At 44.3% G+C, this 121896-nt stretch overlaps 3 protein-coding genes and 1 non-coding gene across 15 annotated transcripts; all 4 read right to left on the bottom strand.

Annotated features, from left to right (window-relative positions):
* Positions 1 to 19074: 19074 nt before the first annotated feature.
* LOC146007221 (hexokinase HKDC1-like) lies at positions 19075 to 62338 on the bottom strand. Of its 12 annotated transcripts, none has more exons than XM_083145572.1 (19): positions 62276 to 62338; positions 59585 to 59747; positions 57598 to 57746; positions 57234 to 57350; positions 54237 to 54332; positions 49226 to 49325; positions 46143 to 46326; positions 44759 to 44914; positions 44403 to 44636; positions 43300 to 43604; positions 41871 to 42019; positions 37959 to 38097; positions 35960 to 36000; positions 28935 to 29030; positions 28197 to 28296; positions 26416 to 26599; positions 23556 to 23711; positions 22156 to 22389; positions 19075 to 19434 (listed from the first exon to the last, which is right to left on the bottom strand). In XM_083145572.1, the coding sequence occupies exons 1-19, from the start codon at positions 62336 to 62338 to the stop codon at positions 19281 to 19283; spliced, it is 2820 nt and encodes a 939-aa protein (XP_083001698.1). In that variant the 3' UTR covers positions 19075 to 19280. The 12 variants fall into 12 exon arrangements, with proteins under 12 accessions (XP_083001698.1, XP_083001701.1, XP_083001702.1 ...); XM_083145575.1 differs by lacking the exon at positions 35960 to 36000 and adding an exon at positions 53372 to 53380 and having other exon boundaries at positions 37978 to 38097; positions 49226 to 49320; positions 54241 to 54332; XM_083145576.1 differs by lacking the exon at positions 35960 to 36000 and adding an exon at positions 53372 to 53380 and having other exon boundaries at positions 19075 to 19425; positions 37978 to 38097; positions 49226 to 49320; positions 54241 to 54332.
* LOC146016397 (5S ribosomal RNA) lies at positions 31299 to 31417 on the bottom strand. The gene has a single exon (XR_014449290.1). It is a non-coding gene; the product is annotated as a 5S ribosomal RNA (ribosomal RNA).
* Positions 62339 to 73540: 11202 nt separating the features above from the next.
* SUPV3L1 (Suv3 like RNA helicase) lies at positions 73541 to 118207 on the bottom strand. Its single transcript, XM_083148951.1, has 15 exons — positions 117804 to 118207; positions 113633 to 113710; positions 109640 to 109747; positions 107107 to 107221; positions 104709 to 104877; positions 101749 to 101860; positions 101472 to 101549; positions 101101 to 101192; positions 85782 to 85962; positions 84985 to 85078; positions 79539 to 79758; positions 79229 to 79309; positions 78258 to 78434; positions 74923 to 75071; positions 73541 to 74010 (listed from the first exon to the last, which is right to left on the bottom strand). The coding sequence occupies exons 1-15, from the start codon at positions 118039 to 118041 to the stop codon at positions 73602 to 73604; spliced, it is 2301 nt and encodes a 766-aa protein (XP_083005077.1). The 5' UTR covers positions 118042 to 118207; the 3' UTR covers positions 73541 to 73601.
* Positions 90905 to 92965, bottom strand: LOC146007401 (uncharacterized). Its single transcript, XM_083145751.1, has 2 exons — positions 92241 to 92965; positions 90905 to 92156 (listed from the first exon to the last, which is right to left on the bottom strand). The coding sequence occupies exons 1-2, from the start codon at positions 92282 to 92284 to the stop codon at positions 90905 to 90907; spliced, it is 1296 nt and encodes a 431-aa protein (XP_083001877.1). The 5' UTR covers positions 92285 to 92965.
* Positions 118208 to 121896: the final 3689 nt, after the last annotated feature.

Raw genomic sequence — 121896 nt, 5'->3', positions numbered from 1 at the left:
GAAGATACACAGAAACACTTAGGATTAGATCGTATGCACCTGTGACAGGAAGTACATCACTATAAATATCTGGAAGGCAGAGGGAACAAAATACACCTTGAAAAAGAACCATTAGAGTTCGAAACGCGTCGGTGGAGTTCCCTTTGCTTTTATTTTGAGGAGGCAAACAGCTGGTGGAGCGGAAAAGGACGTGGACTGGCGGTGGACAAGGAACAAGGGGCCCCGGTAAGACTTGTTTCCACCTACTCTTTACCATCATTCCGTCCAGCCCTTACCGGCTCCACACAGTTTAAGCAGCCTCAAACACTGTTTTTAATTGTATATATTGCAATAAAAGGATACTTGTTCAATTGTACAAGAATCCAGAATCATCTTTTCACTGGTTCCTACACTGGGATACAAAGAACCTGTTCCATGCGAGTAAATGTCAACTCTATTGTGAGTATTTGGTGTAGGGGAGATCCCCCGACACCCATCAGCTGATAACCTTGGAGATTATGTTTTCTTGATATGCGACACTGATCTCCTTTTGTGAGTAGGATTGTGAGGGGGTGATACCCCAACTCTATAAGATTGGAGATTATATATATACCATCTAGAATTTATTCTGAAGTGTTGCTTGTAGAAACAGGATTACACGAGGGGTGCGGCCCTCTCTCTTTCTCTTTTTATGTCATTTCATATACTTCGATAAGAACAACTAATCGAAGAAACCACATCTGAACAACTGGGACCTGGAGGGGAGTATTAGCTTCTCTTCCCTTTTTTTCCCCTTTGATCACTCTTAAGCGCCCATATTCACATTTCAAAACACCATCTTTTCCTATTGCACATTGTAGGGAGACTGGGTGGTCTCCTTTTGTTTTTGATTTGAGTACAGGCAGCTATCAGCGCAGACTATAATTTTCCCATAAATCACACAGGACACAATATTTGCCTTATATGAACTTCAAGTAAGTTTCAGAACCTTTTACATAAGTAACTTGTACTTTAGATTTGCAATCCTCAAACGACCACACAAATAGCTACAGTTGTCTAATGCATAATTATATTAGGAGTATGAAGTGATTCATGTAATTACAGTTACGCTGTTCTATTATTTATATTGCTGTGTAATAATTGTGTCGCTTCTAAATAGTTGTTGTCTTTTGGTTCATTGATTTTCATAAGTGTCACAGAATCAATATCCCCAACTTACATAATTTAGTGACACAGACAGCATGAGGAGCAAGCCCTGTGACATTGCGGCAAGTGACATTATCCTATTCAGAGTAACAACATTAATGTTTGTTCTTCCCTCTGTGATCCACATGCTCAAAACAATCACTGCTTTTATTTATGTTATGCAGCAGCGGCTCCTACCTGATTTTGGGAGGGTGGCTGCTGCTGGCCACAATGCAGGCAGTCCCTGCCACCATTCTCCCGCTCCCCGCCACGGTCCTGGTGCCTGCGGGCAGGGCTATTTTTCAGCAGGCTCCAGCAGAAACTGAGGCCCTTATTCTAGTTCACTCTTTCTGACAAAATATTTCTAAAGGTGCGTACACACGGGGCGATTTAGTGCAAAATCGCGGGAAATATGGTCGCTGAGCGACCATATTGCCCGCAATGGGAGTGTGCACCGGCGATATATCGCCGGGTGCGCGCTCCCGTTTTTACCCCTGTGGTGATCGCTGGTCACAGGAACATTCTCCTGCGACCAGCTGATTACCACTGCCGGGCTCCCCTGGCAGTTTCTTTTTCATCAGCGACCATCTCTGGTCGCTGATGTAAAATAGAAACTGAGCAATATATTGCTCAGCCATATATTGCTCAGCCATAAGCCCTGTATACATGCTTAGATTTGCTTTAGATTTGATGTTAGATTCGATTTTCTATTAGATCTGGCATTGGATCTTCCCATTAGATTTGGCATTAGATCTGTACTTTTGCATTCGATTCGATTTCGATTTCACAATGTAGGCACAATGTACTCATTCCATTTACTGGATCGAATTGAGATTTCCTTGGCTGCATAGAAGATTTTTGTGTTCGATTTGGTGAAAACGGGAGCGCGCATCGAATCGAAAGCAGATCGAAAGTGACACAAAAACCATTCGATTTCGATTAGGATTCGATTTGATTTGGCTTCTATAAGCAAAATCGAATCGAAAACAGGCAAAAATCTAAGCGTGTGTACTGGGCTTTATATGGCTGAGCAATATATCTCCCCCGTGTGTACACAGCATTAGATGGACAAAACCATGTGCACTGCAGATGAGGCAGGTGTAAAACCCCACCCAAATCTAATTATCTCTGCACAAGTAACACCTGCCTCACCTGCAGTGCACATGGTTTTGTCCATCTAAGAAATATTTTGTCAGAAAGAGTGAACTAGAATAAGGGCCTCAGTGCTGGAGCCTGCTGAAAAATAGCCCTGCCTGGGGGTATGTGCAGTATTGGCCTTGGTACTGCGCATACCTCCAGGTTTTATGGGCTGCTTCTCCTGCAGCCAATAGAAGCCAAATCTTGGTCCCGGCACATGGAAAATGCAGAGAACCGCACTGGAACTGGCACATTTGCAGCCTAGGTACTGTGCATGAGCATACCCCAGGTTCTATTGGCTGTTTCGTTACCCCGCGCCACGCCACCATTTTCCTGGGAACGCCCATGAAACTCTGGATGTTCCCATTCTCCATACCAGTGCATGTCGGTGAGGGCGCTTGCACAGAAATCCTGCACATGCACATAACTGATTATACTCATGTGCAGGGCAAAACCATTGGTCCCCCATGCGAACCCTCGGGGGACCAAAGGAATCAGAATCTACCCCTATGTTATATAGTGATAGCAATGGGTCTATGCTTTTCAAAAGTTATGAAAACCACTTCAAGTCATCATCGTGAGAGGCAGAACCCTTCAACCAATATCTTTTGATATTTTCTTCATATACAATGCCTGGGAAAGTGAACTGCAGATTTTTTTTTTTTTACTCTATATCTATATAATTAATTCCAAGTCACTGCAAGTTCAAGCAAAGCAAATGATATCTGTAGACCTAGATATATTCATAAAAAACAACAGCAGCAGATATACCTATATAAAACAAAAAAAAAATTACTGGCTAAATTATCTTAATCATACTGGTGATTAAATCAATATTAGCAGTGGCGTAACTACCCTGGATGCAGGGGGTGCAGCTGCTATGGGCCCCAGATGCCTGATATGTGCGCCCTGTGCCGCCCTCTTCCCCGCAGTCACCGGAGGCTCTGTCTGCCACCTGCCACCCCCCCCCCCCCCCTCCTCCATCTCACAGTCTGGTGTTGTACATCCGTCTATCTGGCCGTCTCTCCATCTATGCCCCCATATGGTTCATTGTCCGTCCTTGTCCCCAGCCAGACCATATCCTCGCCTGCCCATCCTTGTCCCACATCTGCCCATGCCCTCCCCGCGCGTTGTCTGTATGTCCTTGTCCTCTCTCACTCCCGTTAGCACCCCTCTCTCTCTCTCTCTCTCTCTCATGCTCCTCCTTCTCTCTGGCATCCCCTCTTGTGCACCTCTATTTTTCTCATTCCCTCTATTTCTATGAAGCCCTCTCTTTATCCCTGCTTTTGGGGGGCGGGCTTTCAAGACTTTGCTTTCAAGACTTTGCTATGGGGCCCAGAACATTCTGGTTACGCCTCTAATATTAGCCAGATGTGTGTGTGTTACAGACTGTAATTGTTGTGTCTAAAGATGCAATTTTACTAACACAGCGTCAGCTATGTTCAGATAATGATAGGGCTGGTACAAGCTTCGATGCTGTGACCAATGATGCTGTTGTGGTGCTTCCTAGTACTGTGTGTGCTGCTGCCAATGGACTTTTCAGTAGGCTAAAAATTGGTTGCAGCACTTGAACAAACACACAGATTCTTTTGCAGAAAAGATGCCGGTGTATCTGTGTTTTCCTCTGAATCACTTCCTAAGTATTCCAGGGCCACAATTAATATTTTCCCATCTTTTAAAAAAAATGTTTTTATTTAGAAGATTAAAACACCAAGGAATATTTCTAAATATTGGGAATTTCTAAATACATATTTTTTTTTTTGGAGAAAATTTGTTTATTTGGTTTTATATTACATGTCAGCATGGATTCAATACAAAAGAAAAAAATCCGTTGTTGAATATGGAAAGAGGACATGTATGTTATATTGTTTGCACATGTGCGAGAGAGACAGGATCAATGTTAGACGACAAGAGCGTCTATAAAAATAAGCTGTAAAGATAGAAAAACCGTTATCCTGGTACATAAACATAGAGTCATAAACAAGAGGGTGGGGGTCTATGTGAAGGGGTAGGAGGATAAGAGTGAAAGAAGAGGGAAGAGGTTAGGGTAGAGAAAAAAGGATAAGAAATCAGAGATATGTATATAAATAGATTGATAGATAGGTAGTGGAGTTGTCGATGGCCGTTACAGCCATATCAGGGAGAGATAAGACATTACAAGGTAGTCAGCGGGGCCATGGAGTGGAAATGGGTGGTCCAGGGCGACCAAACCTTAACAAATTTAGAGGGATTGTCACGTAAAATAGAGGTGATTTTCTCAATTCTATACGTGGTCCATATAGTATTAATTGCTGCAGTTATGGAGGGGGGGTGAGGAAGATTTCCAATTCGCAGCGATGAGGTATTTAGCCGTGCCAAGGATGTGATTAATACATTTTTGAGTTGTGGGTGAGATTTGTGGTAGTGGTCTAAACAGTAAGGAATGGGGAAATTTGAACATCTGTGATTGAGTTAATCAGATTGTGAATCTCTTTCCATCCAGAAGGACTGTATCAATGGGCAGGACCACCAAACATGCAAAAAAGCTCACCTTTGGCCACATTGCCTCCAGCAAAGATCAGAAGATGTGGGATAAATAGCATGTAGTCTGGTGGGAACCATGTACCATCGGAAATATATTTTATATGCATTGTCTAATGTGGACAGATATGGAGCATTTGGCAATGGCTAGTTTAATTTTGGTCCACGTAGCAGTACTTAGAGTTTCACCTTTTCCCATGCTAATTCGTGGGACTCTTTTAGCAGTTGGTTATAGGATAAGAGTATTTGATAGATGGTATAGATTAGCTTTCTTGATAAGTGGGAGTGTCGGCAAAGGGATTCAAGTGGTGAGCATGAGAGGGAGGGGGCTGGTCAAGGGAGGGAGTTATAAAAATGGCGGAGCTGTAGGTACTGGTAGAAAACATTATTTGGTAGGGAAAATCCATTGTAGTGAAGCGAAGTCTGGAAAGGACGATAAGGGAGCAATATCTAGTGGGAAGAATATTGTGTCGGGTCCAAAACAGGAAGGATTTGTGATCCATCCCGGGCATAAAGTGGGGTTATTCCAAATAGGAGTCAATAAGGGGTGTCTAGAACGTAAATTGTAGGACTTAACACTGAGATCCCAAATACTTAGGGTGTGACGGGTGGTTGGAAGAAGCATAGAGGGAACAGGGTGATCCGAGGGGGGAATCCATAAAAGAGTATACAAGGAATAGTGCGCCATACTAATGGATTCAATAGATGTCCATATTCTTGGTGAAGGTGGGGCATGCCAGAGAATGCATGGAGCGAGGTGGACAGCACAATAGTATTTAATAAAGTCTGGGAGTCCAAGACCCCCCATGGCATAATGTTTTTGAAGTAAGCGTAATCTGACTCTAGGCTTCTTCCCAGCCCATATAAAGTTATTTACATCTCCTTGGAGTTGTTTTAGAGTTTTAGTAGGGACTGGTATAGGTAGAGTTTGCCATAAGTATAGTAGACAAGGGAGGATTGTAATTTTTACAGCAGCCATACGTCCGAGCCAGGAAATTAATTGTTTATTCCAGGAGGAGAGGTCTGGGGAAGTTTGCAGAGTATAGATCCGCATAATATTTAGTTAAATACCTAAATATTTAATTTTATTACTTTGCCAACGGAGTGGGAATGTATCTCTGAGGAGAGTTAAGTTTGAGGGGTCTATGTTTATGTCAAGGGCTTCGGATTTTGTAGCATTTATTTTGTAGTTGGAAAATCTACTATATAATTGTATTTCAGTGAATAAGACGAAGAGAGAGTGGAAGGGTTTAGTTAGTGTCAGTATAACATTATCAGCATATAGATCAATTTTATGTTCAGTATGGCCTGTTATGATGCCCGATATGTTAGTGTTAAGTCGAATTCTGGCGGCAAGTGGTTCCATGATCAGGGTGAATAATAGAGGCGATAGGGGGCATCCCTGACGGGTGCCGTTTTTCATTAGGAAAGGTTCAGAGATTAGGCCATTTACTAACACAGAGGCTGAGGGTTTATTATATAAAGAAAGGATACCATCTTAAAAGGGGCCCTCAAAGCCCATCTGGAGGAGGGTGCGTTGGATAAAGGGCCAAGCCACTCTGTTGAAGGCTTCTTCTGCGTTGAGGGCCACCACCAGAGTAAATAGGGACCTCCTATTGGCTAAGTAAATCAGGTCAATAAGGCGTTTGGTATTATCTGATGCTTGTCGGTTCGGTATGAAGCCCACCTGATCCGAGTGAATCAGAGTTGACAGGAACGGAGCCAAATGGTTAGCCAAAACTTTAGCAAACCATTTAAGGTCCTTATTTAATAAAGATATAGGCCTATAATTACCCATTTCAGTTGGGTCTCTGTCAGGCATAGGGATGACAATAATTTTGGCTCTGGTGGTGGCAGAGTCAAGTGGCTGTCCTTGTAGGAGTGAATTAAAAAAATCGAGCGCATAGGCAACAGGGCTGTGGATAATTTTTTTTGTAGTTAAGGCTGGTAAATCCGTCTGGGCCGGTGGCTGCGGAGCGACATAGTGTTTTAATAGCGTCTACTATTTCATCTTGAGTGATCGGTGAATTAAGAGTAGTAGCTTGAGAAGGGGTGAGTTTGGGGAGGTGACATGAAGCTAGATAGTTGCTAATAGCTTCTGTGTCAGTGAGGGATGAGGGGTTATTGGATGCAAGATTATAGAGGGATTCATAGAAAAAATATAACTTTACACACAGATAATACTGCACTGCAATTAGCAGAGAATACAAATGCCTAGATGGTACAAGGACACTTATCTCTGTACAGGTCTGGGTCAGGACATCAGGACTTTTAGGACCCCCTTAGGGGTTATGGCCTTCAACATCTCTTCTAGGGCTGTGACCTCCGGGACCCATCCTGGGGCAGTGGTCTTTGAGATCCTTTCTGAGACAGTGGCCTGCGAGACCTCAGCTGCGGCAGTGGCTTTCAGGACCTTGGCTAAGGCAATGGCCTTCGGGACCTCGGCTGGGGCAGTGGCCTTCGGGACCTCGGCTGAGGCAGTGGTCTTTGGGACCTCAGCTGAGGCAGTGGCCTTCGGGACCTCGGCTGAGGCAGTGGCCTTTAGACCCCCACTCAGGGCTGTAAACTGAGACTGTGGGCACCCCACTTGGGGCTAGAAACTGAGAATGTGGGCCCCCACTCTGGGCTAGAAACTGAGACTGTTGGCCCCCACTCGGGGCTGCGGCATTTGGGCCACCACTTGGGGCTGCTGCCTTAGACTCGCTTGGTGGGCCCCAAGCACTGGACTCTCTCGGTGGGCCCTAAACACTACACTCGCTCGGTGGGCCCCCAGTATCGGACTCGCTCGGCGAACCCCCAGCATCGGACTCATCCGCGGGGACCAGGACATTGGTTCCATTCTGGGAGGCTCAACAACGGGTACTACTCTGGAACCCTCAGCACCGGAGGCGACTCCGGGACCCTCCACATCGGAGGTGACTCTGGGACCCTCAACATCAGAGGCAACTCCTGGACCCTGAACATCGGGGGGACTCCGGCACCCTCAACATCGATTTGGTTGAAATACATCGATTACTCCTCCTGGAGTTTCAGCATCGAATGCATCTTTCTCAGCAATCATAGTTGATTCCTGAACTTAACATGGGACTTCTTAGTCCTCGGACCCCCATCATGAATCAGAGTGCCTTTTATGCATAATTCAGAGGCAAGTTCCTTCACCATAGTGGAGACAGGCAAAGATCTTACAACCTGACTCGACTTGGCCCGAGGAAAAAACCTGTCACCACGACCAGGGTTGCGTCTCACAAGCCTGGAGATAGTGGCCAGATTTAAGTTTCTACACCACTGACGCTTCTCCAGTGAATGCTTCGGCCGTAGAACACTTCTATGCTTTTCCTGAGCCTCCTGATCTGACTGCTGCAGAACCTCTAACTGCCCAGGTTTTAAGGCATTAAAAGCCATGTTTAAGGCCACCACGGACTCCTGCAGAGCTTGCATAATCAAGCACTGCAAACGAACCTAAACAAACTATGGCAAACAAGGCAAAGTGGACTGAGACAAGACTGGACTGAGACAAGACTGGATTGCGACAGGACTGGACTGAGAGTCAGCTCCAGAATTTTTTTTTGTTGGCTGGTGATTATGTTAGGATTCTAAGGGAATTCCAGACAAAAGGTTACCGGGAAGAACAGGCCACAATCCAACCGTAACTCTGTTATTCCCTCCAGAGGTTGTAGGCACCTGCAGAGCTAAGGCTTCACCAATAATAGCCACATTTGAAGGGGCAAATTAAGTCCGCTCCAACTCCGGTGCCACCTGGACTTTGACAGAAAACAAGGTGCCCACCACCTCCAGAGCAGACAAGAAGATTGCTAACTAAAAACCCGAAAAAAATATAACAAAACAGAAATGTGGCACAATTGTCCTCCATGGGAGGGTCTGCATGCTGGGAGCCTAACTATATACCCCACTCCCATCCTCTTATTTGGTGGAAGACAGTGGTCTATTGTTCCTGCTTCCCATAAACAGTAGAAGCAGTAGGTGTAAGATCAGAGGGACAGATTATTATTAGTATTATAGCGGTCTCATTACTGAGACGTATCAGGAAGGAACGCTGACAAGATGTATGAACATCTTATTTGCTGCAGTGGGGGATTGAAAGCTCCCTCCTCTGGCGACGCCCATTTGAGCACACAGCACATCAACTTAGTGTCGATGTGCTGGGTCATTGTCGCATTGTTGAGACATTCTCGACATTTTAACAATCACAACCAGTGGTGGCAGCCCCCCCAGGCAAAATCCGCCACTGTGTGAAGCCAGATGCAGTCTGCGAGACTGTACTGGCTTCACTGTGACTGGCAGTGACTTCCTATTGGAAGTCCGACCTGCCAGACACTCAAGGCAGTCCCATTGGGAGGTGTTTCCTCCCTACGGGATGCCTGACTATGCACAGATGCGGGGCAGCCCCTAGAAACTGGTTCTGTGCATGCACAGTACTGAGGAAAATACTGCTCATGCGCCGGACCCAGAACCGTCAATACAATTCTACGGGTCTGCTCCCGAAGCAGCCCCATAGAGGCTGGGTGCAGTGCATGCGCAGTACCGAAGAGGCTACTGCGCATGCGCCGGTCCCGCAACGGTGATCGGCACAAGAAGATGGAGGCAGCGGTGGGGAACTGCGGGGACCAGCAGTGGCGCCACCTGAGGGGTGGGGGCCCGGCATCTCGGCAGCCCCTCTCCTCTGACAAGGTAAGAGCCGCCACTGATCACAACTGTCAACATTGTGGTGTCAACATTATGAATGTCAATATTGTCATTGTCGACCTTTTGGCTACATTCTCCTCTGGGTATGGCTAAAACACCTACAGTAATCTTGCTAGGGACTATTTTTATGAAAAGACTGCTCACTGCCCCAGGTTATATACTTCTGTAGAAGTACAAAATGGGGAACAAAACAAGTCCTCATCACTTATTAAACTCATCCCAAAATTAAAGCTTGTTTCTCCAGTGCCCCACAAAACAAGATACCCCCCAACTATCTTACTCTTGTCTTTGCAAGGAATGCCTCCCCACCGTCTGTACCAACTTCTACCCTCCACAAACACAGTTGCCATGCTCAGCGCAAATCTACATGTATATATGGCTTTAAAGCTGGCTTGCCTGGTGTATCAGATGTTCTGTGCTTACTTAATGACCTCCAATCACAAATATACTCTCACATTGTTGGTTTTGTCTACAGCGGAAATTGAGCTCTTTCACCCAACTGTCTCGCCAGCACAATGAATAACTAGCACTGCACATGGCTGGCAATTTATAAATAATAGATGATCGGGTTATGCAAAAAATTATAAAAACAGTACAGTGGTTTCAATGAAAGTAACATAACCACAGTTACTAATAAAATAATAGTACAATTAGCTCTTCATTGGTTATGTGAAATGATGTACAGTACTCTTAAAGGATTTCATTTCCACTAATGCTATTAGTCTCTATTTAGAAAATGATTGTAAAGACATCTTTAGCGCTTTCCAGTAAGAGTGTAGGGTGGGTCACACCATAAATTCATTTAGATCTCAACTGTATATATATATATGTGATGTGATGCACTGGTGTATCTATTATGGGTGCAAGGTGTGTGGAGGACACCCTGCACCCCTTACTTAACTCTTGGGAGTCCCACTATTACTGCAAAAACCATTGGGAAAATGGTGTAGCACCATCTTCCTGGAGACCTTTGCATGTGCACTAGTCTCACTAGGAGACCCAGTTCTAGAGTCTCCTTGTGACCCTAGTGCTCTGAGTCTACTGAACTGCTGTCAGAGAGGAGGGGGCCCAGATTGAGACTGCACACAGGCCTCCTCCTTGCTTTACCACTTAGGGGGTTATTCAATCAGTTTTTTTTTTTCTTAGAATTTCCAGAAGAACTGAACTAATTTGTGGTTGGGTATTGACTAACCCATTTCTAGCCTTCAACCCACCGGACTGTGAACCCCCCTCCACTGCGCAGCGAATACTACCTTTATTCGGCAGGTCTTTACATCGCCAACAGTGCGGCTGGATCCATCCATTTCTTCAGCTTATTACAGCACATCTGCACTTTCCACCTTCATAAGACGGCCCGCTCCCTGGTGAAATCGTCAGCGGCAGTCCGTCAACAGGCGATGGCTGCCGGGTGGGTGTAGATGGAGCCGTCTGAGCACTCCCAAACATCGCTGCTGCCTGACCATTTTTACCCGATAAGGTAGTATCGCTCATTCCCAGCCGTGGGACACTCTGCTCCCTAATCCAATTATCAGCTGATAATAATTTATTTCAATTTTGGACAGCAAATTATGTATAATCATTAGAGACAGGATTATATGCATTTGCATATTTGCATATGCATTTGCATATTTTGCCTATTCTCACTGGTTATTGCATATTTTACCTAAAATCTAGTGATGGTGCATATTTTAGACACCATCCTCTTCCCACCCGCGAGTTACAGCACTGCTTTGCCCTCCTGCTGCTGCTGGCCAAGTAGTGGTAGAGTGTGCAGGCTGGGGTAATGCACAGTGTTGCGAATCTTTGATGTACGCTATGTCTGACACTGCTCTAGGCTGCCAATCCATGTTGATAAAACTCAGTCGGGGCGGATGCCATTACGAAGCTCCTGAACCTTTGCCTGCCCCTGGCCAGGGACTTTACACCAAGAGACAGACTTCTGCAGCAGAGGAGGTGGGCGGAAGGGTTGTGACATCGCGGAGGAAATGCCATGTCACAGTGAGTATGCAGCGCAGGGAGGAAGCCTTCCACTGCGCCGCCCTCACACGCTATGCTGACATTTGATCCATCGGCGCTGGAGATGAGGGTCCGTGCAGTTGATACAAGAAGAGCTTTGGACGCTGCAGTCTGCTGTAGCAGCGAGGAAGAAAAAAATCCTGTGTACAGCACTAGACATCTGCAGATGCTGTGGGCCTATTTTTGAGGTTTGTTTGCTAATTGTATGCAGATTTTTAAATAAATAAGTTAAAAATTACTTTTTTTATTATTTAATGTAGCATATTTTAATGCTTTTTATGCATATTTTAAGTATTTTTCATGCATATTTGCATGCATATTTCAAGCTTTTTATGTTGCATATAATCCTGTCTCTAATAATCATCCATACCTCTACAAATAATTCTCTGCGATATAGAAACATTTTCTGCTACTTTTACAAACTTTCAATTGCATAGGGTGTAATATCACTCGGTTAAGCTCAAGTCACTTTAAGGAAAGGTGGTTCTCTCAAATATATTTATTAACATTCTGGAGTTGGGCATATTGGGGCAGATGTATTAAGCCTTAATAAGAGATAAATGCATGGGTGATAACATGAGATAAACGTCCAGCCAATCAGCTCCTTTTTTCAAACACAGCCTGTAACATGGCAGTTAGGATGTGATTGGCTGGACGTTTATCTCTCTTTGAATTTTGAATGTCTATATTATGAATTATAATTTGTATTGTGTAATTTTTATTACTATTTAATATATCACTGAATATTTTTAATAAATTATTTGATAGTCCCAATTGTGTGGCACTCTCTCATATATATACATACCTTTACTGCTAGTGAACCAATTGTGTATATTGAATCTCTATCTCTAATTTGTGGCCAGTCTATTCAATTGCGGTTGTTTTAGCCGCTATTGAAGGCATTTTTTGCCCATGCCTTTTCCGTTCTTTTTTTGGACAAAAGGGTATGTGTGCAAAAATGCATCAAAAACAGGCGTTCCAGAAAAGTGAGGGTTGCTTTTTTTACATTTCCCCAGCTGATGCTGATGTCTGCAGCCATGGTGTGGTTGCCTGATCAGCAGTGAGCAGCAGAACAGCAGGCTGATGATTCTGATTTAGGAGCAAAGCAAAAAAAAAAAAAAAAAGATAATTACTTTGCACCTTGGCAAAACCATATTGCACTGCAAAGAAATGTATCTTGTCTAATCTGTCTGGTGGGAACAAAGATCTGTGACTGTATGGAAGCAAATTACATTGACCGTTACTTGTGTAGTTTCACGGCGCCAGCATGGCGCCATGCTACTTCCGGGTTCTACGCTCGCCACAAACTATGTTAAAAAAAGTAACTTAACTCCATGCCAACATGGATAGTTCATACCCCCACTATCCATGTTGGCATGGAGTTGATTTTAAATAGCGTGGCGAGCGTAGCGAGCCACTGAGCCCGCAGCGTGGGCGAGCGAAGCGAGCCTCGCAAGGGGACTCCGACGCACGGCGCCATGAAACTACACAAGTACCCATTGACCATGTACTCCCAAACACTGGAAACAGTCAAAAATGATTGTTTGAATACAGTACATTTGTCTTTTGTCTGTTTTCCAGAGTTTAGGAGAAAATTGTAAATTTTTATTTTTTTGCCCCCCCTACATAACCAGATTTTTGTTCCGACCAGACAAATTGGACAGATACATCTTTAAGTGTGTACCCAGCTATTTAAGGAATTGGCAGGCCAGGGGTAAAAATAAAGTTGTGCCGTATTTCTGGATAATAATAATAATAATAATAATAATAATATTGTATTGTCCAGGTGCAAACTTGCTTGCTTTTGTTTGTTTTTTGCTCCCAACTCAGAATTACTTACCCCCATAGGGCTAAAATCTCCTCTATTTCAGGTTATATTTTTTGTATTGTCATTAATAAAAAAAAATGATCCTAATCTTGGGTACACATTGCCTTATATTGCTGCCCAAGGTTTGAGTGCCAAGTGAATTTGTCAAAATTGGTGTGAGAATTGGCAAGCACAGGAATCCTATCTGGTTATCTCAGTTCCTTTGGGGATGACTTGGGGAATATATTAAATATGAATTCTATTTTATATCAGAGCTGGTTGGAAGAAATGGAAGCCTAATTGTAAAGGTCAGGTCTTAATGGGCACAAAGGAAGTCCCAACATTCCGGGATACAGCTAAGCAGTAAATGTACATAAGACACAGCAGCAGCATGCAGTCCGAGCTGCAAGAACAGATAAAACAGCAGCACTGGCAGACCATTATCATGATCCTCATGTGACTGTTCCAGATTGTCAGGACTATGGTATGTCAGGTTTCATTCTATAGTATGTCAGCTACTTGATCTGCTTTCACCACACAAGTAGGATAATGGGTCTCATCAAAAACACCCATATGTCATTAACTACACACATTTTTTAGCAATAGGAGTATTAAGGATAATCTCTGGAAGCACACAATTGATGTCCCGCAGCGCAAATGATGACAAGTTGGGGCACCGATTCTGTGGGCGCTCAGGGGTCCGAGCATCCACAAAAAAAACTATGAGCTCCCACTGGCCTGCAACCTCCCAAGTTCCACTGCCAGGCCACATCCACCTGCCGATCCGCGTCCGCTGCACCCACACCGCCGAACCTGCCGCCTGGGACACGCGACTGGCACATGCGCACCCGCACACACAAGACGATGCCTGGCACCATCACAAAGCTGCTGCTCTGGCGAGCAACAGCCATCGGGCAGAGTGCAGCATGCGTGCTGCCCAATGTGTGCTCTCCCTCTACACACATTGCCCTCCCTGTGCAGCAAGTGTGCCCACAGTGGGAGACAAGCACACCACCAAGTGCCATGTGTACAGTGTGCAGCACTAGCCACGATCAACATGTGTACATCGTGACCCAGGACCGCCCAGGCCAGCACACTGCATGGCCACACCCCCTCCCCAAATGACATGCCCCCTCATGAGGCCATACCTCCCCGAGCACCCCCCCCCCCCCCCCCCCCAGCAAAAACACAAATCGGCACCCCTGGTGGGGTACTGACAAGTGTGAGGAGGCTTGGAGGATATAGTACCCTATGTACTTAATAAATGTGCTCATAGCTTAGTGTTTTACCAAGCCTTAGAATCAGTAAACATCGAAGATAACTTTAAAACTGATGCAATGCTTATCAGGAAATGTGTGTAATGGTTCATTCACTCATTCAATTGCATAAGTATTAGAACTATGTAGTAGACTTGATTTTAATGCCCTTTTGTGTACAAGCATTCGCAGCCATTAGCAATGATTCCAGATGACCTATTGTATATCTGAATGGTAAGTCATCAGTTAGGGTCACTGCAAGCCATTAATAATCACCACCATCCTGGGAAGCACTTACCTCCTCTGACATGTGCTACCTGCTAGTGTGCACAGCTGCTCACACGCCAGATCTCTGCTACAGTATAGTTGCTTTGGCCCATGTGAGCGGTCTTGAAGTGACCTTATTGAATAAGCAGATTTAATTCTTTAACAATTCAGCTGTTCAGCCCTCTGCTCGGAATGGCATTTGTCTTTTTGTATAAAATAAATGACCTTGCAAATTATCCAAATTACAGCCTCACTGTGAATACATTTTATAACAACAAAACTCACGCTCAGCAAGTTACTGAACCCGAATGTTCTCCTTTCTGATCATACTGCTGTTTTATGCATAACTGATAGAATTCTGATGGCAGAATCCACTCAGTGCACCGTCTGAAGATGACATATCTATATACACGGAATGGGATCATTTGTCAGACTGCATTTAGGTCTACAGTCATTAGGTCGACCCCACTAGGTCGACTGGCAGGAAGGTCGACCTGACTTAAGGTCGACATGGGCCAAGGTCGACATGACTTAAGGTCGAATTTGCATAAAGGTCGACATGAGGAAGGTCGACTGGTCATAAGGTCGACATGGGTTTTTCACTGTTTTTTTATCCGAATGTCGACACAGTCGACATGGACACAGTTGGCAATGAGAATCGGACCCTCGCATCGCTCGCTTCGCTCGCAATGCTTCGGGCACGGTGCCTCGCTGCGCTCGGCACACTATTTTATTCTCCCACCACGCCCTAGTGGATGGTAGGGCATGAAATACCGCCTGTCGGCACATGTCGGCTCAAAAAACAGTGAAAAACCCATGTCGACCTTATGACCAGTCGACCTTCCTCGTGTCGACCTTTATGCAAATTCGACCTTAAGTCATGTCGACCTTGGCCCATGTCGACCTTAAGTCAGGTCGACCTTCCTGCCAGTCGACCTAGTGGGGTCGACCTAATGACTGTAGACCTAAGTTCATTCTAATAGATGACCGCATCCCATATACACATATCGGTACTTGTGTAGTTTCACGGCGGCTGTTACGTAGTCAGCGTAGCGTCCCTGTCAGAATGAGTGTAGTGTTCCCATGGCCAGCTTATTTAAAAGTAGTGTAGTGTTTCCGCGAGCGTCCCTGTCAGAATCAGCATAGCGCAGTGTTCCTGCGGCCGCTTAACGCATCCCTGTCTGACAGCGTCCCTGTCAGAGCCAGCATACTGTTCCCGCGGGCAGCGTAGTCAGTCAGCAGTACGCAGTACATGTACTTTGTTAAGTTGCTTTGTTATTATTATTATTATTAACTAAGATCCAGTTACCAGTTAATACATGTCATCATTACTGTCTCAGATGTATGATATGACAGGTGTGAATGTGTTCCTGAAACACCCCCACTATCCACGCCAGCCCGAAGCATGGCGAGCGCACAGAGTCCCGCGAGGGGACGTGTTACGCGTCCTCCCAACCTTTTCATACCCCCACTATCCATGTCAGAGTGGAGTTGATATTATAAAGTGTGGCGAGCCACCGAGCCTGAAGTATGGCGAGCGCAGCAAGCCCTGTGAGGGGACGCGGATTACTTTATATGTATTCCGTGTCCGCTTATCACGCTTCGGGCTCGGTGGCTTGCTGCGATCTTTGTTTCTGTGCAGAGTAAATACTAGCTGCATTATTTTTACACTGCAATTTAGATTTCAGTTTCAACACACCCCACCCAAATCTAACTCTCTCTGCACATATTACATCTGCCCCACCTGCTGTGCACATGGTTTTGCCCATTTTGAGAACAAATTTGTACTGCGATCAGATCTGAATAAGGGCCATGATCTGGACTTACATGACAAATTTTTGCTACTTGTTGGGCGTGCAATGCTGATCCTTGCGAACGAACAGAAAAACATTGATTCCTTGGATTATACCGCCCTGTTATTCTGGCACACAGGGGCCGATTCAGCATCAGTTGCAGTTTACTAAACTAGCAAAACTACAACTGCTTTCTTTGGCATGCTGGGGGCCCCAGCACAGGGTTAAGGCCACCCAGCATGAAAATACCTTGCAATCATAATCTAATTGCCATCGCATCATAGCGATTAGGCTAGACCCCCACCTTCCCAGTCTGGCTGTGAAGGCAGATGAGGTGCTGCCATGTTTAACATCGCAGTGGCTGCTTATTATGTCACGCAGCCACCTGAAAGCGGTCCGGATGTGCCTGCATTGGCTGGGCCATGCCTTATAAACAACTGAAGCGCTACCTTGACGCCCGCTGCTGTCATTAAAACTGTGATCACATCCTTCTGGGATGCGGATGCACTTTGAACTTCACAAATGCATGCTGCAGCCAGGGCTGCCATCAGAAACTGTGGGGCCAGGGACTGACAAAATAGGTAGGGCCCCCCAGTGTTAAGGGCCATACACACTACAGCGATCCCACTGGCGGCAGGGGGCGGCATCGGCAAGTGCATACACACTTCCCGATGCCACACACGAGTGGGGAGACAGCGGCAGGGGAACAAAGGTCATGCTGCAGTATGGCCATTGTTCACTATGCGAATATGCTGGACGAGGGAGGGGGTCGTTAACGAGGAGCGTGTGTACACACTGGACAATATTGTTCACAATATTGTTCAGTAAGCCCTTTCTGAACGACATTGTGACCAATATTATCCAGTGTGTATGGGGATTTACAAGTGTGTGCAGGCACAACAAATATGGACTACCTTAAGAAAACAAAAAAACATTGTTTACAGTGTTTCACACTAAATAAAAATCTGGTTCTGATGCCAGGTTTTTGTTTTGTGAGTGTGAAACACGGTAAACAATGTTTTGTTTAAACACACACAAACACTACCAGCCTCAGGCAATGTTTTACAAGATCAGAGAGCCAGCACCGCCCCCCTCTCCCCTGCTGTGAGTACTAAACAATTACCATCACACATAGACATCGAGTGGGCAGGTGGGAGGACAGATGGCCACATGCTGCTTTCCCTTCTCTGGTCTTGGGGATGGCGCCGCGGTGAGATGGCGTCAGTACGTCACTTTGCGGCGCCTGTGGAACGGTGGGGGCGGGGCTTTCCCCAGACAGCTGCCTCTCACTCCCGAAGATAACAGGACGGCCGCGGCCCGCTGCAGTTAAGCGGCGCTGGTGGCCGTGCTCAGCTGTTTATAAAAGGGGGTGCTGGCAGCCATTTGTGCTGCAGAGAATAGAGGTGCCGGACCCTACCCTCTGTCAGAGCGGCAGGACTCAAGTACCCCCAGACCCCCCCCTGTCGGCGGCCCTGGCTGCAGCCACTGTACATGCGCATAAGTGCAAAAATTGCCTGATTGTGAGTTTTGCACTTCTGCACCCATATACTGAATGGTATCTGGTCCCTGGGTCGACAGTCACTAGGTCGACATTACCCTAGGTTGAGAATGACAGAAGGTCAACACAAGCTTAAGGTCGACATGTACATGGTCAAAACTAGACATAGAAAAACCCCAATGACTATCCACATTGTGCATATCGACCTAGTGTGTGTGTCAACCTAATGACCCTGTCGACCTAACTCCATTTCGAGCTTCAGTCATGTCATCTTTCATGCATGTCGACCTTCAATGGTCGACCCAATGACTGTCGACCTTCCTCTTGTCAACCTAGGGAACGTATACCCCCCCCCCCCCTTGAAGTGCCCTGCAGTGTTTCCGCTCTGGGCTTCTTACAAAACAGTTCATTATGTATATATGCATTTATATATAGGGCAGTAGTACAGCTACAAAGTCATACCTCCCAACTGTCCCGCGTTCCGGTGTCACAGTGTCTATTTAGCTATGCAGAGGGGCGGAAAACGTGGGCATGGTCTGAGGACACAACATCCATGAGACCACACCCCTTTTCATAGGGCACACACCCCCTTATGCTCCTCTGCATCGCACCGATTAGCGACACAGATGTTGGGAGGTATGACAAAGTCACATATATTAAAGTTATTAAAACAACATTTGTTAATCATTGTTAAAAAGGAATCTATAAAATTAAAACATAGGAGTATTCTGATACAGGTTTTAATGTCAAGAAAATAAAACTGGCACATGCATACTGAAGAGAGAATTTATCAATGCAAACACTGTTACTGAAAATGGCTTAAACATAGGAAGGACAGCTGCAAAACCTGGGGAAAAAGAAAATGTAATGTAACCCATAGCAACCTGATTATTAAGATCTGATTGGTGCAGCAACTGTTTCTGTACATTATACCAGTTTTCAGAAATCAGGAGGGAGTTGCAGGTCCACAGTTATGCAAAAGAAGATGACACATTTTCATCTTTGATACTAGGGGTCAGAGATTCACAGAATTCCTATTTGTATCCATGAATATATTTTTTCTCCTATGGCTCCTACTGTTATGTTTTAGCTCTTTGCCGATTTGTCTGCACAGATATTTAGCTCTTTTCCTCGGCCTCTGGGCTGTGAAAGCGTTTGGCCACTGCAGTGATGAGTGCCGCTCCCTTCCCGCTCCCATCCTCAGACAGCAGAAATGTCACATCACATTTCGGCGACAGTTTCTTCACCGTCTCCTCTAAAATCCTAGAGAAACTAAGAAGACAAAAATATAATAATATAAAACACTATATAAATATATCAATATGCACAATGCTACAAACCCATAACATAAACCAAACATTGTTATGTCATCATTCATTGCTATAGTCTCCTTATTGGCCTTCCCCAATACAGACTCTCACCACTACAGTCCATCATGAATGCAGCTGTGAGGCTAATCTTCCTAGCCAGACGTTCATCGTCTGCAGAGCTACTCTGTCAGTCACTTCATTAGTTACCTGTATTCTACCGTACTCAATACAAAATTATTTTACTTACACACAAAGCCATAAACCAAACTACACCAACATAGATCTCTTCTCTTATCTCAAAATATCTTCCAACCCGACCTCTACGCTCCTCACAAGATCTGCATCTCTCATCCACACTTATTACTCGCTCCCATTTCTGATTGCAGGACTCTCTTCGAGCTGCATCCAAGCACAATAAGACTCTCCTCCAGTCTCCAAACCTATAAGCGTTCTCTGAAAACGTACCTCTTCAGGTAAGCTTATCAAATTCCAGAACCAGCCACTTAGGTTTCAGTATTCAAATACATCACCGCCCTTCGTCGCCCCCCCCCCGCCGCGATGCTGCTGCATATGTACTAACATATGCGGCTGGCATCGCGGTGCCGGAGGCCCCCCGCGATACCTGTACTCTGGTGTGCGGGGGGTCTCCGTCACCTCCCTGCCGCCACGCTCTCCCCTCACGCCGGGGACAGCTATGCATGCTGTCCCTGGCGCTTCCTCCTCCCCCCTGCAGCCGGAAGGATGTCCGGCTGCTTCACTAGGGGGAGGCAGGGCTTACCTTCCGGGGTCCAGGAGGACCCTTCAGGAAGGTAAGCCAGAGCGGCGGCGAAAAGAAGCCCATAGGCTTCTATAGGGTATTGCCACCCAAAGGTGGCGATACCCTTCAGTGCGGTATCATTTTTGATGTACTTCCTAGGAAGCAATGATTCTTATTCCAAATGACATATATGCAGCATTCGCCACACAAGACATGCACTTTGTGTGCCCATGTCTATACTGGATATCTGCAGGTAGACTGGTTCTTTTGTTTGGTCTTGTGTAGCCACCTTGACCAAATATACCCAGTGTAGTAGATCTGATAAGCTTCCATAACCATGTCTATTTTACTTATATCATGCACATCACTTTTAGAGCGGGGATTGGGGATTCAACATTAAATTTTCATTTTTTAAGTTGTTTATAAACACAGAAGCTCTTTACTTGAGTAATTGAAACTGTCGGTCTTTGGATTTATTGTAATATTATGGTGTATTAATGTAAATTGTCTCAAAATTAAGCACAAATCCAATTCTACAAAAGTTAACATTAACATTATCTAGGAGATATATTTAGTGTGCCCAACCCTGAATATAATCGTACATTTGCAATGCGGTTTATCTAGATTGTACCCCTTTCACATCGCAAAAATAACCCAGGTCAATCCCACGTTGTTGCTGGGTCGACCCATGTCTCTGTATGGTGTTAAAAATGCCTTTTCAAATTTCCCGGGTCCAGCAACCCAGCCTTCTGACCCGGGTTAAAAGAAGGGTTAATCCCGTTTCGGACCCGGGTTGCTGTGCATTGTGAACGGGTAACTCGGGTAGAGCGACCCAGGTCCCATTCACACTATGGAGGAGGCAGCGCTTGAGGACAGTGTCAGCTCTAAGCGCTGCCTCCCCCCCCCCCCGCCCCGATGATGCTCCGCCCCCTTTCTGACGTCAGATACCCAGCTTATTGCCGGTTTGCGGCGGGGGACTAACATTGCAAATGCTGGGTCGCTCCCAGGATGGGTCGTGATCAGTGGCGTTTTTTACCTCCAGTCAAAATCTGCCATCACCAGTAAGCCTAGTGATTGCAGTGGCTTTGGCTTCCTATTGGAAGCACTATCTTCTTATCACTTGCTATACTGTGATCGGCAGTTACAGCTTCCAATGAGAATCCTTTCTGCCAGCACTGTTGTGTTTCTAGGACTGCAGCGAAGCACGAAGAACGGCAGGGGCTGGGGGCGGTTGTGCATGCTCATATTCCCCCAGCCAACCATAAGCTTCCTCTATGGGGTGTATAGAAGGCAGCCCATAGAAGTTAGTGCGCTTGCACATGTCCGCTGTCAGAGATTTGGGATTTTTTTTCCCCCGACACTGACTGTGGCTTGCATGCATGAGCACCAATTACTTCTTGAATTGCATGGTTCTCCATGCATCAGAGTTATTCAACATGAGGCCCTCCAGCTGCTGTGGCATTATACATCCCAGCAATGTCTGCAGCATTTTTTTAACGTACGGTACTCTAATAGCAAAACAGTGTCATGGCATGCTGTTATTTGTAGTTTCACATCAGCTGGAGAGCTTTTTGTTGACCACCCCTGCCATGCATTGTCACTGAAGATGCCCATATATTACTGCCTACCCATTAAAATCAAATGATACTTTATTACATGGATCAGTGATGCTCATTTTGCAGATTACTGTGCAGGCATACTTTGCCATATGTTAGCCTTATAAACCATGATCTTCAGCCCTTTATAACTTCCTTATGGTCACCGTACGTGCAATGTGATCAGCTGCTCTTTGAAAAATAATGAATACAACATTACCTTACTGAATATGTCAAACAAGTCCCAAACATTAAGTAAATCCTGATTGATTGATTGATTGATTGATTGATTATATGTATTTAATTATATTGATATTGCTTTATCACTTACTGTGGATGTAACTTATACAAAGTCCCATCAACACCAACTGTAGTCTTGAGATGGTCCAGACCGCGGTTTTCTCGAATTTTATCGACTACAGCAGCCAAGCCGGCCCCACATAGCTTCGCTGCTCTCGCTGATACTGCCCCACAGACCTCCTTCACAATGATACTGTCATCACATGTACTGTCTAAGCCAAGTTGCTGGAGGATCTTTCTCACCTGGAGGAGAGCCAGGCGATCACTGCGTAAGATATAATAAATATAAGTAGTATTTCGTATATTATCTATACACAAAACACAAACTGTAATATAATAGCATCTCCACACTTTATATAATGTTGCAGTAATAATATAATATGTTAGAACCTCATCCTTTTTAATAGAGGCACAGGATAAAATCGATATCTGGATGACTTACAGACAGTTGGCCAAATGTAGTATCCTCCGCTTTTGGCGGCCGTGTGGGATGCCGGACAAAATCAGAGTTTTTTTGTTAAAGGGGCATTTACACAGCATGGTTTTGCCTTGTAAATGATTGCCCCTTTAAAAAAAAAAACCTCCAAGTTCATCTGGTATAATTTAGCCTAGTTGATACCAAAAGGTGGATGTGCAGCAGGTCAACATTGCCAAAAGGCCAACATGGCAATGATGAACACATGAAGCGGTCAGCACAAGTTTTTTAAGCTATCTCCTATTTAATTGCCTTTTTCATGCTTCACCATTCCCAATTGGAGTCCACGTGGATGGTAAAGAGTAGCATAGCGAGCAAATGTGATACAATCATTTGATGTCGACATGCTCATGTCAACATTACCACCAAAAGCTTGAAAAAGTCATGTTTTATGTGTCCATGTCGACCATCCGCTTGTGTCGACATTTTATCACTGTCAGCTTTTTATCAATGTGAACCTTATGCATGTTGACCTTTTGCCAATGTCGACCTTGTGCATGTCAAAGTTTTGGTGTCGACCTAGACATTAGGGGGGTATTCAATCCCCGACGCTATTTCCGACAGGGGTAATAGCAGCAGGCGTCTATTTAATGCTGTCCTTCTCGACAGCATTGAAGAGGAAAGATGACAGATTGGACCCAATTTTAAAAGCAGACGGATATCGACAATCCATGGCCATTTTCGCCGTCACGCTCCCTTTTCGCCGTTCGGCAGACGGAACACTGAATCCTGCCTGTCGTTAAACTGGCGAGCGGTCCGAAAATGGGCCAGGGTCCCGTCTGTCGGATTGAATACACCCCATTGTCTGTGAGTTGATCCACACCCAATGAAATACATGCTTAGCCATTGGGTTCCAATGCTTCTTCACTAAACACCACTGTGCTTGTCCACCATATACGGTACCTTGACCATTGTATATCTTTTACAGATACAATAATGATGATAATAACAATAACCTTTCAATCTGAGACAAAAATCTGGTTTCAAATATTCCTTTCGTCCTCAGTCGTTCAGATATTTGTCCACGAAATAAGAGGCCGCCTTTGGTTAGGTCAATTAGAATCTGTCTTACAATTTCCCCAAGGTACATGCCACTGGTCATCTTTTCATAGCTATATGAAATAAAAGTATACAATTAATTAGATGAGGTAGAGCAATTTACTAAACAAGCCTGTAACAAAACTGTAAGCACAGCTCTAAACAAATCGCATGATCTAAAAATAGCAAATAAAAATGTTTCACAAATATATTCTCCAGCTCTTGAGAGAGAGAGATAAAGAGAGGGAGGTTTTTCTATATCTAATTACCCCTTCACTGCTAATGGCGAGTCAGACTCACCCTCTACATCCTGCCTAAAACAGTTATGTCTGAGACCCACACACCCCTCATTATAGGGGTTACAGGAAAACCCACCAATCACTGCCACCTGAGTTTTGTTTTCTTGTTGAGCCAGTTTGCTTTCAATGTGCCTCCTAGGTATTGACTCTTATAGGAGCTTCAAATGAGTAGTATACAGTGGCGTAGCTAGAAATTTTTCTCCCCTGCCCAAAAATATTCTCACCGCTGGCTGAGCTGACAGGCGACCCAGGCAGCAGTGAGCGCTGAGCTGGTCCCGCTCTGTGCATATCATATGAGTGGGGACACAGCACAGTGCATATTGAAAAAGCGGGTCCCTGTCCCGTGCATAGGTAATGAGCGGACCCGCTCATTACCTATGCACGGGGTGAGGACCCGCTCATTCAATATGCACTGCAATGAGTTCCCGCTCATTAGATATGTACAGGGCGGGACCAGCTCAGTGCTCACTGCTGCCAGGGTCGCCTGTCAGCTCAGCCAGCGGCTCCCGCCACAGACACCGCTCCCCTGAGCCACCGCTGGGTCTGCCACATATGTAGCTACGCCACTGGTAGTATACATTACTAAATTTTAGTTTTGAAACCTATAAAAAATCCTAAAGCAAAGATTGGGAAACCCTAATTTTAGTTTTAAGATCCTAAAAATCCTGTGCCTTATGTAATGAGCATAAATAGCAGGGCTAGGGTTATGCTCCATTTATTTTTAACCCTTTGAGTGCCAACATTTGTTACATAGATTTAAATAAAAAATGTGAAAAAAAAAGTCTCTATTTAATATATAAGGTAAACATTACAGGTCATTATGATGAATAAAAATGTTTTCTTGCCAATTTTCACACCTATTTTGACAAATTCACTTGGCACTCAATGGGTTAAAGCCCTTTTGTATTTTCAGAACTTCTCTAGTAATTATTGTTTATACAAATAGTAACCAGAACAGGTTGTGCAAACTGATTTACAGACTTCATTGTCTTGTCTGGCAGGAGGCTGAAATAACATGAATCGCCTTTTCTCTATAATTACAGATAGTAACCATAGCTCATTAGAGCAAGCCAGCAGCATCCTGAACCGATGGCACAGCCTGGAAGTGCCGAACCGGATGTATAAGGACGTGGAACGCACACAAGGCAGAATTGCATCACTGTGCGTCCCACTCCGGTACCCGCACTGCAAAAACCATGTTGACCTTCACATTGTCGACCTAATGCTTGTGTCAACCTTCTGACCCTGACGACATTAGGCCTGTCAACCTATTTCATGTGTCATCCTAAGCCCTGTCAACCTTTAGGAGTCAACCTAATGTGTGTCGACCTTTAAACTGTCGACCCTGTGACCCATACACCTTGATTGGTAGAGGTTTATATTAAGAAAAGGGAGGGGGTAACACCGCGCTAAACAATACACTTATCAAAGAATTACTAATATTAGAAGTGCCAATTGGGTAAAAATGTAACATACCATATTACACAAAGGGGGCATTTGGTAACAAAATAATAAATTTTTGTCCAGTTCATACGGTACCGTATTTATAGAGTCCACTGATTAATGGGTCCGTTCCTATAGTGTCTCTATTAATCAATGGACCCATTAATCAGTGGACGGTACCGTATGAACGGTATTGTATGAACTGGACAAAAATTATTCCTCTATTTTTTTTTTTTACCAAATGCCCCTTTGTATAATATGGTATGTTACATGTTTTTTAATAAATAATCTGTTACATTTTTACCTAATTGGCACTTCTAATATTAGTAATTCTTTGATAAGTGTATTGTTTAGCGTGGTGTTACCCCCTCCCTTTTTTTGTCTAGAAGGGGGCTGACTACCCCCTATTTTTCACCGCAGCTTGGCAAGGTACCTCATATCATTTGGGCCCCCCACACCAGTTGGTAACTTGTTACCCACTACCCCTCCTGAGGTTTATATTAGCCTGCAGACATGCTGGTTGCTAAATACCTTGACTAAATAGCTGAGCTGGCCTGTACTTTGCTGCCTTGATCTCATTTGACATGAGCAGAGCCTGCTTACAGGCAGTTGTGGATTAGTATTGTATTAATCTTCCCCAATGAGCGTGGTATACAGAGTCCCATAGGAACAGGAGTGTTAGTACTTTGCAACACTATCATAGTAACATACAATTGAAAAAGGATCTTCACAGGCACCCTATACAGCAGAGAGGTACAGATTTGCTTCTAGAGCCATGGGTAAGGTGTTACACTATGTTATATTGCTTATAATACTGTATATGCTTCATATCAAACAAAACAAGATGTGTCAGTTGATCCAGTTATTGAAGTGAGTTTTACATTTTCTTTATTATGCATTCTATCACAGTATTCAAAATGAACATAACTTTATTCTTTCAACTAATGGACACACTCGCCTGTGGCATCCTGCATCGGGGCAATCCAATATCTAATGATAACAGCATAGTTGATTTTTAAGATATAATTGTGTTTACCTTTGTTTACCAGGATTGAGGGACTTTTCATCCACCTGTATGTCATATAGTGTCTGAATGTCAGACAGGCAGCCATTATCTCCAAATCCTCCCCATTCTGTATTAATACACATTTTCCCTTCATCTCCATCTATAAACTCAATGTTCTTCATTTCCTCCATGTAACATACATTGCTTCCAGTACCTGGTGAGAGACATTTCCCTCAGATCGTCTAACAAACACACGATGCTATTATATGGAAATATTCATGGTGGTCATAATAATAATCATTAATCATATATATTATTTCTAAAATCAATAAATGAGGTATAATTTTAAATGTTAAGTTCCCCGCTTCTGACCAATTGTTAATTTAGAATTGCACATTGTATTGTTTGTCTCAAAATCGTAGTTAAAAATTTACTTTTGTAGCATTCACATACAAAATTATTGCATGGGCCACCTAGTAATAATAATAATAATAATAATAATAATAATGTACAGAGTAGTGTGTAGCTTGATCTAACAACCAGAATGTCACTATTAGGGAGACTAATAACACTTTCAGACCGCACAAGGGACACGGGTTATTGCCATGTTCGTGGGGCTTAAACACGGGTCAAGGTGCAATATGAAAGCGCCACAGCCAGAAAACCCGTGTTTAGCAACATGGCTTTTCAACCCTGGTCTTTACCAGGGTTGAACACGGCTCTAAAACGTGTTTGTGTGCGGTGAGAAAGGCCCCGACCCATGTCATAGTGTGAAAGGGGTAATTTAAAAGTCTGACATGGCTCGCCACAAGGACAAACCCGTGTTCAAAATGCAGGGTTGGACACAGGTTTCCAGTCTGAAAGTAGTATAAGTAATTAGTACATGGCAAACTGTATTCAGCAGATTTTTTTTTGGGGGGGGGGGGGAGGGGGGAGAGGCCTTCCTTGGTGTACATCGGTGCATCTGAGTGTCGTAAAAAGGCTACAAGTGGGTGTCTCACTCTTCAAACAGCGATTGGTGCATCTTTAGACCCCCATTGGTCACACTACTGTAACTCGTACCTGTGCTCTGGCAGCTGCAGATTCTCTGCCTGAATATGGCTGCGTATGTGAACAATTCTCTGTATAAAACACTACCAGTGGCCCTCCCATAACACGCTCATAAGACTGGCTGAGTCACCACCCTGTTATGCCCAAAAATGCAGAATACAATTTCAATATATTTCTCCCGTGCGCCTCAAATGTTTTAATCTGTGCGCGGGGAAAATGCTCCACAGCATCAGACATCAAGGTAGCCCTACCTATAAATCTTCATCTCTGCAGTGCCATCATAGCTGTCCCCATCATCAGTGCACACTTGTACCACTATCATCCCTGGGGCAAGAGATCAGTCTGAAAATAGGGCTAGATAGGTGCATGCAAAGCTCTGCATAACCTACAATTCCAGCTGAATTTGTTCTGTGCGAGAATGTCCCATTACAGCCAGGTAATTATTTATTTGTAGTTTACAGTTTCTTATATAGCGCAGCCTAATCCATTGCACTTTACAATTGGAAACAACAGTAATAAAACAAACTGGGTAATAACAGACCGACATAGAGGTAGAAGAGCCCTGCTCGCAAGCTATAGATAAGCCCCCAAATGCAAGCGGTGATGCACTGAGTTATCGTACGACTCCGCATTGCCCATAGTTGTGCACAGTTGGTTACACAGCAAGAATATGTAAGGTACAGTCTGCCCAAGGACTTGCAGTACACATTGCATCAGCACACTATTGGCATTCTCTGCATAGCAATGATAAACTCCTTTACCTGCAATCAGTCCAATCTCACAATTTGGATCTTCATATCCACAAGTCATCATTGTCCCCACAGTGTCATTGACGATTGCTACAATATCCAAGTCAAACTCCTACAAAGCAGAATAGAAATGTATAAAGTCAGTATACACATGATGGCATTGGAGTACAACGGATGAGAGGTTGTTTGTGGAGGTGGTTTCTGCACAGGAAGAGGATGTGCTGCTGATTTAGGGCAGTAACACAGGTGATCTCTGTGTAATCCTGGTGAAGCGTTGGTAGGAGCACAACTTACTAACGTGCTGGTAGAGAGTGGGAAGCCCACACAAGCTGTAGGGAGAATCAGACTGGAAATCACATTTTGGAACTTACTATTTGTACATTTTTTTCAGTTGAAACCCCAAACTGGGGTATAAAGCAATGTGCCGCATGTACACATATTGGGGGGTTCAATCCGGGATTCCGACTGTCGGAACATCCCAACATTTTCGGCGGAATAGTCGGAATTCAATGTTCCGACTGTCGAGTGTTGGAAAGACTGTGAATTGTCAGAAAGGCTGTGGATTGCCGGAAAACAGGTGTGAATTCGACAACCCACGGCCATTTTCGACAAAACAGATCCTACTTTTCAAAAAAGTCGGATCTGACACCCTTCAATGGTGAGTGCTGATATGTCCCCTGTCGAGAAATATCGGCACAGATTGAATACCCCCATTGTATCAGTAAAGCACGGTACATGAAACATACTTACATTCCTTCTCTTGATGGCTTCCCGCAACATATCTACTATATCCTCTCCTTCACAGTCCGTAGCTTTGAAACCTTTTGTCCATCCAACCAACGTTCCCTACAGAACAATTTAAAATAAGTAAACAAAAAATATGGAACAATCCCCCAAATAATACAAGTATACTGTATTTATTTTTAACATTGTGTTTATAATTTTGCACGTTTTACACAATAGGACAGTGGTTCCCAAACTGTGTGCCGTGGCTCCCTGGGGTGCCTCAGGACACATGCAGGGGTGCCGCGGCTTGGTTGTGCAGGACCAACTCAAATTATTAATGGTTAATTATTTATGAGCAAAACCAGTGCTGGTGGCTGCCAATGATAGAATGTGTACAAACAGAAACAAATCCTGCCCTTTACCACATAACTGCCGCTAAGAATCGCATATAAACCCAATCTAAATATTTTTTTTTGGACCTAGGGGTGCCGTGAAAAAAATTCTGATTCTCTAGGGTGCCCTGAATCAAAAAAGATTGGGAACCCCTGCAATAGGACATTGAAAACTGAGATTTATGTCTTACCTGTTAAATCTCTTTCTTCGAGGACGTCAGGGGCCACAGGGATTACATTGGGTAGAGAGTGAGGTCACGACCTTTCCAGCACCAGAAAGGATAAAACTTCTGGACTGCCCAGAGACAGCCCTGGCTCCTCCCTCCTCTACCCCGCCTCCTAGGCTAGCTTACTTTCAGTTTTTTCCAAAGCCAGGCAGGAGACAAGATAGAAGGAAGAGAAACCCATACAGTAACACATTCAACAAATATATGTGTGTGTGGTTGCTCAACAGAGGAACCATAACTGTGACATGTATAAGTACCTCAACAAAGGAACTTTTAACTAAGTTCACTCAACGGAGGAACTATGAACTTCAATACCATGAAGCAGGCGCGGCAGGGAGGGATCCCTGTGGCCCCTGACGTCCTCGAAGAAAGAGATTTAACAGGTAAGACATAAATCTCAGTTTCTTCTGCGGCAGACGTCAGGGGCCAGAGGGATTACATTGGGATGTCCTAAAGCAGCCACCTAAGGGTGGGGACGCGCCTGTGCCGCGGCCAGTATATTCTGGACGAATGCCGAGTTCTGAGAGGCAAACATAACAAACGCAAAAAAGCGTAAGAAATCGTTGGCAGACGACCAAGTTGCCGCCTTGCCAAGTTGCTCTGCCGTTGCACCACCTGTAAAAGCCCGAAACACACCCACAGATGTAGTGGAATGAGCCCGTACCCCTGCAAGAACGGAGAGTGAGGTGAACAAGGAATCCTGCTTGATAAACGACCGCAGATATCGGCTGGCAATAGTCTGCATGGTAGCAGACCAGCCCCTCTTATGAATTCTCTAGTGGATAAAGAGAGAGTCAGATGGCCAAAGTATTACAGCGTGATGTACATAGTCGTGCAAAGCACAGACCATCTCCAGTTGATTGCTGCCCAGGAGAGACCGCCGGCCTACAAAGGGCAGGGATCACTATCTCCTGGATGACTTGAAATTCAGGAACCACCTTGTGAGGTGTAAAGTAACGTTTCAAAGAATCCGTTCTATGAGATTGAAAGACTATGAAAGGCGATTGACCTAACAGAGCCTACCGGGCAGACACCCAGCAGCAACGGTCAACAGGAAAACCGTTGTCCCAGTTAGCCTGTAAAGAGCCCTAAAGGGCCCAAAGAATCAGAGAAAGATTTTATCAAACCACCATGTTTGTAACAACCAGAGGTTGGATCTGCAGGACCCCCTGCAAGAATGAGCGGAGATCATACCACAGAGCTCATAGGCTGTGGAATACAAAGGAGAGAGCTGAGCCCTGTTGCTTTAAAGAAACAGGCGGAGGCCAGCCCCCACTACTTCTACCGAAAGGACAAAACCCTAGACAAACGGTAAATTCTGGGATTGAATTCAATCCCGTGGCTTTTAATTAGGTTGTCTTAACAGCCCTGTGAGCAGTTCTGGCCCCAGAGGCAGACAGATAAGAGAGACCCCTAACAGGGTTCACAGATCCGAGAACCAGATTCTCCTGGATTAAGGTGCCCCCACCTCCACTTTTAATGTACAAATTACTTTGAGGAGGAGCAAAAATGGTGAAAAGCCTACCTCCGCACGAATAGCCACTGGACTGACATAACAGAGCGTGGACTCTGTAACCTGCAGGGTCTCGAGACCTGGACACATACAGGGTGACCTGGTAAATGTGACGCAAAGCCATCAAACCACCATTGGTCCACCCCAATGGCCTACCAACCACAGGAACACCTCCGAAGGGAGGGTCCATCTGTTGGTATAGTTTTGCCAACAAGGCCGGGATCTTGCGCTCCCATTGGAAGAAGCGGGAGGCCTAAGCCTACAGCACCTGGTATTCCCAGATGGTCTCCCATCCAAGTACTAACCAGGCCTGACCCTGCTTGGCTTCCAAGATCAGACGAGATCAGGCGTGTTCAGGGTGGTGTGGCCGTAGGCTCATAGCCGGCCCACTCAGAGTGTCACCCTAGTGGTTGATAACAAACCACCCTTTTTTGCATCACCCGACTGGACCTGCACAGGGTGACCTAGAAACCAAGGTTCTACCTTGCAGAAATCCCACAGGACTGTCTTTTTCACTTAGGTTTCAAGACAGAAGCATCTTTTCCATAATAGCATTATCCAGTCTATGTCTTAAGATGTACTGTTGCGTGTATAAAACACGGATTTACCAAAAGGATCAGTTTTGGTTATAATGTATGTGTATGTAGATACATTAGAAAACAAACAAACAGGAAACTATATCGAACCGCTGTTTGAATGTAAGAAGCGAGAATGCTGACCTAGCACCGCTATATATATCCACTAATATACATATATATATATATATATATATATACATACATACATATATATATATATATATATATATATACATACATACACATATATATATATATTGTGTATGTACATATATATACACACATGTACACACACAAATGCCTACAAACATAAACATATGCATTCATGTACCCCTATACAATAGGTCGTACAGATTAAGAGGCAACATATTGGTATATAGCATATGGTGGCGCTGAAATGAACAAGGCCGTCAACATTGGCAACCAGTAAAACTTCTACCAAAGTGAGATTGCGTCCCTGAAGGGATGCATAGTCAAGGCCATATTAGCTTTTAATTATAAAAGCTACAGCCAGTGTTACTCCGCTAACATAACTTAAAGGAGAACCATAAGAAATGACAAACCGAATTGTTTGTGGGAGAAAACGGGAGCACCCGGAGTAATCCCACGCAATTACGTGGAGAATATACATAAACTCCACCCAGTTAGGGTAATGGCGTTGTTTGAATGGAACCCATGTTATCTACAACAGCTGGTGTTCCCATGTGATCTCAAATGAGATTGGGCATATCCAGTGTGGTATGAATATAGATTGACATCAGTGCCGTGAGGTAGTAATGTTAACCATTACACAGTTCGTACTGCACCTCCACAGCTGCATCTCCCAAAAATGCTACCCCGCTGGGGTGCAAGGCTACTAGAGGCCTGGAGGAATACTAAGTCAAATTATCTCAAATGTGCGATCTGCATGTTAGATGCATGTGATCCTAATGTAAATCCGACTACATAGTCAGATCCCACACTGGATTGTATTGTGCGTACACACCACAACCAGCTCTGTATGTGACAGTGCAATGTTCCAACTTCCAATGACCAGGAATACCAAAGGTTATCCTGTGGAGAAATTACATCTTAGAGTCCACCGTTGGTGACGTTTACCATAGTGCCCTGTCAGAACATGAAATAACCCCTGTATTGTGGGGACTGAATCCTTATAGCCGTGCGCCTTGTCTACTTAAGAGACGGGAGCGTTGCTGATTGAGCTATTGCTCTATTAGGGTAAAACAGGCCTGGACTATGTTCCGACAGGGTTTAAAAGTTAGCAGAGGTGTCTTACACCAAGTGTCTGGACCAGAACTGTAATGGCTGCACACACTGTGATTTCTAATTGACTTGCTATGGAAAACTCATGAGTTAGTAACATACAAGTCATGCTATCTGCATTAGACATTGCTGCCCTTGCCTTTGATTAATGGAGTGACCTCTGTGTCACTCTGATAGCAGGGTATAAGACTTCCTGCTGTCCTCTGTATGTGACAGTGCAATGTTACCCTCAGTATCTGTGCATTAGAGTAAGGCAGTGACCTCTGTGTCACCCTGATAGCAGGGTATAAGACTTCCTGCTGTCCTCTGTATGACCTAGCTGGCAGCAAACTGTCCCCCCATAAACTGTAATCTGAGAACACAGTATCTTTCTGGAAGAAAGCAAGAAGGGGTTTTTATTTTGTCAGCCAGCATATACACATTGCACAATTAGAGGCTTATTGCAGAAATCTAACGATCTCTATGTCACGGAGGAAAAATACATCAGGCAAGGCAACAGGGTATATGGCCTCAGGCCTCAGATGACAATGTAAACTGAGTTATACACTTTCCACCTGACAATATATACACTACACACACACAGGGAGAGAGAGTAGGTATAGGTAACCAGAGATAGAATCACTGGATAAGAGAGACAGTATAAGGAGATGAGCTGCCACAGGCCAATCAACAACACCATGGTATATAACACAGGAGTGATATGACCTAATTTACATACAGCCCAATACTGTCCCACTATGCTCTAAACCCCACTGTCTGAACACAGAACCTGGGGGAGCCACTGCATTCAATATGCAGTTAACCAGGACAAGCTTGAGCACAGCCCTGGCATTAGCAGTCAGGAGCCTCCAGCAGCGTGCAATGGCGGCAAGTATGTTAAAATGACCGCCAGAACCGCCTGATAGCTGGGAAAGTACCATGGACTCCGTCCTTACAATGGCGTCCCTTTTTGAAAGGGTAGCCGCGCCATCAGGCTATACTCATATGCCCAGGCTGGCCGGTGGTACTTGGGCCAGCCTTGCAATGTGTGCAGGACACCAATATAGGAGTCCCTATGTCACTATCGCTGTCCTCTGACATTGTACAAGAGGCAGCTAAACTGGTACAGCTAACACCTATACTTCTGACATGCAGTGATGGTGTTAACACAGTTATGAGACACAGCACAATGCATATAATAATAAAAGTGGCACTGAGCTCCGCAAAGCACATAGGCCGGCAGGAGCATAAAGTACTGTACCCTGTGCTCCAGTAGGAGAGGTACAGGTGGGATTTGCCCATATGGCCCGGCAGTGAAGAGATGGAACTCCAGACTGGCAGAGAGCTCTCTGTGTCCTTCTTACACGTGCAGCAGGCAGGCAGGAAGAGATCAGGGCTGGAAACCCCGTGGGTACATCCTAGCTCCTGTCTCCGGGAGAGGGGCTGTGTGAGGAGAGGCTCCCTTCCCCCTACTAGCAAATGGCCACCGGGATTTCATGACTCATGCGGCGTCGGTAAAATGGCGGGGATCCGGCGCTTGCCGGGCGGCCCCGCATACCGACGCCGCTGCCCACACTCAAAGTCTCCCTGGTGGTCCAGCGGGTCAGGGTGCACACCTAGTGAAAGGAGGCGTTCTGGCCGCTTGCTAGTGCAGCCCGGCGATCCCCCCCACCGGGCTGCTCAGCCGCTATAACTGCGTGCGCATTCGCACTCCCAGCGGGGAGCGCGTTACCTGAAAGCGGTTGTCACCGCTGATGTCCCGGTCCCCGTCGCGGCTGTGCTCTCCAGTGCTTCAGAGCCAGCCGAACACCTCCGCTTGTGGGAGCCACGTGGGTGGTGTTGGGCTGCCGGGTCCCGGGTGATGGAGCGCAGTGCAGGGATCTAACAGACCCCCAGTGCTGCTGCTCTGTCACTGACTCCAGTCAGTGTAAAAATAAGAATAAAAAAAAAAAATTCAAAACGAAGTTTAAGCTGCTTTAACAGCAGCCCTTTCAAAATGCGTGTTGGCTCCTGCCAGCACAATCAAAACTGAAAGTAAGCTAGCCTAGGAGGCGGGGTAGAGGAGGGAGGAGCCAGGGCTGTCTCTGGGCAGTCCAGAAGTTTTATCCTTTCTGGTGCTGGAAAGGTCGTGACCTCACTCTCTACCCAATGTAATCCCTGTGGCCCCTGACGTCTGCCGCAGAAGAAACACACAACACAGTGGCAAACCGGTTGCAGTAGAACACAAATCAACAATGGGAATACCATATAAAATAATATGTAAAGTAATTGCTAAACAATTATGTGTGAAGTGGTATACTTGCAGAGTACAGAAATAAACAGCACAGTGGGGCAAACTGAAGTTAGATAACCCAGAAAGGGAGCGATCATGTTAAAATACACTATCAGATTGTCAGACTCCACTGTGCTCTCTACAATAATACACTACAAAATAGCTGCTGATACCGGGTTTCACAGGATATCAATGGGAAGGAATTACTATATATCCACATGGTTCCAGGATTATGGCGGAAACTCCGGGCAGACACTTACAAAACCCGGAGAAGGACTCTAGATACTTTACATTGCTGTAGTATTAGGAATTAGGAGATAGAAGATCCATGTCTATCAATAGGCATTACTCAATTAGGATAGGAATTGGGTATAAATACCCATGTGTTTCAGCCAGTCTCCATTCCTTGACAAAGGACCACAAGTCCAACACGCGTTTGGGCTAAGAGACTGTGGATCTTTATACAAAGACAGATGGAACTGCAAACAGCTTCCAGGGACGCCTGTATATTCCATCTTGTGCTGTATTTGTCTGCATTGTTTTTGTAGACCACACTCATCGGCGAGAGCCAAAAATCCCCTTTTTTAATTTTCTTCTTATTTCTGTGTGTTTACTATAATAAAAACTGTTTTACACTATTGGAGCTATACTGATTGGTGTGAGACGAGATCCTCCGCTGAGATCGGTTCAGGAGACACTCTGCCCCCTTGACACTTATATGTCTACTATCAATTTGTAGACCACTTCCAATACATTCGATATTATCAAATGTGTTGAAGGTACAGTATCACACCATTGTGGTCTTCTTTTCTTCTGAGTGTGAACTTGAGATTTATTTAGAGTGATTGAGATACCTATCCGGAGTCCTTCCTCCGCTCAAACAGGACTGCATGTCTGCTATTAATTAGTAGACCACACCTTGGGGGAACGGTTAAAAATATAAATTTTAACATTTAGAAATAATTGTCTGAAATGTATCACACTATTGGCTGTTCCACTTTCTATTGTTTTTCAAGTAAATATTTAGAGTAAAGCTGGAAAGGAGGGCAAACCAAATTGACCTTGTTGATTGTGGAGGCGTTTGGAGATCTGTCATTATATTCTTTTATTTCATACACTGAACATGACTTACATATATATTATCACAATTAAACAGAAGGGGCAATGTAATAGGGTGAGAGAATCAGAAAGTGAGAGGTTTTGGGAGAGTTTTCCTATTTTTTTTTAATGCAGCGATCATTTTCACTGAAAACCAGGTTGATTTTGCCATGTAATTGATTGCCGCTTTAAAAAATAAAATAACAATGGGAACACGCTCCCAAAATCTCTCACTTTCTGATTCTCACACTGAGAAGCACTGTGGCTTTACTGCTGGTGTATGGTATGAGTGCATATGCTCTGACACAGGAGCATCCCCAGAAACTTTTTATTATATAGGGGGAGTTCAAAATTCGTGACAATGTGGCTTAACATTTAAGGCGTGTATCTTAAATAGAGTGGTGCACTATGGGAGCCATGGCTGACTACTGCATTCCCGCTATGGATTCTGGGGAAATGCACTGCTCAACCCAGTAAGTGAATAGTGTAATGTGATTTACTCATTACACAGCTTTACCTGTTTTTGCATTTTCACTATACAAACTATACCTCCTTTTTCTAATAGTAGGTGATGTGGTGCTCATTCTCCCCCCTCCCCCCCCCCCTATCCTTTCTCCCCAAGATACTTTGGGCCAGATGTATCAAGCTTCAAGAAGTGATAAAGTGTAATTCTTCAAACTCCGCCTGTAACATGGCAGGTAGAAGCTGATTGGCTGGCTGTTTATCACTCTCCATGTTATCGCTTTTTGAAGCTTGAAACATCTGGGCCTCCTTACTTTGTTTTGGTTTGTTAGATTATTGCTTGACACATATATTGTCTCGTAACTAGGTATATACATGCTTTCTATCGGATTCAGTACAGAATCCCGGCGGTCGGGATCCCGGCGTTCAGAATCCCGACGCCGGAATCCCGACAGCCGAAATGCCGACAAGGGGGGGACGTGGATCGCCCCCCCTTGCGGGCTCGCTGCGCTCGCCACGCAGCGGGCCCGGTGCCTCGCTACGCTCGGCACACTAATTTATTCTCCCTCCAGGGGTGTCGTGGACACCCACGGAGGGAGAATATGTCGGTATTTCGGCGGTCGGGATTCCGGCGTCGGGATTCTGAATGCCGGGATCCCGACTGCCGGGATATTAACTGCATCCCCTTTCTATCATCTAACACAAATATAAAGAGAAAATACACCATGTACAGTGTAATCCATATTTTTTGTGGTTCTAGAGTGACCCATATATGCCTTTCTGATCTCAGCGGGACAGTGGAGCTTTGAGTGCTCTGTCCCACTATTTTTGTGGGTGGGATGTTTCAACCTAAAAAATGTGATCAAACTGCTAAAAACAGGACAGTACAGTGCTGCAGTCCCCATAGAATGCTATGGAACCGCAGAGTGTCGATATGCATCAAGCTGTGGAAAACAGACGGCGTTGCCTAATTGAACACTGGAAAGTATTACATGTGGAAGGAATCAGAACACACAGAAAAGAGTAATAAGTAAAAGTTTACTAAAGCATTACATTAGTAGTAGCAAAAGTGTTACATTTCATTACTTAATGTGGTGCAAAACTCTAGGGACCCCAAATTCTGAACTTGAACCTTATTATTATTTTCTAAAAAAATTGACTGACATTGAAATGTGTGTCTGCCATTTGTGGAAAGTTAGTTGCATATATTACCTATTACAGAGTTAAGGCATGCATTTAACCAGTCATTCTATAATTCTGAGGCTCAGAGAAGGAAACCATACCTTGTCAATCCGATCTTGTCTACAAGGAAAAGAGAATGTGAATCCCAGTGGTAATGGAGCGCCTTTAATTCCCATGTAATCTAGGAATTCTGCTATGCATTCTACAATATGATCAAATAACTAGAAAACAACAGACAGAATGTTAATAATAAATAACGACATAAATAAAATACCGTCCCTTGTGAAATACTTATTGCCACGTAACTCCACTACAAAACTGTCACACAAAACCTAATTTGCAAATTGCGTTTACATCTAACTCTGCATGAGCTTTATTGTGTATTGTGTTTTGTGTTGCAGAATGTTACAAACAGAAGCGTAACTCTGGGAAGCAATTGAGTCATCCGTCGCCGGGCTCCTGCTCCCAGGGGGGCACCTCTCCTCCCCTGCATGTTTGAATCAGTTAATTGAAAGCCATCGATATTGCTTCTGTGGCTAATTCCCCCTCATAGCAGGGCAATAGATGTCACACTCTTTATTCTAAACCTAATTTTTGCCAGTTTCACACCCTGTATTAGAAGAACCCATGACCACTAGAAGCAGATACCTTACTAATTGAGCTATTGGCGCATTTTATACTTACGCCACTGTAGATGATTATGGGATTCTACATGCACCCCATGTAACCTTCACTGAATACATTTGTTTTAATAAATATCTTTATACAGTGGCGTAACTATAGAGGGTGCAGGGGATGCAGCTGCTATGGGGCCCGGTCGCTTTGGGGGCCCGAGGCCCCAGCAAGCTATCCCCTGCACCCTCTAAAAATGTTTTCCTCATTTTTTATTTCTAATAATCACCTAGATTTACGTCGCGCACAGCCGCACTTACACGGAGGGAGAGGGGAGGAGGGAACCGCCTTCTGCTGCAGATTCTGTCAGTGTGTGTAGCTGAGCCTGGAGTAGCGGAGCCGGGGCTGCCACTGTATCAGTCAGTGTCCATCATCCAAGCAGCCCTGGCTCCGCTACTGCAGACTCAGCTACACTGACAGAATCTGCAGAAGATGCGGCTCCCTGCTCCTGCCTCCTTCCCCGTACACTGCCGTCACCGTGTAGCCAGTCCTGTGCATTACACAAAGCAGACGTTCTTGATGCTGCTTCCTCCTGTCTTCTACCTCCATGTAAGTACAATGCGGCTGTGTGGGACGTAAATCCGGGGATTATTACAAATAAAAAGTGAGTAAAATATTTAATTAGAGGGTGCAGGGGATAGGCTGCTGGGGCCTCACCCCCCCCCCCCCCCCAAGTCGCACCCTCTATTATTATGCCACTGCCCATCACTGCCGCTTTCACTACCCCAATAACTCCTATCATTACCCCATCACCGCTGCTATTACTGCCCCATCACTAGACCCGTCATTGCCACTATTACTATCCCCATCACTGTCACTATTACTACCCCCATCACTGCTGCTATTACTGCCCCATCACTGCCACTATTACTATCCCCCATAACTGCCGCTATTACTACCCCATTACTGCCGCTATTACTACCCCCATCACTAGACCAGTCATTGCCACTATTACTATCCCCATCACTGCCACTATTACTACCCTCATCACTGCTGCTATTATTGCCCCATCACTGCCACTATTAGTACCTTCATCACTGCTGCTATTACTGCCCCATCACTGCCACTATTACTACCCCCATCAGTGCCACTATTACTACCCCCATCACTAGCCCCGTCACTGCCACTATTACTATCCCCATCACTGCTGCTATTACTGCCCCTATCACTGCCACTATTACTATCCCCTATCACTGCCACTATTACTATCCCCCATCACTGCCACTATTACTATCCCCCATCACTGCCACTATTACTACCCCTGTTACTACAACCATCAATGCCCCTATTACTATTCCCCATCACAGTCACTATCACTGCCACTATCACTACCTCCATCACTAACCCTATCACAGCCGTTGTCACTGCTGCCATCACTGCCACTATTACTACCCACATTACTGTCACCATCACTACCCCTGTCACAACACCATCACTTCCACTATCACTGCTGCTATCACTGCCACCATCACTAACGCTGTCACAACACCATCACTTCCACTATCACTGCTGCTATCACTGCCACCATCACTACCCCTGTCACAACACCATCACTTCCACTATCACTGCTGCTATCACTGCCACCATCACTAACGCTGTCACAACACCATCACTACCACAATTACTTCCACTATCACTGCTGCTATCATTGCTACCATCACTACAGTACCTCTGTCACTGCCCCTATTACTATTGCTATTATTGCCCCTATGTAGTGTGTAGTGTGTACACACAAATATAAATATTAGTACTGTATACATGACACCTCCATGTTCACCCTCCCCTGTCACGCCTCACCCCCTATATGCTGTTCTGACACCCATCACCTCAATCCCCACTCCTCCCCACTATCGCGAAGCACAGGGGGGCCCCATTCAGAATTTTGCTATGGGGCCCACAAAGGTCTAGTTACGCCTCTGTCTTTATATCATCCAGGAACTCTGCAAAACTGTGCTCTAAATATTGGATACAGATTTATCGGTACTCTTTACCTAGAAGGGCGCCCACGATTTTGATTGTGGGCATCGTTAGTAAAAAAAAATTGCATGCGATGCTACCGACGCGATGCCCGCGATTTCCCATAGGGAACAATGTTAAATGTCCCAATTGACCCGATTTTCCTGTTCAATGTCTCAATTGACCCGATTTTCCATAGGAAACAATGTTAAATGGGCCACAGAGGCCAAATAGGCACCCTGAAGTGTGAAATGGCCCCCACAATTGTTAACGCCACCCCACGATCAACGTCAACCCGAAGTGTGGCGAGCGCCGCGAGCCCGCGAGGGGCGTCGGTACGCGTCCTACGACCTTTTCATTCCCCCACTATCCACGTCGGCGTGGAGTTGAGAATAGAAAGTGAAGCGTGGCGAGTGCACCGAGCCCCGCGAGGGGACGCAGACAGCTGTGAAGCCCGCAAGGGGACGCGTATACCTGTGAAGGTGTCCGCGTCCCCTCGCCACGCTTCGGGCTCGGTGGCTCGCCACACTTTCTATTCTCAACTCCACGCCGACGTGGATAGTGGGGGTATGAAAAGGTCGTAGGACGCGTACCGCTGCGCTCGCCATGCTTCGGGTTGACGTTGATCGTGGGGTGGCGTTAACAATTGTGGGGGCCATTTCACACTTCAGGGTGCCTATTTGGCCTCTGTGGGCCATTTAACATTGTTTCCTATGGAAAATCGGGTCAATTGAGACATTGAACAGGAAAATCGGGTCAATTGGGACATTTAACATTGTTCCCTATGGGAAATCGCGGGCATTGCGTCGGTCGCATTGCATGCGATTTTTTAGTGCATGCGATGCCCGCGATGGGCGCCCTTCTAGGTAAAGAGTACCGATTTATCTTACAGATCAGTACTGCACTACATCTGGGTACACACTAGACAATATGTCACCCAATCTGTCGGATCGGCTTGACATATAGGGCACATCATATATATGAAATACATCACAGCAAGGCTTCCACCAGTTCACCATCACTGCCAGCATAAGCAAGTGTGTTTGCTCTTGTCGATGACAGCTTCCCTATTGTTTTTACAACATTATTTTTATTTTATTGCAGTAGTGCAGCTGAAAGCTGAAATCTTGGGTTATACTTCCATTGTAAATGATTGGGCCAGAAAGCCAGCCTGTGGATGCATACAACTAGCCCATAAAGCAATTAGTAACTTTGCTAGATCTGGGCCACTAATGCTTCCTAATATTTTACTGGTAAAAACTGGTATAATGTCAATTTCTTCTTTATTGTTGTTCTAATTTTGTTCATCAGTAGGCGCTTAAATTTCTTAAAATGTGATGTTCTAGAATATGGCTGTGGCTTGTACCTCTTCACCTGTCCCTTGCATTATTTCCAGAGGAATGGCAAAGATCTTGTTGTACATTTTCACATAGCGTCTTCGCCCACTTCTGATTTTGACCAGCAATACTCGGAAGTTTGTTCCCCCGAGGTCCAGAGCCAGAAACTTGCCGTTTTCTAGAATACAGATATATTTTCATTTTGCTGCACAGTGGTAGGCTGAAACATAAGGGGAGATGTACCCAACCTTCTGCAGAGGACACTGGCAGAAGTAACCCAATAGCAACTTGTGAGCTTATTGAATAGGTCCTATTAAATGACAGTTAAAAGCTGATTGATTTGAAACATTTCACTAGAATTTTCAGCCCTAGCTGAATGAGAAATCATTATTCCCAACACTTATGTAAACGAACAATCTGGATATGTCACAGCACCCGTGGCAGTGAGACTAAAATAAATATTTTCTTAGTTCAGTGTGTAAAACTACTGCATATAGGGTCCGTCCTTGGGTAGGAGAAGTACAGATATTGGGGCAGATGTATTAAGCCTTAACAAGAGATAAATGCAAGGGTGATAAAGAGAAATAAACGTCCAGCCAATCACCTGCTAACTGCCATGTTAGAGGCTGTGTTTGAAAAAAGTCAGTAAGGAGCTGATTGGCTGGACGTTTATCTCTCCTTGCAAACAGGGTTTTTTCTGGTCCAATCTCTGCGCTTGTAAGCTGCCCTAGGTTATATCGGATAGTGTGAATCACCTAACACACCACATTTATACACAAAAAGAAGAAAATACCAATACAGTCCTTTAGGCGCTATCTGGGGATAATCCTTTTTTAGGAGTTTTTTGGACGATAAAACCCAAAATATAAAAGACAAAACACCACAATAGTGTAATACAATTTTTGAAAGATGAATATGGACAGAAATTGGAGTCAAGTGGATTATCGCTTTAAAGAGGTGAAACTGTACGGCAACCAGGCCGCTCCTTCACAGGCGATTTATGTCTACCTTAAAACAGTAGACCAACACGAAGGGTACGAGTCCACCTATCAAGAAACAATTTTGATTGAATTTCAGTTTATCTCTCCTTATCACCCATGCATTTATCTCTTGTTAAGGCTTAATACATCTGCCCCAATGTTCCTTGGCTTTATTCGTGCTGCATTTGTATTATTACTATAACTGCTGGATGAGCCTTATTTGGGGAAACAAAACTGGGCAGCTCTTGGGGGTAAAGAGAGAAGGAGAAAAATCAGCCTAAAAGGGGACTGGGACATAAAAGGAGAGATATTACACATATCATCATTTTTTTTACGTGAAACATTTGTCAGAAATGCATATTTTGTAGCGCTCTGTGCCATTACTTGAATATATATATTCAAGATTCTTTCAGCTCTTTCAGATTGAGAGCTAAACAATATTAATATAGTAAAACTGAATAACAGTGAGATTTTGTACCTGACCCATCTGGTGTCCCGTAAACATATGTCGGTAACATTTTCACTGTTGCAGAGCCATGCGTTTCTCTTTGAAGTCCATATTTGAGTTCATTCATCATTCTTAATTTAATATCTGCAAGTTTCTCATCTGTAATGCAGAGTAAATCTAGAACCTCATCGATTTGCTTATGTTGTGAGAGCAGCCTACAAGCCACTGCTGTCACCATAGCCGCTCCTTTACAGCTGCCGCTTTCTGAGAGGAGGAACCGCACATCGCAGTTAGGAACCAGTCTCCTCACAACTTTGTGTAGTCGTTTAGCATATCTGTAAAAACACCGGAGCGTGACATTAATACACGTTTTCCCTGGCTGTTAGATTAAGAATCTAATGCCAACTGAATGCAATAAATTGAATGCAGGAATTGAAATACATTATTATATTGACAGGGTTGTCCTGTCATATAGTATTAGGGCTCCTACAGAGAGTAGAAGAAAAGGGTGTGGATGGAAATGTCTTCATTGTCTAGGTGAACACCAAAATGTTGATACCAAAAGGTCAACATACAATGGGTCGACATTGACAAAAGGTGGATATTAACATAAGGTCAATACAAGCAAAAAGTCAACATGCAAAAGAAAAGGTTGACATGAGTTTTTCACAGTCATTATTGGTATCAAGGTTGACATCTATTTACCTGCCCCCCAATTAGTGTAGCGCGTACCCTCGCCATGCTTCTAGCATGATGCCTTGCTCTGATACCACGGTGCTTGGCCTACTTTAACCATTCCCAATCATGGTCTACATGGATCGGAAATTGTGGAAAAATCATGTCAACCTTGTCATGTGTCGACTATTGTCACATCGACCTCTTGTTTGCATTGACCTTTTGGTAACATCGACTTATTGCATGTCAAGCTTTGAGCAGTGTCCGCATGTTGCATGTTGACCTAATGCATGTCAACCTTTTTGTGTCAACCTATTGATCATGGACCTAGACACTGGGACCAGAAGAAAAGATGACAATCTAAATCTACACTACTAAAATTAAAAGGAGGATCATAGAAACATAGACGTATGATAGAACACATATCGGGGTTACGTTTTATTATGTAGGGCACTTACTGTGGGTGAGTTCTATAAACTGTTCCATCCATCCCAACAGTTGTCCTCATCCTCTCTAACTTCTTGTTCTCCCGAAGGCGTGTGAGGATGGCAGCGAGAGCAGCTGCACAGAGGTTTGCCGATCGGAAGGAGACTATAGTGGAGACATGCTGAACAGCAATGCAATCATCGTCTGATGGCTGCAGGCCAAGGTCAAGTAATATCTGTCTAGTATTATACAGCCCTTCATTATATCTGCAATAGAGAAGCAGAGATTACACAATAAGGTGAGCCGGCAGGAGACACGAGTATTGAGGCATCACTGTATATGCAGTTTATAAGAATGCATTAAGCACGTGCATAGAACATCTTCTTACTTCTCCATGGCAGCCACGTGACTTGTTTCTATCTTTCCCTTGGTACGGAGAGCATTAGAGATCATCCCACCAAACAGAAGGCCTTTCTTTGCCATGCTCAGTAGGATAAGCCTGACAAGTTCTCCCATGTACAAACCACTGATCATCTTCTCAAATCTAAGACAAGGGAGAAATAGCAGCATTATTTGTTCCATCTCTCACCACAGCCATATACCTACAGTAGGTACCAAAAACATCGGTCAAAAAAAAAAAAACTAGGCTTTATTTTAATGACTATTTTCTAATTGTCTATATCGAAAAATAACCAAAACCTTTGTTTATGTTTTAAAAACTTTGCTTTTTGTTGCTTCTACAATCGTCATTACAATCATACATATGTTACATGCTCACTTGGACAATTTAAAGATAACATGGGTGCCTATTCCAAAGAGCAAGGTGAACGTTTTCATGAAGATGTGATGCACTTTGAACGTCACTATCAGGGGCAATACAATTAGAGAATGATGGGGGATTATATTTGGGGGTTAATACGAGAAAGTCCATACAATGACAGAAGAAATACGAAAAATATTCATTTCTAAACGTTAATCTATTCTGTTACAGTAGTTTGGTTTAAATAATATATTCTGTTACAGTAGTTTGGTTTAAATAATATATTCTGTTACAGTAGTTTGGTTTAAATGTAGTATTTTTGTAAATTAAAGTAATTCAAATTCATAACAAAAGTTTTTTTTATTTTTACATACAGTAAATGGTATGAAAATATAGGTATGGAAATTTTCTTAAAATCCATCATTAAATTGTGATAGCTACAAAAGCAAACGTTTTGGGGTAAAACTATTCTTTGTAGGGTGAATTGGATTTGCTCTATACTATGCATGTCCCTATTTTTCAACTGGTCGAAAAATCCTTCATCACAGTGAAAACCACATGGATCTGCAAATTCGCTGCCGATCACTTTTGGTTCAATTTGCGGAGTTTTCAACCACTTTTGGGTCTGTTTTTGCCCATGCTGATTCACCCCCAATAAATAGATGAAAATGTACTCAAAAACACCCACAATTGAATACTGAGTGGCCGAATTAGTGCCGTTTTTTTCGCTTACCCATTCCCACATGGGAAGCAGTCTTCTGAGATTTTCAGTTTATAGTATATAAATTGAAAAACTTCCCCAGCGCAGTGGATTCTAAGTCATGTTAGTCTTAAATGATGAGTAAACTGAGCTGCTTTCAGCTCAAAGTCACCCAGTGTGTATGGGCCTTTAGACAACATCAGCGGTGTCTTGACCATCTAGTTTTAAGCACCTGACAACTTACTTTGTACTATGGCACACTGGCCCCTGCATGCTATCAGAGAATGTTAATAAATATAGAAAAGGTCTTACAGTTGTTTCCCAGGGTTGATAGAACCCAAATCTATTTCTTCATCAAACTCTGTTCTGATGTCATCTAAAGAGCCGTCATCTCCGAAAGCGCCCCACTCTGTGTTAATGCACATTCTTCCCTCATCACCTTCAACAAGGTCAATGTTACTTAGATTCTCCATATAGCAGGCATTTGTACCAGTCCCTACAGGGCAGAAGCGGACAGATGTAATTATCTAGGATTGACTTTATAGCCAACTAATTCCAGATCATAAATCAGGGTACTTGTTTAGTTTCACGGTGGCAGATAAATCGCATGCGATGCGATCGGATGGGATTTGATGCGATTTTGTACCTGTTCATAACCCCACTATCCACTACGCATGGAGTTGATTTTATATAGTGTGGCAAGCGCAGTGAGCCACCGAGTCCCGCGAGGGGACGCATATTACTTTACATGTATCGCGCGTGCCCTTGCGGGGCTCGGCACGGAATACATGTAAACTATATCCGCGCTCGCCACGCTTCGGGCTCGGTGGCTCGCTGCGCAGTGGATAGTGGGGTTATGAACAGGTACAAAATTGCATCAAATCGCATCCGATCGCATTGCATGCAATAACATGGGATATCACATGCAATTTATCTGCCGCCGTGAAACTAAACAAGTACCGAATTCAGCAATATCTCAAAGTAGCTCATGTATCTCTATCTCAATTTAAAATACACATAAGCCATTATGTACCCTGCAAGTTGCACAAACCGGCACAAACTGGCACAAATCTGGCTATTTTGACTGTAGATTTAACATTGCAATAATTTAAAAGGAAAAACCGGCCTTAAATGTACAGGCTAATTGCACCAGTTTGTGTATACTGCAGGCTATCAGGGCCGGTGCAAGGCACCGGAGCGCCCCAGGCGAGTCGGGGTGGGGGCGCCCCGGTGCCGGGGGGGGGGGGGGGTGTACCTGTTCTGTGGCGCTGTGTATGTAAAGTTGGCGGCGGAGGCAGCGGGGATCCCTGCAGTGCATTAGAAATCACGAGCGCTATCCGCCGGGCTATGCGGAAGCGCTTCTAGTGTGAAAACACTGGCAGCACGCTGATTGGCTGAGATCAGCGTGCGCCGTGCTGCCAGAGTTTTCACACTAGAAGCGCTTCCGCATAGCCCGGCGGATAGCGCTCATGGTTTCTAATGGACTGCAGGGACCCCCGCTGCCTCCGCCGCCAACTTTACATACACAGCGCCGCAGGACAGGTACCCGGGCGGCACAAAATGCCGCCCTCCAGTGGCCGGCGCCCTAGGCAAATGCCTAGATTTGCCTAGTGGTGGCGCCGGCCCTGCAGGCTATTACATACTGTACATGTTATAGGGACCGAAGATTAGCCACAACTGAAGGCAAATGTTGTCATGAAGGGTCGGAGGCTATCCCGCTAATCTTCTATTTTATTTTTACATTTTGTAACAATGCTATTCTGAATAGATATTAGAGATGCGCAGGTTCAGATTTACTCCGTTCTTATCACAAAATTAATTAAGTTCTGATTTTTGCGATTAGCTATCGTCTGTCTTGTGTTTTGGATAGCCAAAAAGATCCCGCTTTGAGATTCCAGTAAAAGCGAATCTGGACATCTCTAATAAAAATATGTTATTGCTGCTAAACTCAGTTATATAACAGCCTTTGTAATGGAAACCCCAGGACAACTGTTGTAGAATATTTGTAAAATGGTATCCTACTAATAAATTATCCAAAACCACTTGTGCGTCTTTATGTCTAACTTTATAAACCCTGAGCCGGGCTGTCCATGAAGTAAAGATGAAACCTTACGGCACAATTTTACCCCTAAAACAAGTAACAAGTGTCGTTCTCACAAAGCTCCCTGGCGACTGCCTAATGCTGTGTACACACGGGGGCGATAGGGGCCGCTGGGAATATGGTCGCTGAGCAACCATATTGCCAGTGATTGGAGTGTGCACCAGCGATAAATCGCCGGGTGCGCGCTCCCGTTTTCAGCCCCTGAATGGTCGCTGGTCGGAGGAACATGCTCCTCCGACCAGCGACATCCCCTGCCTCTTCATCCATCAGTGTTTAAATTTTAATCTGCGACCATCTCTGGTCGCAGATTAAAACGGGACACGGGGCAATATGATTGCTGAGCAATATATTGCTAGCGATCATATTGCCCCGTGTGTACGCACCTTAACTTCCCTCACACACCAGGGCCTGTGGAGTCTTCCTGGTTACTGCCTAACTTCCCTCACACCCTAGTACCTGATAGCAATCACAGAATCATGGAATGTGGAGTCTCCCTGCTTACTGCCTAGCTTCCTTCACACCCTATTACCTGTAGCAATCATGGGAGCAGGGACTGTGGAGTCTCTATGGCCACTGCATAACAACTCTCCTCACATCCCAGGGCCTGGTGGCAATCAAGGGAGCAGGGGGAGCTGTGGAGTCTCTTTAGCTTCTGCCTAACTTATCTCACACACAGGACGTGGTGGCAATGATGGGAGCAGAAGCTGAGGAGTCTTCCTGGCTTCTTCCTAACTTCCCTCACACACCAGGATGTGGTGGGAATCACAGGAGTAGGAGCTGTGGAGTCTTCTTGGCTACTACCTAACTTCCTTCACACCCTTGTACCTGGTAGTAATCACGGGAGCAGAGATTGTGGAGTCTCTAAAGTGGCAGAGGGGACTTAAGAGCCCGTGTACATCTAAAAGCGGTATACTGTATAGGGTTACTCGGCAAGGTGATGATTCACAGATGCATGCAATAATTACAGTGTATGCAAGCAGTGGTACAGAGACACTGCCAGTGGCCGTCTCAGTAAAAATCCTGGTGGCTGCGACATTTGCATAATTTTGCACATCCGCTGAGTACAACTCCTACATGGCTACATTCTTAATTATATATATGAATATATTAATTAAATAAACAATTACCTATAAAGGCAAATTGTCAATGGTCTTGTGCGCATGTTTGTAAAGTGGTACAGGACTGTCAATCCTGCATGACCTCCTTAACAAATCAACTAGTATAAACGTAACTAGTATAAACAAATCAGTCACAATTGCCGTTAGATCTATAGCACCAGTGAAACTTGTTTTACCTACAATGACACCAACTTCGCACAAATGGTCATCGTATCCACAGGTCATCATTGTGCCCACAGTGTCATTAACCAGAGCCAGCACTTCCACATTACTGTACTAAAAAGAAAAAACATCTTTCGTTATTGAATGTAAGAGCGCAGAACTTGATAGCAGAAAGATACACACTACTGCATGTACCCTGTACTGCTTTGTGTAGGTTTTGTTTTTTGAGCAAACACAGTAAAATGTAGCTATCTCAAAATTTTCTAAGCTTTTAAGTTTCGATTTAAAAATTAAAGTTCCTCCATGTGTTAGTTTTGACCCAACGCACCCCCCCCCCCCCCCCCAAAAAAAAAAGGAGTAAAACAATTCTTGACTCAGCACTCTGGTGGCTGGTGAGGTGCAGTTAAACTCTCAACATGGCTAAACCTTATGCCCACTGTGCGGTGTTGATTATAAGTGTAATAGTGCCGATGGTAAGAGCAGAGAAATAGTATACACCAATGGGTTCAATGTGACCAAACAGACCAGTATTTAACCAGATGTGTGATTTTTTTGAGCAGGTTTGTATAGCCATACTTGCAGTTACATTTACTCAATATCTGGAAGGAGCAGGGCTTAAGCGGAACATACATCAACCGGCAATGTATGAGTGTATAGTGGTTCATATACAAGTGATAAGGTTATGGCTTTCTAGTGGATAGTCTCAGGATATTGCAGTGTCTCTGGAAGCTTAGTGGAACACGTCTTTTTTCACTCTGGTGCTCGCGGCTCCGCTCACATGCCGGGGGTTAGTCCCACCCACAAGCCAATAAGGAGCGTCCTTGGCTGGTGGACGGGACTATCTCGACATGTGGGAGGAGCCGCGAATGTAAACAATCATTCGTGCTTCTCTCACAGGGGTACTGCCAGACGGAGAAGACATCCATTGATGTCCCTTTATTGGGGGGTCCCCACTCCTCCAGGGTTTCTTCCCAAGCTGACCAGTCACGGAGATGAATGCTTTGGACAGGGAAACTTGCATAAAAAGTTTTCCACGGCTGTAGCATTATCCTGTTGGGTGTTTGGGACCGGTGCTGGTTGCCAAAATACGGGGGGGGCGTTACTCATTTTGTCCCCCGTAATTTGGGAACCAGGATCGGGCCTTTAGCCTAGTTCTGGTTTTAGAAATCCTGGGGATCCCCTATGATTTTTGACCCCTGAATTTCTAAAACCAGAACCATTTCTTTGAGACTGGGGCTGGTTATGCTCAGGAAGGGGGGGACCCCAAGCCATTTTTTTTAGAAATAGCACATTACAGAATTCGCACATTTCCATGACTAAAAATCCCACCACATCACACCATATTGCATTTTTCCACCGCAAATCCTCATCCCATTAAATAGTCAATTTTTGACAAAATTTGCAATGTGAAAAAAATACGATAAGGTGCGATTTCGTAACCTTACTAAAAATCACATCCTATTAAATGTCACCCATAGTTTCCCATGTAGAGCACATGTAATATCATTAATGACTAGTACAGTGGTTCCCAAACTGTGTGCCGTGGCTCCCTGGGGTTCCTCGGGACACATGCAGGGGTGCCCTGGGTTGGTAGTCCAGGACCAACTTAAATTGTTAATGGTTAATTATTTATGAGCAAAAACAATGCTGGTGGCTGCCATTAATAAAATGTGTACAAACAGAAGCAAATCCTGTCCTTTACCACATACCTGACCCAAAGAATCACATATAAACCCAATCTAATAAATAAATTTTTGGCCTAGGGGTGCCATGAAAATTTTTTGATACTCTAGGGTGCCGTGATTCAAAAAAGATTGGGAACCCCTGGACTAGTACATTAAACAAAACAGGCACCCTAAAATAAGTTATTAGCCTGAAATCTAAGCTTACTTTACTGCAGGGTTGCCTAACCTCCCGGAATGGCCGGGAGGCTCCTGAAAATCGGGTCCCCCTCCTGGCCCCCCAGAAAGGTGGGCAACGTCCGCGATACCTCCGGAACCCCCGAATCTCCCTGGCTGGATCAGTACATTACCTGGATTTGCGGCTTTTCGGGGGAGGAGTTGGGCTGAAGATACAAATAGTGTCATTTAGCCCGGCCCCCTCCTCAAAGACCCACAAATAGCGTGAATTGCAGTACTGGGGGTGGGGCTTGATGGCGTCTACATCAGGTCCCACCCCCCGAAATGCTGCTGACAGTCTCCTTTCTGGGCTTCTCCCGGAGAGGAGACTTTAAAAGTAGGCAGCACAACAATCAGTTTCCTATCTTTGGAGAAACACTGTATTAGATGAATTACACTATCTTTGTGTCAGACCCAGGGTTTTTGGTTTCCAGAATGAATTTATTATAGTATATCAAATAAATGAGTTGCTGAAATCGAGAGATGCTTAAGGGGGGACATGCTTAACATGTACAAATATATCAGGGGCCAATATAAGGAACTGTCAGGCGCCCTTTTTACTGTAAGGAAGGACTTGTCACAAACCGCAGTAAGCATCCCCATTTAAGACCGCAGTCTTTACCTTCCCGAGGGTCCGCGCTGCATGGCAGGTACGATGTTTGCATTGCTTCAGGTGCATGGCGCGATGTTCCCAGTGTCCCCGTGGGCAGTCGGCGTTGTCCTATGTCAGTCTCACGCCGGTCCTGGGCAGCATGGTCGCCGCCATGACACTTGCACTCAGCTGACTGCATAGACCAATCCCGCTGACCATCAGTCTGACCCACACACCTGTGCTGCACTCAAGGTGTGTCTGACTTTCCCCAGTATTGATTGGTGCTGCGACTGGCAGCCAATCACAAGCAGGCAAGGGGGATATAGCTCAGGCCCTGGGTCTGACTTCCTTGCCTTGAACAATTGCTTTACCTGTTCCAAGTGTCCTCCTGTGTCAGTGAAGTTCCAAGGCTGCAGGATATCCAGACTCCTGTCATTCCATCTCTACAGTCGAGTAGCAGGTGTCCTGCTGAGTATCACCATTGGCTTTCTAAGCCTATCAGAGACATTTACCAACTTTTCCTGTTACTGCCGACAGCCATTGTCGACATCCCAAGTCATCCCTCCCCGCAGTTCCCAGACTGCACATATACCCTGGTCTCCTCAAGGTCATCCCCTGAGTTCAGTATTCTCAGTCCCAGCCTGCGTCCAGAGGACCAGGGCAGGGGGCCGCGACCTGCTTGTCAGACGCAGCTAAGTCCAAAGTTCCTTGCAGGACTCCCTGGTGAACACCACTGGCAAGTTAGACTCCGCGCCCCTGTTCCTGGTCTCCGCCAACACTCTGGTTCGCCGTGCTCCTGTCCCTCCGTGTATGTCACACATCAAACCACCAGCGTTCTGCTACCCAGCGCCCTCCACTGGTCCACCACAGTCACAGCCGGGAACACAAAGAACCCCAGCGCTGACAGGACTCCAGGACACGTGGGCATGAGTTTAGATTAGAGGAAAGAAGATTTTGTTCCCTTAGAAGGAGACATTTTTTAAGGTGCGTTTCCCATGTACCCCTGTGTGCCAGTCCAAGCCTGAATATACACAATACAGTCGCAGTGAGGTAGAACTTCCCTCTCTATAGAGGTGATGCAGTTTGCTTGTTGACGATTAGAATGGAGACTGGTAGAATGTGCGCCAGAAAGGCAGGTACTTGGCTGTCGGCAAATGTGCAATTCTACATTTTGCGCCTGCTGGCAGTATTACTGTAAATGTGAAGAACTGCTACAGTATTATGTTTATAGTTGCACTACCAGCTTGTGGAAATTGCTGTAAGTCACATTACACACTTTTCTACATCCTGCGCCTGCCTTCTGGGATCCATATGCCACTTGTCGTCAAGCCCAGGGGCAAACGCAGGATTTTCAGTAGGGGGTTTCCAGAGAGGGGCGGAGCAAAGCACAAAGAGGCAGGTAGGTGAACCAGTATATGCCAGGTCAGTTAAAGTATTATAGATAGACCAAATGTGTGTATATATATATATATATATATATATATATATACACACACACACACATATAACAGCAGTGTAGACCCCTGGGCATAGCAATGTATTGGGGCCCCTATCTATCCTCCAGTGGTAGGGGTGGGGGATGCTATGAGCGGAATCTTTGATGTCCCGCGGGTGGTAGGGGATATTATATCAACCGCTCAGCATGTAGGGCCTGGATCAGTAATTTTCACTAATTACCCCTTTACTGCACAGATGGTGGGAGATGGGGTGGGAGTAGGGGGCATTGGGCTGAATGAAGGGGCCCTGATACATAACTTCCAGGGTGGTAGAGCATGTTTGATATGCAGAGGAGGGGTGTATAGTGGAGTGGGCTTATTATTCATACTTTTCTGGTGGGAGGACAGCTTGCTTGACTGCAGATATCTCCAGTTTCCGGTACTAGATTTCTTAGCTTTTACTGGAATTAAAAACTAGAGAATCCCTCCTACCAAATGGTACTGGGGACTAGGGGATCAGAGTTCAGGAGGCAGAGCAATCTGCCAACGAGTATATAAAACTACATACCAGGTGTGGGGAGCTGGATCAGTAACCAGCTGCTGGAAGGCTGATATCTCTAGTTCTGGGAACAGTATAGACAAGGTGCTAGTGTCCATCAAAGGGGGAGAGACCCAGCTTTTGGAATATATCCTCAGAAAAACTCTAAGTAAGACAAAACCTGAAATATCTGACTGGGAAGTGCAATTAACAGACTTGGATGGGGACCATTGCTTTGAAGTCAGATATCTCCGATTCCCCAGGGCCGATTTTTTTAATTCTTGTACCCATGGAAAGAGGGGACCCTCAGCTTTCCTTAGATTCCTGGGGGGGTTTCTGGGTACTCAGAAACCCCCCCTGCGTGCGCTACTGAGCCCTATGTCTCCCCTCTAGTGTAGGTGACTAAGAACAAATACAGAGCAGAACTAGTTATTAGGCAGCAGATTAATCCCCTTTCTTCAATTTTAGATCTGCCTATTTACAAATATAGGAACCTTCTGTATAAAGCCACAATAGCTTCTACGGTAGACAACATATACATACAGGCGACAGAAAACATACCTGCCTTTTCTTCAGGGTTTTACGCAGCGATTTCACCACATCAGTTTGTTGAACCCCTCTCACTTTATAGTTTTTTGTCCATGAAATCAAGACCCCCTTAAACAGTAACCACAGGACATAAATTATTATATTTATATAAATATTCATATAATACAAAACACACACGCACACACTCACACTCTGCTACCTGACGCACACATTGCAAACAAAACACTACTCATGATTTCAATGGTATGAAATGTTGCATTTTGCAGTTGTGAGATTTGAGTTTTGCCATAGGCATGTGTGAGGTTGCATCCACATTCCCTTTTAGTGCTCATTTGCCTCTGGTCCACCACTGCCTGCCCCTGTGCTGCCTCTCCCACAAATCTAGGATCAACCACTTATTCTCTGGAACTGGCTTCCTCATGCCACAAGACACCAACAGAAGAGGGGGAGATGTACTAAACATTGGAAATACCAAAGCATCAGCTAATTGGTTTGTAGTTTCTCCAAATTTCTACACAATCCCCGTAAAACACAAATCTGTGAGATTACAATCTGATCAATTATAACTTTCTTTACGGGATCTATTATGAATTATACCACTCCAATCTACAGTTCCTTTACATATCCCTTCACATCTTGTTCTGGCATTTGCTCTTTAGATTATAATCTCTTAGGGCGGGATGTATCAATATTCACTTTTCTGTAGTGAAGTGGACTCCGTTTTTTCGCGCTTTTTTCGCGATTGTTTTGCGATGATTTTCGCGTTATTTACGATGATTTTATGCATATCTTTTTTTTTTGTGCGCATGCGCAGATGCGTCCTGCTGCTGGCTGGGTTTCCCCGGCTCGCAGCGCTCAGCTTGACTTGCTGACGAACTGCAGTTGTGACAGTTCAATTATTAAAGTATAATGTATTTTTACAGTGTGTTATTTACCTTATGAAAACAGGTTGTGCTGTGGGATGTATTTTACTTGTTGTATGGGAGGCAAGATTGGTTCTTTTTTGGAAGGTGTGAGGCACAGATCATCAGGGCTAGGCAAGAGGCAGTGAGGTGTGAGGCACACTGCCTCTTGCCTAGCCCTGATGATCTGTGCCTCACACCTTCCAAAAAAGAACCAATCTTGCCTCCCATACAACAAGTAAAATACATCCCACAGCACAACCTGTTTTCATAAGGTAAATAACACACTGTAAAAATACATTATACTTTAATAATTGAACTGTCACAACTGCAGTTCGCCAGCAATATAAGGCGAATTATATAGAAGAGAAGCTGAGCGCTGCGAGTGTTAATACATCACACAGCGCTTCAGCTACAATGCTGTCCAATGGGAGGATGTTTCGCGCCGGAAACTCCGCGATACTTCAACCCGGCGGAGTTTTTTCAACAATAGAAAACGAAAACTTTATTAATACATGAAGCGAACAAGGGACCAACGCGAAAACGGGATGTCAACGCCACGGTAAGCGTTGATACATCCCGCCCTTAATCTCTATAAACTGGATTTCCTTACTGATAGCATCATGGGTAAATGTTAAAATCTATTTTATGATGACCAGCATGTATTACTTCAATCCAGTTAGATGCGATTTGTGAGATGTTTCATGAAAAAATGCTCGCCTCTGAAAATCCTCCGACCTAAGTATAAATGTCTACTCTCTGTACTCGCTGCGGAGGTCTGGGAATTGTCGGCCATATGTGATGTGATGTATGTAAGTGGGGTGATCTTCCTGGACTCCCAAAAATTACAAATTGGTTTACAGAACCATACAGAAGGCTGTTGGTGGCCATAAGGAAAGTACTGGCTGCTTTTAATGGCTAGTTTATGCATAAAAAAAAGGGAAAACGATGGTTAAAAGCAAACTTTATGGGGGAAATTTACTGAGATGAGAGTTCTATTTCACATGTCTGTTGCTATGGGCAACCAATCAGAAACTAATTATTATCTTCTAGAAGGTGATAGATAAATAAATAAGAAGTAGATTCTCATTGGTTCCCATGTGAAATAAAACTCCCATCCTAATAAATGTCCCCCTATATGATTACTTTCTTACAGAAAACATGAAAACATTAAAAAAAAAGTAGAAAAAACTGCTTTAGGAGTATTTTAATTTGACTGTAAAAAAAATAAAAATAAAAGAATGATAAAAAGCAATGATTCTTCAATTTGCCTAATTAGTCATTAGTCAATAAGAATTTCGCTACTTTTTCTAACCCTCTGTAAGGTGCAAATAGAATAATTTGAGTTTACTCAGACTGATTCAGTGCAAATTCCTAATTGAATTGCAAATGATGATTTTGCAGAGAAAACGACATCTTGCACCTTACTGCATTGAGGCCCTCAATCTGATTGACCCGCAAAGCTTTGAAATTCGCAGCTTTGTGGGTCATCTAAATGCCGGCCACCACCTCCACGAAGGTCCGCCCACACACAGATTTCACCCGCACGCATGCAGATGGATGTTTTGCATTGACATTCATTTGCAGCTTGCGTGCAGAGCAGAAATCATTCCCTGTTCGGGAAGAGGGCGGGTAGCTGACATCCGCTGACGCCAGCTGCGATCAGACCAAAATGAGAGCCTAAATGCATTAAGGTGCCCATACACTAGTCCAATTTGGGCAGATTTCATTCAATCCTGAAGGATGTGTTTGACGTCCCCCTCGGGACTGATGCACAGTCCCGTGTGCATTGGACATGTGCTGGAGGTCAGACACACAGCAGGGAATGGGGTAGCATATGATACATTGCATATTAAAAAAACGCATGCGTTGTATCACATAGGATCCTGCCATGCGGGATGGTCCCGGGTGGCTCAGGGGGTGGTGTCAAATGGCCCTATGCTCCTGCAATACATCGCAGTGTATGGCTTCCTTTGCTCCGAACAGTGCTGCTGAGAATTTGTTGTTTTACAAATAGTATGTATAATAAATCAAAATCACTAAATGTAGTCCTTGTGACTTACTATAATAAGCTGTAGGCGTTACTGGGGCAAATCAAGTGTCTTACCTCATCAAGTTTGGTCTGCTTGCATGGGAACGAGAAGGTGAACCCAAGTGGAAGCTTTTCTGTAATCTGTCGTTTCTCTATGAAATCTCCCAGACAGTCAGCAATGTAGTCAAAGAGCTGCATGAAATGAGCTATCATTAGATCAGCAAAGAGTCATCCTTATGGGTTCCTAGACATATTGTGAGAGTGCACAGTTTTCTCGTTTGCCATAGGTGTATGGATGAATTTAGCAAGTAACAAGCTATGACAGTATGATAACAAAAGTAACATTGTTAAATTAGAACAACATTTAGTTTCATTGTTAATGAACATTCGGGAAACCTGACAAATTAGCGCTAAACATACTCCACCTACACAAACTTACTTCAGCTTTTCTCCCACTCATTATCTCATCGGGGGTTGGGTAAAACTGGCTGTCCATCTGTACGTTCGGTTTCCCATCTTCAGACACTTTCACTCTTAGAACTCTGAACTTCGAACCACCAAGATCAAGGGCAAGAAAATCCCCCTTCTCTACACCACAGACAAAACAGCAATGTTAATAATAGTGAATGCGCGTGTATGTCATTGGGAGGGTGGGGAATCATGGTGGTAGAAACTGCATAAGGCCAAATATTTAAAGGTCTTCTAAAGAGGTATAACTTGACCAAAAACTAACCAATAACTAAGGCTGCTCATTATGTTAGCACATTAATAAAAGTATTAATGGTTGGCCAATGTGGCAATCTGGTCATTAGACTAATTAACCAGACCATAGGGGCCACCTGCAGTCTGATGGGCAATGGACTTCATCTCATAATATTATGTCATTAGCAAATCAGGTTATTGGATAAGCTTCATCAAATTTGCCCCTACTTATTAGGGCAGATTTAATCAATCTAGCCTCAAAGATAACATATTTTCAGCAGACGTTGGCACTTTGATGATATCAGCATAGGATAAAATGTGCCTGATGGGTAGTGTAGACGTCTGATGGTGGGGGACACTGTGCATGTGTAGAAGGGGTTCAGAGTCCTCAAACTCAGTGCTAGCATTAATGGCAGGCTGAGGGCATTTGGGGGCGGGGAGGCGGCAGCGACCAGGTCCGTTCCTCAAAACAGAAGTGTGTTGCCTCAATTTTATGGGAATGCAGATGTCGGTGCCTGAAATCTGAGTAACCTGTACTTTTACTTAGATGAATGATAGTCCTTCAGAGTGATCCGATGGTGCATCTTGGGACGCAACAGCACGGAAGGAGGAAGGTGGCGTCTATTTACACCAGACGCCTTTTGCTGTATTCGCTATTGTACAACTATGAATCAGGCCCAATCTTCACAATAATTAAAACAACAAAGTAAAGTAACAGGTAATATTGTCAAGCCCCTGTAGAATAGGTAAAAGTACTATGGGCCTTATTCTGGTTCATTTGTTCGGACGCGTGCATGGCTCTTGCGAATGAAGCAAACCCCGCCTTGCAAATGGCTAGCCCGCACCACCCATTCGCACAAGGCTTGCAAAGGGATTTTTTACATGAACATCCATTCGCATGCCAGTGGGAACCTCCCCATCTTTCAATGGTCGCAGACCATCGAATGACGGCGACGGCGCCCGCATATGTAAGGGTGGGCCAGACCACTCGTACATATGAGTGAAGAAATGCAGGGAATTGGGCGGCATCCGGTTATGTCAGCTGTCCGCCCCCTGCACATGCGTCATGACCGCAATGGGAATGTCCATGAAACACAGGGCGTACACATATGCAAATGCCCCAGCCCAGCACTCCCCTCCCCCTCTCCTCCCCCCACTCGCAAGGCTGGGAGCGTGCACTCGGTGACCAGACTTCTCGCTGAGTTTGCACGCACCCAGCGTATACATATGCGCAGAAATGCAGCTGCGCATACGCAGAACATCGGTCCCCCTTGCGAATTCACATCCGAGCGAATGAACCAGAATAAGGCCGTATAAGCAGACTTGTCCTTCACACACATATAACTTTTGTTATATACCTCATACACACAACATACATATAACATTAAGTGCAACACTGCCCAAAGTATGTCTGCAATCCCTGCAAGCAATAAGGGGACTTTACCAAAGCAAGTAACAGAGCACAGTGATGCAGATGGCCGCTGTGATGTTATCTGACTGCTATTACCTGTGTTATGCTGCTGCTCAGGGATTTACAATGCAAAATGAGCATTTTATCAGTGGGCTTTACAAGGGAATTCTTACAAAGGGAGAGTGAGGCGAATTTTACACCAAAGTACAATTCTTACTTTATGCAAATCTAAACCTGAGAACTTGCAGACAGTTGTGAGCATTGTAATACAGAACCCAAATAGTAACTAAATATATGTAATGTAATCATCTACCGGTTCCATCAGGAGTTGACCTGACACAAGTTGGCAGCATCTTGACTGATGCAGTTGGGTTTGTGTCCCGCTTCAGGCCTTTATCCATCTCTGCTTCAAACCGGCCCATTATATCCAGTAATGTTTCATCTGACAGACGCATGTGATATAGAAACCGATCGACCTGCAGATGTGAAGTTAATGCACACTGATTAATAAACTCCTATATTTGTGTAGTTAGAGGTATTAGTTCTGTTTTATATGAAAATAATTTGTTCTATGAGAAAAATATATTAAAACACACTGTGGGAAATTTACTAAGATGGGATTTGTATTTCACATGATATGTTGCTATGGCAGAGGTTCCCAAACGCGGTCCTCAAGGCACCCCAACGGTCCAGGTTTTAGGTATATCCATGGCTCAGCACAGATGGTTAAATCAGACTGACTGAGTTACTAATTAAGTCACCTGTGGCCAAGCATGGATACACTTAATACCTGGACCGTTGGGGTGCCTTGAGGACCGCGTTTGGCAACCTCAGTGCTATGGGCAACCAATCAGATACTATCTATTATCTTGTAGAAGGTGCTAAATAAATGAAAAGTCATTTTATTTGTGAAATAGAACTCCCATCTTAGTAAATTTCACCCACTGTCTATACAATTATTGGGCCAATTTTTTAATAATCTGGTGATCGGTCTGTTCTTTGGTGTAGTGCACGGGAATGATGGGTATGGTGTAACTTACCGACCATCGGGATTTTCTCTGACATCAGAATCTCGACTGTCAGGAGCCCGACAGGGGGGCGAGCGCATTCAATCTCCTTGCGGGCTGCGCTCGCCACCTGTTCTATTCTCCCTCTATGGGGGCTGTGGACCTCCATGAGGGAAAATAGCCCATGTAAGTCAGAATTCTGACTGTCGGTAAGTCATCCGGCAACCGGAATGACTGTTTTTGCCGAATGCCAATAAGGCCCGAAAAGCTGAATTTCGGTTATCAAATCGGCCAAACGTGGCGGAATATATTGGCCAAAACTTCCCAACATTGTGCAGTTTGTGGGCATTCTCAATAATCTGCTGCCATATGTCCTACCGCTCATCCTATTGTGACCTTACATTGCAGGAGGAGACTACTATTACATTTATTTCATTACAGATTTAAAGCCCTGCAGTTCCTTCTTGGACCAATAAGCCAATATGCCTATACCTGCTAATAACCTTCAATCTTATACTGTAAGTACATATCTGTTGATTATGTATATAGCGGGTGTGGATTAGCTCACAGACAATTGGTCGACATGCATGCATTAGGTTGAAATTGACAAAAGGTCGACATAGACAAAAGGTTGACATGCACAACGGTAACAAAATATTGACACAAGCAAATGGTCAACATGGTAAAGGTCAACCCATGGGGACGTCGACGTGAGTGTCTCATGTTTTTGGTGTCAATGTTGACACCAGAGCACATGGACACCCAATTAGAGTAGCACGTACACTAGCCATGCTTCAGGCCAAATTCCTCACTGCACTCAGCACAATTTACTGTTCCCAATCGGTAAAGCCTGAAAAAGTAAAGCAAAAAAAATTGGAAAAACTCACGTCAGCCTTTTCGTGTACTGACTATTGCTATTTTGACCTTTTGCTTGTATTGAGCTAGTGCATGTCGACCTATTGACTGTCTACCTAGACATGCTCTGTAAACCATCCAGATACCATGTGTAACCTTACATGCAATGTATAGGAAGCAAAGCCTGCTTTTGTCACAGCTACACCTGTATACAGACAGCAGTTTCCATGCCACATAGTCTGAAGCTCACAAGCTGGCATCCTTTGATAGCACATTGCAGACTTATAGTAAATAGAGTATCCTGTGTTTGCTGTTGAATATATCACACAGTCCATATTTGATGACTACTGTGAATTGTCCACATATGGCTACAGTGACACTTAGCATATACACAGAATTAAATACCTGTAAAGTATGTGGATTTATCTAAAACTTGTTCAACCAGTTTAGATGCAAAAAGATTTTATTTCAAATCCTTTCTTGCTACAAAGTAATACAAGTATTCTACTTTTTCCCAGATAGGAAGTTGCTGGGCCTGAAAGCCGACAATTTCCTGGGACTCAAACCCGACCCTGGTAAAAACCAGGTTTGGGGTCCTGTGACTTGGGGAGTTTGCATGCACACATGCAGGAATCCTGGGTCAATGTGCGTTCATGTACAAAACCCCAGAATAAGCAGCAGTAAGTATAAATTCTCTTATACTTTCAGACATAAGCGGCCTTCACCTTTCTTCCATCCACCTTCAAAGTCAGATTTGTTATAACGTGTAAAAAAATGCCTGCTGACATGTTATTACAATTCGGTGTTTCTTTGTTTGAATAAACGTGTTGTTTAAACTTATTCCTTAAGGTCCATGCACACTTGGCAATTTTGCCGAGGGTGTATGGACAGCGATGATGGGGGAACATAGCTGAGCTTTCTCCAGTCTAAGTGATTTTACACGGGACCTTTAGACATTACTGCAATCCTCAACAGACAAAGGTATTCCATTGTAACCAAAACAGTATCCTAAACAATTCACATAGAGGTTACATTCTCTATTCTTAGATACTTAACATTTAGAATAGCATAAAATAGCTGTCCGTTAATTATTATTTTAGAACAATCATAAATAAATTGTAATAAAAAAGTTTTTAACTTACTTTTTTTAGTTGATCTTCTTTTAGCTTTGTGAACCAAAATGACACCAAATGTACCGCAAACATTTTGGAGTAAAGGAATAACTTTGCCTAGAAGTGTAAGTACACACTTTAGAAATGAAGCTGCAATGAATCTTGTACTGTACGTATGCTAGGAGTGCCCAAGACAGACCATCCAAGTGACCTGACAAAGTGTAGAGACAAGACCAATGTGAGTCACAAAGCAGCAGTTCAATCATTAACACTTCTTCCTGGGTAAGGGTTATTGCCGAGAGCCTGACATTGATTAAGCTGTAGGTAATAAATCACTTGCGCAATCTTTTTTTTTTTTTTTATTACCTATAGGTACTATGGGTTCTCATTTACAATTTAGAAATATTTACTTTGCAACAATGATATAAAATGTACAGGGGGAGGGGTGGAATTGTGGGTTTCTTCTACAGAACAACACTTTGTATACTTGCAGTAACGCCCAAGGTCTTAGATTGTAGCAAGTACCGTATACGCTCCATCTTACACACCTACAGTACACGTGTTCTGTATTGTAGGACCATGGAAACTGGTACCCAGGCTGCTGTGCAATAACTGAGCTGTAGTACCTAAAAAACATATACACTGGTTATCTGCTCTACACTCACTGTACTGGCAAACAATAGCGTGGAGGAATGTTACTAAGACAACCAATCAGATATGGGGTGAAATTTAATAGGATGAGAGATTCAGAAAGTGAGATATTTGGTAAGAAATCTCCAGTTTTTTTCATCCTATTAAATGTAAACCTGTTATCTTCCTTCTGGAAGTTACTAAATAAATAAGAAGAAGATTCTGATCACATGTGAAATAGAAATCCCAACTTAGTAAATTTTGGCCTTAGAATCTCGTGGGTAGACACTACCTTACCTGTAGTGGATGGTTAGATCATAGATTAGGCATGTCCAAAAAATGGCCCTCCAGCTGTGGTGAAACTACACATCCCAGAGTGTCTTGTCATAGTTTTAGCATTCCCTAATAGCAAACCTGTGGCGAGGCATGATGGGACTTGTAGTTTCACAACAGCTGGAGGGCCATAGGACCTTATTCAGGTTTCTTTGCTCGCATGCAAACTAGCATGTGAGCTTGATGTTTTCTAAATGTGCATGTGCCGGGTGCATGCGTCCATGGCGAACAGATTGTGCAGATGATGTATATAGCATGGGGGTCTGGTCCAAATAGGCTCTTATTTGGACCAGGCCCCCCCTGCTATATACATCATTTGGAAGTACTGTATCCCGGGACTCTTTCCAACCGTTGTTTCTGTCATTGACTCCATATTTTTATCGCTGACTTCGGCTTTCCACCAGCAAAGTGGTTTGGCATAAGAACCGGCTATTTCTACCTATCTTTTGGATGACTAATTTACCCACCGGTCCTACCGCCGTAACACTCTGAGGACACTTACTGCAATGCTATCCCAAGGGATTGGAATCCTCTATCGGCGCTGGGTAACTATAGGTCCAACTGGGCACAACAAATTCTATAACTATCCATTTTATTGTCACACAGCACCCCTGGGCTGATACGGCAGACTTAACAGTACCTCTGGAATGATACCATACCTCCCAACATGACCCTCTCCAGGAGGGACACAATGCTCTGCCTCTAGACTTTCCCCTGAATGTATGATTGCCATCACCTGTTTTGAACAGGTTCATTGAAAAGAAAGGTGTTTCACCACAGGTGATGGTAATGCTACATTAGAGGGAAGTCCAGAAACAGAGCATTGTATCCCTCCTGGAATGGGTTATGTTGGGGGGTATGTGATACGGCAGCCTGGCCAATCCTGCAGTCAAAGAAAAGGTACTTGTTAAGTTTCATGGTGGCCGATATATTGGATGCGATATTGACTGATATATCGGCCGATCCGATGCAATTTTTTACCTGTTCATAACCCCACTATCCACTACACATGGAGTTGATTTTATATAGTGCGGCGAGCCCCGCGAGGGGACGCGGATTACTGCGCTCGCCACACTATATAAAATGAACTCCATGCATAGTGGAAAGTGGGGTTATAAACAGGTAAAAAATCGCATCAGATCGCATTGCCCAATATATCAGCCGATATCGCATCCGATATATCGGCTGCCGTGAAACTAAACAAGTACCAAATACTTTTTTTTTTATTTAGAAAATACAACAGCCCCTTAGATGTGACAGCAGCCCCTTAGTTAGCAGTCCCCCTTAGTAGTCTTCCACACCAGCCCCTCAGTAGTGTCCTCCAGCATGTCAGTGCTGTCTAACATCCACAACCGGAATCAAGATGGTACCGATCACCGATACTTATATAGAGTTGAATCTTGCGAGAATCCGACATTTGCCCTAGATTTGGATCCAATGATCGAGTTGCCCGCGAGTCGCCAAACAGTTTGCCCGGAACGGAACCTACTCATCTCTAATTTCTACTGAAACATGCTAAAGTCCCAGATCCCTGTAACCTCACAGACTGTGAGCACAGCTGAGATCATTCATCAAGCCAGCTACTAGTATTGCATAGGACAGACTAGCATGCATGATATCTGTGGAATTGCATAGAACAAAGAGGTCATATCTAACAGTAACAGTATTATAACAGTATTCTGACTCGAGAGAACAAAGTTCATGGAAAATACTAAACTGACGCAGTGGTAAAAATTCTACAGAAACACCAATTAGTACTCTATATACAGACGGTTTATTACAAATACAGTACATATGATTTATGTAACCAAACTATAGGTTTGTAAACATTTACATGATGTCTTTATAACCAATAGAAAAAGAGCAATGACTCACATTAAGTGCACAATACACAAACTACCATGATGGTTTTGTTCAGAGACATCCAGCAGATGGCATGGTCATGGCGGGTGTGGAATGTTAGGTTGGCAAGCATAAGGTCCACAATAAATACTTGGACCACTATTTGTCAACAGGCAGACAGTCGACACAAGCAAAAGGTTGACATGGAAAAGGGTCAACATAATTTTTGGGGGATTTTTTGCTGTCAGTGTCAACATAAGTCGACATGGACACCATATTAATGTAGCGCAGTCCCTAGCTGCACTCGCCAAGCTTTGGGCACGGTGCCATGCTGCGCCCAGCAGACTATTATATTCTCCCTCTATGCCCACTGTGATGGTAAAGTATGAAGAAGCTGGTCTTAAAAAACAAAATCATTTTGACCTTTTGCTTGTGCCGACCTTCTGACCATGTCAACCCTTTTAATGTGTCGATCTTCTGCCTTTTGACCAATAGTGTTTCCCCTAATGATGCATACCGGTCAGGTGACTATGGGGGAGGGGGGGGGGACTGGACAGTCTAATTCTAAACATAATTAGAGGTGCTACCATGCTGAGGCTTGTAGTTCCACACAAAAGGGAAAATGCAGGTGCACTCTCTAAATACTAAATACCCAGCAATGTAAACATAGAGCGGTGGTTCTCAGACTTTCTCAAATCACAGCCCCTAGAGCATAGTTGCCTACCCTCCTGCATTCTGCAGGAGACTCCCTGAAATAGCAGCAATCTCCCTCTCTCCCTCATTAGTCTAGCAATCTCCCTCATTTCACCTAGCCCACATTAAACTGTTACATTTTTGGGGAAAAAAGGAATGAGAGATAGATACAGTTACATTGAATCATTAGCACCATTTCCTGGCACTTTACCAAGTATAGTAACTCTTACTAACCGTTTCGGGGCTCATGTACATTTGGATATAAGTAATTTTAAAAGACTCCACTCAGATATAGCAGTACACACCCATGATTTTTAGATGCCTTGTTGACAATCTTTTTTCACAATCTCTCCATATATGGAACTAGACACACCCTTTGGGTGGAGCATGACACGCCCCCTCAATGGGGCGCTATGCAAAATTCTACTACCAATTATAATCTCCCTGAAACTCGTTTTCAAAAGTAGGCAAGTATGCCCTAGAGTATCAGCATTAAATTCAGTCAATTGTGCCAAGCTGCCTTAGGATCCATTATGTGGTGGTGTACAGTTATGCTTCTGTTTTCCCACATGCTTTATGATTGGCAGCCACTAGCAATGGTTTTGTCTATCACTTTGACCATAAATGAATTGATTTGTTCCTGCATCACTAAGCCAAGACACCCCTGCAAGAGCCTAGTGTTACCCCAAGGTGCCTAAACCGTCCTATATCCTCCCAGGGTTGGGCAACACCGGCCCTCCAGATGTTTATGAACTATACATCCCAGCATGCCTTGCATCAGTTTCAGTATGGCCACATAGCAAAACTAATGCAAAGCATCTTGGGATGTGTAGTTCATTAACATCTGGAGGGCCGGTGTTGCCCAGCCCTGCTCTAGGCCACTATGTCTCAGGAGTAGTGCTTGCAGTAAGTCACTAGAAATTATGAATTGCACAAATCTACACAAAGACAATTAATACAGCTGAGCTGGTAAGTAAAGGTGCATACACACAGTACGATTCATGTACCATACGACAGTGTGTACGATTTACGGGGAACGTCCCGTCGTCAATATCATATGATTTGTTGTTTAAACACCGTACAATGTCATATACTATGTATGACATCACAGCTATACTAAGTTTAAGTAGGGTCTGATAAAACTCTAGAAAACACAACAGCGAAATCCATTCCGATCCATTTAGAATAATACAATGCAAAGTTCACTTCCAGTATAAATGTTGTCTGGGTATTGGTACAGGTCAAAGTTCCCATGCTCATACGTGTGACTAGTGCAATACAGAAGCTGATTAAGATTATGTCTTCACATTGCCTTATAACAGGTCCCTTTTAAAGGAACCTGTTTGGCAGGAAGGAGCCTGCACATGTAAATCTATGGCTTCGTCTACAAAATGCTTTTTAGCAGGATGCAGTCAAACAGGAGCTGCTCAAGAGGATATATACACACAAGCCTACTGCATCATGCTACAATGAAATGTGTAGATGTAGCCTTAACGCTAGGCAACATTAGCAGCCGCCGAGGGCCCGGCCCAGCCAGATTGCCTAGTAGTAAATCCACTCCTACTCACTAGTGTAAAGATAGGTACACACCTATGTACATGTACACTCTATTTTACACACTGCTGCCAACATATAGCCTACATGTATTTTACACACCAACAGTGCAGGTTTTAGTGATATCCAGGCTTTAGCACAGGTGACTTAATTATTATCTGAGTGAATCTGATTAAACCATCTGTGCTGAAGCCTGGATATCACTAAAACCTGCACTGTTGGTGTGCCTTGAGGACCGTGGTTGGGAATGCCTGACATAAACCTTGGCAAGGTCTCTGTCCGAACATGCTGGACGAGGGTGGGGGTTGTTAACAAGGTGCAGGAGCGCTTTGTTAACGATGCACAGCGTAAACACTGGACAAAATTGTTCAGAAAGCCGTTTGTGACCAATATCGTCTAGTGCAGGGGTAACCAACTACAGTCCTCGAGAGCTACCAACAGTTAAAGTTTTCCATGTCTTCTCACAGAATAACAAGTGAAGATTTAGCTCCACTTGTGAATCTTTTAAAATGTGTTAGTAATGAGTGCACCTGCGAGGTGAGCTGGAAAACGTGAACTGTTGGTAGCTCTCGAGGTCTAGTGTGTATGGGCCTTAAGTCCACAACTATTTCAGCGCTTTCCACTTCTAAAACTTATTCCGATCTGTGCTGTGAATCCAACTTGGCAATCAATGAATCTTCTTCTGATCTGTGCCATGAGACTAATGCTGGCCACTCATCAGACCAACTTTCCTCCAACCATCCAACTAGTTGCTTGGATGGAATAAAAAGATGGTACTGGATGGGAGCAAAGGACAATCAGAAATGTGCTCACAAACCTAGGAAAATGGACAAAAACCTTCAGTCAAATTGTTTAAATCAAACCGGTTCAACTACAGTACAGTGTCTGAGCGACAGTTTTTGTCATTTTCCAAATTTTCGGGAGCAAATTTCTGAAATAAATATTACATTTGCTCCAATCCAGTACCATATTTTTATTCCATCCAAGCAACTAATTGGATGGTTGGAGGGAAGTTGGTCTGATGTGTGGCCAGCATAACCCTTCTAGTTTAACTTTGATTTTAACACTGGCTTTTCCTATGGTATAGACAACATGCTGTGCTACTGGTGACAACTCAACTTTGACTGCATCTGAAGCCACTGATTGATTGATACATACACACTCCATTCAGTGTACTATGGTTTTCTATAAATCTATGGCAACTCATCCCACCCGGCACTATATTTACTTTGCTACTGCTTGTGTATCTCTTAAGGGCAGTAACATGAGGTGATAGTTACATTTATAAGACCTTATCCCTTTTACCCCCTACTTGACACATCTATAGTTTCCATTACGCCATTTACAAGTTATGATGCAAGAATTGGTTGTGTTCAATTTACATTCTAAATTACAATTATGTAAATACTTAATATGTGACTGCTGGTCACAATATATAGTTTTTATTTTTACATTTATTCCTAGAGTTGCTATTACTAATTTTACACCTAGTACAATATGTTACTTTTCTTGGATCAGAATCCCGTGACCCTAATCATTACAATACTTCTAAGTTTTCACAAAACCCTAATGTCTGCTAATTGTTTACTGCTGTTACTCCATCAACCTGGTATACACTACCCACCTTCCTTTGCCCCCCTACATCTCTTCAATTTCTTGTTCCCACTTACTTCTTTTTCACTCTGTGTTCCATATTTTTCTTCTCACTTTTCCTTAATTTCTTTCTTTTCCTTTTTGCTCTCCCGTTTCTCTTTATTCCTAACTCACTGCCTCTATCTAACTTATCTTTTTGATCTTTCTCAACATTATTTCATACCATGACTATTATTCTCACCTAGATTAAATAACTGCAAATACATTTCATTTACACATTACATTACCCTATTAAAGAAATACAGATACTGGACAATCATAGAATCAACCTCAGAAATATTTGAGTCTGCTCAAGGACCGAATTCTTTCTTCATCACTTGATTGGACTACATCATATTGGAAATACTTATCTTCTTGACTTTAAAAACAGAAAGTGTAATACTTACTATATCCACAAGCTATGCAAAATTATCATTAATACTATAGTGTCTTGTATAAATTGTAATTCCAGTTATCCGAATAAAATTTAGTTTACATAATTTAGCTAAAATAAATTAAAAGAATGATTTACAATAAAGTCTATGTGTCTATGCTGTTGTGTGTGGTGTCTTTATTTTCTTTATAATGTCACAGATTATTTAAATAATCAAAGGGACTCAATATTGTTTAATATTATATAGAGCCCACTTGCCTATACCAGATAGTGTGCCTCAAAATCTGTAATCCCCAGTTCTCACTGCCGCAAAAACCTGGGTTGGTATTTGTGTAATATCTGGGCGCCCGATTTTTTCATTGTATTGCATTGCATACAATTCATGCGATGCGATTTTTCATTGTAAAGACCCGATTTTTAATTGTATAGTCACCCATGGGTGATTTCATACCCCCACTATCCAACTACGCATGGAGCTGATTTAATATAGTGTGGCGAGCGCAGCGAGCCCCGCGAGGGGACACAGAATACATGTAAAGTAATCCGCGTCCGCTCGCCACTCTTCGGGCTCGGTGGCTCGTTGCGCTCGCCACACTATATAAAATCAACTCCATGCGTAATTGGATAGTGGGGTATGAAATCACCCATGGGTGACTATACAATAAAAAAATCGGGTCTTTACAATGATACATCGCATCTCATGCCTTAAGTAGTGGCATGCGATGAAAAAAATCGGGCACCCAGATAATACACAAGTACCCCTGGGTTTTTGCCAGGGCAAGTAGTAATTTCCGTGTCGTGTTTCAGTGTGAATGGGTGTGAGTGAAATTCCCAGGTGTAATGCCCCTGTAATTGCACAAGGTTTTTTTTTTTCAGGATTATTCCTGGGAATTACACAGGTGACCACCTGTGTGAACAGGCGGGACTCGGGTTTTTCCACACAGGACTTAAAAGAAGCTGATTGGGGAATGAGATCAGGTGACATGTGGAGGGATGAGGAGGTGCTGGATCTGCTGGCTGTGAGAGGGGAGGAGGAAATAAAGCAGCAAGTGACTGGAACTGTCAAGGATTCGACATTGTACTATAACATATCAAATATACTGTCTGCCCGTGGCACTCATAAAACCCAGCAATAGGTTGTGAACAAACTTAAAGCACTTCGTAAGCAGTACTCCAAGGTGCATGATCTTAAGCGGAGGAAGAGTGGTGGTGCCCGTATGGACAAACAAAGCTGCTCTTAGATTCCGCACACTTGCTGGCAGGGCAGACCAGGGAAGCATTGTAAATGGGGCAGACACAGGAATTTCCCAGGTCAAAGGTGCAGTATGAAAGGGGTCTGTGAGCTGAGATGATCTGTGCCTGGCAAAAAATCAAGCAACAAATACCTGGGTTTTTGCAGGGGCGACAATGAGAACATGGTACAATGTGACCTGACAAGTTTCTAAAATGTTGAAAATGTGATCCCAGTATTCGGTGTCTGTAGTCTTGGGACAGATCAATATCACATCAGATGCTTTCAAATGGAATTGTAACCGTTATACATTTGTAACATTAAACACACCTTTGGCTTCTTTGCCCAGACATTATTGCAGTGCTCAGGGTGATGCCTATTTAATGAGCAATTTCTCAGCTAATCTCCCGATCACTCGTAGCTCTCAATAATATATTGCAGGTCCGGGCAGTAGGTATAAATTCTTTATCGGTGTTTCAAAAATACCAATCACCCTATAGGGAATTTGGTCCTATGTCCCTGTGTAATGTATTGAGAGGGAATGTCCCTTGATGATATGTCACAGACTTGCATTTCCTCTGTATTGTGTCAGTATGTTACCCTTCTATATAATAATACATTAGGGCTGACACTGGGGAGGCATTCTCTCCAAATTGGGTTTGTATAGGTCTATAAAGGAGTCTAGTATCTGAGCACTGACCCTTCCCAGTAACATTGGGGAAATCTTCCTCTACTAAAGGTCTAGGCTAGGTGCTAGCAATGTCTCCGATACTGTGCCGTTCTAAGGTTTATAGCGCCATTAGGAGATGGTTGATAAAAGTAATATCACAGTTATTGTGTTGCTGTTATAATGGGAGTACTGGAGATGTAAATGATAGATTGTGTATATATTAAGAGGACATTGGGGAAAATGTCCCTTAATTCTTAAGCTTACCATACACCTGAACGATCTCAGGCCCGAACGTACAATTGCACATCGTGAGCAATATAGATACGATGTGTGATCCACACAGGTCACAGGTCGCTCTAATGATCAAACGTGCTGCGCATATGATCAGTAGGGATGGCTTACTGTTGTGAGCAAATCATATGTGCTTTAAAGCACATACGATCGCTCGTTCAACCTGTATACCAGGCTTTCCCAACCACGGTCCTCAAGGCACACCAACAGTGCAGGTTTTAGTGATATCCAGGCTTCAGCACAGATGGTTTGGTACTTATGTAATATCTGGGCTCCCGTTTTTCTTATGAGACTGCGTCCCCTTGCGGGGCTCGCTGCGTTTGCCACGCTTCGGGCACGGTGGCTCGCTGCGCTCGCCACACTATATAAAATCAACTCCATGCGTAGTTGGATAGTAGGGGTATAAAAAAATGGGGTGCATTTAACATGGGAGCCCAGATAATACATAAGTACCGATGGTTTAATCAGAATCCCTCAGATACTAATTAAGTCACCTGTGCTCAAGCCTTGATATCTACAAAACCTGCACTGTTGGTGTGCCTTGAGGACCATGGTTGGGAATGCCTGGTGTATACGATCAGGTCGTAATGAAAGTCGTTCTGAAGTATGGCCAGCTTTATGGCGATATTTAATGCGGCTGGGGAGGGTGTTAGTACAGCGAGGATGGCTTTTCCTTGCCAAAAACAAGTGATCCTCACTGTCAAACCCCTTTGCGTTTGGAATGTAAGGGACAATCCTCGATATGACAGAGGACGGCAAGGATCCCCTTAAACAGCGAGATCCACTGCAAATGCATTTAGTGGCGAGCCTCGCTGTTTTAATAACCACTCTCGCCATTTCCACCTCGCCTAAGGGAACAGGCAAGGTGGAAATAGCGAGTGAAGGGGAGAGGGTTGAATACTCGACGGCGAGCCATCTGGACTTCTTGCTGTCATGGGCATTGCCTACACCTCAGTCTTTTAACCAACTGTTCACACTTCACTGTGGGGAGAGATTACCAATGTTCTATGTTGGCCTGGTAGAATTTATGGGAGGAGATTGTTAGTAACTGCAATATAAATGTTATTTACATCAATGTCTGTGAGTGTCAATCAATACTGAAGTACAGTCCATATACTGTACTGTATGGATTCGATGCTTTAGACAACTTGAATGACTGTATCCAGTTATGTTATATATGTATAACAGTGTGAACTTTCTGCAATCAGTAATGACTGTCATATGGAGATTCCTGGCCAAGAGTGCCTTTGGTTTTGCAGACTGTTAGTAAATTTTCAGCCCGTTATTGCAATAGCAAATGTAAGTGGCAAAGAGCGTGTACCACCACAGTAGTACATTCTGACACAATCAGCCCAATGATTTGGGGTGTCTGTGAAAATGTTAATACTAGTGGACACCGAATTGGCTACCCTGTAAATTATTTCTCGGTTTGATACACACTGGATCAATTATTCTATGTTAAGCCAAGGCAAGCAATCGCTATATTTTACTGCGGCACGATTCTTAGGTTACACAGAGGATCAGCAACCCTATGCTGTATTAACGCGATAATCGCTATATTGCACCGTGACAAGGTAAATCCCAGGTCACACACACACACACACACATTCGGCAGGCACACAGCAGAAGCCGGCCCGCACTTCACTGTGTTCAAACACTGAGATTTTGGCTAACCTTCCATGTGATTTTCACTATCATCGCACCGTGTGTACACCCCTTTAGTCAGTATTGCCTAGCATAGATAGACTGTGCAGGTAAGGAAATTTTGACTAGATCACAGTCTATCATTGGTAACACAAAATTGCTTAGCCGAAATCGTCAATTTGCCAAAATCGCACTGTGTGTGTGCATGCCTCGAATCCTTTATGTAGCACAAAGCATAGACTGACAATGACTTTACGGTACGTGTGACCCTGTAGCCTCCCTTTGTTGATACTATGAAAATGGCTTAAAAGTAAAACGTGTTAAATTGTGGATTCACACAAATGTGCATAAGACAAAATGTATGCAACAATACTATAGCAATGTGATTTCTCTATAAAGTCTTTTATTTTTTTTATATTAAAATAGTATGTAGCTCAGTGTGTTATTTCTTCTTTCTTGTTGGTTTTGAAATGTCCATTTCATGTACAAAGTTGTTCTGGTTCCCATGTCTATACTGACGAGACAACCATTCTTTCTCCAACTGTTTTAACATATCTGGCGTAAGAAGTCCATCCTGAACCAATCGTGAGGTAAGTGATGTATTTTGTTGCTCGGAATTCATCGGAATCTGCTTAGCTGATCTCCCTCTCCTATGCACATATCGTTGATTCTCATCTGAAATGGTCCCGTGACTGGTGGAGAGCTCGTCGATGACCTGAAGAGCAACGTTGTTCTCGGAGGCGGCAATCAGTTTAGTGATGCTATAAACTCCTCTCTGAATGATGGTATCCAGCTCTCTCTGTATCGACCGGACAAGGTCTGAATCTGGGAACATATCCATAAAGCGATAGCTGGAAAAGTTATAGAGGGGGAACAAGATTAAGTGTAAAATCCTTGAAGGTAACATGTGGACACTACTGTAATACATCTTTCACATTGCAAAACCAGAGATCGCAACGCCAGATCCAGTCCGGCGCTTTCAGATGAGACCTGGGTCGCCCATTATACAGAGAGCGACCTGGGTTTAACCCGTCTTATAACACTGGTCGAAATGCGAGGTTGGTCAACCTGGGTTGTTCGGTGTGGTCCGATCCGGGTTATCTGTGCTATGGGAAAGGGGTATAACTGTACTGTAGTAGCCCTGGACATAAGCTACAGCTGCATCTGCTTTATGATCTATATACAATTCGTGTATGTCACAGAGATCATGTGCCAGCATTCTCTCTGAATGATCACTGCTTGTAAATGAATTCCTTATCTTATGGAAATTCAGGAAATACTATTTTTTTCACAGAACAGAAACTTTTATACAGATTTGGCTGTTGCAAAAACGTATTGCAATCAATGTCCCCATTATTCATTATACGCGTGTCTTTCCCCATTTGCTCCCCTTGCCTCAGGATTTGTTCCAGACACAGCTGCTTTCTGTGTTTGCTTTACTTTCTAACATGGGTCAGGCCCCAAGTGTCTGGTTACACATCAAGGGGAGCCTATACATCACACAATAGGTATGGCCAGAACTACTTTAGTACCACAACCATTCATTTCTACAATGACCTGTATACGTGTAGGTGTGCTGCTGCACTACAGGCCTCCTATAACACTAATGCTGCCCATACAGTTATGCGATGACATCGAAGTGCAATGTCCCTTCGCAATCAATCGCAATGTCCCACCACATGCGATCACTCCTGCAATATATTAAAAGAAGATTTCCAAAACAGTGTCAGATGATTATATACTGTAGCAGGGGCTGAACTCACCTTAACCAGAGGTAGAGATCGAGGATGTCGTGGACAGCTTCGAGATGCATTAAATCTTTAATGGTTTTAGGAGGGGAAATGGGCCAGTTAACATGTTTACAGACCCACTGGAACGTGAGCGGCTCATTCCTGCTGAACTGTCGGGCAAACTAAGGAAAGAGCAATAGGAGAAACATATAAATTATTCCATGACACATGGCTTTAAAAAAAAACACATCGTAGAATTGTAATAAAGATTTGCAGTTATAGCAATGTAGACAAGTTGTGAATGCCCAAGTCTCAGATTTTCCCAAATCGGTTCCGTTTCTTTATTATTCCTTGAACTAGGGTCTACTAACTAGATTCAGAAATAGTCAGAGGTTTCAAAGAGTGGTTCTTTAAAACCTACACCATCAGGTAGTAAGACTGTTCATGTAGCCGAACCAGTTGAGACACTATTACACGGCTAGTTATTGGTAGGCAAGTGTACACGCTTACTAACTCTGGATTCTGGACTTTCTTTATTACTGAATTTAATCAGATGTAAATGGAGATGTCTCAGAAAGTGAAAAAAAAACATAAACTGAGATCATGTTCATTCATCCATAATTATTAAAATTACATCTCCATCTTTATTGGCAACATATTAACGCTAATGGTAGTTTACGATAAGCACTCTGTCTGGCTCAATGTAGCCGGAAGGTATTCTCTCCTGAAAGGTTTATTAATGCTGTTACAAGGTCAGCCGTAATCAAATGAAGTAAAATTAGTAATGAGTAATTAGGAAAAAAAAGTTTGTTTACTAACAAGTTATTGGTAAGCCTCTATCTAGATATGGATATATCTATCTATCTAACTAAACACAGTGGACTGCCAAGCTTCTGCTCACGTACAGTCGGGGGTGTCACTGACCCCACAGAAATCACCAGATGCATTTGTATTTCCTACATATACTGTATGGGTCCTCATAGATCTAGCCTTTATATGCCGTGTGATAGGACGGGTCATGTGCCACTCTACCAGTGTCGGGGCGATTCTTCTAAGCGATTTTGACTACAGCAAAATCGCTTAAGTTTGCCTAAATCACCCCATGTGTACACAGCAGGGGATAGCGACGCAGAGCCCCACAGCATCGCTAACGCTAACTAGTCACTGCAGGGAGGAATATTTTGAGTAGACGCAGCAGTGTCTATTTGGCTCTACGCACAGGCTGCCGGCTTATCTCCTGCAGCGACAACGCTATTTTGACTAAGTAAAATTGCTTAGTCAAAATTTCCCTGCCTCCAGCCAGTGTAGAACTTGATGAGACTATAGCAGGAAACTCTGCCGATTAATTTGATAAGCACCACTTGTGTGTGACAGAGTCTGTATTTTAAAGCACAAAGGATATTTTATACGAAAAAAGCTGCAGGTTTTGTAATGTAGAACTCTGTATACAGATTCAGAGACTTATGAGGAGCACAAACACGCATGCACGCACACAAAAAAGCACGCACACACACACACACACACACGGGGCAACTGAAGCCACGTGCTAAGCGATGTAAGTCAGCAAAGATTGCTCAGAACACATCGCTGGCACACATGCAATGCACCAGCAATGTGTGCTGAGCGATCTATGCATACCAGGTGTCCTCACCATGAGAACACTGGCGAACTTACTAGATTTATACTGCATGTAGTATACATCTAGTCAGGCAATGGTGATGCGTGGAACTGCATATCGCTGTTGCGTGGGGGTATACACAGAGCGAGCCACGCATAATTTCTAAGCAATCTAGTTAGATCCCTTAGAAGTAGCCCTGAAATTGACCTGTGTGTATGACCCATTAGTCAAACACAGATATACAAGTGTTGCATTTTTCAGCAAAAAAGTTGTAAATAAGGCACCTGATGCTAGCAGAGTCATGTAACTGGCACACAGAGGGTCTGTTTGGTGGGAGGACAGCAATGATGTACAGATGTGTCATCTGACCTCAATACACCACACAGCGCCACATCCCTGGTGTGACTGAGCCACCCTGTCATGTGCAACTCTGCTAACGACTTAATTGCAAGGAGACTCTGCTGATTCATGCGACATAGGACACTTGTATAGTGTGTGTGATCGTTTGTATACAGAGTACAGAATTTGTATTCAGAGACTCAGCTACACATTTACACAAGTGTCATATTAAATTAATCAGCACAGTCTCCTCATGCGTCCTAGTCCTGATTAAGGGGGGTATTCAATGTGGAGGTCAGCTCGACCGAGAACATGCAGGCGGGATTCAATGTCCCGCCTGCCTGGGAGCGAGAAGGAGGCGTGGCCGCGAGTTGCAGCCGGGAACAGGCGAGCTGCAGCCGGCAGCTCGTCACTTTCCGGCCGTTCTCGGCAGAACAAGCCCGACAGCTTGTGAAGTCTGGCTCGTTCTGCCGACATACCCTGCTCAATGCTGTCGGGGAAGACAGCATTGAATAGGGCCCGGCGGGGCACATTAGACAATATTTTTAACAATTTTGCTGTTTCAGACGGGTCTGTACGTTATAACCTAATCTTCATCAAGTGTTTAAGCTTGATGGCGCTGATGATGTGCGCTTTATCATTTACATCCTTCGTCGATCCTGATCAGGGCTGATAGGAGACATTGCTAGCTGGGACCATGCTATTGCATCCGCAGTATAGCCTGCCGCCCCCCCATGCCATCACTGGTCTTGGCCAGCAACAGTAACTGTATATGCAACTGCCAATGGCGGCACCCTGACGATCTCGATGGCTACACACAATAGTGTTTACCCAGCTTCAGATGTATTTTCTTAAGAAAAAAAGCAAAAACCTTGCCCAATGCTAGAAGGTTCTCACGTGACCTGGTGTACCAAGAGGGGCTGTTTGACGACACTGCAGCAATGACGTATAAGGACACATCTGTAGTCACATTTATTTATTTATTAACAGTTTCTTATATAGCGCAGCATATTCCGTTGCGCTTTACAATAGCATAATTACTACTGTGCTGTCCAACGTCCCAATTTAGAAGCAATAGTTACTGGATCAGATATCTGCTCCGATTAGCACAAACACAAATTTTGCACTATTTCACAAACTCAATCAATAAGTAGAATAGAATTCTAATACCAAAAATAATCTAACTTCGGCAAAATAACCATAAAAAACACACTATGTTAGAAATAACACAAGAAAGGGAAAAAATAAATAAAAAATAAAATAAATAAATCCATGCAGATTTGCATTTCACTTGCATGCTCTAACAAATAAGTTACTCTTGTTCTTCCTAAAACGTATCTGGTCAAGAAGCTAGCTAATTAACCCTTTAATAACCTGTGCCACTAGGTTTGGTATAAGAAGAGACACTCACCCTTAGCAGTGAAGTAGAAACAAATGGCAAACTGTGGTTTATGGGAGCCGTGCAGAACACATATCGTGCTCTTAGGTTTAGAGGTATGTGCTGGATCATGTCGGCAATCAGTTTAAAGTCTTCAATATTGCACACGAAGTAGCGCCCGTCCACCTGAGAGAGACTCACAAATATGTCCTAAAAGTAAAAAAGAAATAAAAATAGTGTAAACGAGGTTATCACAAACCATGCTGGACTTTTTTTTGCATACGCCGTTTTTCTAATTTTCTTTCCTGTGACAAAAGTGGTGCTATTCCTGGTATGCCCAATGCGTATGCATAGTTGTATAAATTACTTTAGATCGTCAATGAAAAGCATAAAATAATATTGTAAATAGCGGTTGGGAGCGGACTGCTTTCAAAAATAAGGAGTGTAAAATAGGGAACAGGTAAATGCTCAAATGCTAAATAATATACAGCACTTGAGATCTCTATTAAATGTTGATGTTACCTATGAAAGGAATACAGGTCTAGTATCCCTTATTCTAATTGCTCAGTCCACGAGATATGTTGGATAAGGGATATTTACGGTTTTTGGAATATTTTTTTTTTAAATACTTACCTGGACCCCTGGTGATGCCCCAATGGTCCCACGATCTCCAGTGTCCCCCGGCGTCCACGGAGGCCTTAAGAATCCTTTTTAGCGGTCCCAGGAGTGTATTGCGGGAGTTTGCCAATGACGTCACCGGTGCGCTCATGCAATGCACTCCTGGGACGGCTGAAGATGATCCTGAATGCCGCTGTATCGGGGGGACTTGGTAAGTATGAAAAAAGGGGCAGGGGGAAAGAAAAACAAAAAAGAACAGATAACAACCCCCCCAAAAAAAAAAACATACACCACCACGGTTTTTGGAATATTTCGGATAACGGATCTACGGATATGGGAGACTCAACCTGTATAATACAAGACATGGACTCTGCATGGATACTTACTATGAGGTTGGACAGAGTAGCATCAGGCAGGTGATAAGCGAACATTTCAATTTGTTCTGCGGTGGGATGCAAGCCTGCAGCCTAAAGACAGACAGAAATATGGTCATCGTCAGCTGGTAGCATACCGTAACAATAGGTTCTAATATAAGTTTATATGATTCAGCTGTGACATTGCTGTATGCAGGGTTCTCTTCTGTGACAAACTAAAGACAGCAAGGACACATTTCCCATTCAGAATTCTTTAAGTGCCACCATTCAGAATAACTTGTGTACCACAGGTCTTTAAGGATTGCTTTTAGGACTACTGCACCTGTATCTCAGAGACGGGCTTGCTCAGAATGTCCTTCAGTCGCACAAGGTCATCCTGTAGCATGGTGGTAACTTCTCCTTCCTTAAATATGGAGCTGAACCTGCCGGCTCGTCCTGAAATCTGAAGGGCCTGGGATGTGGATATAATATCAATCTCTTTTTCTCCCTTATCATTGACTGTTGGTTTAATCAAGGAATTGAATATGATCCTTTTTATACTCCTAGAAACAAAGAAAAAAATATATAGCACTTATTAGCTCTAGCAGAGATCCTCTGGAACGCATATAGGTAATTTGGGCACTAGAACCGATCATTTTAATTATATAGTGCTTAAACTAACTCACACAGGGGTAAATGTATGACACTTGGAGAAGTGGTATCTATCCCCGCAAAGATTGTTATGTGCAAGGTGATAATGCTCCAGCCAATCAACTCCTAACTGTCAATTTACATATTGGATAGAATTGGCTGGTGCATTATCACCTTGCACATAATGGGGTAGATGTAGCAGTGATTGTAACGTTCCTTAATTGACAGGTCCCGCTTCACCATATTATCGTGGTGAAGCCGGTCCTGTAACGGTACCATGTATTATTATTGTTGCATCCATTATGGGAGTGCGTTCTCCCACAATGAGGCTATGCGTTCTCCCATGATGTATGTCAGCTGTGTCTCCAACCTTCTAATTTTCTGCGCCGCTTGCTGGTCTTCGCTTAGAAAGTTGGAGACCTGCAGCACCGGTAAAAAAAAAAAAAAAATGGCGATCAGGGACAGGGCCGGATAAGGAACAAACCCCCCAGCGCCTGATGACATCAGACTAGAGCCAGGTGCTCTATTTAAAATAAAGCAGCACCACTAAGCCTCCTCCCCTGTTCTGGTTCCCATAGTCATACATCAGGGTAAGCACTTTCCCTTTCAGACAACGTGATCCCTGCTACATAGACATCTCAGCTTCCATGTGGCAAAGGCATGGCACGAGTATTCATTTGAACTAATTTATAGAATAAGTGGCCACAATATATGGAACAGCAAAAACGGTTTTTGGATGAGCGGTTATTCAGGCCACCAAGCAGGGCAGGGACAAATGGAAACATGGATACAAACTAGTAAGAAGGTGAAACGCATAACAAATCTATTTTATAGCAAAAGTTCCCAAGACAATCCCTGCAGCATTAGCAACAAAGTAAATAGAACCCAGGGATCGTTCTTAAAAAAGGAACTTCTGCAGGAGCCAACCCCTCACACACCCGGCACAGTTTCGCTAATCATTAAACAGAATGTAGAGTTCGCGGGCAGCAGCAGCACAATAGCATTGGGAGCTCTGTGAAGCAGCAACCACGTGTGGAATGTCACATTATTCAGCCTTTAGCTGAACTGCTGCCTGAGGTTTGCCATCTAACCCTCTGTGCATTTCCCTGCTGTGACGTCATCTCTGATAAGGATTGTGTGTTCAGTTATGGAATCCTATTGTGGAATTTCTAGGGACCTATGCCCTTCTCCTGTGTAAGCAGTGTGAGATACTACACAAAGAAATATTTATTTTTGCATAACACAGCTTAAAACAAAAACAAAATAGGCAATGTTAATTATAACCCTATGCCAAGTGCTCAGAAAACACGTAATCAGCTTTGCTTTAGTAAAAAGAAAAAAAAAAGGTACTTATGTAATATCTGGGCTCCCGTTTTTTCTTATGAGACCGCACCCCCTTGCGGGGCTCACTGCGCTCACCACACTATATAAAATCAACTCCATGCGTAGTTGGATAGTAGGGGTATGAAAAAATGGGGTGCATTTAACATGGGAGCCCAGATAATACAGAAGTACCAAAGAAAATTGTACACAATTAAATCATCATCAAAGCAACAGTAATGGCAGGAGCACCGGAGGACAAAAGCAGTGTTTGGGTTGCAGTGGCCGTGGGTCACTACTGCCGACACAAGGAATATATGGACTTCCGTAGCCAATACATGCTGCTAAATGAGAGTGCTGTTTATGTTTAAAGAAGGGAGTGCGCTCATAATTTTTTTTCTGGACCTGGTACCGAGATCTTATCCCTATTTAATATGAGCTACATACACACAAATTATGGTACTTGTTTCCTAGCACGGCCACACCGATTTAAATCGGGGTGGTCGTGTCGGAAAAATCGGGTCAATCGCATCGCATGCGATTTGGTCGCATGTGATGCGATCGACGCGTCCGACCCGATTTTCGACCCGATTTTTTGATTGAATGAAATGTAAATCGGGTCCCTGGGACCCGATTTTACATTGGATTCAATGTAAAATATTCCCTAGACCCCCAAATTTAACGACGTAAACCCCACCCCACGATAGACGCCAACCCGAAGCGTGGCGAGCGCAGCGAGCCCGCGAGGGACGGCGGTGCGCGTCCGACCTTTTCATTCCCCTACTATCCACTAGGGCGTTGAGTGAGAATAGAATAGTGTGGCGAGCGCAGTGAGCCACCGAGCCCGAAGCGTGGCGAGCGCAGCGAGCCCCGCGAGGGGACGCGGATACCTGTGAAGCCCGCGAAGGGACGCGTTTACCTGTGAAGGTATCCGTGTCCCCTTGCTGCGCTCGCCACACTATTCTATTCTCACTCCACGCCCTAGTGGATAGTAGGGGAATGAAAAGGTCGGAGGACGCGCACCGCCGCCCCTCGCGGGCTCGCCACACTATATAAAATCAACTCCATGCGTAGTTGGATAGTAGGGGTATGAAAAAATGGGGTGCATTTAACATGGGAGCCCAGATAATACAGAAGTACCAAAGAAAATTGTACACAATTAAATCATCATCAAAGCAACAGTAATGGCAGGAGCACCGGAGGACAAAAGCAGTGTTTGGTTGCAGTGGCCGTGGGTCACTACTGCCGACACAAGGAATATATGGACTTCCGTAGCCAATACATGCTGCTAAATGAGAGTGCTGTTTATGTTTAAAGAAGGGAGTGCGCTCATAATTTTTTTTCTGGACCTGGTACCAAGATCTTATCCCTATTTAATATGAGCTACATACACACAAATTATGGTACTTGTTTCCTAGCACGGCCACACCGATTTACATCGGGGTGGTCGTGTCGGAAAAATCGGGTCGATCGCATGCGATTTGGTCGCATGCGATGCGATCGACGCGACCGACCCAATTTTTTGATTGAATGAAATGTAAATCGGGTCCCTGGGACCCGATTTTACATTGGATTCAATGTAAAATATTCCCTAGACCCCCAAATTTAACGACGTAAACCCCACCCCACGATAGACGGGGCGGTGCGCGTCCTCCGACTTTTTCATTCCCCTACTATCCACTAGGGCGTGGAGTGAGAATAGAATAGTGTGGCGAGCGCAGCGAGCCACCGAGCCCGAAGCGTGGCGAGCCCCGCGAGGGGACGCGGATACCTGTGAAGCCCGCGAAGGGACGCGTTTACCTGTGAAGGTATCTGTGTCCCCTCACGGGGCTCGCTAGGCTCGCACTCCACGCCCTAGTGGATAGTAGGGGAATGAAAAGGTCGGAGGACGCGCACCACCGCCCCTCGCGGGCTCGCTGCGCTCGCCACGCTTCGGGTTGGCGTCTATCGTGGGGTGACGACGGGGACATCTATAATGTGAAATGGGTCATATTGGCCCATTTCACATTTTTCAAATTTTTTTAAAGGTGAGATGGACTTAATCAAGTCCATCTCATCTTGTGCCATTATAATGGCACAAGACCGTCGCGATACTCACGATTTCAATGTTAAAAAATATTTTAACATTGAAGCCTATGGGGAAATCGGGGGCATCGCGTCGGTCGCGTCGGGACCAATGTTAATGGTCCCCACCGACGCGATGCCCCCGATTTTGTACCTATGCCGGCAACATGGACCTGTTTTCAAAGGAAATCGGGTCCATCGTGTGGATCGTGTACCTTAACTTAAGGTACACGATCCATAAGATTGTGGCCGTGCTAGGAAACAAGTACCCAAATTATATATAAACACACGTAAGCCCGCTCAAAGCGAATGCTTCCAAAGCTAGTAGATGTAGTTTCACTTGCTGCCAACAGATAGTAGTATTTCACATGGACACTAAACATATATAGATTAGAAGGGTGGCCCTTAGCAATAGGGAATTTTCCAAAAGTTAAAATTTTGCTGGTCCCCCTATTCCTGTTCCAATCCACAACAAAAAATGGGATGTGCAAAATTTCAGCTCAATAGGACAACTGCAAGGTGACCCTCAAACCCCTTGAAGTTGGAACATAGCATACTGTATTTAATACTTAATAATGATTAATTCCATTTAAATGTGGTATACTCTTCTCTATCTCGACCATTTCCTTTCTTCTTGTTAGAGAATTTTATGTGGACCTGTCCAGGCGACCACAGCAATTGTTAAAAAATGTTCTGAATTCAAATATTCCAAAAGTTAATTTGAAAAAGTACTGAAATAACATGAAAAATTTAAGACTGAATTTCGTGAATGTGTGGTGTAAAAGGGATGATAATAAAGCTGTACTTTTCTATGTGTCTGTGTATTTATTGTAACATTCTTTTTACAGTTGTGGTTCGCCAAGTCCCAGTATGAGGGGGAGGCCCAGGGGACGGCACATAGCATAATAAAAACATGGTTTTCCAACTTTGTCAGGGCTATCAACACAACAGGGGAAGATCTATATCGTACTGCCACAACAAAATGTTCGAGTAAGCACAAGTTATTACAAATAAAATAACTTATTTACAAATGCAGATGAAGGCAAAAAATAGGTTTCTGTCCTACACCTGCCCTCAGCTTTGCAAGATGCCTTCCCCATTATATTTAATGTCACTTATCCTTTTAATACCAAGAATAAGTGAAAATTTTTTTTACATTTAAGAGAAAATAAGGAGATTAAAAAAAAAAAAAAAGAAAAAAAAAAAAAAGAAGACTTTCCGAGTCACAAATAAAACACACTCTAGTACCATAACACAAGTCTGCGAATGGACTGGTGCGCAACACAATAATAGCCCACAAGTGCAGCCATGACCATGTGGTTAGCAACCCTCATTCTGCAATGCAATTCCTGTGTTCAATATGTGTCCTCCTGGCCTGAAGCAGAAAGTCATTGGAAAGAATGGGTTAAGTCAGACATGTCCAAACTGTGGCCCTCCAGCTGTTGTGAAACTACACATCCCAGCATGCCTTGCCATAGTTTTAGCATTCCCTAATAGTAAAACTGTGGCAAGGTATGATGTGACTTGTAGTTTCACAACAGCTGCAGGGCCATAGTTTGGACATGTCTGGTTTAAGTAGTTTAGGTAACTGCTTGCAGTACAATGCAATACCAGCACAACAGAGCAAAGAATGCTCCTGTAACATAAACCAATGTACATATTTAAGCGCCATAACGGTTAGTAAGTTACACTCCTGGGTTAATCATTGCTCATATTGAAAAGATAAATAATGGACAAAGCATCATCATACTCACAAATTCAGTCCCATTCCAATAGCATCTGTGGCCACCAGAATTTTACATGGATCATTTGGGTCATTAAATTTTGTTGCCTGAGCAAGTTTTGTCCCTAAAAGAACAGGAAGATGGTTAAGAAAACATTGTACAGTCCAATACCCCTTTATGGTTTTTAAAAGGGACCAGAAGAAGTGGTGTAAAATCTAGAATAGTATGATATGAGATAGAACAGTCTAAGCGTACCCAAATGTTCAAGTCAAATAAGTGAACACTAAATACCACACTATAGTCCTGATTCAGCATGGATGGCAAATGCAAATGCTCTCTGTAAAGGGCAAAACCATGCTGCACTGCAGGTGGGGCAAATTCAATGTACAGAGAGCGTTAGATTGGGGGGAGTTATACTGTTTCTGTGCAAGGTAAATACTGGCTGCTATATGTTTACACAACAACTTAGATTTCAGTTTGAACACAACTCACCCAAATCTAAAGCCGTGTACACACGGGGTCGATATCGCTGGGAATATGGTAGCTGGCGACCACATTGCCAGTGATGGGAGTGTGCCCGGGCAATAAATCGCTGGGTGCGCGCTGCCGTTTTCAGCCCCATTCTAATCGCTGGTCACAGGAGCTTGCTCCTGCGACCAGCTGATTACCTCTGCGGCACCACCGGCAGAGGTTCCCTTTCAGCAGCGACCATCTCTGGTCGCTGATGAAAAGGAGACACTGAGCTATTGCTATCTCCCCCGTGTGTATGCACCTTAACACAATCAAAATCCAACAGAAAGTCAGGCATGTACATGAACCGGTGTTACCTGGGGGTAAGCTGCCATAAATTACAGCACACTGCAATCCCCGAGCCTCAATCTGCCGACTCACAGAATAGATATCGTTCTTATTGAAGCAAACAATGCAGTCTCCAGGGCGGAGATTATCCAGTGACTGAAGTGCATGATCCAAGATCTTAATGGGTGTCAGTCTTTCATAATTCCTCACCTAAAAGAAATAAACAAACAAATGACTGTGTAATTTATCTTATTACACTAAATACTCTGGTATTGGACAGTTCTTATCACTGGCTTCTTTTCAGTTGATGAATTTGTAAACCAAAGTGGCAAACATCTAAAGCAGTGGTTTTCAACCTCAGTAACCCCCCCATCAGCGCACGTTTTCCAGGTCTCCACACAGAATCACAGGTGAAATAATTAGCTCCACCTGTGAGCTTATAAAATGTGTCAGTGAATAATGAGTGCACCTGCCGGGTGATATGGAAAACATGCACTGTTGGGGGTCCTTGAGGACCAAGGTTGAGAACCACTGCTCTAGAGGCTCAAACCAATTATAATCTACTCACTAGCACATTATACAAAGAGCATCTGCATTGTATAATCATTTGTAAACTATAAGGGAGTCCAGCTTCACCTACGCTGGAGACTACTGTGCAGTGAAACATCTATCTACTAAGCCAGAATTAAAAATAATTAAAAAGAATGAAATTGGAAAAATATTAGGAAAGATTGTAGGCATTATGAATGAATGTTGAAGTGTATAGAACACACACACACTAAAAAAAAATGAATGGATTTATTGGAAAGGTCTTCTGCCTTCGATGATCAGTTTAATGGAACTGTGCAATTGCATTTCATACAATTGCAAGAAAAAGTAGTGAACCCTTTGGAATTACCTGGATTTCGGCATAAATTGGTCATAAAATGTGTTCTGAGCTTCATCTAAGTCACAACACTAGACAAACACAGTATGCTTAAACTAATACAACACAAACAATTATATGTTCTCATGTTTTATTAACCCCTTCCCGACATTTGACGTATATATACGTCATGGCCGGGAAGTACTTCCCGACACATGACGTATATATACGTCATGACTTCTAACTGTCACTGCGTCTAGAGACGCAGTGACAGAGGGACGATGTCTGCTGTCCCTGACAGCAGACATGTCCCTGCATGCCCAGGGGGGGCTGCGATGCCGCCCCCCCGTCGGCGATCGCTGTGATTGGCTGTTCAGTGTGAACAGCCAATTACAGCGTTTTCTGTGTCACCGGCGAATAACGTTCGCCGGTGACACGGGATCGGAGGTGATTGGTGCTGTAAAGTACAGCACCAATCACCGCGGGGTGTAAGGGTGACACTGGTGTCACCCCACCTCACCCCGCCCCCAAAGGCCGTGATTGGTTCGTCGGACCGACGAACCAATCACAGCCATGGAGGGGGGTTTAAACTAACGGTGACTGCACTGCAGACGCCATTCCGATCTGGAATTGCGTGCAGTGCGGTCACCGTACCCAGCTGCCGCGATATACTGACCAGAACCCCTCTAAATACTTACCTGATCACTGCCTGGATCTTGCTTATTCTTGTGACATCCTGTGACATCCTGTGACATCCTGTGCTGTGTTGTGCTGCTGCGAGTTATTAGATAGAGAGATAGAGAGAGAGAGAGAGATAGAGAGGCCTAGTGACAGAGAGTGCTATATTTTGTGCTGCTGCAGTGTAATAGAGTTATAGATAGAGAGATAGAGAGAGATAGAGAGAGAGAGATAGAGAGATAGTGACAGATTGTGCTATATATTTTTTATATAACTGACTGCTGCCCCCCCTTTTGTGCTGATCAGTATAAATTAACTGATCAGCAACTTTTTGGGGGCGCAGGGTATTTTTTATATATATAACATCGGATTATGCTTACCGATAATTCCTTTTCTTCCTAGAGACCATGGCAGCCATCACATTGGGATATCGCCCCTTTCCTTGAGTTAGACAGGTTACTTTTTTCCCAGGCTCCTCCCCCTTGGGTATATATCCCTGCTCCTCCCCTCTCCTGGTGTCTTTTCGAGTGTCTCCTTCCTCTCTGGGAAAAAAGAACATAAGGGAGGGCAAATAATGGCTGCCATGGTCTCTAGGAAGAAAAGGAATTATCGGTAAGCATAATCCGATGTTTTCTTCTACGATCCCATGGCAGCCATCACATTGGGAACACCAAAGCTAAATACACGGGAGGGCCCAGTCAAGTTATAATTCTTTTAATTATCCATCACACCATGTAATACTTGATCCCCAAATTGAGGAACAGACACATTTATTTCATAATGTCTAGAGAACGTATGAACTGAGGACCAAGTAGCAGCGTCACATAAGTCCTTTATCGACGCCTTCGCCTTCAAAGCCCACGAAGTCGACGTAGCCCTTGTAGAGTGTGCCGTGACAATCGCTGGAACTTCTTTTCCTTCCAACTTGTACACGAATACAATGATCTCCCTGATCCATCTTGAAATGGTTTGCTTCGTAGGAGTCAATCCCTTCCTTGACCCCTCAGGGATTATAAATAAACTCTTTGTCTTCCTGATTTCCTCCGTTCTCTTCAAATAAGTAGTAATACTCCTTACTACATCCAAATTGTGTAAGACCATCTCTTCCTCACTCTTGGGTTCTGGATAAAACGTTGGCAGTGAAATTTCTTGGTTCAAATGAAATTCAGAAATGACTTTGGGGAGAAAATGAGGATTGGTTCTAAGAACAATTTTATCAGGAAGAATCTTCAGATATGGCTCCTCTGCCCATAGCGCTTGGAGTTCACTAACTCTTCTCGCTGAGGTGATGGCGACTAAAAATACGGTCTTCTAATTCAAGTGCTTTAACGAGATTTCTGCTAACGGCTCAAAAGGTGGACTCATCAGAGCTTTTAATACTAGATTTAGGTCCCAGGAGGCTACCAGAGATCTAATTGGAGGTCTCATCCTCTTGATCGCATTCCCGAACCTAATAATCAGTTGTTCTTCCGCCAGTCTTCTCTCTAATAGGACACTTAAGGCTGAAATCTGAACCTTCAATGTTGAATTAGCCAGACCATCTGCAAACCCCTTGTAAAGGAATTGTAAAACCTCAGCAGTTGTAACTTCCTGTATTGCCTCCATCGACCCTCTCCAGTTGAGAAACGCTCGCCAGACCCTATAATAAGCCACAGACGAAATCTTCTTTCTTGCTTGGAGCAACAGAGAAATAACTTGGTCCGAAAGACCCTTCTGCCTCAGATGGCCCCGCTCAATCTCCACGCCGTCAAAGCTAACCCTGCGGGATCTGGATGTAGCAGCTGCCCCTGCATCAGGAGTTCTGGAACCACCGGCAATGTCCAAGGTTCTTGAACTGCCATTCTCAGCACTGTTGTAAACCATGCCCTCCGGGGCCAAAAGGGAAGAATGATTATCACTTCCGTCCCCTCGTCCATTATCTTCTTTAGAACCTTGGGAATTAGTGGAAATGGGGGAAACACGTACCCCAAACTGCACGTCCACTGTACGGAGAAAGCATCTATCGCTGCTGTCTGGGGAAGAGAGTATCTGGAGAAGAATCTGTTCACCTTCTTGTTTAAGTGTGTCGCCATTAGATCTACTTCCGGCACCCAAAAACGGCTGGTCACCTCTCTGAAGACTCCTCCATTCAGCTCCCATTCCCCTGGGTGCACTTTGTTTCGGCTGAGGAAATCTGCCAGTATGTTCTGCTCCCCTGGGACATGAATGGCTGTTAACGACTCCACGTTCTCTTCCGCCCAAGACAGTATCCTTGAGAGTACTGTCATAAGTGACTTGCTCCTGGTTCCCCCCTGGTGATTTATATAGGCAACCACCGAGGTATTGTCGGAGAAGATTCTTAAATGTGTCCCTATGATCGTCTGGGAAAAGTTTCTTATCGCTCTCCATACGGCCTCTGCCTCTCGCCAGTTTGACGAGTTTGCACTCTCTTTCGCCTTCCACGTGCCTTGAATTGTCTCTCCTTCGCAATGAGCTCCCCAACCTAGCTGACTCGCGTCGGTTGTGATTAACCGGAATCTTGGTGACTGGAGAGATGTCGTCTTGTCTTCCAAAGCTTCTCTGGCCCACCAGTGTAGAGACCTTCTTGCTTCTGAAGACAGATTTATCTTCTTTGTTATGGACACCCTTTTCTTTAGAAGTGACAGGATTGCCCACTGTAACTCTCTCATTCTCCATTGAGCCCATGGAATGACCCCTATTGTGGAAGACATCATCCCTAGTAATCTTGTGCATTCTTTCAAGGATGTCACTCTTGTCTTTGCAATTGAGTCCGACAGCCCCCTGACCTTTCTGCACCTTTCTTCTGATAGCGATATTTCGAACTTTCTTGAGTCTATTATTACCCCCAGAAACTTGATTCTCTGTGTGGGCGTCAACTGACTCTTCTGACGATTCACTAGCCACCCGTGCCTCTGTAAACAGTCGATCACAATCTGCACGTGATGTGTGAGCACCTGTTCGGATGGAGCTGCTATGAGTATGTCGTCTAAATACGGCCAAATGAGAATCCCTTTTCTTCTTAATAGTGCCACCAGAGTTACTAACACTTTCGTGAAGACCCTCGGAGAGGCCGCAAGCCCGAAGGGTAGACACGTAAATTGGTAATGCTTCCCTTTTATGCAAAACCTGAGGTACTTCCGATGCAGCTGATGTACTGGAACATGATAGTAGGCATCTTTTAGGTCCAGGGACACCATGAAGTCCCCCTTTCTTATTCCTGCCGTAATGGTTCTCATGGTCTCCATACGAAACTTCCTCACTATTAAGAATCGATTCAGTCTTCTCAGATCTATAATAGTTCTGAACCCCCCCGTATTCTTCTCTACGAGGAACAAATTGGAGTACATCCCTTTCCCCCACTGGTTCCTTGGCACCGTCTCCACTGCTTCTATGGACAGTAAATTGGTTAGAATTTTCTCTAACTCTCTTGACTCTAGTGCCGACCTGGGTTTTCTTGACCTCTGGAAAAAATCTGTGGTGGGAGTCTGGTTGAATTCCAAAGAGTAACCCTCTCGAATTATCCTCTGTACCCATCTGTCCTGAATTGAAATGTCCCATACCTGTGGAAACTGGGCCAGACGGGCTCCCACCGGGGGAAATAGCTGGTTGTCATTGTCTTCCACCTCTCCTATAATTCTGCCGAAAGGACTGTCTGGAGCTGGAAAAGGAGCCTCTCTGACTGTACGGCCTACCCGGCCTGTATGCTTTGGCATCTCTAAAGTTTTGCTTGTAGGTACTTGGATACGGGAATTTATTCCTTTTATCCTGGGGAAGCTTTAGGGACTTGCCCCCCGTGAGCCTGTGAATCAGGGCATCTAGCTTGGTGCCAAAGAGAAATGATCCTTCAAACGGTAACGAGACCAGACGGTTTTTAGAATGAGAATCAGCTGACCAGGATCGCAACCATAGAGCCCTCCTTGCTGCTACCCCTGCTGCCATAGATCTGGCCGCAAAGGAGGTCACATCTAAAGACATTTCACAAAGAAATTCAACAGCCCTTTGAATCACTTCTAGATTCTTCATGATGTACTGTCTAGAGATCTTCTCCTCTAAGTCCGTATGAAGTGTAGTACACCACATCCTCACCGCCCTTGTAACTGAGGCCATCGCTACCCCTGACTTCAGGGATACCGCTGTGGAAAGGTGCAGTTTCTTCAATGAACCTTCCATTCTTCGATCCATTGGATCCCGGAATGAGGCTCCATCTTCCAATGGTAATGTAGTGCGTGAAGTCACCTCTGCCACTGCGGCATCTATCTTGGGTATACCACACCACTTAAGACATTCCTCATCCTTTATAGGATACATTTTATCAATACGGAATAACTTTCCTTGTTTCTTTTCCAAATTTGACCATTCCTTCACAATAGTCTCCTTCATAACACGATGAACCGGGAAGGAACGACCCTTCTTGGATCTGTCCTCAAATAATAAATCGGCCCCTTCTATGGGTGTGACAGTCTCTTTATAATTCATCGATTTATAAATATGTTTCAGCACATATTCTACTGTTTCAAAATTGAATACTCTATTATCCTCTTTAATCTCCCCTGGTTCATCAGAGCCATCTTTAAATTCCTCCCCATCATCAGAGGTATCATTTCCTTCATACTCCAATTCTGCCTGGTCTCTAGTTCTCTTAGACCCTTGGTGTTCATCCTCTTTAGCCACAAAGGATTTTTTCATCCAGTCCATCAATTTCTCCAGCATTATAGACTGATTATCAGGGGCTTCCGGCTGTGGTTCACAGCTCTCACATATAGTTTTGTCAAGTGCAGCATCAATCACTCTATCACAAGCCATGCAGCGTATTTCTGTATGCTTCTTCTTAGCAACTTTTTTCTTTGGTTCAGAAGGCACACTATAACAACAATAAAAAACCCCTATTACTAATCTGAAATAAAATTTTCTAAAACTCCCTATCACAAAAACGTATAAGGCTCACCTCACAGGGGCACTGTTTCCTCTACTGGGGGAAGGCAGATCCATCTCACAACACCACTATCTGCAGCAACATAAAAAACCCATAAGGTATGTATACACACACTGCGTTTTACAGATGCTGATAGCAGAAGTAACCCATCGTCCTACCTTACAGCCGCTTTGTCAGAACTCCACTGCTGCTGCTTTGCCTCACAGCAGACACTGACATTCTGCCTCTTTTATTCAAGCAGAGCGCGCTGGAAGCGTGCAAACGCCGCCCGGCGTACCGGAAGTGCGCGATAGCGCAAAGGAACATGGGACCTGTAGTTTCTGCGCGTACTGCCGAAACCGGAAGTACGCGGCAGGAAGACGCGACGCAAGGGATTCTGGCTCCTGTAGTCCAATCCCGGCGTCCGCGCTTGTAGCTCACGCTGGAGTTTAACAACTTTCTCCTCTCAGTCAGCAATCCCTGCCGGAGAGTGCACACGCTGCAAGCGCTAGTGCTGGTGCTATGAAGGAGAGAGGAGCTACAGACGCCCGCTACTGTACTCCTGATGGCATGGACAGGCACCCTATTAAGGGTCACGCTCCCAAGCTGCAACCCCCTGAGTGATCCCTGTATCTAAAAGGTGAGCCAAAAATAAAAGTAACCTTCCTGCCTTAACTAACAAGGAGACAGGAAAAAAAGACACCAGGAGAGGGGAGGAGCAGGGATATATACCCAAGGGGGAGGAGCCTGGGAAAAAAGTAACCTGTCTAACTCAAGGAAAGGGGCGATATCCCAATGTGATGGCTGCCATGGGATCGTAGAAGAAATATATATATATATATACCTGTCAGTGCTGCTGCTGCAGTGTCATAGAGTGATAGATAGTGAGAGATAGAGAGATAGTGACAGAGAGTGATAGAGACTGCTATATTTTGTGTCTGCTGCCCCCCTTTTGTGCACCCCCAGCAACTTTTTGGGGGTGCAGGGGTTATTTTTCATATATATAACTGTCAGTGCTGCTGCTGCAGTGTCATAGTGATAGATAGTGAGAGATAGAGAGATAGTGACAGAGAGTGATAGAGAGTGCTAAATTTTGTGTCTGCTGCCCCCGCCTTTTGTGCTGATCACTATATCTGAGGTGATCAGCAACTTTTTGGGGGTGCAGAGGTTGTTTTTTTTTTTATATATACCTGCCAGTTGCATAAAAGGTTGTGCACCTGCTGCCCCTCACTGGTAATCAGTGTCGCATCACTGATCACCTTTTTTTTTTTTTTTGTGTGTGCTGTGGGGTCTTTTTTTAATTTTTTTTTTACACACTGATTTTGTGGGTGTCCTGTGGCCACTGTGCGCTGATCAGTGACGTACATCACTGATCATCTTTTTCGGCACAGGGTTGATCTATTTTTTTTTTTTTTTGATCAAATTCCTGTTGCCTTTGAGCGCTGTTCAGTGACGGACGTTACTGACCAACATCTGTGCTCAATTTTTGGCGCAGGACCTTTTTTTTTTTAACCTTTTAAACACACTACACACTACATACCCCCCGGGTTGAAATAAAGTTTGTACCCCCCCCTACACTATACACGTGTTGAAACATTTCACTACCAGTAACACAAAAATAAAAATGGCATCCCAAATGTCATCCCAGTCATCCAGAAGAATGTATTCAGCGGAGGAGGCATATGCCATGCTTGCTTCTGACTCTGACACAGCCAGTGATGCAAGCGGGGAATTTGAAGGATTCGCCTTAAGCTCCTCTTCCTCCTCTGGTGATGAGGGACCCCCTCAAAGACGCCCCCGTAGAGCAGCTGAGACCCCCCCCCCAATAATTGATCTCGTATGGACCCCACCGCCAGACAATTTTGAGCCCCAGGTTCCTGAGTTTTTGGCCAATTTGATTCCACAGGTCTCAGAGAAATTGACTTTTTCAAATTATTTTTCTCTGATGATTTTATAAATTTAATGGTGGACCAAACTAATTTATATGCCCAGCAGTTTATTGCTCAAAACCCCACGTCATCATTTGCTAGGTGGACCCCTGTAGATGCAGTAGAGATGATGACGTTTTGGGGTCTGGTGTTTCATATGGGCATAGTAAAAAAGCCAGAAATTAGGCAATATTGGAGTACAGATGTTCTGTACAGCACCCCATTTTACCGTATGGCCATGCCCCGGGCTCGATTTGAGACGATCCTTAAATTTTTGCATTACAACGATAATGCACAGTGCCCACCCAGAGATGATCCCACCTTTGACCGGCTATTCAAAGTCAGGCCGGTCATTGATCACTTCAGTGCCAAATTTGAAGAGATGTACATCCCAGATAAATTCATTTGCATAGACGAGTCCCTTATACATTTTAAAGGAAGGGTTAAATTCCGCCAGTACCTTCCCAGTAAGAGGGCAAGGTATGGCATAAAAATGTATAAGCTGTGTGAAAGCACCTCAGGGTACACCCACAGGTTTAGGGTATATGAAGGGAAGGATTCAAGAATTGAACCGCCAGAATGCCCCCCCTCCCTCGTAGGTGTTAGTGGAAAAATTGTCTGGGATTTAGTGCACCCCTTCCTGGATAAAGGTTATCACCTCTATGTGGATAACTTTTACACCAGCATCCCCCTGTTTAAGGCCCTTGGTTCAAGAGGTACAGCAGCTTGCGGTACTGTGCGCAAGAACCAAAGAGGCCTCCCAAAAACGCACATTGCCCAAGTAATGAGAAGGGGTGAAAGCAGGGGAATATGCACCGAAAATATGTTGTTGGTCAAATATAAGGACAAGAGGGATGTCCTTATACTGACAACAATTCACGGAGACAGTACCACCTCCGTCCCTGTACGAGGTACCAGTACCCACACCTCAAAACCTAATTGTATCCTGGATTACAATAGGTACATGGGCGGAGTGGATCTTTCAGATCAGGTACTGAAGCCGTACAGTGCCCTGCGGAAAACAAAAATCTGGTACAAGAAGCTGGCCGTGTATATCATCCAGATGGCACTGTATAACGCTTACGTGCTATTCCGTTCTACCGGCCAGAGGGGGACATTTATGCACTTTCAAGAGGAAGTCATAAAGGGCCTAGTATTTGGGAACCAGCAGGCAGAGGGCCCCAGTACTTCTAGTACTGGCCCCCGTATTGTACCAGGGCAGCATTTTCCGAACGAAATCCCCTCCACTGCAAGAAAGGGCAGGACACAAAAAAGGTGCAAAGTTTGCTATAAAAAGGGAATAAGAAAGGAAACTATTTTCCACTGTGAAACTTGCCCCGACAAACCCGGCCTATGTATAAAGGAGTGTTTTAAAATATACCACACATCTATGGATTATTAGGTTCATCATTTCACCGTGCTTCGGGGGTCTTGCTAATGCCACATAGCACCCACCAAAATTCCACCAGAATCTGAGCTGCAAAATCCAAAAATCACTCCTTCCCTTCTGAGTCCTGCCATGCACCCAAATGGTATTTTTTGGTCACAGGTGAGGCATTGCCGTACTCGGGAGAAATTGGGGCACAGATTTTGGGGTGATTTGTCTCCTTCATTCCTTGTGAAAATGAAAAATTTTGAGCCAGAACTGCATTTTTGTGTAAAAAATGTAATTTTTCATTTTCACTGCCCAGTTGTATCAAAATTGGTGAAACCCCTGGGGGTTTGAAATGTACACTATACCCCTAGATGAATTCCCTGAGGGGTGTAGTTTGCAAAATGGGGTCACTTGTGGGGGGGTTCCACTGTATTGGTGCTTTGGGGGTCTTGCTAATGCGACATAGCACCCACCAACATTCCACCACCAAAAATCACTCCTTCCCTTCTGAGTCCTGCCATGCACCCAACTGGTATTTTTTGGTCACATATGAGGCATTGCCATACTCGGGAGAAATTGGGGCACAGATTTTGGGGTGCTTTTTCTCCTTCATACCTTCTGAAAATGAAAAATTTTGAGCCAGAACTGCATTTTTGGGTAAAAAAAATGTAATTTTTCATTTTCACTGCCCAGTTGTATCAAAATTGGTGAAACCCCTGGGGGTTTGAAATGTACACTATACCCCTAGATGAATTCCCTGAGGGGTGTAGTTTGCAAAATGGGGTCACTTGTGGGGGGGTTCCACTGTATTGGTGCTTTGGGGGTCTTGCTAATGCGACATAGCACCCACCAACATTCCACCACCAAAAATCACTCCTTCCCTTCTGAGTCCTGCCATGCACCCAACTGGTATTTTTTGGTCACATATGAGGCATTGCCATACTCGGGAGAAATTGGGGCACAGATTTTGGGGTGCTTTTTCTCCTTCATACCTTATGAAAATGAAAAATTTTGAGCCAGAACTGCATTTTTGTGTAAAAAAATGTAATTTTTCATTTTCACTGCCCAGTTGTATCAAAATTGGTGAAACCCCTGGGGGTTTGAAATGTACACTATACCCCTAGATGAATTCCCTGAGGGGTGTAGTTTGCAAAATGGGGTCACTTGTGGGGGGGTTCCACTGTATTGGTGCTTGGGGGGTCTTGCTAATGCAACATAGCACCCACCAAAATTACACCAGAATCTGAGCTGCAAAATCCAAAAATCACTCCTTCCCTTCTGAGTCCTGCCATGCACCCAAATGGTATTTTTTGGTCACATGTGAGGCATTGCCGTACTCGGGAGAAATTGGGGCACAGATTTTGGGGTGCTTTTTCTCCTTCATACCTTCTGAAAATGAAAAATTTTGAGCCAGAACTGCATTTTTGTGTAAAAAATTTAATTTTTCATTTTCACTGCCCAGTTGTACCACAATTGGTGAAACCCCTGGGGGTTTAAAATGTACACTATACCCCTAGATGAATTCCCTGAGGGGTGTAGTTTGCAAAATGGGGTCACTTGTGGGGGGGTTCCTAAATTTTAGCATCTTATGGTGCCTAGAAACCTACATGGTGCCTAAAAAATAATCTCATAAAAAGGAGGCTCCAAAATCAAGTAGGTGCTCCTTCTATTATGAAGCCTGTGGTTTGATCAACGTGCACACTAGGGCCACATATAGGATATTTATGAAAACAAAAGAATTGGGGGAATCAATTTTTAGTCACATTTCTCTAGTAAAATCTACTGTGTTCCTTAGAAAAATGTATTAAAATTGCAAATCTGCAAAAAAAATGAAATTTTGAAATTTCACCTACACTTTGTTTTTATTCCTGTGAAACACCTAAAGGGTTAACAAACTTCCAAAATGCTGTTTTGAATACTGTGAGGGGTGCAGTTTTTGAAATGGTATCATTTATGGGGGTGTCTTACATACAAGTCCCTCAAAGTCACATCAGAACTGAACTGGTCCCTAAAAAAATCAGTGTTTGAAATTTTCTTGAAAATTTGAGAATTTGGGTACTTGTGAGTTATCCGGGCGTCCGATTTTTAAATCGGGTCGGATCGGGACATCGCATCGCATGCGACCATCGGATGCGATGCGATGACCCGATTTTTCCATAGGAATCAATGTTAAAATGGACTGAGTCCATTTTAACATGGAATTCAATGGGAAAAAGGGGTCCTTTTCATACCCCTACTATCCAAGTGGGCATGGAGTTGGATATAAACCTGTGGCGAGCGTAGCGAGCCACCGAGCCCGAAGCGTGGCGAGCGTAGCGAGCCCCGCGAGGGGACACGGAATACCGTCCCCTCGCGGGGCTCGCCACGCTTCGGGCTCGGTGGCTCGCTACGCTCGCCACAGGTTTATATCCAACTCCATGCCCACTTGGATAGTAGGGGTATGAAAAGGACCCCTTTTTCCCATTGAATTCCATGTTAAAATGGACTCAGTCCATTTTAACATTGATTCCTATGGAAAAATTGGGTCATCGCATCCAATGGTCGCATGCGATGCGATATCGCATCGCATCTGATTGTATGCCTTAACTTAAGGCATACAATCAAAAAATCGGACGCCCAGATAACTCACAAGTACCAGAATTTGCTATTCATATTGTAAGCCTCCTAGTGTCCAAAAAAATTAAAAGGAAGTTGAAATAATGATGGAAACATAAAGTAGACATATGGTCTATGTTAGTTATTAACTATTTTGAGTGGTATGATTATTTGTCTCATAAGCAGAAAATTTAACATTTTGCAAATTGCAAAATTTTCCATTTTTTCACGACATTTTGGTATTTTTCACAAAAAAACACAGACTGTATCGACCCAAATTTACCACTAATTTGAAGTACAATGTGTCACGAAAAAACAATCTCAAAATCACTGGGATAAGTAAAAGCCAAAAAAAGTTATCCCCACTTAAGTGATACATGTCAGATTTGAAAAAAAGGGCTCTGTCAGGAACGCAAAAACTGGCTCTGTCAGGAAGGGGTTAAAAACACCATGTAAACATTCACAGTGCAGAGTGGACAAATTACGTGAAACCCTAGGTTAATGACTTCTCCAAGAGATAATTGAAGTCAACCTTGGGTCCGATCAATGAGACAAGATTGGAGGTGTTGGTTAAAGCTGCCCTATTAAAAAAAAAAACAAAAAAAAAAAAAACCCACACCTGTTTTGAGTTTTCTATTCTCAAGAAGCACTGCCTGATGTGAACCATGCCTCGCACAAAAGAGCTCTCAGAAGACCTACAGTTAAGAATTGTTGACTTGCATAAAGCTGGAAATAAATGGAGAAAGTTCAGCACTGTTGCTTCTCTCCTTAGGAGTGGTCGTCTTGTTAAGATGACTGCAAGAGCACAGTGCAGAAAGCTCAATGAGGTGAAGAATCCTAGAGTTTCAGCTTAAGACTTACAGAAATCTCTGGCACATGCTAGCATCTCTGATGACGAATCTACGATACGTAAATCACTAAACAAGAATGCAATTCATGGGAGGACACCACTGAGGAAGCCACTGCTGTCCACAAAATATATTGAAGTTTGCAAAAGAGCATCCGGATGTTCCATAGCACTACTGGAAAAATATTCTGTTGACAGATGAAACCAAAATTGAGTTGTTTGGAAAGAACACACAACACTATATGTTGAGAGAAAAGGCCCAGCACACCAACTGTGAAGTATGGTGGAGGGAGCATCATTCTTTGGGGTTGCTTTGCTGCCTCGGGCCTGAACAGATTGCAATCAATGAAAAAATTAATTCCTAATTTTAGCAAGACATTTTGCAGTAGAACTTAAGGCCATCTGTCCACCAGTTGAAGCTCAACAGAAGACAAATACCCAAAGCACAAAAGTAGAACAACAACAGAATGGCTTCAACAGAAGAAAATATGGCTTCTAGAGTAGCCCAGTCAGAGTCCTGACCTCAACACGATTGAGATGCTGTGGCATGACCTCAAGAGAGTGATTCACACTAGACATCCCAAGAATATTGCTAAACTGAAACAGTTTTGTAAAGAGTAATGGTCCAAAATTCCTCCTGACGGTTGGCCGGTCTGATATGCAACTATAGGAAACCTTTGGTTGAGGTTATTTCTGCCAAAAGGAGGGTCAACCAGATATTAAATCCAAGGGTTCACATACTTTGCCCACCCTGCACTGTGAATGTTTATATAGTGTGTTCAGTAAAAACATGAGAACATGATTTGATTGTTTGTGTGGTATTAGTTTAAGCAGACTTTGTCTATTGTCCATGTATCGCCTGTGTGTGAGTCCATAATTATGCTCTCATTTCTGAGCTACAGACCAGCCTTTTGCTAGAAGAGGTATGGATCATTGAGTAGACTGCAAGAAGGTCGAAATGGGGGTTTTCATATTTTTTTTTTGTCACGAATTTCGACACTGAAACGTAGCACACGCTCGCCATGCTTTGGGCACACTATTTTATTCTCCCACCACGTCCTAGTGCCTTGATGGCTAACCTTGACTCTCCAGCTGTTGTTGAACTACACATCCCAGCATGCTCTGCTTCAGTTTTGCTATTTGGCCATGCTAAATCTGATGCAGGGCATGCTGGGATGTGTAGTTCAACAACATCTGAAGTGTCAAGGTTAGCCATCAAGGTCCTAGTGGATGGTAAGGCATGAAATACCACCTGTCGGCTCAAAAAAAACAAAGAAAGTAAAAAACTCCATGTCGACCTTCCTGCGTCGGCCATCTGCTTGTAGACCTAGTGACTGTATCCCGCTAGAAGCACCACTGGTCTGTATCTCAGTGCTGAGATAGAGAGCATACTGTGGTAGAAGCAACACAGCAGAGAGAAACACCCAAGACAGGAAAGAGGAACCAAAAAGGTTTTGAAAGGTGCAGGGTGCTAAAATGAAGACTAAGGGGGGGGATGCAATCTGCCGCCGCTATGTAGGACGATTAAATAGCAGCGGCTCCCTATTCACTGCTGTCTTCAGCGTCAGCATTGAAGCGGGATCACAGCAGAACGGGCCCGACTTCAGAAGAAGCTGCGGGGCCTGTTCTGACTATAACGGCCGTAGATTTTCGTGATCCCGGCCGCAGATAACCAATCCATGGCCATTTCACAGCCACACCCCCTTTGCATCGATCGGCAGACAAGACATTGAATCCTGCCTGTCGCTCTGCAGTCGATCAGACCGCAAATGGGCCAGGATCACAGCCGTGATCCTGGATTGCATACCCCCTAAATCAATTCTACCAACTGTAATGTGTTTCCATTGTGTTCTTTGATTTTGAGCAGATTCAGAGTGCAGTGAAACCATGCTCTGCATCAGAACAAGAAGCCACAGACAATGAGTGGTAGTTCCTGCAAGATTTGCATATTGGACTTACTATGCGATTTTTATTTTTGCAGATGCATTTTGTAAGTCCACAGAAGTCTTACGCTGCATGAATCCCTATGTGCGCAAACACTCTTCAGTTGTTCACTGTTAAACATATTAATTCGGTTAAGCATTGCAAAAAATGTCACACAAAGTGCCTAAGGTTTCAGCAACACATGGAAAAAGAAAGTAATGTTACCTCTACTTCTTCCCCCGTAGTGTACATCAACTCGGTGATTAAATTAATAGCAGCAGACTCCCCACATATATGAATTTCTTGTGCCCGAAGCCCTGGAACAGAAACGATAGTTGAAACTATATTAAAGAATTGCATCAACAACCTTTTCAACAGTTTGGAACAAAGAACTAAGGAGACAACAAGGGTGACAAGTAACACATTGTACATAACAATTTGCTGCGGTTTCTTCCTTCAGCGTGTATTTTTGAGGTACATATTTTGGAAAGTAAATTCTGGTGAATGTGGAAATTGGAAGTGTGATAGCAATCAGTTACAAGCGTGGTTATCATCCCCCTCCTATTCTTCTACAGCCAAAAGTAAAGGCCTCTTACCGAGAAGCGCTCTGGTCCATGCCCATCCTCTGCTAGGATCTCTTATCATTTGAATTTCATCTATCACGGCAACCTCGTCTTTATAAAAAAAATAAAAAAAAAAAAAAAAAAGAGAAAGAAAAACAAATGGTGAGTATCAGACATTCTCCATAACATCACAATAGCTGGAAAACCACATTGGTAATAGTTAACACACATTTTCCTTTTCCTTATTACTCAATATTAAAGTAGCTTTGGCAATCACGTTAGGTGGTACAGTATAAGTAATTTTACGTACAAGGAGTGTTCACGCTGCACATCTCTATGGTACATGCTGCATGCGCTGCTGCTTTTCCATCAGCATTGACATAGATCATCTCCTCCCCAGTGATTAAGTCACAAGGAACTCCCTAGAAATAAGGGGGAAAATAAACATAAAAAACCTAAAGAACACAGAATTATCAAACACTATCAAAAAAACAAATAGTAAGGGAAAAAAAGTGTAAGAATTTAAATATCTGCTAACATGCTATTAAAAGGGACTGACACCTGCTGTCAGAAGATCGACACGCATTACGTCAACATTGGGAAGGACGATATGTTTTTTTGGTACTTGTGAGTTATCCGGGCTGCCAATTTTTTCATCGCGCCCGAAATCGTGGGCATCGCGTCGGTCGTGGCCGTTATAAGGAGCCGCGACGCGATGCCAACGATTTCCCATAGACAGTAATGTTAAAAGACACGATGGACCCGATTTCCGACCCGATTTCCCATAGACAGTAATGTTAAAAGATGCGATGGACCAGATTTCCCATAGACAGCAATGTTAAAATAAAATGACCATGTGAAATTGGCCAATATGGCCATTTCACATTGGATATGTTTTAAAAAAAAATGTTTCATGGCCCCCCACCACCGTTAACGCCACCCCGCTATTGACGCCAACCCGAAGTGTGGCGAGCGCAGCGAGCCCGCGAGGGGCGGCGGTACGCGTCCTCCGACCTTTTCATGCCCTACTATCCACTAGGGCGTGGAGTGAGAATAGAATAGTGTGGCGAGCGCAGCGAGCCACCGAGCCCGAAGCGTGGCGAGCGCAGCGAGCCCCGCGAGGGGACGCGGACACCTTCACAGGTATCCGCGTGCCCTTGCGGGCTTCACAGGTGTCCGCGTCCGCTCGCCACGCTTCGGGCTCGGTGGCTCGCCACACTATTCTATTCTCACTCCACGCCCTAGTGGATAGTAGGGCATGAAAAGGTCAGAGGACGCGTACCGCTGCGCTCGCCACACTTCGGGTTGGCGTCAATAGCGGGGTGGCGTTAACGGTGGTGGGGGGCCATGAAACATTTTTTTTAAAAACATATTGGCCAATTTCACATGGTCATTTTATTTTAACATTGCTGTCTATGGGAAATCGGGTCCATCGCGTCTTTTAACATTACTGTCTATGGGAAATCGGGTCCATCGTGTCTTTTAACATTACTGTCTATGGGAAATCGTGGGCATCGCGTCACGGCCCCTTATAACGGCCACGACCGACGCGATGCCACCGATTTGGGGCTAAATCGCGGGCATCGCGTCGTTCGGGTGTCCTTAAGTTAACCAAACTTAAGGACAAAATCGGTAGCCCGGATAACTCACAAGTACCGTTTTTTTTTTTTGAGCTGACTAGTGCTGACAGGCAGTAATTTATACCCCACTATCCCCTAGGGTGTGGAGGGAGAATATATAGTGTGCCAAGACACTGTGCCCAAAGCATGGCGAGGGGACACGGCACACTAATACAGTGTCCATGTTGACTTAAGTCGAAATTAGGTATGAGTGGAGACATGGTACACTTAGAGGGGGTATTCAATCTCCCTTTGCTATTCCTGACAGTGGGAATGGCGGCGGGGCCCTATTCAATGCTGTTTTCCCCGACAGCATTGAACAGGGATCTCGGTAGAACGTGCCCGACTTCACAAGCAGTCAGGCACATTCTGCTGAGAATGGCTGGGAATTGTCGAGCTCCCAGCCGCTTCTCGGGGCCACGCCCCCCTTCTCAGCGCTCCGCAGGCAGGACATTGACTCCCACCTGCATAAATCAGTCAAGCCAGCCAAGAAAGAGACAGGGTCACGGCTGTCGTGCCAGCCCGGCCGTTGTGAACCTACATTGAATATGCCCCTTAGACGGTGTCGAAGTCAACTATGTAAACATTTGGGACAAAAAAAAGAAGACCTGAAAAACTCATGTCAACCTTTTGACTGTCGACCTTCCCCATTGCTGATAAAATGCTTGTGTTGACCTTGCGAACCTGTCAACCTTAGCCATGTCAACCAATTTCAGGTATCAACCTAAGTCGACTTTCATAGTGTTGACCCTATGACTCATACCAGACAATAGATGTAGAAAACGGCGGCTGTGCTTGCTTCAAGTCAATTACTGCCAGGGGAAATAGATCTACGGTTTCTTATATAGCGCAGCATATTCCATGCACGGAAAATGGCTGCATTATTTTACAGAGCCCCATTACAGTCTCTCCGTGGTGGTCCAGTGGGGGGTGCAGAGATGACCTGGCCGCCCAACCTACCACACTGCTGATGGCCTCCCACACTGCCAGTAAACGTCATTATATATATGTGGCTTCTTGCAAGCAGGGAGCCATCTTACCTGGTCCTGACTGTGCCCAGGATGGTGTGTACATGAGCTGGCTAGTCATTGTTGACCACATAGTCAGTGTGCCGGCTACCGTGACAGGGAAGTCTATGACACTCACCACCCGGTTTAAAAAAAAAAGGGGAGGGGGGGGGGGGGGAAGGATTCTTAGGAGCAACCTATCTGTACCGTGCCTACTCCATGGCACCAAACTAAAATCTTATCCCAGTGTACCTCATGGCTAACAGGAGAAATTCCAGAACCTGATTGGTTGACCATGCCTATTGTTTAAGCTGGCGTCCTATTCAGGTTCAGAGTGTTATCGTTCCTCAAACCTCTGTAAAATCGAGTACTTTGTTTAATGACGTATCACATGGTGGCTTTCTAACTAAAAAAGGTAGCAGTGTAGAAGATTTTTTTTTAATAATTAAAAAGAATATATCCTGCATTGCCGATAATCTGCATTTGGCTTCACGGCAAAATTTGAATTGTGTATAAACATGTAACTAATATCACAGAGTCACAAAACAATTCTGCTGAAAAATATAGTCCAAAGCGTGAACTGAAATAAAAATACTCAGAAAGCAATGAAAAAGCCATAACATAGAAACGCTCCCACAACTCACCTCTTCATTGCTCTTTTTGTATATCTCATGTGCAAGCAGTTTGAGAGGGCCACAGTATATTCCAGACTTGGCTCCCAGATATCTCTGTATTGCGTGATAGGTTTTGCCGCTGTTCGTAGGTCCAGAATGAAAAATGATCTTGCGCTGAATAGCTCTCGCGTCAGGATACCTATTGACAAATGTTACTTACAATGTAATTACAAGGTCTGATAAAAACAGACTGAAAAACAAAGGTCTCTAGAAATGGGGCGAAATGGCGACATTTGGCAAAAAAAATCTGGATACTGTGGGTTCTGTCTCCTTACCCCATACACAAGAATCTTCTATTTCTTTTTTTTATGTGGGGTAACTATAACAGAAGAGAACTGATACAGTGGACTGGTCTACAACAAAAGAGAACTAATGGGTATAAGGACTCTTTTTTGCAGGTGTACAAGAAATACAGAACACAAATATAGGTGAGCGCTTTCTGACAAGGAATGAAAGGAAGGAAATCTTTCACCAACAATATTAGCTTGTTCCACTTTATATCAGGATCCAAATAATTATCGAACTATGCAGAATTAGCAAACTGCCAAATATCATTACTTCTCACAATGATATAACCAACAGAAAATGTATCCATGCCGATACCAAATCCTTAGTAAGAGTCTTTGGTACCAGAGGTAAATATTTGAAGCTTATTTTAAAATCCAGCCATTCAAACACTAATCATCTCCCAACTCTTGCACTGGGCCCATTTACAGCAACGACTACAATATTTTTTTATTTTTCCATAAAGCCATTAAAAAGGACATTAAAATTGAAGCCACTTAAGAAAAAGCCAGATGCAAAGTGCTAATAACTTCCAATTTTCACATAGACTTTTAGGGTCTATTTGTTTATGGATGCATTCCTGATCCTAACCACCTGCTGACTCCCTCAGATATTTATACATAAGTCAGGGATTTACTGGGACAACAAGGGGGTATTCAATCTGGGATTCGGACTCCCGATAGTTGGAATCCCATGTCTTTTGAGGTCGGCTCGACTAACTCGACAGCCGGAATTCAATGTTCCAGCTGTCGGATGTTGGAAACTAAGAGGATTGGCGAAAACGTGGCCATTTTGTCGAAAAACCGCTGCAGATTCGACAATCCACGGCTGTTTCCTACAATACAGACTCGCCTTCACAGATAGTCTGTCACAGGCTGTCACAGGCAAGCCCAGGTGGGATTAAAAACCTTAACTGCCAATACTTCCCCCGTCGTAATTATCGGCAGGGATTTAATACCCCTAAAGCTGTGTACATACAGTGCTATTCTGGCTATGGATTTTGACAACATAGTCAAAATAGAGTAGAAAGTTAGTTAGAATTGCAGAGTATTCCGCCACATTCGATCAGGATGCGCGGCCCTATTTAGTCAGTATAAAATAGAAAAATAAACTGTGCAGGCAAAACTATATAGTACAGATCTGTATTATACAGTCCAAATCAAATTCCTTTTGCTTACCGTTCAAGCAAAATTGAATTGCAAGCAAAATTGCATTGTGTGAATACCCCGTACAGGTGTGTACAAACGTTTTGATTCTGTCTCATGGCAGATTTTGAATATCCAATTTTAACTAACTGCACTTTAGATGTACTTTAAGGGGCGATCACATGGTGCGATTTTTCTTGCAATACAATCGGGATCTAATTGAACTGAAAGCAAAGCGCATTCGATTTGGACTATATAGTACAGATGTGTACTATATAGTCTTTCCTGCAAAGAATCGAAGCTGCATAGAATGTGACTAACTACTGTGTGAGTCTGACTAACTTTCTATTAGATTTGGACTATATAGTCAAATATCAATAGCCAGAGTTGCACTGTGTATACAGCTTTAATCTAAAGTGCAGTTAGTCAAAATCAAATAGTCAAAATCAAATAGTCAAAATCTGCCACGAGACATCTTAGGGACACAAGAGATATATGACAATAACAGCTACAGCAGTGGTTCCCAAACTTTCTTGACCAGGGTGCCCTAGAATATCAGCATTTGTTCAAGGCACACCCTAGTCAAAAAGTTTCATATGGATAATTCAAAAAATTAAGTAAATTGTGCTTAACCGTCAACCCTCAGGTTCAGTTATATGGTGGGGAACATATCTGCGGTTCTAATTGTCCATACATTTTAGGATTGGCAGCCACCAGCACTGGTTTTGCCTATTTCTTTGCGCATAAATCATTTGTTTTGGTCATGGACCCACAACCTGAGGCACCCTTGCAAACATTCTGGGGCATCCCATGGTGCCTAGGCACACAGTTTGGGAACCACTGCCCTATAGATAAACAAAAACTATGAACCCTAAATGGATTGCACTGGAAAAAAAAAAAGTCCATAAAACCCCTGTGGGTTAGAGGAAGCTGCTTACCAATTAGGGGGTAACCGCAAATCACTTATTTTGCGGAGGTCATCTAGACAGTCCAGCATTGGGAATATCCGTTTGGCATGTCTCATGAAGAATGGGAAAATATCATCAATGTGACCTAAATGTGTAAACAAATGGGTTTGTAAAGACGTTACAATAGCACAATGGTGTTTGCAGTTTATAGATGAAGGCTATATAAATGTATCGGGTCAGCATACATGTGGACCTTTTCTCTGGGTTATGTGTATAAAGAACTAGTTCTACTGCTGCCATTCTTGATCAGTTTTCAAGAAAAGGAAATACTCAGGAATACACATAGTGCACCACAAACTTTTTGGCAGGGGGGAGCAAAATTTAGTTTCTCCAATGACTCCAGCTGTTGCTGAAGTACATATCCCAGCATGCTCTGCTTCAGTTTTGCTATTTGGCTATGCTGGGATGTGCAGTTCACTAACAGTTGGAGTGTAAAGGTTTGCCATCACGGATGTAGGCAAATAATCAGACCGCAAATGCCGGGTCGCACCTGGCATTAGGACACGGGTCCCATCCCCAGAGCGACACAGCATTTGCGGTCGTCTGAAAGCTCCGCATCCGAACCGGGTCGGTGACAACACATGGGGCGGAGCTAAGCAGCGTCACCTCATCCAGGGGATGGGGAGGCGGCAGCGTTTGGAGGCGTCAGCGCCACCTCCTCCATACTGTGAATGGGACTCTGGTCCCTCGACCCAGGCTACCCGTTCACACTGCACTTGACACGGGTCAGAGTCGTGTTCAACCCTGGTCGTTACCAGGGTTGAACTCCCATGTTGCTCGACCCAAGGTGGCCCTTCCGGACCGCACCTCGACCCAAGCTGGGGCCACAAGGACACGGCAATAACCCGGGTCTAGAGTGTGGTCTGAACGCGGTATTACGGTGAACCTGCCTCTAAAATTCTAACATTTCACATTCAAATAGAGAGTAAATAATAGATTGGTTCCATAAATATTTACTAAATAAAACAAACCACTTATGTAGGCCATACACTTTGCATGCAATCATTTGATTGTATGCACATTTTAAGGACCATGTGACTTGATGCGTGGACCTTCCGTCGAATGTCGCGTCAGTAGATAGTATGTGCTGAACATGTAAGCTATCGAATTGCATGAGGTTTTTAACCACATGTGATCGCTCTAATGCAATCCGCGGGCGAGGGGGGGGGAACGCTTTCGGCAGCGGGGGGTTTGGTGGAGAGTGGGCCGGAGAGACCACTGCCGGTGTCCGTCTGGGTACTTTAGCGCTATGAAGGAGCGCTAGCGATTGGCGGGGTCAGCAAAATTATTTAAAACACTGGGCAGCCATCTGATTGGCTAAGCTCTCTCAGCCAACCAGAGGGCCGCCCAGTGTTTTACATTTTTGTTTAAATCTGCTGCTGCGCTGTACCCGGCCACACGCTAGCGATACTTCATAGCACTACGCTACTCCACCGCCCTCTACCAGGACCCAATGCGCCATCAGGTGCTGAAAGGGGGCGCTTTTTGCAACATAAGATGTGATCCGATGCAATGGACATTGCACTTCGATGTTGCATCGAATCTGATCACATACGTGTATGGGCAGCATTACAAGGATTTCTAATAGCATAAACATAATGCAACCAGCATTGGGGCAAAGGCTGAAATGGCAATGACCAGAATCATTGCTCGGTGTTTAAATATAAGAATGTGGATGGAAGGGAGGACAATGTCTTGAAATAGACCTGTAACCTACACAGTCCACAGTTTTATGACTGATTGTTTTATACATTTACTATCAGCCAGGAAACTTTATTGCTGCTTCCATCTTCCTGGCAGGTATAATGTATGATGCTGATTGGTTAGTTACAATCTTCAAAGAGGACGACAACAATGACAGAAACTAGGTGAAGTCATAATGCTATTCTTAATAATAGCATTATACCAATACAAGAATTAAAAAAAAAATGAATCTCCTTACAGGGAATGTAGATCCCAATTGCATATTTATTATTGAGGTATTGTTTAGATGGGTTCCTGCGCACTGCTCCCAATTGTTTAGGGCTAGCTGCTCCACTTGCCGAGAGACCGGCCCGGCTGGGTTATGCAGTTTAAGGTAAATTAAGTGCAGCGCTCTGCCCCTTGGTGTCTGGTGTTGGTAGTGTAAATGACGAGTACGTGTGTGGTCCAATTTTCGGTCCGCTCGACTGCATATCGGCAGGCGGGATTCAATGTACCACCTGCCGAGTGCCAAAAAGGGGGCCTGACCACAGCCGTGGATAGTTGAGATCTGGCCGTGAGCTCGACAATCCACGTCCGTTCTCGGCAAAACAAGCCCAACTGCTTTTAAAGTCGGCCTAAATGCCTGTTCAATGTTGCCGAGAAAGACAGCATTGAATAGGCACCAACCAATTGAATAACCCCCTAAGGATCACGTGCCATAGAACAAACAGTGAGGAGAGGGCATATTTAAACCATAATAATGTGGGGATTTAAAACAAATGCACAAGAAAAAACACTTTGTTTACAATAAGTCACGTACCAACTCCACAGCATATATCATTCAAGACGATGTGCAGATCCACATGCAAAGGGTCCGTTTCCATAACATGCCTTCTGAAGCTTATAAAAGCTTGGTGAAAAAGTCGGGCTGTGATTAAGAAGAATACAACATGTTAACATGTACAGCTTCAATTCAAAAGGTAAAAAAAAAAATGGAGCAAACTGAAGAACTTAGATAAGCAGCCAAAATACCTCCAATAGTCTTAATAACCTAAGTGTTCGGTGCCTACTACCTACAGGGCAGGCACAATGGAACTTGCCACCCAAATGTATGGCCCTAAATCTTCAGTAGGTCCTCATAAAACTTCCGGAATTAAACTTTATCTATGTATTAGTTTCAAAATAGTTATTATATGCCTATCACATTTGTGTTTCCAATTTTTTTTTTATTTAAAATGGACTGGCAACACCAGTCTGCATTGCCACATTTATCACATCCGACTGTAGGATTTAGCAGAAATGGCATAGTTTTGGCAGATAAAGCAGACTCCAGGTAGGATATGACCTGATCATGTGACCAACCAGCAATCCTAGGAAACCTGTATGGGCCAGGAAGCGCTTTTCATTAAAAGAGCTTTCAAGTGGAAGTGTGTAAGGAGCAGACAGAGTTCAAGATGGGATTTGTATGCCCATACTGTAACCGTCAGCTGGCCCAAACATAACCAGCTTAAGTGCAGTAGCACATGCATGACTTCCAGAGAGAGCAGACCAGGGCATGATGAAGGTTTCTGGTGCCTTAGGCTAATACACATGTAATGCTGCTAAACACACACATGTGCGGGCACTCAGGGACTCGCCACTCATACTTCCCATGTGCATGTAACAAAGGTCATATAACTAGCATATATGATCTAATGTTTGTGGCGTGCAAAGGAGACTTGGTATGTCTGGCTGGCACTGTAGCACAATGTACATAAAGCAATGGTCCCATCAGTAAGTTACATCGGCACAGCGATTTGGTAGTCACCTTAAGAACTTCACCCCACCCCCCTATAGTTCATTGGGATGGGTGATCTCTGAGAAGCATAGAATAAATTAGCACACACTATTTTATTCTTGGTTGTCACCTACAAGACGTAGGTGACAACCCCCCCAGTCCTGGCACCCTAATCAGCCTACTGCTTAATCAGGTACTGGAGTAGACAACTCCTGAGGCGAGTACCCTGTGGTATGGCAGTGTGGCATCTCATGTGAACTGGGGGTACTGTAATGAAAACATTCCTTCTTAGAAATGGATGGTGTGCTGATTATTTTACCACCTTATTCATTGTGCTGCGTGTTGGAAGTCTTTGGGAAAAGTTTTATTGGGGGAAGGATGATTACATGTGCATAGATTTGATGTCTCTTCTGGTGCGCCCATGAAAGGTGATATAAATAAAAGTGGAATCTTACAATTGCTAATATCTTAAAACCACAATCAACCAATCCCAACCTTCTCAAATGCCCTGTAACTTTGATACATGCAGCCTATGTATATAGAATGTACTTACCACTGTGTGTATTAAACTTTAACATTTAGGTAAAAGCATGAAATCATGACTGTTTGTAAAAATCATGTGCATAAACTTAATAAATCCTAAGCTAAATAAATGTACTAAAAAAATGTTTTTAATAAATATTTAAATTGTCGGTACTTGTTTCCTAGCACTGCGCCACCGATTTTGATTGTATCCATCGGGTCGGAAAAATCGTGTCGATCACATGCCAACCAAATCGCAAGCGATGGACCCGATTTTTACATTGGAATCAATGTAAAATGGTCCCCGAGACCCGATTTTACACTGATTTCAGTGTAAAAAGAACCAAACCCCCCCTCATGTTTGAAATGCCCACCCAATATTGACGAAAACCCGAAGCGTGGCGAGTGCAGCGGTATGCGTCCTCCGACCTTTTCATACCCCTACTATCCACGTCGGCGTGGAGTTGATTTTATAAAGTGTGGCGAGCGCAGCGAGCCCGAAGCGTGGCGAGCACCGCGAGGGGACGCGGATACCTTCACAGGTATCCACGTCCCCTCGCGGGCTTCACAGGTATCCGCGTCCGCTCGCCACACTTTATAAAATCAACTCCATGCCGACGTGGATAGTAGGGGTATGAAACGGTCGGAGGACGCGTACCGCCACGCTCGCCACGCTTCGGGTTGGTGTCAATAGTGGAGTGGCGTTAACAATGGGGGGGGGGGGGGGGGGGGGGCATTAAACATACTTTTTAACCATATTCAACGTGAGATTGGCCATATTGGCCCATTTCACATTGTCACCTATGTAAAATCAAGTTGATCGCATCGCGGGCCATTATAATGGCCCGCGAGCGACACGATCAACCCGATTTTCACTTTAAAAATAATTTAACATTGTTCTCTATGGGAAAATCGCGTTGATCGCGTCGGTCGCATAAAGACAAAGCATAAAGAACAAAGGCCAAAGATATCAGAAGTATCATTTACAGGTACTGAATGAAGACAAACGTAGATACCAAAGAAGAAGAAGAAGAATAGCAAAACAGAACTGAGTTAAGTGCACATGACATGTATTAGGCAGAGGAGGACTCCAGATTCAGAGCATAGTCACAGGCTTGACAGGAGGACCAAATTCTAGCTCTTTGAGTGCCAACGATGCTGTGAGATGTGCACAATATCTGGTAACAATGCCGAGGAATATGAATCCCTTTAGTTACTGCCGGCAAATGATCTGTAGTCAATTAATTGAAGTTTAGTGAAATATTGCACCCATTGCTGTGAGCGAGGCCGGCATTTTTAGCAGATATTTCGCAAATCTCTCACAGCAATGTCAGCACTCAAATGGCCAATAGGCATTTCCTCCTCTTGAACAAAAATTGTTTATTGTCGACTAGCAATTTGGAAATGTAGGCAATTATTAACATACTGTACATTTGTAGTATTGATCCAATTCATCCTTAATTAAACAAATATACACATGCCTGGATCTAAATGGCTAAGAATTACAGTCTGACTAATACAGAACAGAAACTAAACCAGGGGCCAGATGCACAAAACTTCAATACGCTTCTAAAGGTCATTACTCAAATCCAGCCTGTAGCATGACAGTTAGGAGCTGACTGGCTGGTTGTTGACCACCCTTCACTTTATAAAGCTTTGCCCAAGGACACAATTATCATGGGGCAAAACCACAACAGGTGCCAGAAATCTGCATCTTGTGCATCACACTTGGGACAGGTGGTAGAAGTTCTACGGCCCAGTTTACAGCAACAATACTGAAGCCCAATATATTATATGTACTAGCTGATATTGAGCATATGTTGTTGTGGGGATATCAGGATCCCCATATCCAGTCTTCTAGAGGAGTCTTTAAAGTATGCAGACCATCACCACCACATGGATCTAGATTTTAAACCAAACTTTACCTATGACTTAAATAGGATACCTTTTAAAAAAAAAAAAAAAAAAATTGATAAGCCCTTGAGTGTCATTATTTCATCTCAGGACACAGAAATACCGAAATTATGAGTATTGACAACTTATAATCTAATTTGCCTACTTCACGGTTTGTCTGGCTCTTGAATTCTGTGTTTTCTCAGGCATAAAGAGGTGTACGAAGACAAACACTATTTGGTGCCTTCTCCTTTTTACTTGTATTACTGGGTTAAGATGCACTTTTAGAATGCCTCTCATGCCACTTCCCGCCCCTTGAATGAAATAACAAAACTCCAGCCTCAACCCGCCCCTTGAATGAAATAACAAAACTCCAGCCTCAACTCTGTTACTATCTGCCTTATTCGGTCCACCCATGGTAAACTAACAGCCAGGGTCCACTCTCCTTATATAATGATCTATATCTAATCTGAGTTCTGCAATTATTCATGCATGTTATGTTCTTGTCTGTACCATTTTGTACTTATGCACTGTGTATGCGACCATGTACGATGCTGCAGAGCAAGTGGGTCACCATTTAAAAAAAACATTTAAAGTATTGTAACGAATTTCCTTTCTTACCATCAAGCCCATTCTCTGCTCCCAGCTTCTGTATTTCTTTTCTTCTATAAAACCGGTTTAAAACTTTCAGTACTTCACCTAGGAAACAAGATAGCAGAGTAGGCACTAAATGGAGCATAGTTCAGATACCAAGATTAGAAGATGCAGTTAGGAAGAGCACACAAACTAATTATACATCAAATGTCAGGGAAACAACATCAACCTTTGTCAGAATAGATGAATATGTTCTACACATTACAAATGGCCAATGATGGATACCTAACATATTCTGTAATACCCCTTTCACACTTGCAAAAATATCCTGGGTTTTTGCACATGAACGCACATCAACCCGGGATTTAGCTCAGTGTGAAAGGGTCTTGAAAGAATATCCTGTGATGAACATCCCGGGATTTCTACCCAGGTCCTGACCAGGGTAGATTCCGGAATTGACCCGGGATGCAGTCAGTGTGAATGGTCCCGTACCTGGGACTGGGTACATGGGACTTTAAAAAAGCTGCTGATTGGAGCTTTCTTGGGCTCACAAATGCTGATGTCATCTTTCAGAGCCCTGGAGTCCATTTCTAATGACAGGCATATGTATTTTCAGGGATTTCACGGGATCAGTGTGAATGGGGCTGTCCCGGGTCGATCCCAGGTCTGAGTGCAGTGTGAAAGGGTACATTCCTGGGTAGAGTCCCGGGAATCATCCAGCAACAGTTTCCCGGGTATGACCCAGCTCTGCGAGTGTGAAAGGGGTATTATGCCGTGTTCTCACTGCGAGTGAGAAATACACGGCTTTTCCCCAGCAATGAAATGCCGGGGACTGCCGCGCTGGACCCCCGTTCTCAATGCAAGGCAATTTCCCGGGTGAAGAAGTTCTACCAGGGAACTTGCCTTTTAAAACGGGGTTTTCGGCAGTGTGAACGGGTCCACCCGTGTCTGCATACCCGGATCTCAGACACGGGTAAAAAGAAGGGTTTTACCCGTGTCTGAGATCCGGGTATGCGACCCGTTCACACTGCCAAAAATCCCGTGTTAAAAGGAAAATTCCCAGGTCTACATGCTAGACCCGGGAATTTGGCTGCAGTGAGAACGGGGTATTAATGGTGTCTTGGTCCCAGGCATTCATAAATCACACTGACTGACCAACTAAACAGAGGCTAATATTATTACATGGCGGCACAAGTGGTTTGCAGTGCTGTATATACAGTAAACATTAGAACAATAAAAGGTAAACACATCATCACATTAAAGTAAGCAAAACCAAATAGAGCAAAAGGAATAATTAGAACCACAAATCTCGATATAGCTGGGATGCAAAATAAGCAAATGAGTAATTAGTAAACTACTAGAGGAGTGCTGCCATTGGGAGAGATGAAAGGCTATGAGCTAGAGAAGTTGAAGGTTAGATGGCCATTAGGTAGGTGAGGGCTAGGAAAAGGAGGAAGGGGGGGACAGACAGGTGATAGATGGCACAAGCAAGCCTTAAGGCAAGAAGGAACCAGGGTAGACATGGTCAATGCACAAGGCAGGGGATTGGGAAGGTGACCTCGAAACTAGTAACTGTGATAAACACCAGTAAAGAATTCCCTTCTTGGAAACTATTGGAAGATGACCCCCAGTGCTACACAAACCAGATAGCAGAGAGGGAAGGGGGGTAAGGAGATTGTGGGGCAGATGAAATGAGCCTGGTGAAGTGATAAAGTGGCCAGTGATAACGCAGCAGGCAATCAACTTCTAACTGTCAAATTACAGGCTGGGTTTGAAAAATGACAGTAGTTGACTGGCTGCCACTTCATTACCTTCCACTTCATCACTTCACCAGGCTTAATATTATCTGCCCGTGTACCAAACACAGACCACGTGCTACACAAAGAGGTGTAACTGTGCACCAGTGAAGAGGGAACTGTGTAAGTGGACAATAAGATAGGGCCAAGAGGAAGGCTGTACTCTCTAGTACAGCCAGACAGGGGACAGCCCACCAGAGAGCGTACAGCCAGACAGGGGACAGCCCACCAGAGAGCGTACAGCCAGACAGGGGACAGCCCACCAGAGAGCGTACAGCCAGACAGGGGACAGCCCACCAGAGAGCGGACAGCCAGACAGGGGACAGCCCACCAGAGAGCGGACAGCCAGACAGGGGACAGCCCACCAGAGAGCGGAAAGCCAGACAGGGGACAGCCCACCAGAGAGCGGACAGCCCACCAGAGAGCGTACAGCCAGACAGGGGACAGCCCACCAGAGAGCGTACAGCCAGACAGGGGACAGCCCACCAGACAGGGGACAGCCCACCAGAGAGCGTACAGCCAGACAGGGGACAGCCCACCAGAGAGCGTACAGCCAGACAGGGGACAGCCCACCAGAGAGCGTACAGCCAGACAGGGGACAGCCCACCAGAGAGCGTACAGCCAGACAGGGGACAGCCCACCAGAGAGCGTACAGCCAGACAGGGGACAGCCCACCAGAGAGCGTACAGCCAGACAGGGGACAGCCCACCAGAGAGGGGACAGCCCACCAGAGAGCGTACAGCCAGACAGGGGACAGCCCACCAGAGAGCGTACAGCCAGACAGGGGACAGCCCACCAGACAGGGGACAGCCCACCAGAGAGCGTACAGCCAGCCCACCAGAGAGCGTACAGCCAGACAGGGGACAGCCCACCAGAGAGCGTACAGCCAGACAGGGGACAGCCCACCAGAGAGCGTACAGCCAGACAGGGGACAGCCCACCAGAGAGCGTACAGCCAGACAGGGGACAGCCCACCAGAGAGCGTACAGCCAGACAGGGGACAGCCCACCAGAGAGCGTACAGCCAGACAGGGGACAGCCCACCAGAGAGCGTACAGCCAGACAGGGGACAGCCCACCAGAGAGCGTACAGCCAGACAGGGGACAGCCCACCAGAGAGCGTACAGCCAGACAGGGGACAGCCCACCAGAGAGCGTACAGCCAGACAGGGGACAGCCCACCAGAGAGCGTACAGCCAGACAGGGGACAGCCCACCAGAGAGCGTACAGCCCACCAGAGAGCGTACAGCCAGACAGGGGACAGCCCACCAGAGAGCGTACAGCCAGACAGGGGACAGCCCACCAGAGAGGGGACAGCCCACCAGAGAGCGTACAGCCAGACAGGGGACAGCCCACCAGAGAGCGTACAGCCAGACAGGGGACAGCCCACCAGAGAGCGTACAGCCAGACAGGGGACAGCCCACCAGACAGGGGACAGCCCACCAGAGAGCGTACAGCCAGACAGGGGACAGCCCACCAGAGAGCGTACAGCCAGACAGGGGACAGCCCACCAGAGAGCGTACAGCCAGACAGGGGACAGCCCACCAGAGAGCGTACAGCCAGACAGGGGACAGCCCACCAGAGAGCAAACAGCCAGACAGGGGACAGCCCACCAGAGAGCAAACAGCCAGACAGGGGACAGCCCACCAGAGAGCAAACAGCCAGACAGGGGACAGCCCACCAGAGAGCAAACAGCCAGACAGGGGACAGCCCACCAGAGAGCAAACAGCCAGACAGGGGACAGCCCACCAGAGAGCAAACAGCCAGACAGGGGACAGCCCACCAGAGAGCAAACAGCCAGACAGGGGACAGCCCACCAGAGAGCAAACCTCTAGAGATGGCCATCGACTATTCAAAATCATCAATGGTTTATGGCCGATGTTGAATACTTTTGCCATCAATGGGGGAGAACCAGATGTTTTTCCACTATCAATGGCACAACAAAACCAATGTGTTGCTGTTGTATTGTTTTTTTCAAAGTGTCGGAGCATAGCTCTGCCCCGTGTTTTGATTGGCCCACAAGCCAATCAGTCAAACAAAATGGATGACCATCGATAGGTAAAAATATTTGTTTACAGTTTCTTATATAGCGCAGCATATTCCATTGCGCTTTACAATTGGAAACAACACTGATTAAACAAACTGGGTAGAAACAAACCGACACAGAGGTAGGAGGGCCCTGCTCGCAATCTTACAATCTATAGGGATAATAGTGAGGGATACATAAGGATATAATTCCTATAATTATTGATGGTCATCCATTGCATAGTTTCGCACTATAGCCATCTATGGCAATGATAGCCATCCCTATTTTAAAGGAGTATGTAAGATCCCACAGCAGAGGGTCAGCAGTGTGTAACACCCAGCTGAACATGGAACTCATTACAACATTGCACCAAGACTTACTCTTATTGAGAGCCTGGGTGAGCTCAGCCCCAATGTCTGACTCCGGAGTGTCTGCGTTCTTTATTTCCACAGGGACGAAGAGCGAGGTGTCCAGGGACTTGCTGGCGTTACCAGAGAGTGGCCTGCACATGGCACGTTTACTGAGGGCAACATCTCCGCGGCGGACAGATGCCTGCAGGTGCCGGGACAGTGGCCGCAGGCAGCGGCAGGCCAGCATGGGAAGCCTCTTCAGGTACATGGCGGGCGGATCACACAGGCGGCGCACCTGACATTATAGGGACTCCCGGCCGCTGCACGCCGTCACTGCCATTACTTACTACACGCACGTCCCCTGCCAGTGCTACAGCAGCATGACAACCGCCGGCGCGCACTTCCTACGTCACTGCGAGGACCCCACACACATAGGTGTCCCGGCTTGTGCCTGTGTGACATTGACAGGTCTTTTGAGCAGCTACGGTCACTGTGTCAAGTCAAGTGTGAAATATTGTATTTCAATGCTAGCTCTATGTATAGCAGCTCCCGTTATAGTATTATCGATAAAATGTACTTCCTAAAGCTGACCCTGATATACTATATAAAATGTCTACTGGAAACGGTGTACGGTCTTAAGCTCGACACTATGAAGGTCGACATACTAAAGGTTGACACAAGCATTCGTTTGACAATGAGAAGATTGACAGTCAAAAGGTCTACATGAGTTTTTCACGTATTTTTGAGCCGACTTGTGGCGACAGGTGGTATTTCATATCCTACCATACACTAGGGCAGGGGTTCCCAAAGTTTTTGCATCACGACACCCCAAAGCATCAGAAATGTTTTTGCGGCACCCTAAGGGCTGTTTCACACAGTACGGTTCCTGCCGCACGGTGAAATCCCGTACGGCCAGGGAGCCGCGCCGCACTCAGCAGTTGTGAATGGACACTATTGTGTCCATTCACACGGGACGGCCACGGCCCGGCCGCACGGCTGCAGCCGGATCCCCCCACTGGAAGGGACGGCTGCCGGGCTGTGGCCATCCCTGCCATTATAAAATTCTGAGTGCGGCGCGGCTCCCTGGCCGTACGGGATTTCACCGTGCGGCAGGAACCGTACTGTGTGAAACAGCCCTACGGCTAAAGGTTTCTCATTGACAAAGTCAGAAACAAATATTAAGTTAAAACAATTGTGTTTATATCTCATCCTTAGGATCAGTTATGTGGCAATGGACAGGATTCACTTCTGTTTGTCCGCAATTTGACTATTATAATGTACCTAAAAAAACAGAATTGGTCCTGGACCACCAACCCAGGGCACCCCTGCAAGTCCCCCAAGGCACCCCAGGGTGCCACGGCACACAGTTTGGGAACCACTGCACTAGGGCGTGGAGGGAGAATATAATAGTGTGCCGAGCATAGCGAGCCATGCGAAGGGATGCAGTACCCTGATAGGTTGGTCATGTCGACTTATGGCCAAATTTGGGACTAAAAAAAGTGCAGAACTCATGTCGACCTTTTGACTGTCGACCTACCCAGTGGCAAACTAATGATTGTGTCGGCCTTACAACCCTGTCGACTTTAGCCATGTCAACCTATTTCACGTGTCGACCCTATGACCCATTCCCGGCACAAACATATCTACTTGCGCTGACTGGTGACTTTTTTTAAATCGGAAATAATAGTATTTAGACATTATGGACCATTTTTATAGTTTAATGGTATAATCCTGTTTTTCCCATTTAGTTTTTTATTTGCCATAATACAGGCTGAACAATTGTATATGAATAAATGACTTAAATCATCACTGTGATGCAAAAATTATATAATACAAAGCAAATGGTGGCAGTAATAGAATGTTGTAGGATGGAAACAGCAAACAGGTATGTAGCAAATAAAGAGCATTTTGCTCATTCACTTTAATACAGTATTATCTTACCTGACCACAAAAGTTGTCACGTCTCCAAGATATTAACATCTACACATATGTATATATTAGTGCTAAGAGGTATAAGCTAAAACATCTGGTAAATGCAGCCAGTATCATATCATGTGATTCGGATTCATGAAATGCCTATTTATTTTGCCACTGTATCTTTAGGTATCATATCTATAAATTGGTTGTGTGGTATAACTTGTCAGCATGAGAACGTGAGAATGTCAACAGGGTCAAAGTCTGGACATGCAGAATTTCTGCATGTTGACCTTGACCATGTTGGCAGCCATCATGTGTATTCTTATATATCAACATAATGAACTGTTTACAAACCATGCTTGGTGGTCCACTGGTTTCTTACCTTCTCCCTTTGGCAGCGGTGACTTCAGCATCTTCTTCTGGGACACACATGAGGATCAGCATCTGAGGATTAGTGTTCCGATGAGTATTTATCCTCTAACCATAATCCTCTCTCCATTGGCATTGTCAGAATGTTGACATTTCAATTGGTGACTGATCAAATGTTGAGAGTTTGAGGATTTGCAACCTGGTGCATGCTGATTGGATATTGAGGAGTTACATTTACAAAGTCGACATGTAACCGTCGATCTTTTGACCACATTCCCTTTTACATTCTAGCAGCGTGAACCAAATGGCTAAAAAGAAAAAATGTTCATAGTGGAGAATATTATCTCATCCACTCTTCTGTTTGTCTAATTATAACTTAACTCTATTTACTGTAAAGGATACCAGTATTGCAGTATTTAGATAACAATTCTTTACCAGTGTTTATAAAGCTTGTTCTCCTTTATTTTGCAGGTAATCATTTAGATCTGTGTGATACGGCCACCCCGAAGTCTTGCGGTAAGGTTATCTTCCAATGGACTATGAAAGTCTCATTAACTTGTCAAAAGTATTGTTTAAGGGTAAAAGCTGGGTACACATAGACAGATTTATTTGTCCAATTTGTCTGATCGGAACAAAAATCTGGCAATATATGAGAGCAAATGACAATCAGTCATTTGCTACCCAGCACCAGAAAACAGACAAAAACTATTTTTGGGATAAATTCATTATATCTAACTGCTTGTCTGAATAAATATTGGCAATGTATTCCCGCTCATTGTTAACAACACCCCCCCCCCCCCCTTCAATCTGACAATGTCTGACATCACTGTCCAATATTTAGAACTATGGACCTTATTCTGTTTCATTCACATAGGGGTGATGTATTGCGTCTGCGCATACTCAGACGCATTTCTGCACATATGCAGACATAGGGTGCGTGCGGCCACAGCAAACAAACTGTTCGCCAGGTGCACACACCAAACATTGTGGGTGTAGGGTGGCGGGTCAGGCTATTTACGTATGGGAATGTCCACAACCCAACTTATGAGATATGAGCAGAGATGCACAGCTGTACACTGGTATTAACTGTTGAGCAGAGATGCACAGCAGAATATTGGGATTGGCTGATGAGCAGAGATGCACAGCAGGACACTGGGATTAACTGTTGAGCAGAGATGCACAGCAGAATACTGGGATTGGCACATGAGCAGAGATGCACAGCAGGACAGCTTCCTGTTCTGCTCAGGAAATGGAAATAAGTAATTTAAAAAGAAAAGAACCAGGAGCTACACTGGATGGATTTGGTTGAAAACTTCAGAGTAATAACATGTATATATTCACAAATGATTATTTATACTGGGGAAGAAGAGGGAATTATCTGTTTGCAGATTTTAAAAACATTTTGAGTAAATCCATATTTGATCATTAAAATATACACTGAGTGGCCAAATTATTATGACCACTTGACACTTTTACGCAGATTGGCCATAACTTCACGTTGCTGCCGCTAGAGGGCGAGATAGCTATAAAAAGGGAATGCAGGACAAGTGAAGCATCAATTGCATTGTGTTGCTTGCAAAGAAATGGGCAAAAAACGTGATTTAACCGAGTTTGAACACGGGATGATTGTAGGCGCTCAAATCGTCGGAACCAGTATCAGCAAAACGGCTGCATTTGTGAAGTGTTCGAGAGCAGCAGTTATTAATGTTTACGGAGAGTGGACTACCAAGCAGAAAACCGGGTCTCACGGTCAGGCTTGTGGTCGTCACAGGCTACTGAATGCTCAATCTGAATGCAGACTTACCAGAGTTGTCCAGTCCAACAGAAGAGCAAGCAG

The sequence above is a fragment of the Crinia signifera genome, chromosome 6 (genome assembly GCF_055691185.1).
Source record: "Crinia signifera chromosome 6, ASM5569118v1, whole genome shotgun sequence".
NCBI classification, from domain to species: domain Eukaryota; kingdom Metazoa; phylum Chordata; class Amphibia; order Anura; family Myobatrachidae; genus Crinia; species Crinia signifera.
The sequence above is the reverse complement of the archived record's forward strand: the minus strand, read 5'-3'. Positions and strand labels throughout refer to the sequence as shown.

Excerpts from the sequence above, each read along its gene's own strand:
- SUPV3L1 (XM_083148951.1), bottom strand. The coding sequence starts at position 118,041 with ATGTACCTGAAGAGGCTTCCCATGCTGGCCTGCCGCTGCCTGCGGCCA. Across the intron at positions 85,963-101,100 it reads CTACGGGGGAAGAAGTAGAG|GTGAGGAATTATGAAAGACT; the intron begins GTAACATTACTT and ends TATTTCTTTTAG. Across the intron at positions 85,079-85,781 it reads TTATGGCAGCTTACCCCCAG|GGACAAAACTTGCTCAGGCA; the intron begins GTAACACCGGTT and ends CTGTTCTTTTAG.
- LOC146007401 (XM_083145751.1), bottom strand. The coding sequence starts at position 92,284 with ATGGATCTGCCTTCCCCCAGTAGAGGAAACAGTGCCCCTGTGAG. Across the intron at positions 92,157-92,240 it reads GGAAACAGTGCCCCTGTGAG|TGTGCCTTCTGAACCAAAGA; the intron begins GTGAGCCTTATA and ends TTGTTGTTATAG.
- LOC146007221 (XM_083145572.1), bottom strand. The coding sequence starts at position 62,338 with ATGTTTGCGGTACATTTGGTGTCATTTTGGTTCACAAAGCTAAAAGAA. Across the intron at positions 57,351-57,597 it reads TGAGTGGGAGAAAAGCTGAA|CTCTTTGACTACATTGCTGA; the intron begins GTAAGTTTGTGT and ends CATTTCATGCAG. Across the intron at positions 43,605-44,402 it reads GTTTATAGAACTCACCCACA|ATATGCTAAACGACTACACA; the intron begins GTAAGTGCCCTA and ends GTGTTTTTACAG.